This window comes from Prionailurus bengalensis, chromosome B3 (genome assembly GCF_016509475.1).
Source record: "Prionailurus bengalensis isolate Pbe53 chromosome B3, Fcat_Pben_1.1_paternal_pri, whole genome shotgun sequence".
NCBI classification, from domain to species: domain Eukaryota; kingdom Metazoa; phylum Chordata; class Mammalia; order Carnivora; family Felidae; genus Prionailurus; species Prionailurus bengalensis.
This window is the reverse complement of record NC_057355.1, coordinates 138771014-138898426: the sequence shown is the minus strand read 5'-3', so window position 1 is coordinate 138898426 and position 127413 is coordinate 138771014. Positions and strand designations below refer to the sequence as shown.

General features: G+C 55.6%; 1 protein-coding gene across 5 annotated transcripts; it reads left to right on the top strand.

Moving 5' to 3' along the window:
• The first annotated feature begins 10806 nt into the window (after positions 1-10806).
• SYNE3 (spectrin repeat containing nuclear envelope family member 3) lies at positions 10807-110342 on the top strand. Of its 5 annotated transcripts, none has more exons than XR_006293488.1 (19): positions 10807-10910; positions 44536-44693; positions 53798-53970; positions 55121-55430; positions 62644-62805; positions 64503-64850; positions 68757-68893; positions 70041-70215; positions 77636-77818; positions 78770-78913; positions 79795-79929; positions 82981-83142; positions 83303-83475; positions 83905-84034; positions 85288-85446; positions 88643-88792; positions 89790-89828; positions 99866-102450; positions 109559-110060. XR_006293488.1 is itself a non-coding variant. In XM_043556957.1 (19 exons), exons 2-18 carry the CDS (start codon positions 44550-44552, stop codon positions 100064-100066), a joined length of 2925 nt encoding a protein of 974 aa, XP_043412892.1. In that variant the 5' UTR covers positions 10807-10910; positions 44536-44549; the 3' UTR covers positions 100067-100083; positions 110182-110342. The 5 variants fall into 5 exon arrangements, 1 of the variants encoding a protein (XP_043412892.1); XM_043556957.1 differs by lacking the exon at positions 109559-110060 and adding an exon at positions 110182-110342 and having other exon boundaries at positions 99866-100083; XR_006293491.1 differs by lacking the exon at positions 10807-10910 and adding an exon at positions 42322-42893.
• The last annotated feature ends 17071 nt before the right edge of the window (positions 110343-127413 follow it).

The window sequence follows — 127413 nt, the reverse complement described above, 5'->3', positions numbered from 1 at the left end:
TTTTTTTTTGCTTTTATGGCCGGAAAGATCCCTTTTGTTAATTCTAAACTTTATACCTTCCGAAAGTGTAGCCTACCGAGATATAATTAATTGACATCAAATTTCTGTGCGTGGGAGCTTCAGAGTTGCAGGAAAAGACTGTATGAGAAACCAGTTATACTCTGTAAGAGAGAAAAAGGAGAAGTGCTTTGCAAAAATTGAGTGACCAAGAGTTGTGTATGAAAAGCCTTGGGCAGAAGGTGACATATTTCAGGCCCGCCACCCTCTGCAGCTACACACGCAGCTGACCTGGCATTCTCACTTCTGCGGGGGGTGGGGGGGGGGCTGTATCTGTGCAGCCCTGTCTGTGTGAGCCGGGTGGGGGTTGGGGGCGAGAGACCCCCACTGGTCCATCTCATTTCCTCCCATGCAGCTGCAGCCCGGTGACAGTTCACACATCCCGCTGGCTGGCTGGCTGGGGACGGGGCCAATATGATCACCTTTTACTTGAAGGGCTTTTTGCTCGTGTTCAAAAGTAACACACGTCTTTCAAAATCATTCTTTCTGTCTTTTGAGAAACTTGGAGCTCTTCCCTAGTGCCTGCCTTTCCCGGCAAGGCAGGTAGGGGGCACTAGTCCTTCTAGGAAGGCAGGGCAGTAAGAGCCAATACCTGCTGTCCCTGTCCCTGCACAGAGTGGGAAGTCTTCTGCTGGCCAGATTTTTGGAAGAGCCCCTCCGTCCTCCCAAGGCCTACTCTTGTTTTAGGGAAGGCCTAGCTTGCTTACTTTTCTCCCATTACAGCCACAACGCATGAGAAGCAGTAAACTTGCATGGCTAACGCTAAATGCAGGAGGAAGCAAGGACTACAAGGCCAACAGGAGATTGCAAAAATTAAGCCAAAGCCGACCGTCTTTGGGATTTGTTTTAAAGCAGCATTCAGGGAGCATTTGATGTGAGTGGGGCCAACAGCCCTCACATGGCACTATGCCTTGAGCGTTAGAGCCTGGTATAAAAATTTCAAGTCACCAAGAAAAGACTTACGATCCATGTGCTTTGGTGAAGAAGTCAAGGAAACATAGCGTATATTAGGTTGCCAGCACAAATTATACACACTGGCTTTATTAAAGGGGCGATGGTAAAAAACAAACCAGAAGAATACTTCCTTCCTTCATTATGCCAGATAAACAGAATATTATCCTCCTCCTGTTATGTACCTCCTTTTAGTCCATGGTAAGCCCCTTAGAAATACTCCGTTGAATTAGATGGTGAGGGATTGAATGCTATGGGCGTACAGTTGGGTCTTTCTAAACCGCGAACCAACTGTTGGGCTTAAGAGAGCTCAGCTAACAGCAGGCCTGCAGACGGGCGTCCGTACAACGGTTTAAAGCGCGCAATCCAGGAGGCAAACTTGGAGGCGTCAAAGAACATAACCACTGCGTGTCCTATGGCCCAGCCCCGTTTTCTCGCTGTTGGGGGCCAAACCCTTCAGGGGTTTTGTACGGATTATGGTGGTGGTGGTTGCTGTTTTCCTGCTCCCCTCCCCCGCCAGCCGACCATCAGCTTCTGGTGTGACAAAATTCATTATTTTGCCTCCCAGTCCTTAGCACTCAGTACACGCTCCATGCATAATTCTCAAGCGAAGAACCCGTACCACGGTGAGCGATACAGGACAGTATCTCAGAAATCCCAAATCGCATGAAACTCACACTGCCGACCACCGATGCCATAGGATGTGAAGACACATCCCCCCAGGGATGCTAAGCAGGGTTCAGTGGTCAGCAAGACACTCCCGCTCCCCAGGGCCTCACAGCCAGATGGCGGGGACAGATGCAAGAATGTCCCGGTGCTGGTGCCGGTGGACCCCCCCTCCCCCCGCCAGGGCAGTGAGTCAGCGCCTCTGGGACCAGAGAAAGCTTGGTAGAGGGGCCGGCACTTGAGCTGAGTGTTGAAAGAAGGGTGAAGAGCCACTGTTTGAAAAAGGAAGGATGGTCCAGGAGAGGAAGCATCCCCGGCAAAGGCACGGAGGTCCGAGCTCGCTCTGGGGAGAGGAGGACCCGTGGACCTAGCTGAGGGGCTCGGATCTCCTCCCCAGAGTGAGAGAAGGTCACGGAAAGAGTGTAAGCTGCGGAGCTCTGGAGAGTTCCCCCTGGCGGGCACGTTGAACGTGAAAAGAAGGTGGCAGGGTGGCAGAGGGGGGCCAGGAAGGCACCGGGGTGAGCAGAGGTCACCAGTGTGAGGGTTTCCCTGAGGATTTGGTGACTGGCTGGGAAGAAAAGCCAGGGCCTTGGGCTTATCCCCAGGTTTCTGGCACGTGCAGCTGCTGTCTCCTTACTGAGGCTTGGGATACAGGGGAGAAGGGAGGGATCGGAGGGCGAGTTGTGAATTGCTTTCGGACATTCAGAGAGGACTCAAAATCATTAAGTTGTACCTAAAATATGGGGGCACAGAGGGCGCCTGGACGGCCCGGCCGGTTAAACGTCCGACTCTTGGTTTCGGCTCAGGTCACCATCTCCTGTCTCGTGAGACCGAGCCCCGCATCGGGTTCTGCGTTGACAGTGCTGAGCCTCCTTGGGGGTTCTCTCTCTTCTCCCTTTCTCTCTGTCCGTCCCGTGCTCACTTGCTCTCTGTCTCAAATAAGTAAAAACTTAAAAATTAAGTTAAAATGAAAAATACAACGTGGGAGCACAACACTCAGACTGTTGCCTCTACAGGTCTGGGCCTGATGACTGGAGATTTGGGCGGGGAGAACAAGAAAGGGAGCTGCAGAAGAAATTGGGGAAGGTGTGCAGTCAGGAAAGAGCAGGCCATGGGACTGAAAAGGAGGCAGGTGGCAGAGAGGCCACAAAGGACCCAAGTGTCGCCTGGATCTGGTGACCGAGGTGAGCATGGTTGGGGGCTGGAGCGGCCGGGGTGTTCCCTGGACCTCTCAGGGTCTCTGGAACACGGAGCCAGGCCGGGGGGTGTGGAAAGTGACTTCTGGCTGTCATCCCCGCGCGGACGTGCGAACTCAGAGTCTGTAAACCGAGCAGACAGGCCCCGGCGCTTTTGCCCAGAGTGGGCAGTGACACGAGCAAACATTTCAGTGTGGATGGTGAACGACCTTGACTCCCGAGGCGCCGTGCCAGCAAGGGCCTTTCTGGAACACCCGAGGACACCAAAAACGCCGTGCGCGCGGGGCTGCCTCTGTCTGCCGAGAGGGCAGCCGGGAGGGCGCACGGAGTGGCACTCGCCGTTCCTCTCTGCATGCCAGCTCCACAACATCAAAGAAGAAACTGAGGAGGAGAGTTGTTTCAGATCTTTAGGCCAGGTGCACCTCCTGCAGCAGCGGGAACTTGCGAGCAGACCGTCTAGAAAGCGCTCCTTCTGCGAGTCTGCGGTCAGCCGGTCAGCCGTTTGCTGCAGGATCCGTTTTTGTTTCTGTTTTTGTTTCCTTTGCGGCAAGAGCCTAATGCTTTGTGCATGAGGCCCTGCTGGGGAACATCTTGGGCCATCGAGAACTGTCCCCAAGAGCAGCAGGGTTTCGCACAGAGCCCGGACCTGCCGCTCAGGCACAGGGCCCCCCAGGGCGGGCCGCTCCCCTCCTGATGGAGGGGGCGACGCGGAAGCCCCGCCCGGGAGCCTGGGTTCCGCTGCCCCGACACCAGGGCCAAGGCCACGCCCCCGCGTGCCTGCCAGGCGGGGCCCACAGGCCTCCCGGCTTCCTGGGCTTGCTGCCTATCGCACAGGACCTCTATGTTATCGCCTGCCCAGCACAGCCGAGCCCGCTGAAAAGCAAGCTGAGAACACTTCGGCAGGTCACAAAAACGTGTCTCCAGGGGGCAAAAGAATGACAGATTTCTCTTGCCCCCGTAGCGGAGAAGTCTTCCTGACTCACAGCCTCTTCCTGAGCTGGCTTCTGTCCTCAAGTTTTGTTTGCAAGCATCGTAATTGCAGGATCTAATTTCCCACAATAGCACACATTTGCACAGAAAACGAGTCTGTGGCACCTTCTCGTCATCCTGACGCTCGTGGACAGCTCCTGCAGGGAAGACAGGGCGAAACTGGCCCCGCTTTCTAGATGTGGAGACAGTGTGGGGGCGGGGGGGGGGTGTACATGGCCCAGCAGGGTTAGCCAGCGGGGGGGGGGGGGACGCAGAGCCCAGAGGGACCCCACGTCGTCGGGAGATTCTCACCCAGCGAGCCCTTCATGCTGCCCGCCCACCCCAGGGCTGGCAGCAAGGGTGCCCTCAAGGCTGCATTTCGTTTTCAAAACGAAAGCAGACAAATAAGCCAGGTTGCCCGCATCCTGTCGCTTAAACCAAAATGATGAAGTCGTAAGGGCGAGTGGTCGTGGACGCTGTGACGGAAGACAAATCACACCCCTCGTACGTTTAGCAGCCACGGAGAGAGCCAAGTGTGGACATGGCTTTTGTGGTATACAGAGATTCAGAAAACACGAAAGCACGTTATCTGAAATGCACTCAGCCAGCCTGGGTGTTTTATGGTATAAAGCTGGGAGTTTGATGCATTTCTTGCCACTCACACAGGTAATCAACATAACCAGAGCATTCAGTCCTGCTGTTTATGTGCGCACACACGGAGCAGACTTCTAGGCTGGTCCTTGCCTCTCACAGCAGACACACACACACACACACACACACACACACACACACAGAACAGACTTCCAGGCTGGTGCTTGCCTGTCACCGCACACACATGACCTGCAGGGTTCTCACCTGTTACTAAAGCTGGTGCCGTTCTTTCCAAAGCACTATAAGTTTTCATCTATAACCTTGACCCCTAAGGAATTCATCACACCAGGGAAGCCAGAGTTTAACATTTCAGGTTCAACGTAACTCTGTGTAAAAATATAACCTAACAAATGGGTGGGAATTGAATCACGACCAGGAAATGGTCCTCCGCCGTTCCTACCAGACAGACAGAATCCACAGCGATTAAGTGTGGCCCGAGGCCAGAACGCCTGGCTCTGTACCCTAGATGGGTCATACGATAGCTGTGTGATGACGGGCAAGTTATTACCCTCTCTATTCCGTCATTTGTAAAATTGGTTAATAGTAGCCACCCTAGAGGGTCGTGATTGGGGCGCCTGGGTGGCTCAGTCGGTTGAGCATCTGACTTTGGCTCAAGTCATGATCTCACGGTTCATGAGTTCGAGCCTTGGGCTCTATGCTGACAGCTCTAGGGTCGTGATGAGGAGCAAGTGAGTTAATATGAGTAAAGGCTTAGTACCGTGCTTGGCACGTAGTAAGCCCTTAATCAGTGTTAGGTATCATCATTACCCAGAACGCCTTCCCCCAGACACTTGGGCCTTCACTCCTCCCATTTCTGGATTCCTCTAAGGCTCAATTCTGTACCGCGCAGCCTAGCATTTGATAACGTGCGGTGCGGTCTTGTTATATCAGTGTCATTTCAATGTCTGAGTCTCACTGTTGCTCCCTCGATAGATGGCAAGTTCCCGATGGCAGGAACCGCGTAGTTTGCTTCTGCCGGATTTCCACAACTCCCAGCCCAGTCCTGGGCAACCGCCGCACACATAAACATCCCGGGAGCGTGCGCATCACTGTAAGCAAGTGGGAACCCACCTGGTGGTGCGGCATTACGGACGGGTACTACAACCAACAGCTGAAACACCCAGTGGGAAGACTTCTATTGACCCCCCAAACCCGTACTGAATGTTGACAGCTGCTCTACTCACAATAGCCCCAAACCGGAGACGACCCAGTTGCCCTTCAGCAAGTGAGTGGCTAGACAAACAGTGGTCCGTCCGTGCCATGCAATGGAGGGGTACGAACTCTTGGCACAGAAACACTCCGGAAGAATCGCCAGTGAATTCTGCTGAGTGAAAGTAGCCAATCGCCAAAGGTGACACACCGTATGATTCCATTAACGTGCTATTCTTGAAATGGCAAAATTATAGAAATGCGAATGGATTAATGGTTGCCAGGGGTGAGGGAGGGCATAAGAGTGGGGGAAACACCTGCATTCTGATGGTGTCAGCCTCAACATCCTGGTTGTGATTCTGTGCTACGTAGGTAATGTCTTTTTTGCAAGACATTACCATTGGGGGAAACTGGGGAAAAGGTACAGGGATCGTTCAGCCTAGTTTATTACAACTGCGTAATCTACAATTATCTCCAAATCAAAGGTTTAATTAAAAAAAAACACTTATGGGGTGCCTGGGTGGCTCAGTCGGTTGAGCGCCCGACTTCAGCTCAGGTCATGATCTCGCGGTTCGTGAGTTCAAGCCCCGCGTCAGGCTCTGTGCTGACAGCTCAGAGCCCGGAGCCTCCTTCGGATTCTGTGTCTCCCTCTCTCTGCCCCTTTCCCACTCATGCTCTGTCTCTCTCTCTCTCAGAAAATGAATAAACGTTAAAAAAAATTTTTTTTTGAAAAACCGCTTACGGTGTTCCCAGAAGAAGCAGAAAGACTAGATAGGGTTGCCCACGGATGGGAGAAATATATAGCAAGCCTCTTCTAGAAAGATTTTATTTTTTAGGAGTGAAGTTTGTCGATTGTACTTGACATTTTGTCTCTGTTAGTACTTAATCCTTGGAATATATTAACAGTTGTAATACGATTAAAATTCACACAGTTTTTTATTATTTTTTTAAATTTATTTCGAGAGAGAGAGAGAGAATGTGTGAGCACGAGAGGGGCAGAGAGAGAGGGAGAGAGAGAGAATCCTAAGCAGGCTCTGCACCATCAGTAAGGAGCCTGACTCTGGGCTCCAACTCACGAACCACGAGATTATGACCTGAGCTGACCGATGCTTAAGCGACTGAGCCACCCAGGTGGCTCAGCTTTTAAACTGAGAGGAGTAACCGAGAGGTGATCCTGCTCCAACTCCCTCGTTTCCAGATTCAGAAACTCAGAAGTGGCCCAACGTTACACAACTAACTAGCAGCATTAACCAGGACTGGGACCCAGTCATCCCAGGATCCAGTCCTGTGTTTCCAACACACTCTGTGTCTTTATTTTATAAAAGCAGCACAGTTCGTGTGTGTAGACGGGTGTCCTGAATTACTCCAGTTCCCATGCTTGGTGCCTGATAGGACTCGTGACCCTCCAGCAGGGGTGTGCCTGCCCGGTTACAGGGTGGCTGCTGCTGGTGGGGTCAGCAACGTACTCTGAGAACGATCCAGGCTGGTGCCCACCCCTGCCCCCCCCCCCACAAGCACATGATAGGACCAGAGTGGGAAAGACAGAAGAGCACTCAGCTGGCTAGAAAGAAAACAGAGGACGAAGCCACTGAGAGCAGAGCCAGGATGAGAACAGCTCTCCTGCCCAGCTCAGGACTTCTCTGAGGAGGCTCCCCAGAAACGGCCACCCCCGTGCGAGCTTTTCATCGCCCTGCGGCCAATGGGACCGACTTAAGTCATCATGAGGGGAAAGCCAGGCTAGAGACAGAGAAGTGGCAACAGAGGTTTCCAGAGCACCAATTACCACGTGGGACCCTGGGCAGGGCCCCTCCTTCCTGCCCCCTTGCCTCAGTTTACTCACTCATACAACAAGAGGTTTGGATGAGCCCGGAGAGCCCCTCCAGCTTTTGTTCTAAGCTTCCCATGGAGACCGAACACACAGACGACTACAAATCATGCCTGCAAAACAAGGCTTGCACGGATCGCGGTGGAGGCAAGCTAAGGAACCGCCAAGGCGTAACAGACCTGGATCAGTTCCCCCGGCTCAGTGAGTCGGCCCCTGCTTCCCCACGGGTGGTGGTGGCGATGTCGGCTGCAGGGAAGAGAGGTGGGGGGAAGGAGCAGCAATTTCACTTTTGGGGAGACATTTTGTACGTTACACAAACAGCCCCCGCCGCCAAGTGAGTCAGAATTTCCGAATGGCATAATGTTAGGGCCTTCTTCTGAAAGGGAGGCAGGCCTCAGGGCGGGGTTTCCTGTGCTCAATTCCAGAGATGACAGAGGGGCTCTCCCCCACCGTCCTTTGCCAGAAGTTTCTTTCCAGATCAGTTTTCGTTTCCACGAATTTCTCTAGCAGCGGGTGATGCTGAACACGAGGTGAAGGCTTCATAGCCCTCCGAGTTGCAAACTCCCCCTTTCTCCTGCACCGATTCCTCCAGGCTTTCCCCTTCGGCATGGACTACTTTGGAGTGGCCGAGGACTGCCGCAGAATTCGCGAAAAACAAGGCCCTGTTTTTTACGGCAGGCTTAAGAAAAGCAACGGGAGAGCGCCCGGTAAAGCTGAAGATAATAACTGATGACAATACAAGTACTAATACGTGCCCAGCATTTTGCAGCTTCTGTATATTTTTTTTATCACATCTATTTTCACCTATGGAATATTATTGCTATCTCCACTCAAGAGATGAGAAAACTAAGGCTCTACGAGGTTGCATGGTTTGCTAGGGTTCATTCGGGAAAGTAGCAGAGCCGGGTCCCGAATGCGGGTCCGGAAGGTTTGAAGCCGGTGCTCTGCGCTCTCTCAGCACCTCACGGCCCCGTTCAGGAGACAGCCCCCTGGACACGGAATCCTTGCACAGTGACTTCCTCCTCCCGGGGGGGTCCTACTCCGTGCCTCCCTCCCCATATCCCCAGGGACTAGCACATAGTAGGCGCTCAGGAAATTTTTTTTTTTAATTTTTTTTTTCAACGTTTATTTATTTTTGGGACAGAGAGAGACAGAGCATGAACGGGGGAGGGGCAGAGAGAGAGGTTGACACAGAATCAGAAACAGGCTCCAGGCTCCGAGCCATCAGCCCAGAGCCTGACGCGGGGCTCGAACTCACGGACCGCGAGATCGTGACCTGGCTGAAGTCGGACGCTTCACCGACTGCGCCACCCAGGCGCCCCAGGAAATGTTTGATGAAAGACTGAATCGCTGTTTACCAGAACCTGTGGCGATCACACCATACCCGGAACAGCTCACGTGAGCCGGGTGCTCACGCCGTCAGGCGCAGAAACATTCAAGATAGATTCCCGTTATTAGGCCCATTTAACAGAAAAGGAAACCAAGAATGAGTAACGAGCAGAAAGCTGCCAACTCGGGCAGTTTGGTGCCAGGGCTTGAACCCCCTACCCCAACTGTGCCCCGCCATGGCTCACCGCAGGAAGCCGACCGCTGGCGGCCAGCCGCTCTGTCTTTCCAACAGCGCCGGTGGGGCCATCTTCGCGCTCGGGCAAAGCCCCTGACCTCTGTGCGTCTCAGTCTCCACCCTCAGACAGAACCAATTAAGCTTTTCCTAATTACCCAGAAGACCTGTGCAGGGGTGTAATGGGGAGACACACGTGAAAGCTGGGGGGGAAAAGCAAAGAGCGCTATCCAAGCACAGGCATCACAATCGTAATTGCCCTCTGGGCCTTTCACGTGGCTGTCGTGACCCCAAGGCCGGTGTCAGCGTTTCCGATGGAGTCAAGATGATAATGAGGAACATAATAAGATACCTAGAACAGGTCAAGGGGAAGCAGGGGAGAGGCCCTTTGCTGGCAAGTCCTATGACCCTGTGAATAATCACAGCTTAATGAAGGGAGTCCTGAGCCCTGCCTTAGAAGGTGTGGCTGACACTGGCATTCTAACTTCAGCTTGGTCTACCCCAGTGTTAATTCTGGCCTTTGGCATTCTTCTCCTTTGCCCTCAGTTTGGAAAAGACACACGCGCGCGCGCGCGCGTGCACACACACACACACACACACACACACACACACACACCATGACTATCTGGTCCTGTTTTACAATGATTTTATACTGATTTATTCAACAAATACGGATAGAGGAAAACACCCTCCGGGAAGCACTAGATTTGGGGCAGCTCCCTAACTCCTTAAGCCCAGCCTCCATTTCCTCGTCTGCAAAATGGGCATAGCCACACTTAAGTTGCAAAGCCTGGAGTCCCCGTGGTACATAGTTCCACCAGTTGTGTCCTTAGCGGCTCTCATCCCCACCCAAAGGAGACAGAACCAATCAGGCAGAGATGTAATTAGGCTGACAAGGATCAGGGCTGGGGTGGAGAACAGTTCAAAGAGCCCTAATGCGCTGGGAGCCAAAGGCACAGAGGCAGATAAGATTCAGACAGTCTGCCGTGAGGTTTAAGAGTTGGTGGAGTTGCGGATCAAACGTGGGACGGTAAGCCTGTTGCGCGGCGGTGGGGACAGAAGGGAGACACTTACCAGGGCCTTGCGGTTTGTGAGATATCCAGATTATGCTTTTAATTCACATTCCTTGGGGCTCACCCCCCTCCCCCCTCCCCCGCAGTCGCTTCCTCTGGACATCCTCGGGGCTCCCATCTGAGCCCGGGACCCAGAGAGATTCCCCCCCGCGGTGGCTCCGGGCACTGTGGGGTAGGAGTGGCCGGATGGGGCGCCCCCACTGTCAGGCCAGCTGATAGGTGTCACTTCCTCCTTGGATTTCGCGCCTCCGGGAGGAGTGCCCCTGCCTTTGGCCGCACCTCGGCTCTGAGGGGGGCCAGACCTGCCCGCCCCCCTCGCCTTCTCCCCAAATCTGGACGCCAGAGGATCTCCCTCCCCAGATCCAACTTTCCCCCGGGGGACAGGCAGCTCCGTGCCCTCCCGAGGATGAGACCCAGGCGGAGGCAGGCGGGGGTCCGGGGATCCGGACGGCTCCTGGGCCGGAGGGGGCAGCCTGGGGCGCGGAGCCCGGGGGTGAGGATGGAGAGCCCCCGCGGCGGCGCTCCTTCCCTCGGAGGGGGGCGGTCTGCGATTGGGCGCCGCGGGGCTGGGGCGGTGCGCCGGGGGCCTCCGCCTGGAGCCCGGGGCCAGGCGCGTCCTGCTCGGCCCGGCCGGGTGGCACGGCCCCGGGGCGGCTCCCGCGGCGGGTCCCCGAGGGGACTGGGCGGGGCCGGGGGCCAGTGTCCGGCCCCGCCCCGGCCCCGCCCCGCTCCGGAGCCGCCCGGGACGCAGGGAGGAGGGCGGCTGGGCCGGAGCTGCCCGCGGCGCCGCGCTCCTGCACGCTCCGGACCCGGTAAGTGGCGCGGGGCGCGGAGGCCGAGCCGGGGCCGGGAGGGTCGGGGCCGCGGCCCCCGGCCCAGCCCCGACGGGCCTCCCAGGGATCGGGGTCGCCGAAAGTCGAGGGGACCTGGGGAGGCGCTCCCGGCGCGGGGGCGGGGGCCCTGGCGTGACAGCTGCGGGCGGGCGGATATTTTTAGTTTAAACCTAACCGATCCCTGCCGCCTGCGAAGTCCCCGAGCGTTTCCGCTCCCCAAGCCTGGAGGCGCGGCCCCCAAGAAAAAGCCCCTGAGCCCTGGGTAGCGTGTCCCCGGCGGGCCGGGCGCCGCCTCCAGTCTTCACTCAGCCGCCGCTTGGGGCCAGCGGACCTGTCACCGCGGGCCCGCGCCGCCGGCTGTCCCGGGCCTGGGCAGCAATCGCGGGCATCAATACCCCCTCCTGGCGACCACGCGCTCGCTTCCTAGTGCCTGGGACAGCCCGGAGCGGGCGCGCTGGAGGAGGTGGGGGGGCGGGTAGCCCCGGACAGCTTCGGGTTCATTCAGACACCTCCCGGCTGTGCCGCTTTGGGCAAGCCGCTCGGCCTCTCTGAGCCTCATCCCACATCTCTCAAGGAGGGCGTAGTGAGGCCAAAGATCTCTTGCGGGGCTGAGCGAGCCCCCAGTGGATGCTGACCACCTTTAGGGTCTTCAGATCTTGACTCTAGACAGTGGGCCCGGTGGATGTAACCAGGCAGGCAGCCGGTGGGGGGGGAGCCTGACATGCAAGGGAAGCATGCCCCATCCCAGGCGAGTGAGGGCAGGAGGAGACAGTGAGGGACAAGAGACTGCCCTCCCAGAAAAGGGAGTATGTCACAAAATCTGCCATTCTGAGCTTGGCGGGACGGCCTCCTTCCTCCACCAAGAAGAGGAAACGGGCCCAGGGATGGGCAGCGATTTCCCCGGGGCTGCACGACCGAGAACAGAATCGGGCGCCCTGGAAGGGTCAGGCCCTGCCTCCTGCACAGCCAGCAGCCCCCAGGGGTCAGGGGCTGGGAGGCGGGAGGCACGAGCCGGTGCCACCGGGCTGTTTTGCTCTGTTTCCCGGAACCGGTCCCCAGCGGGGCTCTCTGACACGTGTGGGTCTGCACATTCCTCAAGCAGGACTTCTCTCTGCTGCCGGACAGCCGCAGCTGTGTCCTGCCTGCTGGCCCCAGGGCGCCGTTTTCAGCCAGAGAGGCCCCTCTGAGGGCAGCTGGAGGGGGGAGTGGGCTGGGAACTCCTCCTGTCTTGCTGGGGGTCCTGAGGGGAGGGGTGAGGATTCGGGCTCTGGTTTCTGCCTCAGGGTGCAGGCTGGCCCCCTGCAGACACCCTTCAGGGTGAGTTTGTCTCCATGGGAACAGCCCTGTAGCATAGCTGCTTTGCATGTTCTGTTGCGGCCGCAGACCTGTCTGTGCCTGGGTGCCCCCCCCCCCCATCTCCTGATGCAAAAACCTAGGGCAGGGACAGCTGTGACTGCCGTTCTAGGGAGGTAAGACCGGACAGGTCCAGCACAACCCCCTAAAAGCCTTGGGGCCCCTGAGAGCCAAGAGGACTGAGGGCCTTCCCGTGTTGCCTAGCTGTTGAGAATGGGGGTGGCCACGTTAGATTACCTGGGTCCAGTCCTGCCTTGGCCTTGGCCATGAAAACCTCCCTTCCCCTCTCAGAGTTTCGGTTTTCTTCCCCACGAGAGGGGGATAACCGTAGCACCCACATCGTGGGTGCCGTGAGCATTCGATGAGACGGTCCACGAATAGTGTTTTGTAGGGTGCCAGGCACCGCACAGCGTTGTCACCGTGTAGGGTGACGGGACCTGGTTGGGACACCTGAGTCCCTCCCCCCTGCCCACCTCAGCTCTGCCCTTGCCTCTCTGCCTTGATTTCCCGTGTCTGCCAAATGGTGGGTGGCCCTGGATGATCTCCCTCAGAGCCTTTCCATCAGGAAAGCTGGTCTTTGAGCCAGGCAGAGACATTTGAGAGGGGTCTGCCAGGGGATCCCCTGTGTCTGTGGGCTCCTAGGAAGCATGTTCTGTCTCTCACCTCCTATGACCCCGACGAAGGCCAAGGCTGGTGCCATTGCTGGCCCATTTACGGATGAGGAGACAGGTTTCAGAGGGCAGGGGTGGCTGAGTCAGGATTCGAACTCGGGGCCGTTGACTCGCTGCTCTTCATTATACCACACAGTGCGTCTCAGGCAATAGAAAGAAATGACGCTAATCACCAGGCCAACAGTATGGGCGAGGCAGGATCCCGCTCATCATTAAGACATTGGCATTTGCCGGGAAGAATGGATTCTGAACTTTCTTCCCCCGTTAACGTCTGAAAGTAGCCCAGTAGGGCCACCACGAGAGGAACCTGGGAGGGGGAGATGGAAGTTCTGGAATTGTCTACTGACCCTCTCCACCCCCAGGGAATCACGACTTCAGGATTTGGGGATGATGTTCCTGGGGCTGAGCTGCCAGGAAGCACATGGGGGACAGTCCCCGCAGCCAAAGCCTCAATTTTGTCTTCTCTAAAGTAGAGATAAGAGGCCCCCTGTGGGGTTGCTGTGGGGATAAATGAGACAATTGGGGACAAGCCTCAGCAGAATGCCCCGGGGGGCGGGGACACATCATAGGAGGAGTTATCGTGGTTTTATTATTCCTAATCCACCTAATGCGATCGTGACAATGTACTGTGGCCTGCACCTCTTGCCTGGATTTCTAGGCTGCAGACTCTGTGCAGGGAATCCCAGCATCTCCGAAATGCTTTGAAAGGCAGGGCACAGAGCTGCTAATTAGGAAAGCTCAAAACACAAACACGAACGAGGGTCGTTTCGCGATGTATACACGAGAAGTCAAGCAATCGTGGGGCAGAGATGATCATGGGGTGGGGGGGGGGGTGTGTGTGGGAAGAGGGGATTGGTAGGGTCATGGGGTCCGTGATAGAAGAATTTACCTTGGAACTGCTGGGGACGCTATGTATGTTTTATGTGTGCCTCTCTATATGGAGTCTTTTTTTAAATTTAAGCAGATTTTATGAAAAGCAGGGGAATGGTAACCCCCAAATCAGGGTGGGGAAGAGGGCACAGGGTCAAAGAGGAGCCAGGTCCAGTCTCGGTGGGATCCATTATGTTTTTCTGTCAAGTGGTGCAGTCGTGGGTGCTATTAAAGTATTTTTATGCTTCATCATTTACGAATATACATTTGTTTATACACATACATGCCTATATATTCCATTGCGTATATCAAATCTTACATGCAGATACAATTAAAAGGTAATGTGAGGGGCGCCTGGGTGACTCAGATGGTTAAGCATCTGACTTCAGCTCAGGTCACGATCTCACCGTTCGTGAGTTCGTGCCCCACATCAGGCTCTGTGCTGACAGCTCAGGGCCTGGAGCCTGCTTTGGATTCTGGGTCTCTCTCTGCCCCTCCCTCTCTCTCTCAAAAATAAATAAACATTAACAAAAAATTTTTTAAAGGTAATATGAAACATTTCACAAAGCTCTCATGGGAAATCAGACTCTTCCCACAGATTCCAGTGGTAGTCTGGCTGGATTTGATAAAACACGACAAACACAAACCCTACCCTGTGACAGACCCATGGCATCTTAGGCGGACAAATCATCTCCCTCTTTGAAGACATACGACTGGGAGATGGTGTAAACGCTCTGCAATCTCAGATTATCTATGAGAGTTTTTAAGGTCTTGGCGTGATGATTTATGCTTGTGAATCAGAAAACCCTGAAATATTTGAGCTGGGAGGAACCTCGGGTCCCCTGGACACAACCTGTTGCTTTTGTGGCTGGTGGAAATGCCCCGGCCCAGGTCAACATCAGGCCCAAAGGTAGGGAAGACAGCTTGCTCTGCGCCGCCACACCTGAATGCCTCTCGCCGCGACACCACTGTGGCAAGGGCCCCCTGGAGACAGGGCAACGGGCGGCCCTGAGATTAAACTCAGGTTTCCGTTTATTTATTTTTTGACTCGTTTATTTATTATGTTATTTAAGTTTACATTCATCCGAGATTAAAGTGATCATTTTAATTGTTGAACGCGAGCAGAGAGCTGCCGCGCGCAACGACCACACAACTTCCGGAACTTACACAAACACAAACGTCACCAAAGGACCTGCGTAAGCAGTGCCCACGCTCTCCTTTCCCATGAAACCGGCCTTGGGGAGCCACCCCTATTTTTCCTGTTCTTTGTGGGGCAAGCTGGATATATTTAGGAGTTATCAGGACAACTTAACCGCCACGGGTATGGTTATCGCCATTTTGCATCTGGGGAAACAGGGTCAGAGAGGTTGATGGCCTTGCCCCAAATCCCCATGGCAGCTGAGTAAGTGACGGGGTGGGAGCCTCACCCAGAGGATGCGCTGAAAGCTTTTTTCGCGGGTGCTGTGCTGTGAACGCGGCCTTCGCTCCTCCGGAGCTGCAGTCCCTGTCGTCCCGGCCCAGCTGGCAGGTGGGGGGGGACATGCCCTTGTCCAGGGTCGTTGGGTGGTTTCTGCCCAGCTGTCAGATCACAGGAGGCTCTGGGGCCGGACGGCTCTGACCGCCACACCTTCTTCCTTATGATGGAGTGGGGCAGCGGTGCGCCGAGATTTGGGGAACCCATCCCACTTGGGGCCCTGGTGCTTTGAATGCTCGCTTCGATTCCTGGCCACCTGCCCTCTGCCCACATCCAAGGTGTTCTTTGGGTCTTCCCTCTGCAGAGATAGCTGTCCCGGCCAAAGGGTCTCAGAGCGCCGGATGCCCCAGGACTGATGCATTCGGTGGTGGTTCTGATGCGCGTCGGGCACGGAGACAGCGGTTGTGTCCAGCTTGTGTGCCCCCCTGGGGAGTGGAGACCTGGGGCCGGGTCCCCCTGCTCTGTGTCCTGTGACCCCATTTTTTCCCTAAACGGTATTTTTTTTTAATGCTTATTTTTTGAGAGAGGGAGAGAGAGAGCGAGGGCGGAGGAGGGGCAGAAAGAGAGGAGACACAGAATCCGAAGCAGGCTCCAGGCTCCGAGCTGTCAGCACAGAGCCCGACGCGGGGCTCGAACTCACGAACCGCGAGATTGTGACCTGAGCCGAAGTCGGACGCTAACCGACAGCCACCCAGGCGCCCCTTTGTGACCCCATTTTTCACGTGCCTGATGGGGCTGGTGCTACCTCCCCGTAGGGCAGGGCTTAGGACCCGCGGAGACGGAACTGCACAAGTCGGGCATCTTTCAGACGCTGGGAAACAAGCCCTCAGTGTATGTGCCTGCGGGGAATGTGTGTGCAGTGTTCTCGAACTGACAGCTGCAGCGGAGAATAAGAGAATGCCAGAGCCAGCCGGAGCCTTGGATTCCTCTCATCTGAGCCTCTATTTTTACCCCTGGGGAAACTGAGTCTCCGCAATTAGAAGTGACCGGCCCAGGGGCACCTGGGTGGCTCAGTCGGTGAAGCGTCCGACTTTGGCTCAGGTCACGATCTCACGGTCCTTGAGTTCGAGCCCCGCGTCAGGCTCTGTGTTGATATCTCAGAGCCCGGAGCCTGCTTCGGATTCTGTGTCTCCCTCTCTCTCTGCCCCTCCCCTGCTCATGCTCTGTCTCTCTGTCTCAAAAATCAGCAAAAACATTTAACAAAAAATTTTAAAAAGAGAGAAAGGAAGAAAGAAATGACTGGCCCAGGTCTCTCTGTGGTGCCTCGGGGCCAATCTCGATCTGAGATGGTGTCTTCTGGTCCTTGGCCAGCATTCTTCCCTCGCAGCCACCTTCCCTAAAAGTCTGTTTGGTCTGTATTCATGCCTGACACAATGCAGGCCGGTCACGTGATGAAAATGGGGAGGCTTGTCTTTGGGGTCGGGGCCCTCCCACTCATCACCAACGCCTAGATAGAGTAGGTGGGTCCCTGTGGCCACTGGCGGGGCTCTAATTAAGCCAAGGGTTTTATTTGAGGTCTGAAAAGGGCTGAGCCCCTCCCGAGTGACATTCGCTGAAATAATACAGCAGGCTGACTCACTGGGGTAGCCTCTTTCCTTGTTGTTTCAAAGAGCTGGCTCTTCTGTGATGATGGGAGGTGCTGGTAGCTCCCCAGGCGCCTCGACCTTCAACCTGGGCCAGTCTCAGGCTTCCTGCCCTTCCGAAGGGGAGGCCGGCATGAGGAGAGCTCTAAGGTGCCTTGAAGTCTGGGTGTTCTCTCAGCCAAGAACCACGGCCTCAAAGTAGGTGTTTGGGGCCTCAGTCTCTCCCGATGGCCATGTGCCACCCTTGGGAGAGGCCAGCTCACTTAAGGGGGTGAGTCCCTGCCTGTCCCCTCCGGTGGGTCCCGCCTGCCCTGAGGAGGAAGTCCCAGGCCCCCAGCCTCCCCTGCTAGCATTTCATGCTTTCAACCACCCGGTCCCACGAGGCCGCAAACTCATCCTGGTCTTTCCCACCTCCAGACCTGCGCTCCCGCTGTCACCTCTGCCAGAAGGTGCACCTGCCCCCCGGCTCCTCCCCGCCAACCCCTGCTACATATCTCCAACCAGAAGCCTTCCTCCGGCAACCCAGTGGGGTCGCTGGTTTGTTTTCCAGTATACTTTCCACTCATTTCTGTTTTCGTGTCTGATTCCCCACTAGGTTGGGACCTCCCGGAAGGCAGGGATACAGGATTTTTCCTTCTGTCATGATTACTGTCTCACGAACAGGCTTTACACTTTAAACATCGGATCTCGCGAACGGCAGGGGGGCTGTGTCGCCCCAGCGAGCACCCCTGAATGAAGTGGACGGGACAGATCCTGGTGATCACAGGACACGGAGGGGAAAAGTGGGCTCCGGAGTCATGAACCAAGGCTGGGGAGAGAAGGGGGGGGATGCTTGTCACCTCCCTTTGGGGTCCTCTTTGGAGATTGCCCTTCTGGAGAGCTGTCCCTTTTCCGGGGCTCCCCGGGGCCGGTGCTGGAAGTTGAGGACCTCCCTTCGCCTGTCTGGGACTCAGGTCTGACGTCCATTTCTTCTCCGAGGACGCTGGGCGCCTCCCCCCTCAGGCCTGCCTTCTTGCCTTTCCTCTGCCTACAGACTGCACCCCCGCCCCCCTCAGGGCTTTCTGACGCTGCAAATGCTCGTCACTGAGATCCCGAGTCCCCGTCACAGGCCACTGGAGCACCTGTCCTTGCGCCCTGCCCTATCGCCCTGTTTCACTGTCTGTCTGACACTTGCCACCAACTGAAATGATCTTACGTGTCTGCTGTCTGCTCTTGGGTTTATCATCCGTCCCCTCCGCTAGCATGGACACTCCCTGAGTGCGGGGATTTTTTCCGTCTCCAGAGCCTGGCCGTAGTAGCTGCCGAGTCCATATCTATGGAATGAAAGAAGGGATGAATGAAAGTGTAAACTGATGAGGAGGACTGGCTGCCACCTGGGGCGCCTCGCGTGCTTTAGCCTGATGGCTGGCGCCCCTCGGTACTCGGTACTCGGTACTCGGTACTCGGTACTCAGTACTCGGTACTCGGTAGGGAACGCTAGTGTTGCTTGAATGCCCTCTGCATTTTCCCCCTCAATCCTCAAGACAGCTCAGGAGGCAGGCTCTGCTAGTCCTATTTTACAGAAAGGTTCCACAACCCGCCCTCAGCAGGGGATTGGAATTTAGCTCCGATGATCTGATCCCACAGTTCATGCAGGGAAACCACCAGTGCCCCCTGGCCTCTCCATGTTCCGTGCTGGGAGCGCACTGGGCAGGACGTGGTGAGTCAGACCCAGACCTCGGGCCTCCTCCCCCAGCATCTAGTTCTTTCTCCACAACCCCCAGTGGCTCTCGCACGGACAGGCCGTTCCTCACAGGAAATCCTTTCTGTGTGGCCAATATCACACGGGGCACAGCTTTCCCAGAGCGGGGGGGCCCACCCCGGAGCGCCCTACCCTCACCGCCCTGACCACACCCTTTTCTTGAGTGGTTCCAGGGAAGTCTGCGGGCTCTGTCACTCGCTGCGGAGAGCGTGGTGACCACAAGCCGCGGTTGTAGGCTGGATGAGAGCCAGTCGGGGCGGCCAGGTTGAATTCCTTCATTCAGGACTGGGCAGCAGTGGAGCCTGGCTTATGTAATTTGCCTGTTTATCTGTTTGCTGATTTCAAATTCAACTTTGCTCAGGGATAATCTTAGAACATGAGTTTTTACAAAAATTCCATCTCGTGGTGTTGTCTTGTCCCCACTTCCTTCTGGGTAGAAGCACCTGGATGCCTGGGGGTGGGGGCATATGCTCCCAGCAGTCTTTACTTATGGATATGCTCCTTTGGGGAGGGGGGTGGTGGCCCCATAAGTCCCTGCCCTTGTCCCCTGTAGGTAGCAGCGGGGGTTTGTCCCACAGCTCCTAGCTGGAGCCACTTTAGTTTGGGAGCCAGAGAGGCACGCGTTTGTGGCTGGGAGGTAGCCCTTCCGCTCTGGAAGCCGCCTGGCTTGGGCAACCACATTCCTTTAACATGCTGACATTGACCGAGCTGGACAGGGGAGGAGGGCTCCAGGGCCACGTCCGTGCCCTGTGGATAGGAGGAGTGTGGTGGGTGAGGTGGGTGCTTGAAACAGGATGTCCCATCCTGGGGCGGGGGGGGGGGGGGGTCAATGGCTCAGAGAGAGGGGAGCCCAGGGGCACCAGGAAGGACCCTTTTATTTTGTTGGAGGGCACGGTCTTTGGGGACCTCAACTCCCTTCTCTGTGAGGTTGGGAAACATGTGCTATGCTCTTGACCATGCTGGCTGTGTCTGAGCATGTGTTGCAAACCAAAATCCCCCACCTGGAGCTAAGAGGCCATTAACATGGCCAGTTTAGCCCACGGACCAAGGCGTCACTGTCTTCCTGTGCAGAGAAGACAGAGCTTTGGCAGAGTTCCTCCCCGCTCCTGGGCCTGAGGGGTGGGGCTGGCAGCCTTGACTGGTGGAATCAGACAGACCTGGGCTGGGACCCAGGTTCTGCCACCTGCAGTGTAATCTCGGCAAGTCACATCACCTGCATGGCCAGCTCACCTGTTCGGTGGGGCTGGTCACACCTTCCCCGCAGAGTTGCCGCGAGGGACCGATACGATCACAGGCGGACGAGGAATTCTTAGCTCCGAGTGGGTGCTGGGTCCCAGCATCTCCGGCTTTTCTATTTCCAGCTTCTCTGAGCACTCCCTATTTCCCCGAGGCGCTCCCTGGCTGGGGAGGTGACTTTGGTGGCAGTGCGGGTCACATCGAAGGGAGCGGGGGCACTTCCGCCTGCCTCTGCCCCGGCCCACACAGTAGTTGGATCCGCACAGCCGCTGGTGAGTCAGCCCCCTGGCACAGGTGTTCTTGGCTGAGGCTGTGCTCTGGCCGGGCCCGGGGTGCGATGGGCTGAAGTCAACTCAGCCAAGCCTGTCCCACTTTGGAAGACCCTTATGGAGGTGGACAGCGGGCAGACCAAATGCCTCGATCACCCGTTTCCCTCCCGGCCACCCCCGATGGCCAGTGGGACCTTTTACTTTTATAGAATTGACTATGGGAAAAAGTCAGCGTCACCCCACTAGGCTCTCCGGTCTTATCCCAGCCCTGAGCCTCGGGGTCCTCAATACAGTGCAGGGGTGCAGACTAGGTCTGAGTTTGGACTGGGGGCTGCTGGTCACCAGCAGCTGCTGGTCCCCTGTCATCATGGACAGGATGAATGTGGTGGCATGTGCTTGGAGCACGGAATGCCAGTAATTCCCTACTCCATCCTCCATGCCGTCGTCCCTTTGACTTTTTCCTTTTATCCTTCTGACTATGCAATGTTTTCCTAATCATCGGGGCTCCACTTTAGGCCAATGTAGGAGTTTCTGGACCAAGGGCTGCTTATCTGAGTTTTTTTTTTTTTAATTTTTTTTTTTTAACGTTTATTCATTTTTGAGACAGAGAGAGACAGAGCACGAACAGGGGAGGGTCAGAGAGAGAGGGAGACACAGAATCTGAAACGGGCTCCAGGCTCTGAGCTGTCAGCACAGAGCCCGACGCGGGGCTCGAACTCACGGACCGTGAGATCATGACCTGAGCCGAAGTCGGACGTTTAACCGACTGAGCCACCCAGGCGCCCCTATCTGAGCTTCTTAAAAGCTCCCTGGGTGATCCTGCTGCACGGGGCTCGTTGGGAACCACTGGATTTTGTCAGGAGAACGTCTCCGTGTGGGGCCGGTCTGGCTGTAATGCTTGCACATCCCTAACCGGGAGCGGGCCTCAGGCACAAGCTAGCTTCGGCCTCAGATGATAGAAGCACCGTATTGATCCCTTATGTTGTCCTATACATGGCAGTCGACTCTCATCCTGGTGGTCTATTTGAAGTGAAGATAAAAAATTCTCCTTCTGAAAGAAATTTAAGTTTAAATGGGTGGAATTAAAAAAAACAAAAAACAAACTAAGGAGGAAAAGTAAGCCAGGCATCCCCAAATGTGCCCAGAATCACGGATGTGATGCGCCGACGGTCGGCCCATTCTGGATATCAGGGATTGCAGACTTGTAGCTGAAAGGAATAGAATGGAATCTTCTAGATTTCCAGACCTCTCAGGAATGCTGTGCTGATAGGCTGGGGGTGGGGGGGCGGGGTGAGGTATTTGTCTTGAGCTGATAAATGGAAGTGGCCAACCTTGTCTGTAAAGGGACAGATAGTAAATATCTTTGTCTCATGGGCCGCACAGGCTCTCATAATTCCTCAGTTCTTCTGTTGTATCTAAAGCAGCCACGGACTCCCGTAACGAGTGGGTGTGGCTGTGCCCCAATAAAACTGCATACGGGACACTGGAATTTGAATTTCGTGTCACTTTTACCTATCACAGAATATTACTCTCTCAATTTGTTTTTCAACCCACTTGAAAATGTAAATATCGTTCTTAGCAGGAGAGCGGTGCTGAAACAGGTCATAGTTTACAGGGCCCTGTTCTAGAAGCCTTTTAGAAGCCTCTAGAAGCCGGGGAGGGAGGGGGGCGGCTTGCAGATTTGAGGAAGTCTCTCTAACCATTTCAGTTCTGAAAACTCTAGTTCTGAAACAGGTCCCGATCTTTTACACCGGCTGCTTAAAATAAAATGGTTCATAACTTACGACCTGCGTTCAGCAAACCTCAAGGCTAGTGGCAAAGAGGGGAGGAACCCGGAGGGAGAAAATTTGTCCCGTGCTGGCTGTGGAGCCCTGGGCTGGTGGCTGACCCTCTCCGAGCCTCACTTCTTCCATCTCCATCCATACAGGGAGGCAGTAATAGTGGGACCTACCACATCAGCGAAGTGATCAATGCGAGGGTTAACGCATACCTAGCGCATAGCACCCTCTCCACCGAGGTCAGCTATATTCTCTCACCTCCGCGAGGGTTCTGGGGTACAGGTGGATGCGAGTGCTTTTCCCTTCAGCCAGCAGACCCCGCACAGTAGACCTTACTTAGCGCTTTATGGAGAAGGAGGCCCGGAGACCTTACGGAGCTTGTCCAAGGTCACGGCTGGCAATAAATAGCAGAGCTAGAAGACTGTGTAACTCGTAGGACCTAGCTCTTGCCATGCAATGCCCTTGCAGGGGACCAGAGGAGGCATTGAATCTAATTCAGCTCCATACTTGTGGAGGGGTTAATGCAATCAGCATCTTTCCCTTTGCAGCCAGGCTCTTAAAGCTCCTCTGTGCTGTGCCTCAAATTCTCTGGGGGATGAGCATCATTTGAGGGACCCCACAGACTTCCAGCAGCCCGTGGGGGACTCCAGGCTGAGGGTTTTCTGTCAGTATCCTAGGGGGAACTTTGTTGCTCTGCAGGGAGCTCTGGTTTAGAAATCCCAGCCTGGAAACGGGCATCTGGGGAAGTCTTTAAGTTTTTCTGACTCCCCGTGGGTGAGAGCGTCTGTGGGGTCTGAGTCTCTGCAGGGCTAGTGGGGAAGGCTCTAGAAAGTTCTAGAAGACTGGATCCAGGGTAGCCGCATTTGAAGAAAGGAATCGTCAGGGTCTTAGGAAATAACTACTGGCTGTGAGTTCCTAAAAAGTGTTATGCCCTGGTTTTCACTTCTGTAAAATGGACGTGGACATGTCATAATTAGTTGCCTGTTGCTTGAGCACGTGCTTGTTGGACGCCCGCCACGGGCCTTGCTCTGAATGCACAAAGGACGCCTGGGGGGGTGGGGGAAGCCTGACCTTGGATCCTGGAGGCCTCTGGAGATAAAGCTCAGACAAGGGGAACAGTGAAGGGATCGGAGATTCTGTGTTTCTGGCAGAGCTGCGGCCAGGCTCCGAGCTGGGGAAGGTGTGCTGAGCCAGGGTTTTCTGTGCCCCTTGCACTTGTCTGAAGACTTAATCAGAGAAGGGAGGACACATGGACGTTGGAAACTAGCCGGCCGGCTGCCCCATCTGTAACCTGGAGCACCTTCCGGTCCCTCTCAGTTACCTGAGGACAGGCTGCCTCAGTGCAGGCTGCTGGAAACCCAGCCCCCACCTGTGAGCGGCTGAGAGGTGGGGGTGGGGACAGGGGTGTCAGGCGTTGGGGGGAGGGGTCTTGGGCGAGAAAGGAAGATGGGGGCAGGTGTGACCAGCTGTCCCCGGTTTGCCCTGGATTGAGGGGTTTCCTGGGACACAGGACTTTCAGGGCGAAGACGGGGAAAGTCCTGGGCAAACCAGGACGATCGGTCACCCTTGGTCAGCGAGTCATGGCACCTTGACTGTGGCATTGGGCAGTCTGGGTTATGGCTGGGCAGTGTAAGAGGGGTCCGCTCTCCCCCGAGCCTCAGTGTCTGCTCAGAGCCCCTGTGCGTGAAGAACCACACTGACTGCTGTCCCTCAGGTCTGTGGGCGCATGATGGTAGAAACCAACCCACCCCCGAGGGGACCGGCCCACCCCCGAGGGGACCCACCCCTGCGGGTCCCAGAGCACAGAGCACTTAGTAAATGCTGTAGGGCGAATGGATGGGGGCTGAAGGTCTCCATCACGCTGGGCAAAGGACTCAGATGCTAATTCATGCTTTGCCACTTTGCACATGCTGTTCCCTGTCCCTTGTCCACCTCCTCTGTGTCCCATCCCTTGATCCTTCACCATAAACAGTGTCTCCCACCTCCTCTGTGTCTCTCTGAGCTGCACCTTTCTCAACTCCCTAACTGGGCGTCTTTCTATATGCATCTTTCATCCACACACTGTGGCTCCTTGGGGAAGGTCCCTAGTGTAGTATTTCCTCTGTCGCCTTTGGGGCCTGGAGGTTTCTTGAAGGAACGACTGGCGCTCAACCCATGGAGCAGAGCGTCATTCGTGCCTTGCTGAGGGCCTACCGTGAACCGGGCACTGTCCCAGGAAGTGGGATGGGAGCCGTGGACATGACTGGCAGAGTCTTTGCTCTGATGGGACTTAGATTCTAGAAGAATCTGGAATCATCCAGATCCAACAAGCAAGCAGTAACTAGGCAGCCCGTATCAGAAGGTTGCATATGCTCTGAAGAAAAGGAAAAGAAGGAGGCAAGTCTCTGAGCCCCCGCCAACTGTCAACAGGCGGGCGGTGGAGGCTGCAGCTTGGTGGCGGGGGTGGGGGGACGTGGGGGATGGTTCCGGCCTAGCGCATCGTGGCACCTTCCTATGGAGGCAGAAAGAACGTACCGTCTCCTGGGTGGTCGCAGCCTTACTGATCACTGTGGTCAACTCAGGGTTGGTGGCGTGTGGGCCATCGGTCCCTTCAAGAAAATCTGTCAAAGCCAGCATTGTGTGAGTGAGGGAGAAAACACATTTTGGAAAGTCAGATGATGTTTTGTGCCTGGTGTGGGGGCTGAGTGTGCGTCTGCCCGTCTCCTCAGCGTGGGAGTGCAAAGTTCCAGGCTCACATGCCGGGTGGTGACCTTGCCGGGACAGCAACAAGAGGGGACATGAGCTCTGCCAAGGGACCGGTGGCAAGAACCCGGGAGCCCAGGCTTTTCCAGTGGGAAGGGGATCAAACTCGCTCCAGCCCAAAGCAGGGAGCGGGTCAAGGGGGTTAAGCTTGATCCCTTTCCATGAGTTGCACTTGACAATGGAGTACTATCCCCTGGGACTGATGGGGAGCTCAACCCCAGACACCGGCCTTTCCAGGAGGGAGGAAGCCGCCTCCTCTGCAGGGCCAAAGCACCCCGAGATTGGGGAACACGCTGCTCCCCAGGGCCCCAGGGGATGGCTTTTGTCTGCAGCCCCTAGTGCCAAGGTCTGGGAAGTTCAGGTGGCCCCTGAGTCTACAAGGATGTCACGCGTGTTGGTAACATCCTCATGCTGAGACCCTGGAGGACAGAGCAACGGAAGTCAGTCTACAAGCCAGGTGCCCTTGGCTTCCCACAGACCCATCCTAAACGTGGCGTCTTGAAGCCCTGGCAGGAACAGGCATGTGCTAATTATAATCTGTGCGGACTGTTAACACTTGACCTTGGCACCGGGGAGGTGAAGGTTCCTGGGGGGAATGTCCCCAGGGTGCTCCGAGGCTCACAGATACAAGGCAGGGGTTGGCAATCCAGGGCGTGGAGTCTTCTGGATGGCCCAGTGGATATCACCTTGCAGCTCCAGAGGAATGGGGACAGTTTTAAGCGTCTTGGGCTCCGCTAAGAGGAGAGGAGAAGGCAGCAGGTTACTTGCTGTGCGACCTTGGGCAGGTTATATAGCCGCTCTGACTCTTGATTTCTTTAGAAAAAGGCAAGCACTCCTACTTAACAGTGGGTGGGAGACCCCAATGAGCTGATGTGTATAAACACCTAACGGTGCTTGGCACCTGGTAGGTATTTAGCCGTGTCCCAGACCTCTGCTCGCTGAGAAATCCCGGAGTGCTTCCTGGAGGCAGTGATGGGTCAACGTAGCCAGGGAAAGAAGACCATGAAGGGGAGAAGCCCCAGGAGAAGGAGAGGCTCCAGCTGCAGGGAGAGGAGGTGGGAAGGGTAGGAGGCGAGGCTGCGGAGATGAACAGAAAGGGACTTCAGCTGTCCTGTTAAGCATCTCGGATTTTCTCGGTTGGGGGCCGTGGAGCACTGGATGGTTTAAGTCAGAAAGGCCTTGACCCTGAGCCCTTAAATACCCTTTTCTGTCAGGAAGAGAGGACTCTGGTCCCTCTGCCTCCTGCAGGCTTCTGGGGAAAGGGGCGAAGTACCCTGATGCCTGAGGCTCGGGAACAGGGCAGGGATTTGGCTCCGCAGGGCCATGGCTCTTGCCAGGGTTCAGTGAGCACAGCCCCCAGGGTGTCCCGCCTCCAAGAACCACCCCCCCCCAATCTGGAACGAACCCTGTTTTCCTTGGGCTGTTGGTCCCACAGCTGGAATGCCTTTTCTTAATTGAAAAGCGATGTTCAAGTTGTTCTGTGTCGTTTTCTAAGCCAAACCTGAAAACCATGGGAGGGCGTTTTTCTTGCCCGGAAAGTAAAGTATGCTGGGCTTCCTAGGCTGCCTTGTTCTTGGTGACGACCGGGGCCCCTGTGGGTCCCTGTGGGTCTGAGAGGCGAGCCCTACTGGGCCCCAGGCTCAGCGCCAAGCCTTTGTATGCCCCTCGGTGCCATTGTTAGTCTGGCTTTACAGACAAGGAAAGCTAGGAACAGAGAGGGTAACAAACTTGCCCAAGGTCACACAGCTAGTACATGGAGCAGCCAGATTCAGTCCCAGACTGACCGTGCTTCAAAGTCTCTACCTTTTCTGTGCAGCGTAATGTGACTGCTGGGCTTAATACTTATTTGAACTTATTTTGAAAGTCGAACAGACCAGAGAAACCTCTTAATTTGTTATTAGACTGTATGTCACTTTAAAGCCCTTTAGTTAAAAAAGCAGTTTGTGGGGCCCCTGAGTGGCTCAGTCGGTTGAGCGTCCGACTTCAGCTCAGGTCATGATCTTGCAGGTCGTGAGTTCGAGCCCCACGTCGGGCTCTGTGCTGACAGCTCGGAGCCTGGAGCCTGCTTCGGAGTCTGTGTCTCCCTCTCTCTGCCCCTTCCCCACTCACCTTCTGTCTGTCTCTCTCAAAAATGAATAAATGTTAAAAAAAAATAAATGAAAAAAAATTGTAACTCTCCCCTTAAGGAAATTGCAGTTTTAAGTGTCCCTCTGATCCCACCGCTCTAAGAGAGCTCCTTGTCTTTTTCCATATTCCTTTCAATCTTTGTCTGTTTTTGACACAGCTTTTGCTGACGTTGCCAGCAGGGCTTGGCACATTGCAGCCTACTGGCCGCATGCCACTTGTTTTTATAAACAAAGCTGTTGGAATACAGCCACGCTCATGGCTCGCTTACTATTACCCACGACTGTTTGCACACCACAGCCGTGGATCTGAGTGGCAGCGACAGAGACCACATGGCTTGTGCAACCCGAAATCCTCCCCGATCCTTTCCAGAGAAACGTTGCCGGCCCCTGGTCCAGAATGCACGGGGTGTCATGGCATGCTCGTTTTTCTGGTCAGCTGCAGCATTATGCCACGGTGTGACCTGTCCCAGTGTCCCTTGTAAATGGCCCAGAGTCCGTGAGATGGGTATCACAGAATTTTCCCGACCCTTTCCTTTTTGCCGGCCTGTCATATGGCACATCTTTTGTTTGATTTCGTCTTGTTTTCCCTCGTGTCCGCATTTGCTAATTTATCACTTCTTTGAAACACGGGTAGAACACCCACTGCTTACCGGTACCGTCCTGAGCTCTTTACCAGCCCAACTCACTTTATTCTCAGATCGGCGATAGGAGGTCTTCTTCTTACCCCCACTTTACAGATGAGAAAGTGAAGGCAGGGGAGTTAAATGCACGTGGCTTCGATCTGAATCTGCTAAGGAGGCTAGCTCCGGAGGCTTACCAGCTGTTAGGAAGCTTCCAGAAGGAGCAGGCCTTTGTGACTGTGATGAGGTACGGCGGCGGGGGGGGGAGGAGGGGGTCCAGTGACTCACCAGGATGAACCCTGCCTTGCCCAGCCCAGCCGCCCCACCTCACCCAGCTTGGACTCTTCTCTGATCATCCTTGTCACAAGCCCGGCAACCAGGGCCACGTGAGCACAAATGCCGTTTCTTTGTGGAAAATGGCTCAGAAAAGAGGGCTGGCCGCCGATGCTGAGGATGCAGTGAGGGCCCAAGAAAACGATGTCTCCTGGTCAGAAAAATACCGCGTGGGTGTAACAGATCAAGGGCTCTGCTTTGCGGCCACAGGGATCCAGGGTCTTTGCTCAATTGTTAAACAAGCGAGCAATGTGCAAATTCTCTAATCAAACTGCGGAGAACAACAACAAAAATGCAACGTTCCGGTCCGGCAGAATGGCAACGGTTCAGGATGATCTGTGACGTCCACCCCGTGGAATAGTCTGGGTCGCTTACAGTGAGAAATGTTCGTGGTTAACACCATGAGTGGCGTGGGGAGGGCTGGGCTTTAGCCTTCCCCGAGCCAGGGGGGGGTCCCGAGAGATCCGCGGACCTCATCGGGACAACAAGCGGGCCCCAAACGAGACCTAAGGTTCCGGGTCCGTGGGGCCCTCGTGGCCCCTCCAGAGCTCCTCGACCATTGTCCCGGGGGGGTGGATTAAAATCCTTGGTTCACGGAGACATGCTGAAAAGGTGCTTCCCGTAGGACACGTGAGCTGGTGGCTGGCAGAAGGGCTCAGGCAGAGAAACGCCTTGGCCTAGAGATCCGGGTGGGAGAACCTGGACACCGTGCCCATCTCCCAGAAGAGTAAAGGGACGCGGGGCTGCCAGGCCACCCAAGGGTGCAGGACCTGGTGGTTCTCTTCCTCTCTGATCCTCACGCCGACCGACGACCGCAGCGTCTGGCACAGAGCAGGCGTTGAGACGAGCTTTGCCAGTAAAGGCACCGAGCCTCTCCCGCCCGGGCTGCGGGGCGGAGGAAGTCAGGCCTGCTGTGGTTCTCGCTTAGGAGACAGCTGGGCCCGACCCGAGTCTCTGCCTGCTCACTCGGGGTCCTTGGAGGGCGTGCCCTGAGCCAGACACCCAAGAGACCCGCTGGGGAGGCGTCACCAGGCCCATCAGCGCCAACTTCAAGCCACGCGTGCCTCTCGGGCTTGCCCCCCGTCCCTGCCGCGCTCACCGTGGAGGGCTGGCCCCGCCTGGGCGCCTTGTCAGCCTGAGCCTCTGGGGTTCACCCCCGAGCTTGTCTGCCTCTGCGGCCGGTCGGGTGTGTGATGGGAAATCCTGTTCTGACTCAGAGAGGAACCCTCCCCCTCCCCCTCCCCCTTCTTTTGCCTACCTGACTCACTTCCTCATTTTGCAGACCATTTTGTACCATGGCATGGGTGATGGAGCCAGACAGGCCCGGGCTAGTTCCCAGCTCTGTGCCTCAGCAGCTGTCCGACCTGGGCGGCGCAGGTGGCCCCTCTGGGCCTCAGTTTCCCCATCTGTAAAGGGGCGCAGTCACCCCTGCCTTGGTGTTGGTGGGTGATGGATGGAGAGCATCTGGCCAGTGCCTGGGAGACAGCAGGCGGCCTCCCACGTGGGCGCTTTCGCTGACATGTGCCCCAACCCAGAGCAACCTCCTTTGGCACCGAAAGGTCAAGATCCGTGGTGAACCTGATACCCGTGCCCCACACCCCGCTCCCGGGGCCACTGTAGGTCACAGCTGAGCTTGGGGTGGGGACAGGGTAGAGCAGGCAGGACACCTGTTACCCACCACGGTGCGTGGCTGCGTGCTTTGCTGGCCGAGGGCCCACGAGGGCAGGCTTCAAGCACAAACACTGGGAGGCGGGAAGCTGTTCTCCGCAGCTCATCAGATGTCTGCATGTTCAACCGGTTGTCGAGGGAAGATCTTTCGACTTGAACTCTTGCCCTTGTGTTTGAAGAGCAGGCTTCGGAGGAGAAGGATGCCTTGGGTTAAGTGACACTTTACGAGGCGCTTTCCCCGCATGTGGATTGACGTGCCGGGTGGCAAGAAGCCCGCTCAGTCCAACATTGTTTTCAGGTGGTCGGTCAGATGCTGCCTGGCTGCTTGCGGGTCCGTCCCTGACCAGAGGGTGCCACTCCCTCGCTCGCAGACCCTTGCTGGCTCCCTATTGCCTGCAGACGAAAGTCAGTGCACCCCTTGAATCCCCGTGCCGTTCGGGCCCCATGCAGCCTGCTCTCTGACAGCTGCATCTTTCTGCCTCTCTCTAAAAGTTCCCAAGCCCGCGCTGCAGCCTGAACTTGATCTTGCACTTCCCCACCTCCCGGCTTCCGCGCACACCGGGCGCATCTATTTGTCATGCTCTCTGCCACTTTGCGTCTTATCCAGACCCTGCTCATCCTCCACATCTCAGCCAGGGTGTCTCCTTCTCTGTGAACCCCTTCCTGGATCTTCTGATCGACGTCATTGCCCTGTTCTCTAGGCTCCACGAGCTTCTGGGGTGCCTCTCCACCTGGGCACCCATAACAGCCTCATTTAGAGTTCATGGTCATGCAGACTGTGAACTTAATAACCTGCAGGGTATGTGGGGCTCCGTGCATGTCAGAGGGTCTTAGATTTCACTCCTTGTCTCCCAACTGTTAGCTCTGGGACCCTGGGCAGGCCACGTGGCTTCTCCATCTCGGTGTCCCGATCTAGAAGATGGAACTGAAGATTGAGACCGACTCTTAAGTGTAAAAAATATTTTTATGGTTAACTCAGCAGAAGCCGTCGAATCGAGTAGCTTCTCACAGGGAGGGTTTGTCCCTCTCGGGAATTCCCGATACCAGATGGCGTGTCCTTGACTTGCAGACCCTGTCGGGATGCTTCCGAGGGCCTCACTTCTCTTAGTTTCCTCTGAGATCGCTCAGCTTTGTAGCCCCAGGATAGGTTACCTGGAATAGGTAGTGAGCCACCCATCATCAGCGGTATACAAGAGTCTTGGAGGCCTCTGGATGGGTATATTTTTCAGGAAATTCGGGCAAAGATGGATGCTTAAGCTAGGTCTTTTTGAATAACCCTCTTAGTTTTCGGATTCTTACTGTTTCTTAAAAAACAAAAAACAGCTCTGTTGAGATATAATTCACCACATACAGCTCACCCATTTCAAGTATACAATTTGGGGAGCCTCGGTGGCTCAGTTGGTTGAGCCTCTGACTTCAGCCCAGGTCATGATCTCGCAGTTCACGAGCCTGAGCCCGTGTCGAGCTCTGTGCTTGACAGCTCGGAGCCCGGAGCCTGCTTCGGATTCTGTGTCTCCCTCTCTCTCTGCCCCTCCCCAGCTTGTGCTCTGTCTCTGTCTCTCAAAAATAAACTTAAAAAAATTTTTAAAAATTTAAAGTATACAATTTGATCCCTTTTAGTACATTCACAGCGTTGTGCAGACATTACCGTGATCATTTATAGAACATTTTTATTACCCCAAGAAGAAACCCTGCCCAGCCCTCGTCCTCCCCCGGCCCCAGCCCTCGGCAACACCAGTCTGCTTCCGTGTCTATAGCGTTGCCTGTTCTGCACATTTTAAGTACGTGGAATCATGCCATATGTGATCCTTTGTGATTGGCTTTTTTCATTGAGCATCATGTTTTTGGGGTCATTTATGTTATAGGATCATCAGGGCTCCCTCCCTTTTTCTTGCTGCAGAATATTCCATGGTATGGATATAACACATTTTATTTATCCACTCATAGGTTGATGGACATGTTGTTTCCACGGTTTCCGCATCTCTTTCCATACTTTGTTATTGTCTGTCTTTGATTCTAAGCATCCTAATGAGCGTGTGGTGATAATCTTGTGGCTTTAACTCGCATTTCCCTGGTGGCTAATGATGTTGTGTGTCTCTTGATGTGCTTTTTGGCTATCTGTACGTACATCTTCTTTGAAGAAATGTCATTCAGTTCCTTTGCCCCTTTTATGATTGGGCTTTTGTCTTTCTAGATAGAAGTCCCTTGTCAGATAAATCATTTGCAGATTTTTCTTTCATTCTGTGGGTTTTCTCTTCACTGTCTTGATGGCGTCCTTCAAAACAGAAAAGTTTATCATTTTGATAAAGCCCAGTTTATCTAATTTTCCTTGGTTGTTTGTGCTTTTGTTGTCACATCTAAGAAGTCAGTGCCTCATCCAAGGCCAGGAAGATTTATGATTTATGCTTATGTTTTCCTCTAAGAATGTTATGGTCTAGGGGCGCCTGGGTGGCTCGGTCGGTTGACCGTCTGACTTCAGCTCAGGTCATGATCTTTGGTCTGTGAGTTCGAGCCCCATGTAGGGCTCTGTGCTGACAGCTCAGAGCCTGGAGCTGCTTTGGATTCTGTGTCTTCCCCTCTTTCTCTGCGTCTCCCCTGCTTGGGTGTGCTCTCTCTCTCTCTCAGAAATAATAAAATCAATAAACTTTAAAAAAATACAAAAAAAAAAGATTTTTGTAGTCTGGCTTTTACATTTTGGTCTTTGATCTATTTTGAGTTACTTTGTGTATATGGTGTGAGGTAGGGGTCCAAGTTCTATCTTTTGCCTGTGGTTATCAAGTTGTCCCAACACCATTTGTTGAAAAGACTTCTCATTGAATTGCCTTGGCACCCTTGTTGAAAATTAACTGTCTGTAAATATGGTAGCTAATTGTTTCTTTATCTGTGGGTCATTTGAAGACATGCACATTACCTCGGATGTATTTATACCAAGATAAATCCTGGCCATAGCTCTGCCACTGAGCAAGATCTTGGGTGGGTCTCTTTCTTTCTCTAAGCCTCAGTCTCCCCATCTATAACATGGCACAGCTAGATAAGATTCCTAAGAGGTGGTCCGATTATTACGTGCTGAGACTCAGGGAGGACTCTGCAGAATCTTTCATTGGCTCCTTGGGGCATCCCATCATCCTGTGAGCCCAGCCCTGCAGCCTGAGGTCGTTGAGTTATGCAGGCATCCAGGTCCCTTCTGAACCCAGCCTGTCTGGGAGCTGCAGGAGCACGGCATAGGGACCCCAGGGAACCCCCGTTTCAGAGCTCAGAGAGCCCTTCGCACAGTGCGTGCTTCTGACTGTTGGTTAGAGGTGCTGGCTTTTGTCCTCAGGGAACCTCCTGTTCAAGGAGTCGGATGGCAGGGCCCGTGGAATTGGATCGGGTTCCTCTTGGCTGCGTGTCCCCCTGTCACTCAGCTCCTCACTCTTCTGGCCGTCAGCCCACAGCCTGGGAGCTGAGCCACCCACAGCCTTAAAGGAGGAGGGGCTTGGGAAGTGCTCCTCGGAGCCTGGGAGCTTCGGACGGGAGTTCTAAGTACAGATGAAAGTCAATCAGGTGGTTGGCCTTTGGGGACTGCAGATTACAACCACTATGAGCTATCACGGCCCGCCTAAAAGAAGAGTTAAGTTTGGAAAACTGGCGGTGAGAGGGTGTGCAGGAGCCAGAAACACCCTCACACATCGCCGGTGGGAATGGACAGAGGTGCGGCCGCTTTGCACAACAGTCTGGCGGTTTCTGAAAAAAATGTCAACGCACACCTGCCATCGGAGCGAGCCACTCCGCTCCTAGGTATCTCTGCGAGAGACATGAAAGCCGAGGTCTACACACAAAGCGTTCAGAGCAGCGTTATTCATAATCGTCGAACACCACATCAGTGGGTGGACCGAGGGAACCACCTGTGGTCCGCACAGACCGTGGGATATTACTCAGCACAGAAAGGGACGAGCCATCCATATGGGCCACAGCATGGATGCATCTCAGAGTAGTTGTACCGGAAAAAAAAAAAAAATGTTGCGCCCAGTGAAAGAAGCCAGGCCAGAAATAAAGAAAGAAAGCATTTAGGGTGTCATGCAATGTATGTGAAATCCTCCAGAAAACAAAAAGCAGTCTCCAGGGACGGTGCGCACATCAGCGGTTGCCGGGGACGGGGTGTGGACAGAAGGGAGGGATCAGAAGTGGGATCAGGAAACTTCAGGGGGTGATGGATGCGTTCTTTATCTTGACCAGGGTGATGCTTTTATGGGTGTATATGGCAAAACCTACAAATTGTACTGTTTAACCACGTGTTTATGTATCAATCATACTCCTAGTAAAGCTGTTAAAGATAAAGGCGGACCCATCTTCCAGTTGATTCATCAATAAGATGAACCTGACCCTGCCCTCCTTCAGAGAACTCCTCCTGTCTGTGCCAACAAATATGAACAATAAAATACGAACAGCACTGCTGAGCTGCGGGGTCCCATCCTGGGTCCATGGCTTACTAGCCACGCCATGCCTTCCAAAGCCCCCATTTTCTTTCTGTGCAATGGAACCGATAATTGCAACGACCTCCAAGGTCGGGAGGAGAACACGGGGAGATCCACACAAAGTGCTTAGTAAACAGGCAGCAAATGGCAGCGTGCACACGTCCCGTGGGCGCCCAAGAAGGGAGCGTCCTTGTGTGGAGAAAGAGGAAGCTGGGAAGGTCTCCACCTCTCAGTGGCTGTAAGTGGATCTTGGAAAGGGGAACAGGGAAGAGTCTGAGGGAGGAAGGTATGGAGGGGTGGGGTAGGGAAGGACTTAACCAGGCAGAGCTACGCTGGGGGTGGGGCAGCATCCCGACTCTAAGCTTCTGGAAACATCTGTGCGGTAAGATAAGACTGGGGTTAGGTGGGAGCTTCATCCTGGAGGGTCCCAAGGAGCACTGGCTTCATCCTCCAATCACGGGGTTTCTCAAATTGGGGTCTGAGGAAGATCTTTCTGGAGAATGATGAGGTTTGGGGGTGTTGGTGGGGGGGGTTCAGAGCCAACAGCCAAGAAAGAATTCTTGAAGATGTCTTTTGTGCAAAAAGGTGATTTTAGGAAAGCAAGGGGGGCAGGACCCGTGGGCAGAGAGAACGGCACTGGGGTTGTGCCGAGTAACTGGTTATATGCGGTGGAGTTGGGATGGATAAAGTCAAGAGAAAGTTTCTTTCTTTCTTTTTTTTTTTTTTTAAATTTTTTTTTTTAATTTATTTTTGAGACAGACAGAGACAGAGGGACAGAGAGAGAGGGAGACACAGAAGCAGAAGCAGGCTCCAGGCTCTGAGCTATCAGTACAGAGCCCGACGCGGGGCTCGGACGCGGGGCTCGAACTCACGAACCGTGAGATCATGACCTGAGCCGAAGTCGGTCGCTCAACAGGACTGAGCCACCCAGGCGCTCCAAGAGAAAGTTTCTTAAAGGGATTTCCACACACTAAAGAAGATTTACGGATTACTGGAGGCCTAGCTAATGTCAAGCTAAGGTTGTTTTTCCCTCTAGCCAAGCGTTATCATTAAGACAGTAGGGGGTTCCCAGAGATTAGGGTATTGATGAGATATTTGTGCACTGACGGAGACTCTGATCAATTTAACCAGTTGTTTTCCGTCCTTTCCTTTGTTCTTGGGCGGCTGGGAGTCCCCGAGGAATATCATCACACATGACCCACCCGGGGTGGGGGGGTCGTTTGCGCGGGGCGGGGGGGGGGGGTGACCTTGCCTTACGCTCCCTCATCAGAGACCGCAAGCTCTCTGAGACGTTCTACAATTTTTGTCTAATAAAACCAAAGGCAAAGTTAAAAAAAAAGAAACAAAAACCTGCCTATGTTGGTGCGATGCTTTCGAATTGAAAGACATTTTCATCTAAGTGGAAAGCTCTCATTTCTAAAGTCAGCGTTGCTAAGGGTGGGTTCTGAGAGTACGTTCCGGCGCAGCCGTGGTTTTCTTTAAAGACGTTTGCTCACGCGTATTCCATTAGGGACCGTGTTCCATTAGGGTCACTGTGACCCAACCTGCTCCCGTGGGCTGGGGTGTCGATGGACCGGAAAGTCCAGGGAGGGCGCCCTGGTTCCGTGGGAGGTGAGGAAGGTGGGGCCAGAAGGCCAGGCCGGTCTGGTGAGTTCAGGAGGGACTTGGGAGTCACCCCTCTCTGGGGATGATTCCTGCCCCAGAGCAAATGTGAGCTGCTGGGGGCCTGGCATGAGGCTCTGCTTCGCAGGGCCGGTGAGAGGCCTGGAGGGGGAGGGACGCGTGTCGCTGCTGTCCGTGTTGTCTCGGGCGCTGCCGTGGATCGCTTGGGAAGGGCGGTCTGGGCAGGTGCAGGGACAGAGGGCTGACATCCCATCCTGGCTTCCACCCCATTGGGTCATTGTCTCAGGGAGGCGTGGTGGGGGCTGGGGCGGCACCTGGGGCTGGCCTTGTCCGGGGCCAGATGGAGCGCTGTCCTCCTGGCCCAGGGCCTTGGGAATGTCATCTACGAGACACGTGGGAGTGTGGGTGGTGCTTTTATTGCCCGGGCAGTGAGGTTGAGTCACGACCCGCAGTGTGAAAAACCAACACCGACCTAAGGCCCTCTTTTGAATCAGAGACCAGTAGGACTGAGTTGACTGGCCTGCACACCCTTAGGCCTGTGGTCTGAGGTCCTGTGTCCCAGCCAGTTTCGACCAGTGCTGATGCCCTGCCCCCAGCGCTCTCTGACCTGCATCTGACGGCCAGTCCCTGCCTCCCTGACCTCTGACCACCCTGCCCACACCGCCAAGCACACCTGTGCCCTTGGAACTATGTCCCCACACCTTGAAGCCACCTGCCCTGCCCCAGGGATGCCTTCTGCCCGCAACCCCTCCCCCGTTCTCTTAGGTGCCCTGTGCATTCTCTCCCCTCGTGGAGATTTATATTTGACTTTGACCCTGCTTGCCAAGGCGAGCGTTCCCTGGGTAGAAATCCTGGCGTTCTCCACGCCGTGCCTTTTTGATGGAGAGCTGGGCTTCGGTCAATTTGGAGTGATTGGAAATGCCGTTTTATAGTCAGAGTGTCTGGGGCAGGAGCAGGGCCAGAGATCAGCTGGTTTTCCCTGCCAGATGCCATTTATCCGTGATGGAGAGAGAGCTGTTTGAAAATCCCTCTCCGAGCCCTTGTTGTGAAGCCAGGGCTGGCCCGTCCCCTTGGTGGCTGGAACTGTGAAGCGGACCCTACAGCCCCGTTACTACGCGGGGTTTCCTGTGTAAGCGTTTACAAGGCAGTGGGCAGAGGGTGGGCTGGGGCGCCCTGCCGGCTGTGTGGCTTTGGTGCGGTCCCTTAGCCTCTCTGAGTCTGTGCTTACCTCTGTGACCGGATAAAGCCCAGTGATCGATCCCAACTCTGGACTCAGCCACCTTCGAGGGTCGTTAAAAGATCAGCCAAGATGGCGTGAGGGTTCTTTCCCTGCTCTTTGCACGTTGCTGTCAGCATCATGTTCTGCAAACACCACGCAGGACAGAATCCCCCAGGAGCCTCGGGACGCGCCGGGCGATGCTGTGAACAATGGCCTGGCCACATCGTTGCCTGCTGTACGTCAACAAAAGAGCGTGTTCCCAGAATCCACTTGGAATAAGCTTTGGGATTAAAACCAGCTGCCCGCTGGTTCCTGAAATTCCATCTGCGTGTGTGAGAGCGAGGGTGGAAAGGGCGGCAGGGCAGGAATGAGTCACGGGGAAGCTGAGGGAGTCACCGGAGGGGAACGCGCCCCGTTCCCTGGGCGCTGGGTCGGCGTGTGGTGGGGGCCCCTGGCCAGGCTGGCGGAGCAGGTGCACCGGGCTGTCCCTGCGTATAGGGCCCGCCAGGGGGGCGGGAGTTTACCTGGGTCCGCGTCCTGAAGCCTCTGGGTTCCAGAACAAATGCCGGTGGCCAGGCACTGTACGACTGAGGCTGTGGGGGGGCCTCAGGTTATTGTCTCTGACTCCAGATTCCTGAGCAGAGGCCCAGATCTACCCCTGCAGTGGCCTTCCTGGAACCTGGATGTTCCTCAAAGATGATCCAAAGAGGGCAGGCTGCCTCAGGCTCCCCGCACGGCACGGGCCGCTCCCAGTGAGGTTTGGGGGCGCACGGGCAGGGGTGTGGGAGCCGGGTAGGGCTGTGGTGTTTAAGAGCAAAGGCACCTGAGCGGCTCGGTTGGTTAAGCATCCCACTCTTGCTATCGGCTCAGGTCATGACCTCGCGGTCGTGAGATCGAGCCCTGCATCGGGCTCTGTGCTGAGCATGGATCATGCTTGGGAGGTTCTGTCTCTCCCTCTCCCTCTCTTTGCAAAATAAATAAATGAACATTAAAAAAAAAACACAAAAAAACAAAGAGCACAGACTTTGGACTTGGGCCATCCTGAGTTCGAGTCCTGCCCCTGCTACTTAGAATCCCTCTGACTTTGGGCTGTGTTCTTAGTATCATTGATTGGCAGTTTTCTCCGCAATAATGTAGGGGCAATAACAAGTCTCTGGGTGGGTCTTTGGAGAAGAAATGAGTTAACAGCTATAAGCCCTTTATCCTAGAGTCGGGTACACACACGATGCCAGCTATATGCTGGCTGTTACGATTTATATCGTTAATCCTGCACCAGCCGCTTTTGGCAGGCTGTTTTCCTTTCTGAATCTATTTCCGTCTTTTTTTTTTTTTAAGCTTATTTATGTATTTTGAGAGAGAGAGAAGGAGAGAGCAAGAGCGTGCACACGTGCAGGGAAGGGACAGAGAGAGAGAGAGAGGGAGAGAGAGAATCCCAAGCAGGCTCCAGGCTATCAGCGCAGAGTCCGACGGCGGGGCTCGAACTCACAAACCAGGAGATCGTGACCTGAGCCGAAACCAAGAGTCGGATGCTTAACCACCTGAGCCACCCAGGCGCCCCGTTTCCACCTTTGTAAATTGATACTAGCCACATGACAGCCGCTCTGTGAACCTGACTTTGCCCCCTCTCTGCTCGGGAGGGGGCCGGTGTCATGTTCTGGGGTGTTCCCTAATGGGATGTGCTCGGGTCCTAAGCAGGATTCTTACAGCATCTGCATCACCACACGGCAAGCTGGATTATTGTGTTTGCACATTCCCAGAGTCTGCGTTGGAGGGACCGAGGCAGGGGACTGTCCCAGCCTGGTCCTTACGGTGTCTGGCCCTTACCGGGGGCACCGCAAAGCCAAAGAGGGGTCTCCACCGTGCAGCCTCAGCTTTGTAGGTCCCAGGAAAGGGAAGGGAAGGGGGGAGTGGGGTCTGTGCCGACGGACCCCCTTCAGGAGATGGGGCTCGGAGCCCCAGTAGGCAGTCACTGGCAGGCAATTTTGTCACTGCCAGGACTCAGCACCTGCTGCTCGGGGCTCCCAGCCCGGGTCTGATGACGTCACCTTCGTCCCTCCAGTTGAGTGGGGGGGGGGGGGCGGCCTCTGGCTTCCCTTTTGTCTCCTGGGAGCTTCTTGGCCCCTCCCCCCACCCCCCCCGCCGGCAGGTCCCTGGGGTTTGTGGCTGGACCGAGTGGATTCAGCTCGCCTGCTTGGATCCTGTCCAACACAGACAGGGTCACTGGCTGCCCCGGGGTGTTGTGTCGGATGCCCCATCGCGCAGGGGACGGGACCCGGTTTTGGAGGCCGTGTGGTCGCTGAGACAAGCACGGGCTATGGAATCTGACAGAACGAGGTTCACACATCAGTGCTGAAGCCACGGGCCCATGTCCCGGGCTGCTTGCTCCATGGCAGTGCTCTCCTCTGTGAGTGGACGGGGTGGTGGCAGCCCGCCCTCCGAGCACCTGTCTGCCTGGGTAAGCGCCCGAGGGGTCTCCGCAGCATTCGAAGAAGAAGGGGCTGGTGGAGAGGAGGAGGCTGGGCTGAGATCCCCCCCCACCCCCAATCAGCCGCAGCGCACGGCACAAGCGGAAGCCCCCCGCTCTATCTGCCGCCTTCCGTGTTCCCTACCCCTCAGGTCCAGGTGCCACAGGGACCGGAGCCCAAGTGCCCAGCATGGAGTGGGCCATTTATCATGGCAGCCGGGTTAGTGCCCTTGCCTCTCCTGGATGGTCTTTTTTTTTTTTTTTTAGGCTATATCACATCTCCAGCACCCTTTGCCCACTGCACGTTTATTTCTTTTTAACTTTTGTTTTGAACGTTTATTCATTTTTGAGAGACAGACAGAGCACGAGCAGGGGACGGACAAAGAGAGAGAGGGAGACCCAGAATCGCAAGCACGTTCAAGGCCCTGAGCTGTCAGCACAGAGCCTGACGCGGGGCTTGAACCCACGAACCGCGAGATCATGACCTGAGCCGAAGTCAGATGCTTAACCCACTGAGCCACCCAGGTGCCCCTTTAAACTTTTTTTTTTGAGTTTATTTATTTTGAGAGAGAGAGCGAGTGGGGGAGGGTCAGAGAGAGAGAGAGAGAGAGAGCGCGCGTGCGAGAGGGAGAGGGAATCCCAAGCAGGCTGTCAGCACAAAGCCCGACGTGGGGCTCGATCCCACAAACCCTGACATCATGACTTGAGCTGAAGTCGGAGACTTAGCCGGCTGAGCCACCCACCGCCCCTCGCTGTGCCCTGATTGAGGACTTTTCCGCCCCCTCCCTTTGTCCTCAGCCTCCCAGCGACGCTCTGGTTAAGCTCTCCGCTTTTGATCTTGGTCAAGCCTGCGAATCTTGCCGGGCTCCTGTCACCGTGTTCTTCTCACCGACCTGTGGCTGTGGACCCAGCTCCCTCTCAGCACCCGATCTGTCTTGATCCGGGCTCTTCCTCTGCCCTGGCCCTGCTTGTCTGTTGTCAAGGCAAAAATGTCACCTCTCTTCCGGCTGTCATTTGTGATAACCACACAGGATGCTGGAAACCAAGGCAGTTTATTTACTTTCTCTCTCTCTCTCTCTCTCTCTCTCTCTGCCGGCAGACCAGCACCAGCCCGAACCGCAAAGGGCTGTGTCCTTTTGCCTGGCTCTCTCGCTGATTCCTTAGGGACAGCCCAGAGACGCACGGGGAGGCCCAGTCTCTGGCCACCTGTAGCCACACCGCAGGGCTGCTTCTTGGACTTGGAAATGGGAACAGCATTTTTTTTTTTTTTTAACCCTGAGCACATTTTCTTCCTTTCCTTCTCCCTCCCTCCCTCCTCTCTCCCTCCCTTCCTTCTCCCTTCCTTCCATCCTTCCCTCCTTCCTTCCTTCATCTCTTTTTCTCTTTCTTTTCTTTCTTTCTTCCTTCCTTCTTTCCTCTCCCTTTTTCTCTTTATTTCCTTCCTTCCTTCTTTCCCTCCTTCCTCTCTCTCTTTCTTTCTCCAAAATGTTTGGAAAATACGTAGTCCCATTTTTTTTAATTTTTAAGTTTATTTATTTTTTCGAGAGAAAGAGAGCAGGAGAGAGGCAGAGAGAGACGGGGAGAGAAAATCCCAAGCAGCCTCCACACTGTCAGCACAGAGCCTGACACAGGGCTCGAACTCACGAACTGTGAGACCATGACCTGAGCCGAAATCAAGAGTCAGACATATAACTGACGGAGCCACCCAGGCGCCCCTATGTAGTCCCATTTTTTTTTTTTTCAACGTTTATTTTATTTTTGGGACAGAGAGAGACAGAGCATGAACGGGGCAGGGGCAGAGAGAGAGGGAGACACAGAATCGGAAACAGGCCCCAGGCTCTGAGCCATCAGCCCAGAGCCTGACGCGGGGCTCGAACTCACGGACCGCGAGATCGTGACCTGAGCTGAAGTCGGACGCTTAACCGACTGCGCCACCCAGGCGCCCCCCATTTTTTAATACTATGTCCGTTCAACCCGTCCAAGGACAGACAAACAAACCTGCCAAGGCTGAGAACTCTCCTCCGGAGAGGCATGCCTGCGTGCTCCCTCCCTTGTCCTTCCCTCATGGTCCTTGGCCCCCCGCAGCTGTCCCTGTCTGCACTGACCCCCAGCCTCCACCCCCTGCCCCCCACTGTATTTCCCCTCCCTACCCTCCCTGGCCAGGGTCACCTGTCTGAAGCCTAGAATAGTTGTGTCACCACCACCCGAACATTTGCTGGCTCCCTGTTGTCCCCAGGGCCCTGGACCTGGCTCCGAAGGCTGTGATCTGGCCCTTGCACGCCGCCCCGCCCCCACCAGCCTCCTCCAGTTCCCACGTTCCAGCCTCACCATCCCCCAGGAGCCTCCCACAGCCCGCAGCAACAAACACCTCCACTCGGCCCTGCTGGCTCCAGGCCGGGTGACAAGCCCTCTTTTGTGGCCCTGTGGTCGGCGTCTCTCAAAGCTCACGTGGGTCTGTCCCCGTTCCCCCCACCGCACCCCCCCCCCCCAGAGCCACACCTCTGCCCCTGGCTTCCACAAGACAGGTTCCCAGGAAGCTTTCAGTGAGGGATGCCCTCCTGGTCCTTACATCAGTTGTGGGTGGGCTTTTCTTGAGCTGCCCATTTGATTCTTGAAACTCAACCTCGTGTAACAAAACAGGCTCCCCTTCCTATGTGCGAAGGCATAGAGCAGGCTTCCTCCCCAAGGTCCGGCTCTGAGAGGCCATTTAGGGGCCAAGAACTCGGATGGGAAACCGTAGTCTCATCGCCTCGCACCCTCTCCCTGACGCCGGTTCCCTCCGTTAGGTACGAGGCAAAGCCGAGGCAAAGCCAAGGCGAAGCCCTGTCTCGCCTTAGCGGTGCTGGTAACCCCGTCACACCTATTTTCACGCTGCAGTGAGGTTGTACGTCTCTTGAGATGTCGTGTCTGCCCGTCGCTACTTCGAAATTCTGGTGGTCATTAGACCCAGCGTTAGCGCTGGTGATTTAACGTGTTAATAAAGAAGCCTGTGCCTGTGCGTGCACGTGTGTGTACTTCATTGATTCAGTTCAGTCTGTTTGAAAAAAAAAATTTTAAACGTTTTATTTGTGTTAGAGAGAGGGAGAGAGAGAGGGAGCACGAGTGCGGGAGGGGCAGAGAGCGAGGGCGGGGAGAGAGACTCCCAAACAGGCTCCACGCTGTGAGTGCAAAGCCCGACTGGAGGCTCGAACTCACCAACCCTGAGATCGTGACCGGAGCGGAGAAGGGCTCTCCATGCCTTTCGGTGATTAGGGCAGCGTTTCCCCGCCACCGTTGTGCCACGTGAGACTCTGGGGAAACTCGTCCCTGCCCCTCCCGTTCCTCGCTCGGTCAAGTTACGTAAAAGCCGAGCTCTTGGAAGCCAATCAAGTCCCACACTAGACAAGTGATTAAAGTCACAATGAACCAATTTAAACGCCCGCACAGTCTCCTGTGCTTTACAAACGCAGCATTCAAAGGCTGGGAGTGGCTTCAGGGAACACATTAAACGGTTAGCAAAACTCCAAACAGCTCTGAAAGGAGAACAGGCTGGGAGACTGAGCTCTGAGCCGCAGGCCCAGGTCTCCCTAGCCGCCGACAGCGTCCCCCGGCGGTGACAGCTGTCCCCTGCGATCTGGTGGCAAAGCCCACCCAGGGCGGTGGGGGCGGCGTTCAAATGCTCTGTCCGCGCTTGTTGGACCACCGACTGCCGATCCAGAAGAGAGGGCCAACACGGTTCCGCCGAGGTCAAGAGACTGTGTACGTTGAAAGTGATGCTCGCTCTTTCTAGAAAGTTCACAAGACGCCTAAGGAAAAACAAGGACACAAAAACTCCCAACTGCGTGTTCCCACCGTCCGCACGCAAATCATCCGTAATCAAGTGGCCTCCGAGAGCACTGTGCCCGGAAAAGAGAGCCCTGAGGTCATGTGGGATGTGACTCGGGCCACTTCAGCCCACACCCCTTGTCACGTGGACACATCGTGGCAAGACCGCCCAACCTTCCCCTGTGAGGGTAGTCTTTTGTGGTTTTGTTTGCTTTTACTGGTTGTGGAGAGTCGTGTCTGCTAAAGATACAATTTTGCCTAATTTGGGGGTGTCATTATATCGTAAGGATGCTCCTTTATTAAATTCATTTTAGGCATACTTTTCAGTGGCTGCGTGATATCCTGAAACGCGCATCGTGCTTCCCTTAACCAACCCCCCTTTGTTGGGCATTTGGGCTGTTTCTAGCTTTGTCCTGTTTGCCATTTTTAACTAATGCTGTGTTCATCAGCGTTACACTTTATACCGATGCTGGGCCATTTCACCATCGTGCGAGGCGTTGCGGGAGCTGGAAGATAAGCCACGTACAATCCCTTCCCGTAAGATGCAGATATAAATAACTTTAATCCAAAGTAGGTGATAGTTGCCGTAAGCAGACAACTGGAACCAGAATGTAGGAAAGGTCTTGCCTGGGCTGCACGGGATTCTAGGAGAGTTACCCGCGAAAATCTGAGCCTCCGCGTCCGCAGCTACGAGGTCAGGAGGAGGGAGCTGTGGGCAGCGTGGCCGAGGGCGGGTTCAGCTGCAGGATCCAGGCCAGCAGGCAGGCGTCGCCTAAGGGGGCAAAGCGGGTGGGGATCGTCTCACAGGCAAAGGCAGTGGATCGTCAGTGACGTCTGCCGTGGACCCAAGTTGGTGGCGAAGTAGCGAGCAGGCACCTGGCTGTCCTGGGCACCCCCAGCCCTGAGATCGTGATATTCAGGCGTGGTTTCGGGGCTGGCATCAGCCTGGCCCAAAACTGTGTTTCTTCAGTTGAGGCTTCTTTTTTTTTTTTTTTAAACATTTATTTTTGAGACAGAGAGAGACAGAGCATGAACGGGGGAGGGGTCAGAGAGAGAGGGAGACACAGAATCGGAAACAGGCTCCAGGCTCTGAGCGGTCAGCACAGAGCCCGATGCGGGGCTCGAACTCACGGACCTGAGCCAAAGTCGGACGCTTAACCGACTGAGCCACCCAGGCGCCCCCGGTTGAGGCTTCTTGATCCATGCACCTCAAGATTCGCTATCCGTAGTGCCCATCTCAGACCGTATATGTGTTTTGGGATCCCTTGCGGAGGGGCTTCAACCCACAGAGACAGGAGAATTGCCCCTGAGTCTCCAGCAGGGGAGCTGAGAGGCCAGCCCAGCGCCCTGCACCTGCTCTCCCTGATCCCACAGGAGAGACCTGTCCTTCCTCCCGGGTCCTTTGGCCCTTTGACGATCACAGTCGCCCCCAGCTGTGGGGCTAGGCGGACGTGCCTGCTGGGAGGGGCACTGGTGCTGTGTGGGCCTGTCCCCAGCGTTGGCTCCCCCCCACCCCCATCCGGCGTCACCCTGCTTTCTCGTCTGCTGGCCTGATCTCACGTGTTCCTGCCTTCAGCCTCTGCAGGTGCCATGACTCAACCGCCCCAGGAGGGCTTCGACAGGAGCGTGGAGGAAGCCCGGCAGTGGATGAAGGCTGTGCAGGAGCGGCTGCAGGTCAACGACAACACCCAGGGGCCCCGGGCGGCCCTGGAGGCCAGGCTGCGGGAGACCGAGGTACAGAGACCGTGGCTTCCATAGCCCTGGGGCCTCGGCCGTGTCCCTCCCTCGGGCCTCGTGTCTCCTGACTCTTAAATGGCAGGGGCGGTCCAGGCTAGTGTCTCTCTCAAACTCTGACGTGTTTGAATCTCCTGGGGATTTGGGTTTGAGGGCCGATTCTGACCCAGGGGGTCAGGGTGGACCCCAACTCTGGCATGTCTAACACGATCCCTGGTCCTGGGACCACACTTTCATAGGGAGGGGCTAGAGGGGCTTTCTGGTTGTCCCGTCCTGGCAGAGGGACCTTGCGGCCGGAGGGGGTGGGGAGGGTGATGGGGTTGGGGGGTCCCCAGCCCAGTCCTTCCTGCTGCTTCCCGGCTTCCCTGGGCCGGGTCTGGGTGGGCCCAGATTGGCCTTCAGGAGGGTGGAGAAGGGTTCTGCCCCGTGAGAAGTGACCCGTCAGCTTCTCCAGGGCCAGGGTCTGGCCTTGCTCCCCACCTGGCACGAGGCAGGGCTCAGGGCGTGTGGTGCTATGCCTACCGGAAGTGCTGGTGTCCCGTGCCTGGCCCGGCATTATGGTGCCCCCATCCGAGGGCATCTGTTTCAGGCCAGGGGGCCAGGGGGCAGAACCTGGGTTATAGGCTCCATGCTGCTGTGAAAGTGCTGTGTGACCTCGGCCAAGTCCCTATCCCTCTCTGGGCCTCCGTTGCCCACGTGTAGGCAAAGCCATGACTTATGCATCTCTGGGGTCACACCCATTGGGATAGACAGCTAACAATGGTCACTTTTAAGGGGGGGGGGAGACCACCTTCTCGTATACAAACTGATCTCCTGACCAGGCTAGAAGGGGTGCTGGCCCCACACCCAGTGTCCTGCGTGCTTTCTTGGGTGTGCTGTCTCACTGATTTTGTGCATCTTATTGAAAACACCTAATCCTCTTTTCGGAAACAGTCAAAATGAAGAAAATTTGTATCATCTTTTCAGGGCCGATGGTTTAAGGCTCACGACCACGTTACGAAGGGAGAGCCATGGTCTGCATTTTATGCATGGGGAAACTGAGTCTCAGAGAGGTGACTTGTCCACGTTGGAAAGGTCTCCGGGTGGGACATTCCAGCCTGGAATTTGAGTCTTCTGATTCCTTGTCAGATGGGCTTTCTGCTTCCCTGCCAGGACACGTGCCTCTCAGATGATCGGAGATGGACTTTCACAGTAAAACCGTGCCCGGCAGGGCAGAGAGTGGGGGACCACTTTTAAGTCATATGGCCAGAGGCTTCCCAATTGGACAGTGGAGTGAGCAGAGAACTTGGGACTCTCTGAGGCAGCCTGGGGCATCACGCCTCTGGGGACAAGTGACTTTATTGCTGAAGCTGAAAGACAGACGAGGTAGCCAGGCTGGGGGCCGCAGGGGTGAGGGTGGAGAGGAGGGGGCTCTAGGCGGAGGGAGCAGCAGAGGAGAGAGACCCAGCAGGTGGGCATGGCCCGAGGCAGGTGCTCAGAGCCCCAGCAAGGCTGGGTTGGGGTAGCACCAGCCATCAGGCAGGAGCCGGGGACAGGGCCAGACGGGTAGTCAGGGGTCAGAGGGTGACGGCCTGGAACACTGAGCCGGGGAGCTTGGATGTCGTTGCTGCGACAGGGGGATGGTAGGTTGGAAACTTGGAAGGAAGGTCGGGGATTCAAGGAGAGGAGTTGGCGGCCCGGAGCCCCTTCTGTTGTCGGACTTGGCCTCAGTCATCATCCGCATTGTTACTGTCACCAGGAGGCATTTATCAAATGATTGGTCCCCAGAGGTCAGACGGAGGGGACCCGACATTCTTTCGGCACCTGTTTGTCACGTGCCCAGGGCCGCACCGTCAGCTTTCATGTTGAATTTCACAAAAGCCCTGTGAATGTGGTTTTATGGTCCCTAGTTTTCAATAATAAAATGTGATTCCTAGACGCAGTGATGGGCCCAAACTCTAGGAACCGATCTTGTCAGGACCTGAGCCCAGGGCCGAGTCCAGAACATCACTGGCCATCCCCGTGGGGGGTCCTGGGGCAGTGGAGACGGCGAGGTTCACTTTACTCTGGGGCTCACAGCATAAAGGGGTATGGGGGATTATACACATAATCCAGGCCGCACAGGATCTCGTGATGTTATTGATGTTTATTCTCCTCCTCTAGAACCTTCCGTGGCTCCCCATTGCCCACAAAACTAAAACCAAGCTTCACCTGGCACCAAAGTCTGCCACTGTCTACACCACCCCATCTTCCTCAGCTGTCCCGGCCATCCCATCTACCAAGCACAGATCCTGTCCTGGTGGCAGACAGCCTAGATTTCCTGTCTGTAGGCCTCTGTCCTGTGCTGTTGCCTCTCCTTGGGATGCCCTCCCGTTTGCTTGTGTGTCTGTGCTTGTGAAATGCAACCCTCCCCCTGCCCCCAAGCTCTGGCCCCAGCTCCTGATAGTCTGTGTCCCGGAACACCACGGCCCTGCGTGTGTACTTGCTGTTTCAAGGCCAAGGGTTGCTAATCCCTTTGCACCTTGTACCCTTCTACCGGCAGGCCATTCCCCTCCGGTGGTGGGTCGGGCTGCAGCCGAGGCAAGAGTGGTCCTTGGGAACAGCCCTCGGCCAGGCCAGGGTGGAAACCGGAGGGGAGCACGCCCACCAGGGACTTGACTCAGAGCCTAGGCGGAGGGGGTCACGTCCAGGGGCTCCGCCTCTGGCTCTCCCATGGGGCTCAGGCATGCTATTTTCTGGGCCTTGACATTTCAAAACCAATTTTGCAATAAGAAAGAAAACATTTCGCTCCTGCCATCTGGTGAAGGGAGCGTCTGGTGACTTTTCCACCTCTGCAGTTCGCGGGGCCTCACTCTGGGGTCGGGGTCTCGTGCCGCCCCCCCCCCCCCCCCGCCCCAGCTCAGTGATGTGCGTCCCGGGTGACCCTTCTCCAGAGTGGCCGGGATGTGAGTCCCCATCCAGCTCTGACGCCGCATAGCTGCGTGGCCAGAAGCGAGTCCCGTGCCCTCCTGCGACCTCACTTCCTAGCTACAGAGTGTGAGCAGAGCCCTCTCCCCCTTGCGTACAGAGGGGCTGTTGGCGGCTCCGGGACCCTCGTGGTGGGGGTGAAAGCCTTCTGTGAAGGGAGACCGGGAAGAGGGTTGCTCCCGGGGTTCGAGTCCCCACCGTGGCTGTTGCGCCTTGGGAGCGTTTCTGGAGCACCTTGGGTTTCAGCTCACTGGGGGTGGGGTGGGGTGGGGGTGGGGGCGATGGTTGCCGCCTTGCAGGAGGGACGGAACATGGGGGCGAATGACTTACTGGTGCGCTTGGCAGAGTGCGGGCGCCCTGGCAGAGCCGGCCCGATGGATGGGGTTATTTCTTGCGGTTTCGATGCGGGGACACGCACACGCCGACCCTCCCTGCCCGCGCCCGGGCCTCCCGGAGCCGGCCCCCAGGTCCCAGCCCTGCACTCGGGGCCCGGCCTCAGCCAGGCTGCTTCCTGACTGGGCTCCAGGCCCCTCTGTGGCCAGAGACGGGCTGCCTTTCCTAGGACGTGGCCTCCGGACACAGCCGTCGCTCAAGCCCCATCTCGAAGGCTTGCGCGTCACTAAGGCTCGGTGCCGACGCCACCTACTGCCCACCAAGCCTTGGATTTCCCCACGTCCCTCACTGGAGCTCCAGTAGCTACTCCGTGGTGTCGGTGGCTCTGTTAGTCATTTGTGCTCTTCTCTGCAGACCCCAGCACGGCCTGCAAGCACTAGGTTCCTCCTGGACCCCAGTGCCCGACACAGTACCCAGCATAGTACCCAGAATAGTATCTAGCATAGTACCCGGCTCAGCTCAGTACCCCATCCAGTACCAAGCATAGTACCCAGCACAGTGCCCAACCCGGTACCCAGCACAGTACTGCACATAGTACCCAGGGCAGTGCTCACCTCAGTACCCACCCAGTACCAAGCATAGTACCCAGAAGTGCCCAACCCAGTACCCAGCACAGTACTGCACATAGTACCCAGGGCAGTGCTCAGCTCAGTACCCCACCCACTACCAAGCATAGTACCCAGCACAGTGTCCAACTCAGTACCCAGCACTGTACTGCACATAGTACCCAGCATAGTACCCAGAATAGTATCTAGCATAGTACCCAGCTCAGCTCAGTACCCCATCCAGTACCAAGCATAGTACCCAGCACAGTGCCCAACCTGGTACCCAGCACAGTACTGCACATAGTACCCAGTGCAGTGCTCAGCTCAGTACCCCACCCAGTACCAAGCATAGTACCCAGCACAGTGTCCAACTCAGTACCCAGCACTGTACTGCACATAGTACCCAGCATAGTACCCAGAATAGTATCTAGCATAGTACCCAGCTCAGCTCAGTACCCCATCCAGTACCAAGCATAGTACCCAGCACAGTGCCCAACCCGGTACCCAGCACAGTACTGCACATAGTACCCAGCATAGTACCCAGAATAGTATCTAGCATAGTATCCAGCTCAGCTCAGTACCCCACCCACTACCAAGCATAGTACCCAGCAGTGCCCAACTCAGTACCCAGCACAGCACTGCAATAGTACCCAGCACAGTGCCCAACTCAGTACCCAGCACAGCACTGCAATAGTACCCAGCACAGTGCCCAACTCAGTACCCAGGACAGTACTGCACACAGTACCCAGTGCAGTGCTCACCCCAGTACCCCACCCACTACCAAGCATAGTACCTATCACAGTGCCCAACTCAGTACCCAGCACAGCACTGCACACAGTACCCAGTGCAGTGCTCAGCTCAGTACCCCACCCACTACCAAGCATAGTACCCATCACAGTGCCCAACCCGGTACCCAGCACAGCACTGCACACAGTACCCAGTGCAGTGCTCACCCCAGTACCCCACCCACTACCAAGCATAGTACCCATCACAGTGCCCAACCCGGTACCCAGCACAGTACTGCACACAGTACCCAGTGCAGTGCTCAGCTCAGTACCCCACCCACTACCAAGCATAGTACCCAGCACAGTGCCCAACTCAGTACCCAGCATAGCACTGCACACAGTACCCAGTGCAGTGCTCAGCTCAGTACCCCGCCCACTACCAAGCATAGTACCCAGCACAGTGTCCAACTCAGTACCCAGCACTGTACTGCACATAGTACCCAGCATAGTACCCAGAATAGTATCTAGCATAGTACCCAGCTCAGCTCAGTACCCCATCCAGTACCAAGCATAGTACCCAGCACAGTGCCCAACCCGGTACCCAGCACAGTACTGCACATAGTACCCAGCATAGTACCCAGAATAGTATCTAGCATAGTATCCAGCTCAGCTCAGTACCCCACCCACTACCAAGCATAGTACCCAGCAGTGCCCAACTCAGTACCCAGCACAGCACTGCAATAGTACCCAGCACAGTGCCCAACTCAGTACCCAGCACAGCACTGCAATAGTACCCAGCACAGTGCCCAACTCAGTACCCAGGACAGTACTGCACACAGTACCCAGTGCAGTGCTCACCCCAGTACCCCACCCACTACCAAGCATAGTACCCATCACAGTGCCCAACTCAGTACCCAGCACAGCACTGCACACAGTACCCAGTGCAGTGCTCAGCTCAGTACCCCACCTAGTACCAAGCACAGTACCCAGCGCAGTGCCTACCTGGTCTTGGCTGCACTGATGGAAAGCCCTGACTAACCCCCTCCCTCCGGCTTTCCTGATCTATCTTTTCTTCTCTCCCCAAAGTTTTCCCTCCATCCACCCCCCACCTGACTGTTGCCCTCATTGGCTTCTTCCAATCAGAATAGTTCTGTACCCCGTCCCAGCTGGCTCGTCCCTCCTGCCGAGCACTCCTGGATCCTGCTGGTGATCAGCTCTAAAGGAACCTCACACCAGCCGAAGAACGTAGTCATGACTGCGGCAAAGAAAGGTGGAAACTACTTCTGGAAAGCTGGATTTGCCAGCGTAGCCATGGCCTCTGGCCTCCTGGCCTCCCTGGCCGCCAGCAAACATCCCATTGGTTGATATTTCGGTTTGGGGGCAGATGTTTCTGCTTTGGGCCAGGTAGGGCTTGGTTTTCTGCCTGCCTTTGGGGCTGGCCGGCTTTTCTGTCTCTGGCAGGAAGCAGCAGACTCACTCCCCTGCGAAGGGCAGGGAGTTGGGCGTCTGCCGTGTCTCCCCCGTCCGGCCTGCCCGTCTCCGAGCAGGAGTCAGGAGAGCAAGAGTCCAGAGGCCTAGAGGAGGTCACACAATCAGGAAACGAGGCTTTGGGAAAGGGGCCGTTGTCCTCATGGGGACTTTCCAGGCCCAGCTGGCTCCCTCTGGGTGTGGCGGAGAGAACGAATTCAGCTTCTTCCCCAAAGCCGTTGGCTCCCTAGATTCTGGATTCTGACTGAGCCTCCTCTGGACAGCAGGCGGAAAGGAGGCCTCTCTGGCTGCTGCAGAGAACAGCCCTGCAAAGCTCAAGGTTTCTGTGGGTTCCCAGCACCCTTGTCCGTTAACTGCGATTTCCGTGGCGTGCGTCTTCCTAGCTTGGAGGGTGGGTCTGCAGTCTGTTCCTCAGCGCTGGGTGTCCGAAATATCAGGTCCTTAAACTGAATGTCGCGGGATGGCAAGAAATTCCTCCCCAGCCGCCCTGTGGGGCTCCCGCTCCTGAGTGGTGTGAAATGTTCCATGCGGCGGGTGGGGAATCTCGCTCAGCCCACAACATCCCGCGGTGGCCCTCGGACCTTTGGTCCACACTAATTGCCATAGTACCTTTGTCTTCTGCATCGCTGCCTGTGCTGAGCGGCACTTGGGGTCTCGGTCGGATTCTCGTCGCAGCCGTGACCCTGCGGGGTCCTGCTACATCCCTCCGCTCGGCCGGGCTCAAACAACAAACAAAACGGCTTTCCCCTTCTTGGGGTATCTCCCCGCTCTCCACTCTCATCTGCCCCCCACCCCCAAACACACACTCATAGACCGCAGAGAGCCTGTGTGGAAGGAGCTTGTTTAATGTCACTCTGATGACACAGGTAGGAGGGGACGTCCCTCTCTACCATCATCGTCGCCGTCATGGCTAACCAGTCTCACGTGAAGCAACAGAAAGGATTGACACCCTTTGCTCACTCGCACATCTCGGAAAAGGATCTACACCTTTTACACCCCACCGTTTACGGAGTATGCTGACACATCGATGTTTTAACGTGCTGTATTTTCAAAACTGAATGTTTGAACCCTATGGGGTAGACAAAGCAGGCATTGTTATCACAATCTCACGGTAAGAGAGGGAGGCCCAGAGTGGTCAAGCAACCTGCCTGGGGTCACACAGCTATCAATGAAGCAGCATTTCGCTCCCCCCTCCCCCACCCCTGCGCCATCCACAGAGAGGGGTCAGAGACGGCCGGCCCACTGGGACTTCATTCAGGGAAGGCTGGCTGCCAGCCTCCCAGGGAGACAGGCTGGGGAATAGAGCTTGAACTTCAGGCAAATGTGCTGTCAGTAAAGAGGGCTCAAAGGTATGAAAAGACGGTACTGAGAGCGAACACTATTAGTGTTGGGCCAGGCGGTGTGCCCAGGGCTCTCTCGGCTTCGCGGAACGTTCCTGGAACCCTGGGTGGTGTAACTGCCCTCTTCCCCCATTTCATAGGCCTCGCGAATCGAAGTGCTGTGACAAAGGTCAGGCAGGTAGGAGGGAATGGCTCTGGAATTGGAATCCAATTGTACTTTTCTTACAGAGACCACGCTTGAGTTGCCAAAGAACTAAATAACGGCAGGTAATAAGGACAAGAGCTGATGTTAATCAGAAATATGCCACTTGCTAGACGTTGTAAATTCGTGTTGGTCCTCCCAGAGCCCGAGGCCAAGATGAGACTAAACGCACGAGATGTTTGATAGGGAAACTTCCACGAGAGACCAGGTTGGGCGCCCAGGAAGGCTGGGAGGGGTGAGGTCAGCCCGACGCGGGTCTGACCCCCAATCCAGGAGATCAGGGAGTGTCTGGGACCGCGGTGTGGCTCTGTGGGAGTCTGGCAAGGCCGTGGGGCCTCCTGGACCAGTCACCCATCAGAGGAGCCCGATGCCACGGGGGAACAGGCCTGCCTTCCTCTTCCTGCTTGGTCACTGGTGGGAGCAGCTGAGGGAGCAAGGCCTCGGTTCGAACTGCAAATTCAGAGAGAATTCCGGAGCCTCGGCTGGGGCCCTGGGTCAAGCCCACTCCCTGCAGTAGACGTGAGAGGCAGATTCTCACAGCCCCACACACCGCGACGTGCACCTTGCGTTTTCTCATTTATTTATTTATTTTTTTAATTTTTTTTTCTTTTTCAACGTTTTATTTATTTTTGAGACAGAGAGAGACAGAGCACGAACGGGGGAGGGGCAGAGAGAGAGGGAGACACAGAATCGGAAACAGGCTCCAGGCTCCGAGCCATCAGCCCAGAGCCCGACGCGGGGCTCGAACTCCCGGACCGCGAGATCGTGACCTGGCTGAAGTCGGACGCTTCACCGACTGCGCCACCCAGGCGCCCCCTTCTCATTTATTTTTTAAAGAATGTTTACATTTATTTATTTATTATTGAGAGAGAAAGAGAGAGCACAAGCAGGGGAGGGGCAGAGAGAGAGAGAGAGAGAGAGAGAGAGAGGGAGAGACAGAATCTGAAGCAGACTCCAGGCTCTGAGCTGTCAGCACAGAGCCCGACACGGGGCTTGAACTCACAAACCCAGCGAGATCACGACCTGAGCCAAAGTCGGCCGCTTCACCGACTGAGCCACCCAGGCGCCCCTACGTTGCATTTTCTCACTTAATACTGAAAAAAACTTGGGAGCTCGGTACTATGAATAACCCCATTTTACAAACGAGAAAACCGAGGCCAGGGAGATGGCGAGACGTGTGTGAGTTCACACAGCCGGAAGCGGCCCAGTGGGAAAGGGAAGGGACTTTCGCCAGCAGACGGCTCCACGGTTCTGGGCTCCCCTCGTCAGTGCCTTGCTTCCGACCTCAGGGCCTTCAGCTGGCCACCCACGGTCACAGGAGAAAGCTGCAAGGGCCACCGTTCGAACCCCAGCCCCTCTGGCCTCAAAGTCCCGGCTCTTTCCATCATGCCACCGTTAACGCCAAGGCTCTGCCTGCTCGTGGCTTTGTCTAACCCCCGGAAACCGGCCTTTGTGTCCACGGCAGAAAATATGCCAGCTGGAGCCGGAGGGGCGCGTGAAGGTGGACGTCGTGCTGCGGGCGGCGGAGGGCCTCCTGGCGTGTTGCCGGGACGGCCAGAAGCCCGAGATCCTGGCCCAGCTGAAGGACATCAAAGCCCAGTGGGAGGAGACGGTCACCTACATGACCCACTGTCACAGGTAAGGCGGCTGGGGACCCCCGCCGGGCCTTCGCAGCCTCTGTTGACCCTCCTCGTCCAGCACCGCGCTGTCCTGGGGCCTCTACCCCGGGGACATTTCTCCGGTCCTGGAATTGCTGGGAATAGGATGTTCTCTTGGGATGTGCGCCAGCCCTGCCTGCCTCTTTCTAATTATAATCGTGCTTAATGATGATAATGGCAGTGGGAGTCCATCAGGTTTTGCTAACACTAAATTCTTAGTAGACTCGCCATGTGTTCGTCCCCCAGCAGAATGGCGGAGTGGCTCTGTTGCCTGGCTGGCGATGTAGCCTAGATCCTGTGCTGCCCCTGAGAGCCAGGGAGGGATGGGGGGTTAGGCAGACCTCAGATTGCTGCCTGCCCGCTGTGCGGCCTTGGGAAAGTTACTTGAGCTCTCTGAGCCCCAGGCTCCTCATCTGGACAACGGGTATAATCAAGCGTTCGATGAAGGCTGTCAGGAAGACAGAAGAGGAGAAGCAAATGTCAAGAGCGAGGCACAGTAGGGCCCTCAGGGACCAGCAGCTGCCAGGACCCCCTCCATCGCTCTGAAGCCAGAAGGTTGAGTGGCTGGGGGAGGGGGGAGCGAAATGCTGCTTCATTGATAGCTGTGTGACCCCAGGCAGGTTGCTTGACCACTCTGGGCCTCCCTCTCTTACCGTGAGATTGTGATAACAATGCCTGCTTTGCACTGTGCTTTCCGCTTTTCAAACCCTCTCACTTGGAAATGCAAAGTCGTTTGATGTGGGCTGGAGAGATGGGGCCGTCTCCCTGTTACGGACGGGGAAACCGAGGCAGGCGAGGAGGCAGGGTTATGCAGCAAGCTCATGGCGCCTCTGGAACCCACACGTAGGCCCCCCAGCCTTCTGCCCCACCGAACAGCCACAAGCCCCCCAGACACTATGGCACTGTGTCGATTATTAGACACACTCCCACCACACTGAGGTAGGGCCCCGGACCTGGAGGGTCGTCAAGCTGCCCAGGTGACCCTGAGGCCCAGAGAGAGTGTCATTTCGTTGCGCTCCTGCCCACGGCTCCCCCCCCCCACCCCCCCAGGAGTACTGGGGAGGGGGCGGCTGCCCGGCCCTGGGGCCAGGTGGGCGGGTCGTTCACGGCCCCCTGCTCTCCGTCCACAGCCGCATCGAGTGGGTGTGGCTGCACTGGAGCGAGTACCTGCTGGCTCGAGATGAGTTCTACCGCTGGTTCCAGAAGATGATGGTGGTCCTGGAGCTGCCCGTGGAGCTGCAGCTGGGCCTGAAGGAGAAGCAGTGGCAGCTGAGCCACGCCCGGGTCCTGCTGCACAACGTGGGCAACCAGGCCGTGCTCCTCGACCGGCTGCTGGAGGAGGCGGCCTCCCTGTTCAACAGGATCGGGGACCCCAGTGTGGACGAAGATGCCCAGAAGAGGATGAAGGCCCAGTACGCCGCGGTGAAGGCCAAAGCCCAGGTGCGTGAGGCGTGGGGGGCTCTGTCTTCACCTGTGCGTCCATTAGCCGCCTCTGTCTCCCCGTGCATCCATTATCCGCCCCTGTCTACCCATGTAGCACGCGAGAGGCCCCTGGCTCCACATTCTGAAAGGCGATTAGTCTTTCCTTTGTTTTGTTTTGGGTTTTGCCCCAGAGCCCGCGCTGAAACCCGAACTTCTTTCCTGGATTGTGCGTAGGGGGAGATTTTTTAAGCGGTCCTCTGAATTATCAAGTTCAATTATTAGTATCTTGCAAAGGAATTCTAATCGGGTTTTTATGACACTCACCGTTCTGTTTCGCATCGTGTAAAATTTGCCCACCTTCCGGGTATGGGTTATATCTGTAATCATTCCGAGTGTACGTATTTTGCAGTCTCCGTCAGATTGTTCGAGTAGCTGAAGTTTTGGAGCCTGACGCTGCAATTTATCGGGTCTCCTGTCGTGGTGGAGCCTTAGGGCCTTTGCGGTTCTGGGCTGTGAGCTCGTGCTAAGCAGGACTTTATCTGCAGACCCCCGTGGCTGGGGCCTGATGCTCCGAGTGGCTGGCGTTTCCCTCAGCCAGGCTCCCCCGGGAATTCACCTTCATGGTTCCTGTGCTTACATCAGTGTGTTCTTGACTTGGGGATTCCTGCGTCTGAACTTGAACCCCAAGCCAAAATTATGCGAGAGGCCCCACACTCTGAAAGGTGATTAGTCTTTGTTTTGTTTTGGGTTTTGCCCCAGAGCCCGCGCTGAAGCCCGAACTTCTTTCCTGGATTGTGCGTAGAGGGAGATTTTTCTAGTTCATCCTTTGACGGTGGGGGACGCGGCCCTTTGAGGGTTCTGCCTTTTTGCTTCTGGGCCCAAAGCCTTACTTCCTCCTCCAACCGGAGCCTTAAACCCAGGAAAGCCTCAAGCACACAAGTGAGTTTAGCAACCTGTAACATCTTTTCGTGTCGTCCACGTGACGTCACTTACCTCGGTGTGTGCATGTAAACAACGCTTGTTAAATTTTATGCAGCCGTTTTGGCCGTCTATCGTGGAAGGGTGCCCAGGCTTTCTAGTCTGCCATGTTGCTGGCTCCTTCGTGATTACAGTTTAAGGGCAACAGACCTGTAATGGACAGAGATCTGAGAATGCACTAGCAAGAACAGGTCTCTGGTCCTTGCATGCTTGGGAAGGGGCCTGGGTTCAAGCCAGGCTCTGCCAGCTTTCCAGCTGTGTGGCCTCAGGGCAGCTCGCCCTACCTGCTGGTTCACAAGGGAGTTCTTTGAAAACTGGCACCTGGTTTCCCCACATAAAGGACACCTCGGCCCCCAATAGCAGTGAGAACCAATAGCAACAACAATGGAGCTTTGAGCAGGTGCTCAAAGCTGTTTATTGAATGAATGAGAGCCCCGCCCTTCAGCTTGGAGGCTCACGAGTCCCAAGCCCCGTCCCCCCCCCCCCCCACCCAGGGAAGCATCGGAAGGTTCTGGGGGCAGCTGTGCAGGGGCCAGAATGGACAGGCAAGGCGGGTGTGGACTTTGGCTCTCACATACGCAGCCAGCTGGCCCTCACCAAGTCCCGAGTGGCAAGGGCAGGCTTAACAGCGATTCTTTCTCCAGGTCGGCCCCTGGGGCCGGGCAGAGAAGGTGTCTGCCCCCGTGGCCTCATTGTGACTTCACAGGAAACAGGTGCACCTGTCAATCAGCAGAGAGCCTTCCGCGAAATGTGCGGAGGCTGGGAAATGGAAAGTAGTTTGGCCTGTGTGTGTGTGTGTGTGTGTGTGTGTGTGTATACATGTGTACACGTGTGTGTGGAGGGGGCGTGCCAGGGGCACCGGGTGAGCACCAGTCCTGGCCCACGTGTGCAAACGATCACCTCAGAGATTCTCACAGTCGCTGCTAGGGGACCCTCCCCTCGCTGCGTCCAAAAAATCATAGACCTCACAATTCTTGTTGACGACTGCTGTCTTTTCCAAGTCTCTTCGTGTCTTTGACCTCGTTTGGTCCCCCCAGCCTTCTCGTGTGGTGGAGAGCGAAGGTTTCGAACTGGGCCCGTTTTGCGGACCTAAAAAAAAACCCATGTAAGTGGCAGATGCCATTGTCCCGCGAGAGAGACCCAGAAGTTCTAGGCGACTCACAAGGTGGGGTCTTCCCTCAGTGGTGCCTCAGGTCCTGTCCCCTGTGCCCGTCAGGGAGGAGCCCGGACCGCCCGAGCTGCTGTGGGTCCGGCTGAGAAAGTGGAAGGCAGCAGTGAGTGGGCAGTGTGGAGACCCTGGAGGCGGGAGCACATTGCTTCCAGAGGTTTCTAGGAGGCGGCGACCAGCTCGCAGGGCAGGAGAGCGGGGGATCCAGAGTGTAAGGACGGCGTGAGTGCATTTTGCTGGGGAGAAGAGCCACAGCTTCCTTCAGATTCTAGAAGGGACCTTGACCTTCAGAAGACTGAGGAGCTACTGAGAAAATCTAACTTTGGCGTTGCCCTTAACGAGATGTAACTGCCAACCCCACGGTCCTCATTAGTAAAATGGGGTAGAGCCCCAGACCCCAAGCCCCGGGTCACAGCCCCTCCTGCCAGCCCTAGACAACAAGAGAATGCTCGAACTCCATCCTAAGCAGGGTAGGGAACTCTGCATGTCCGCTGGGGCCCCCGAAGAATCTCCGTGGCCCAGATGCCTCCTAGTCACCTGCCTCGGACATTTGATGAAGGCCTCACCTTGTGCGAAAGGCTCTCTCAAGGCAGATAAGATGGCCATCCCGAAGCAGGCAGCTGAAATCCCCCAGCCCAGGGACAGGACTGGGGCCATGTAAGAATCCCAGGCATCCAGGCCTGTCTCAGGGTGGCTCTCTGTGGTGTTGCCTTAGTCCGCTCAGGCTGCCGTAACCAAACACCATAGACTGGGGGGCTTAAACAACAGAAATTTATTTCTCACAGTTTTGTAGGCTGGGAAGTCTACAAGGTATTGGCAGAGTCGATTCCTGGTGAGGGGCCTTTTCTTGCTTTGTAGATGGCTGCCTTCTTCTTCTTCTTCTTTGATGTTTATTTTTAAGAGAGAGAGAGAGCACAAATGAGGGAGGGGCAGAGAGAGGGAGACGCAGAATCCGAAGCAGGCTCCGGGCTCCGAGCTGTCAGCACAGAGCCCGATGCGGGGCTCGAACTCACGAACTGTGAGACCACGACCTGAGCTGAAGTCGGACCCCTAACCGACTGAGCCCCCCGGGCACCCCTAGATGGCTGCCTTCTTGCTCTCATGGCGGAAAGATGGGGACAGGGGACAGTAGGCTCTCTTCTGTCTCTTCCTATAAGGGCACTGACCCCATCATGGGGACCCCACCCTCATGACCTCTCGTGATCCCGGTCACCTCTCAAAGGCCCCACCTCCAAATACCATCACATTAGGGGTTAGGACTTGACCCTATGGATTTAGGGGACACAGCTCAGTCCGTTGCAGACCTTGTGTGTATTAATACCTTGACTTCCACCAACGAGAGAGCCCGTTTCAACATTTCTCAAGCTAGTCAACGGGCCATTGTGTTCACCTCTGAGAATCCACTTTTGACTTCCGATATGTTAACTAGCAAAGCCTCTGGTGTGGAGGGGCACGGGAGCCCAGGAGCGCCGTGGGGGCCACCTCCGGACCCGTGGCCTCTGTGACCACCCGCGGCAGGGAGATCCGAGGACTAGATCAGCGGGCCAAGCCCGGGAGTGGGGGGGACAATAGGGCTGTGTCAACCCCAGACACTGAGAGTCAAGAATAGAGCAGGCTGGCCGCCAGTGGGGTCCTGTTGGTGTACTATGAGTGTTTTTAATCCACCAGGTACGTTTTCTGAAGGGCCAGGCACACAGCAGCCGCCTCCTCCCCCTCCCTGCCTCCCCTGGGCGCCTCTCAAAGGAGGCGGGTGCGTCTGGCATCTGGGCCATGAATCAAACCGGCCGGCGCAGGCTTGCGGAGACATCAGTCCTCGCCGCCCTTGTTAATTGGTGGGGTTTGGACGTTCCCGACGACCCTGCCCGCCGCAGATGGTTTCGTTGTTTGGTCTGATGAGGGCAGGTGGAGGACCCCCCTCCCCGCCCCCAGCCATCCGTCACCCCTGTCATTCTGCGACGTGGCCGGCCGGCAGCGGCTGAATTGTGCGCTGTGATCGCTACGCCTGGCACGGGGCTCGTCTGGACGCCTGCCCTGCCGGGCCACGCTGCTCTCCGAGGGCCTGCTCACGATCACGGAGGCTTTTATTTACTCTGGGCTTCCCGAGTGCTGGCACCTCATCGCTCACACACGGGGCCGCCGGCCAGCGCGTTCCGGGGGAGCCTTTGCTGCGCGACGACATCTATCACCGGCAGCGTCGACCAGGGGCCCGGCGCCTATTCTCTGCTTGTTATTCCTGACCCACTTCGTTTCATAAATGAGCCTTTCCCGGGGACGGCGGAGGCTCTGGGAGGGTTTGGACGGACGCAGACAGCCCCGCGGGAAGGGGGGGCCGGCGCGGGAGTCGCGAAGGAGGTGGCGGTGGCCTCTGTCTCTTGGTCCGTGCTTGGAATTCAGACCCCGCGGGGCACTGCTGTCGCTGCTCTCCGGGCCACGCTCCCCTGAGTGGGAGGTTCCCAGCTCTGCGCTGAAGGACTCGGTCCCGTGCCTCGGTTTCCCCATCTCCAAAGCGGGGATGTCTTCTCCTCCCTGCCATGGCTGTTGCAAATTTAAATGAATTAATCCGTGTTTTCAGGTTTGGTGAGGACTTTCTCAAAGGGCAGGGGAGGCATGTACGAAGAGCGGGGAAGTTTTCTGAACCCGCGTGTCTGTCCGCGCTTCCCTTTGGAGCACTTTTGACCAGGTTTTGTAGTAGAGGCCAGCGAACTCCTGGACGCAGCCTCCTCCCCGGTTGAGAGCGGAGGCCAGCTACTGATGGCCCGGGGGCCAAATCGAGCCCATCTCCTGATTTTGCGTGGCCTGGGAGCCAGAAATGGTTTCTGCCCGCTTAAATGGCAGGAAATAAAACGCAGAATCTTCCAGGACATGGAAAAATGCTTTGAAATTCACATTTCAGTGCCCATATTTCAGTTTCACTGGAACGCAGGCCTGTTCTACGTGGTCGCGTGTGGCAGCCTGTGGCACAACGGAAGGAACGCATCACCGGCTGCAACAGAAGCCACATGGTGGCTAAAGTCGAAAACGTCTCCTCTCCACCGCCAGCCAACCCCCGGACTAGAGCAGTGGTTTCGGAGTTGGGCACCTGCCATTTAACTCTTGTCCAGAAGGCCCTTCAAGAGCTACGTGACCTCCCAGCCTCGGCTTGGACATCCGTGTAGCGGGAGGGCTTGGCATCGTGGTGACGATTAAGTGTGAGATAGCTTGTCACGCTCCGGGCACGTTGGCAGGTGCTTGGTAAATGGAGGTCCTCCCTTTCCCTCTTCTTGACCCTCCTTGAAAACTTCCCTCCAGCGGCCACACTCAGTGTTGAATCTTCCTGCCCTTTGGGAAGCACTCATTCACAGAGCCTGGGGGGGAAGTCAGCAAGGGGCCGCCTGGTGTGTAGGGAGCTCTTGACTCTCCCAGCGGATGGGGAGGCATGGACAATGCCAGAAGGGAACCACAGGACAAAGGGAAGGCTGCTAAGTCAGCCTGGGGCAGCGGGCCAAGTCAGAGAGGCTGTGGGGCCCGAGGTCAGCGTGGCCGGGCAGAACTGCTCCCTTGCCCACTCGAGCTGCCCAGTGCGGTTCCGGGGTCACGTGAGTTCTGACTCATTTGACTCCACTGCGCCATAGTGAGGTGGGGTTGTTATTAACCACACGTACAGAGAGACGCGGGCACGTAGCAGGCCAGGGTTCAAGTCACGGGCAAACCCTCCAAACCCAGGGTGTTGACTGCAAGCCCACAGCCACATGGCGGGGTCCTGCCCTTGACCTGAATGCTGCAGCACTTGGATCCGGGCCTGCGGGCAGCGGGGAGCCATGGAGGGCTTGAGAGAAATGGTGTTGCGATCAGGGGTGTGTTTGAGAAACGGTTCCTGGGCACACAGGTCTGATAGAAGGGGCATTTATTTCTCAGATGACAGCCCCGCTCGGGACGCCATCTTGCCCCTGTGTGGCGAGGACTAGAGTAGGGTTGTCTGAAAACCGAGGTGACTCCAGCCCATGCCGCCAGCAACGCCGCACCCGTGATGAAGGGGGGACGGCCTCCTGTGTATTTGCATGCGCTGCACACACCGCCGGCATGGGGCACGGATGCCATTGGCCCGGTCTGGCCTTCTGGGTTTGAATTTGGTCCTTCCCTACCCAGGTGAGCTTGGGCAAGTGCTTTCTGAGGCGCCGCTCTGTGCCTCCGTTTCCCCATGTGTCAAACGGGGATACTAATGGTGCCACCTGATTGGGTGGTCAGGAGAGCGCAGTGAGATGACAATGTACGGAAAGTTCCTTGGGTGCTCCCGGCACCTTGGTGAGTGCTCCAATGATAGCATTGTGTAGCAGGAGTTGTTAAATGTTCCTGTCATGTTTATTTATCGTTGAGAGGGATGGAATGTGAGCGGGGGAGGGGCAGAGAGAGAGACAGACAGACAGACAGACAGAATCTGAAGCAGGCTCTAGGCTCTGAGCTGTCAGCACGGAGCCCAACGCGGGGCTCGAACTCACGAACCATGATATATGACCTGAGCCAAAGTTGGATGCTTAACCGACCGAGCCCCCAGGTGCCCCTGTTCCTGTCATTTTTTTAATGTTTATTTATTTATTTTGAGAGAGAGAGAGAGAGAGTATGCAAGCAAGGGGTGGGGCAGAGAGAGAGAGAGAGAGAGAGAGAGAGAGAGAGACAGAATCCTATGCTGTCAGTGCAGAGCCCGATGCGGGGCTCGATCTCACAAACCGTGAGGTCATGACATGAACCGATATCAAGAGTTGGACGCTTAATCAACTGAGCCACCCAGGTGCCCCTAAATACCCCTGTCTTGAGTCCCATTCCCCGGACACGGCAGGAAAGAAAGCCAGCTGTAGAGTTGGCGGGCCCAGTGTGGACATGCTCTGACCAAGAGTCTCTTGGGTTACCGCTAATAAGGTGGAGAAGAGCCACTGGGATGTCTTTATCTTCGGCAAAAGGGCAGACGGTCGGCTGTATCTCACACCCCCTAAAGACACACATACACACACACGCGCGCGCACACACACGTAGGCCTTGAAGGCCAAGGGCAGCCTGGGCTGGGGACCTGCATAGGTGGTGACCGTCCTCCCCCCCCCCCCCCCGCCCCAGGACAGAGTGGGCCTGCTGGAGCAGGTGACCCGGGAGCACGAGCATTTCCAGGCAGGCGTGGACGAGTTCCAGCTGTGGCTGAAGGCGGTGGTGGAGAAGGTGAGCAGCTGCCTGGGGCGAAACTGCAAACTGACCACCGAGGGCCGTCTCTGCGCGCTGCAGGTAAACTTGACCGCATCTCTACCAGAGGGGAAATGCTCAGCTACTGGGCTTCTGTGTTGTTTATTTACTGGGATGTGCTGGGGGCCCCAGGGGATACAAGAGCCACGGCACGCAGAGCGCACACGAGGAGACGTGTGGAATCTAGCGCAGTAGGTGTGGGGCCTCGGCTGCTTTACAGAAATCGCCGAGCCAGCGGGGCATTTGGAAACCCAAGGTCACAGCAGCGTGGTCTAGACCAGTGGGTCTCAAATGGGGGACGCTTGGCAACGTCTGGAGACATTTTTTGGTCGTTACCACGGAGGGCGGAAATGCTATTGGCATGTAGCGGGTAGAGGCCAGATCGGATGCTATTATGCACCTTGTGACGGGCAGGACAGCCCCCCCAACAGACCTGTCCGACCGCAGGTGTCCTTACCGCGGGTAAGGAGCCCTGGTGTAGGCATCAGGCCTGCAGTGGAGACAGGCTTGGTCCACTCCGGCCTTCCTGAATGGCTGTGACCTTGAATGAGCTTCTGACTTCCTCCATAAAGGGCCTGTTAGAGTATGTGCAGTAATTCGGGGACTACTTTATAAATTTTGCCACAGATCTACAGCACCTGTACCATTTATTTAATATTTGTATGTAAGTTGACTCTTGTTTAAAAACCAGTGACTAACGACATCCCACCCCCCAAAATCTTATGTGAGTAGTGTGAGAATGTTCGTCGGAACTTTATTTGTAATAGTCCCAAACTGAAAACACCTCGGATCTTAATCAGCAGAGTGTTGGGTTCACATATTGTGGCACGGGAGAGAGAGATCGACGATATAGATATAGATATAGATTAGCTATACATCACATGTCCATGTCTGTATCTATATACAAAGGAACACTACTCACAACAAAGAAGAATGAAGTGCTAAGACCTACGACAGCATGGAAGAATCCAAAAAACATGACGTGGAAAGAAGCCAGTTTCAAAAGATAATATATCCAATGCTTTCAGATACATGGAGTTCTAGAATCTTTTGGGATGTTAGAAATGCTCTATATTTTGGTAACAATGTGCACTACGTGGGTGTGCATATTTCTCAAAACTCTTTGACTAGTAGTGCTTAAGGTCTACGTATCTTACTCCATGCAACTGCACTGCGACAAAAAAGGAAAATATTTGGAAGGCACTTGCAAATAAAATAGACTTGCAGGTGCCTACGTAAATTTTTTAAATGGAAGACTAATGGATATTTGTATGAAAGGAAAAGTTCTGTCATTGTCGTGAATGGAAAACCGCTGTCACTCGGCATTCGTAGATAACCCTACAAATAAATATAACGAAACCCAACGGGGTCGTTAGGTTCTATTTGGCTCCATACTTCCTCCAGCTGAAGGCTCCCAGCCCGAGGCTGCCTCTGTCTTTGTTAAAAGGGAAGATCAACAAACGTCATAGAGGGTTAAAGGCAGAAACACCCAACCCAGATTTTCTCCTCGACTTAATCAAGTGGCCGTAAAAGTCGCGGGAAGGGAATTACATCCTCTTGTGGCAAGTCAGTGTGATTAAGGTGGACAGTCCACCCCTTGGAAAGGCGCGTCTGGCTCTCATCTAGGAGTTTGTGTTTAGCATGACATTCCAGGGGCTCTGGAAAATGCAGCACGTGATGTCTTTTTCCCCTTGTACGTTTCCCCATCCGTCCATCCCCCCCCCCCCCACCCCCTTCAGGACATCGCCGGCGATTTTCCCCGGGGTAAGGAGTCATTGAGGAGGCTGGAGGAGCAGGCTGTGGGCGTTATCCAGAACACCTCTCCTCTGGGCGCGGAGAAGATCACCGAGGAGCTGGAGGAGATGCAGAAAGTTCTGGACAAGCTGCGAGCCCTCTGGGAGGAGGAGGAGGAGCGGCTGCAGGGCCTGCTCAAGTCCATGGGAGCCTGTGAGCAGCAGAGGCGGCAGCTAGAGGCCGAGCTGGGAGAGTTCAGGAAGGACCTTCAGAGGCTGGCCGAGGAGGGTCTGGAGCCCGTGGCGAAGGCGGGGACCGAGGACGAGCTGGTGGCCCGCTGGAGACTCTACTCGGTAAGTGGGGTTTGGCTAAGACAGGGACCGTCCAGGTGACATGTGTACCTCGGAGCTCCTCTTCACGGGGAGAGAGTCATGCTAAGCTTTAACCACGTTTACTCTGGGCCTCCTAGATCTTTGGTGATCTAAGTTCCCTGGGTGTAGTACACAAGTTGGGTGTTTGTACCCATCTTCCAGATGAGGAAACCGAGGCCTGGAGAGGTTTCCCTTACCCTCAACATCCCCAGGATCACGTGAGGAGTCTGTGGGTAAATAAGACCAGAGGTGGCTTGCCTTTCGGTCTGCCATTCCCTTGCCCCGCGGTGGGATGCGGGGTGGACTGCTTGAGCCCAGAGCAGGGAGAGTTAGGTCAGAGGGAAGGTTCTTCGTGTAGAGACGATGGGGTTCTAGGGAGACCAAGCCAACGGTGCCCATCCTGGGAGGGCGGGGCGGGTTCCAACCCAGACACAACGTCCGACCAGAGCACGGTCGCCTTCCTCCCACGCACGTGCACACCCGGGAGGTCTGACTTACGGACAGAGAGGTTTTTTTTTCCAACAAGGGTCAACATCCTCCCTCACGCCTATCTTCACTTACTAGCTCAGCGGGTTAGCCCCACGTCAGTGCCATCAGGGAAAATGTTTTCAAAGAAAAGCTACCCGGATCCCACCTCCGCTCTGCATTGTTGTTCTGTTTTTCTCTCTTCCTTCCGATGCTTGCCCAAATGCAAACATGTTTTTTGTGTGGGTAGAAAGAAAACAGTTACCCTTTAGGGCTCATTGAGCCTCGTAGTAGACGAGGTTCCACTGCGGTGATCAATTTAGCGCAAAGAGAACTACTTCCTGTTTCGGACTGTCCGCCTCGGCTCAGGAGGAGCTGGCGTGTGCAGCGGCCAAGGGCAGGGGGACGTTGGGGTCAGACTGCCTGGGTCCAGATCCTGCTCTCTCTTCTTGCTAACTGGGCGGCCTTGGGAGAAGTACTTTAACCTCAGTTATACACGGACGGGGACGAACCGCTGAAGACTCAAAAAGTGCTTAGCACAGCACCTGCCAAAGTCGATGCTCGGAAAGTACCGGCTTTTACCACAAGATAAGGGATAAGGGTCACAAGGTGCAAACTCGGGAGCCAAGGCCCGGAAGGCCCTGCCACCGTTCCACCGCGACGGCTACTTGTCTGTGCCCAGCTGGGTTTCAGGAAGCCTTTCCTGAGGCGGAGCCGACCCCATCCCTGCGGAGGCTCTCTGCCCGCCCCGATGCCAGTGGCCCCTCAATTATGATCAAGCCATGACTCACCGAAATCGGCGAAAGAGAAGCTTGGGATTTATCACTGAAGCCTTTGGTTCTTAAATGAGCATTCGCACAGTGGCTGATTGCACTTATGATGTGGTTTATAGCAAGGAGCAGACACCACGCCTGCTCCAGCCCAGCCCTCGGAGTGGCTGGATGCCCTGGGATGAGGCCAGGTCCGTGGCCGCCGGGCAGCCCGACCTGCTTTGGCTGGGAGCCCCCGTGGCCCAGCAGAGCAGGGGAAAGGTAGAGCACAGCCTTTCTCTCTTGCACCAAAAAGGAAATTTGGACTCTTCCCTCTTTTGAGAAACAGGCAAAGTTCGAAGAAGCGGGTGGTGTCAGGACCGCGGTTGAAAGTGCGACTTGTAAAGAAAGCATCTGTGAGATGGGGCGCCTGGGTGGCGCAGTCGGTTGGGTGTCCGACTTCAGCTCAGGTCACGATCTCGCGGTCTGTGGGTTCGAGCCCCGCGTCAGGCTCTGGGCTGATGGCTCAGAGCCTGGAGCCTGTTTCCAGTTCTGTGTCTCCCTCTCTCTCTGCCCCTCCCCCGTTCATGCTCTGTCTCTCTCTGTCCCAAAAATAAATAAACGTTAAAAAAAAAAAATTAAAAAAAAAAGAAAGCATCTGTGAGAGATGCGTTCGTCTTTAAAACCGACATAGCGGGGTTGTACTTACCCAGACTGCGATGTGCCGAGTGCTGTATAACCCTATGCGGGGGGAGGGGGGGCGGGCACTGCCACGATCCCCTTTAATATATGGGGAAACTGAGGCACTAAGGAGTTTAAGACTTGCCTGTGGTGATGCACCCTACAGGTGGAGGCGGGGGTCTGAACTTAGCCCCAGACAGTCTGACTCAACATGACATGCCTCTAACTGCCAGCTCAGACTCCCGGTTTTAGGAAATTAGCATAAAGAGAGTCAAGGACCAGGAGTGAGGACATCGGGGCTCAGTCTGGCCGTGACCACCTCCTGATCTCTCTGCCGACAGTCCCAAGACCCTTCCACACGGAGAACTGGGGGCCGGGGGTGATTTGTGACATCCTTACGCGGACCAGGCCGGGACCGTTCGTGCACTTCAGGGAGACTTTCGGCAGCCGAGGTTGAACTCAGAGCGGTTCTGTGGCTAAAGCAGAGTCCATCAGAGTGGCCTCACAGAGCGCCCCCCTCGGGCATCCCAGCGATCCAGAAACTAAAGACGCCTCCATCAGAGGTGCAGAAATGGCACGGCTGGACTGGAAGGGGCCCCTCTGATTCCATAAGGAGGCAGCTGTGTCCAGAGAGGGGCAGTCCTTAGCCAGGCCAGCACAGTGGGCCAGCAGCCTTCCCGCTGCGGTCCCCAGATGGTCCCTCCCTGGTCCCTGGATATTCCGGTGACCCGCACAGCCCCACATTGACGCGTGACCTCTCTGTGGTCCGCACGGGCCTTTCTCTTGAGGCAGCCCGTGATCCTGGTCCTCACCGCAGACCCCTGCCCTGCCTGGGCCGAGGGCCTGCCTGTCTGTAGGCTGGCCAGCCTTCCCGGGCGCTCTGGTGTGGAGTTTCTTTGCGAATGGTTTGGAAGGAGCCGGTTCACACGCACCGATCGTGTCCTCATCTTCTATGAAACCCTGTACAGACTTCATCACAGTTCCCTAATAATTGAATGTGGACAAGGATAGTTTTGAGACTGAATAAGACCGTCCGGGCAGATTCCATCTTCTGTTGCCTCTAGAGTGTGCCAGCCTGCCACTGACCGCTGCTTACGATCCCTCTGTCGGAACTCGCTCTCCAGCTCCAAACTGGTGGCAGTTCACCTGTGGTCCCTCCATCACCGAGCGTGGCTGGAGCTGCCTCTAGTCCCTGTGAATGGGGGTCTGGACCAAGGCACGAGGTTGCACGTGGGGCAGCTGGGGAGGGGCTCGGCGAGGGGTGGGGTGGCCCCATCTTACCAATGAGGGAACAGCCCGAGGTCGCATGGCTCAGAAGGGGTCGAGGGGGGTTTCCGGCTCAGCCCGTCGTGCCAAAGCCAGGGCACTTTCTGCTGCCCCATCTCGCCTCCTAGTGAGCGTGGCACCTGGCAAGAGCCCAGGCCAGGGTCAAACTCTGCCCTTCCCAGGGCAGCAGGAAGGGGCCGTGTCTGGTGTCAGCCCCGTGGTTTGGGAGTGCTCAGCACAAAGCATCTTTAGATCACCGTTCCCTCTGGCGCTGAAGAGTCACGTGAAGAGCCAGAGCTCCCTGTCGGGTCCGCCATTTACTTGCTCTGTAACCATCGGAAACTCTCAGGTGGCATTTCCTTGTGTAGCAAATGGGGACGTGGCGGATGCCTTCCTAGGCTCTTGGCCCTGCTTCGATGAACGGGACGGCCAGAGCACTCAGCACGGAGTTGATGTTCCCGAGACACGAGTTACTTGTATTATTAGGTGGAGGCACTCACGGCACCACTGGGAGGCCAGCGATCGTAGAGAAGAGCCGGCTCAGCGAGAGCAAATGCTGAGTTCGAGGCAGGAAGCCGGAAGCAGGAGAGCGGGCGCCGAGCTCCCAGGGACCCCAGTCCCTGCCCTTGGTGACAGTTTTCTCCCAGGCTAGCCCACTCCCACCGGCCATGCCCACGCCCCGTCACCCAACCTCCCGCGCCCCTCTGGTTTCCTCCCTGTGCTGCAGGCGACGCGGGCGGCCCTGGCCGCGGAGGAGCCCCGGGCGACGCGGCTGCAGGCCCAGCTGAAGGAGCTCGTCGTCCACCCCCATGACCTGCAGCCGCTCTCTGACAGCGTGGTCGCTGCTCTCCAGGAGTACCAGAGGTACCCGGGCAGGCTGGGGGCGGCGGGACTCGGGCATGCCTCAACCCTGACGCTCACGGGGCCTTCCAGCCTCATCTAAAGCCATTTCTGGGAGGTGCGCTTGCTTCCTCTTGCGACCTGCTAACTCTTGCGCCCCTCCACGACTGGCATTTGGTTCCCAGAAGGAGGGCTGGACTTGGCTGGGTTCCCTGCTGAGTGGCTCATTCACTGGTTTCCGTTAAGTCTCTGGGCAGCTTAGCCCTGGGGAGGGGGTCCACAAGTAACGGCCCAAAGGGAGGACTTTGCAGCGGTCACCCCCACCCCCCCCCACCCCCGCCCGGCCTGCACGTGGTGCTGTGACAGCATCTTCAGACCGGCCTCTACCTCCCCCTTGGGCTCTGGGCTCAGGCAGAGCAGGGGGCTCCAGTTTCCTGGCCGAGCCCAGAACAGTGGGTCAGGTCTCCACCCCACGTGTAGGGTTGCGGTCTGTAGCTACCGTGGCTGCGTGGTTGTCCCACTGCCGGGGGGCCCGCTGTCCCCGCCTCCGGAGCACCTCTTGTCCCTCTGCCTGACCCAGGGGTTCCTTCAGACCGAACTCAGGGGCCTCCTCCCTTGCGATGTGTCTGTACATCAGAGCAGGGGCCCAGATCCCCCTGGGGGGCACTCAGGTGGTGGCAGGGACCCAAATATCCCGTGCACAGGATGGCCAAGGGTGTTCCCTTCCCTCCAGCTCCTCTTGGTGAGGTTTTCCGTGCTGGCCATCTATGACCGGGTGCTGGACATCGTATCTGAAAGATTATTTCTAACAAATGATTTGGATCTAGGATGATGGGTCTCTTACTCAGGAAGGGAGTTTGCTTTAGCTTCTGCACAGGTGCCTGGGGGTAGGCGGTTCCGGGCTAGGGGCTCCATGATTCCTCTTCAAGGCCTGAGGTTCTCCGGCCACGAAGCTGGGCCGCAAGTCCGTCTGGGCACTGGCTGGCGCCCGGTGGGCTTTGATCCAGAGGGAGAGACCTCCGAGGCCCCAGAGCCACTCCCGGCAGCCCGTGGGTGGGGGAGAGCCCACCGTGGGGACGGTGGGTGCTGGGCTCCCTGGGGGTCTCGGGAGAGGCCTCAGTTCTGGGCTGACCCCGCTCTCTCCTCTCTCGGCCTCTCCGTGGCTCCTCAGCATGAAGGGGAAGAGCGCCAGGCTGCGCAATGCCACGGGGGCGGAGCTGTGGCAGCGTTTCCAGAGGCCTCTACAGGACCTGCAGCTGTGGACGGCCCTGGCCCAGAGCCTCCTGGACATCACCGCCAGCCTGCCGGACCTGCCCTCCATTCACACCTTCCTGCCCCAGGTCGAGGTAACTGTGAGCCTGCCAGGAGGGCTGACCGGTGCAGGGGGGCGGGGAGGAGGCCAGCAGCCAGGCGTGACGCCGGAGCCGTTCTTCCAGGGAAAGGCGTGTCCCTGGATCCTCCAGGTATCTGGGTAAAGGTCACTGCACCCTGCCTGGCAAGTCTTAAGTTTGCACAGGAAATGTTACCATCGTCCTCAGTTCCTGGGTAGAAGGCAAAGGCTGGTCCCTGGTGTCCCCCTAGGACTTGCTACTGACCCTCCCACAGTCCGTCCTTCAGGACCCTCCTGCCGACGGTCCCCGGGTGGAAGCAAGAGCCGTTCTGAGAGAGAGCGTGTTAGGTCATTCCCTTTGCTGCGTGCGTATCAATTGGGACGCATGTGGCAGAAATTCTGACCAACGGTAGCTTCAAACCCAGAGACTCCCAGGTGGTCCCAGAGCTGGCTTGATGGCTCAACAAGTGTCTTCCAGGACCCAGGCTAGGCTCTTTCTAGCTCTCAGCCACATGTCCCCTCATGGCCCCAAGATGGCTGTCACCACAGCAAGCCTGCATCTTCACACGGACAGCATCTTGTCGAACGGCAAGGGGGCAAAAAGGCTTTCTCCGTTCACCATTTCCAACAGGGAGGCAAACCCTCTCCCAGAAGCCCCAGCAGACTCTCCTTACGTCTCATTGGCCAGGCCAGGTCACATGACCACCCCCTGACCCAATCACTGGCTGAAGGTGATGGGGTTGCCGGGATTGGTTTATACCAATCGTAGAGGTAACCCTGTGTTAAAGTGATCAAAGAAGACAATTTAGATGATACAAACAAACTTTATTTAACACTTCATGAAGTGGACAGCCTCCTTTTGGAGAGCTGCAAAATGGGGCAGAAGGCGGGAAGGTTTAATAGGATAAAGAATAAAGAAGGAAAAGACAAATAGAAAATATCTGACTGGCTGAAGGTCAGCCTTGTTTGGGGTGAGAAGGCCCAGGGTTGGCTTGGTGTTTGGGCATCGTGGACTGGATATCCTGCGTTTCTGGCCAAGTGGAGCATTTACAGGGACTGGAAACTTAATCTAAGTTTCGCTTTGTTGCCTTGGCATCTAGGGGAGGAGCAGCCCCATCCCGGGCCTAGAAATTTATTTCAGCACCTGTAACTGGGCGCTTTGTCACCCAAACAGAAGTGCGGGCCGTTCGGTGATCAAGAAGGAGGAATGCGTGCTGGGTGAGCGGAGGGCCGTGTCCGTGGCAAACGCCAGTCAATATGGCAGCTCTGACTGGCCCGTGGACGCTGCCTTGGGGTTTCCTGGAGCTCTGAAGTCCATCAACTTTGGGGTCTAGGGATTCTAAGACACACAGAGTGGGAGGAGACACAAAAGCGTATCAGATGTAAGCCTTACTTTACATTAACTTTCATTCTGGTTATAAAAGCCATGCCTCCGTGGAGAACGTAAAGGTTTGTGAAGAAGGCAACAAAAAGTGCCCACGGTCCCCCACGCCGTAGGAGCCCTGTTAACACGCTGAGGCACACGACATCACGCTTTCTATCTGACCTGGTATTTCCGGGGAGGCCCTTGAACCAGGACTGGCCTCTCCTCACCCTTGAACACGCTGCTCAGCCACACACAAGGGTGCCTGAAGTTTGGAGTGTCTGCTCTTGGGATTTTCCACGTGGGGCTCACGCTGGAACAAGGGTTTGTTTTCTCTGTCCGTATTTCTTCATTTGCAGGGCTTAGCCTTTCCTTCTGGGGTTCCTATGGGCCTCCTTCTCCCATGCTCTGAAAGATGACTGTCCATCTTTTTTTTTTTTTTTTAATTTTTTTTTTCAACGTTTATTTATTTTGGGGACAGAGAGAGACAGAGCATGAACGGGGGAGGGGCAGAGAGAGAGGGAGACACAGAATCGGAAACAGGCTCCAGGCTCCGAGCCATCAGCCCAGAGCCCGACGCGGGGCTCGAACTCACGGACCGCGAGACCGCGACCTGGCTGAAGTCGGACGCTTAACCGACTGCGCCACCCAGGCGCCCCTGACTGTCCATCTTTTTGAGGGACTTCTCAGGGCTCCCCAAAGGTGAATCTTACATGTGTCGCAGAAATCTACTTTAGGTCCGACAATCCCAAATATACCCTTCATACCTGATGAAAACCCATCTAGCCATTTCCATGCAATCTTGTCACCAGTAGACGAAAGCTTTCACTAATTCTTTGCCATTGTTTGCGTATTTGGAATCATGTTATAGAGCTGTGTATTCTGATATTTTCAGTTGGCACTTACCAGCTTCATTTAAAATGGTCCCCGGGGCAGGGGGGTTGCCTGGGTGGCGCAGTTGGTTAAGCGTCGGACTCTTGATCTCCGCTCAGGTCCTGATCTCACAGTTTGTGAGCTCGAGCCCCGCATCGGGTTCTGCGCTGACAACATGGAGCCTGCTTGGGATTCTTCCTCTCCTTCTCTCTGCCCCTCCCCTGCCTGTGCGCGCGCTCTCTCTCTCTCTCTCTCTCAAAATAAATAAATAAACTTAATAAAAATAAAATAAAATGGTTCAGGAGGACAGTCCAAGATGGCAGCATAGAAAGTTCCTGAACTTAATGTCCTCCCATGGATACACTGAATCTGTCGCTACGTATGGAATAATGCCCTCTGAAAAAGACCTGAACTGTAGCAGGATAGCTGCTTCCATCCAACGGTAAAAGGTAAAAGGGCTTCACTGAGATGCGTCGGAGAGGCAGAGATGCTGTCTGGCCAAAAAATCTCACCCCCGACGCAGCGACCCGCCGTGAGGAAGGAGCTCACAAATTTGGAGCTTCTCCTCGAGGAGTGAGGGGTTTGTGCCCCACATCAGGCACCTGACCCCTGGGACTTAAAAATAAAACCTCAAGGGGGAAAAAAAAAAAAAACAAAAACCCTAATGAAATGGAAATAAGTAATTTACCCGATAAAGAGTTGAAAGTAATGGTCCTAACGATGCTCACTGATCTTGGGAGAAGAAGGGATGAACACAGTAAGAACTTCCCAAAAAACCCCACGTAAACAATAGGAAAGGACCAAACAGGAGTCACAGAACTGAAGAATGCAGTGACTGCACTGAAAAATACACTGGCGGGTTCAGCAGCAGACTCGAATCCAAAGAAGGGGTCGGTGATCTGGAAGACAGGGCAGTGGAACTCACTCGAGCAGCAAGAAGAAAAAAAGAATTTGAAAAAATGCAAATAGCTTAAGGGACCTATGAGGCCACATCAAACCGAATAACATTTGCATTGTAGATGTCCCAGAAGGAGAAGAGAGGGGAAAGGGGGCAGAAGACTTATCTGAAGAAATAAAGGCTGAAAGCTTTCCTAAACTGGGGCAAGAGACAGACATCCAGGTCCAGAAAGCACAGAGATGCGTGTTCAAACAAGACGAACAAAAAGTGACCCATACCAAGATGCATTATAATTGAAATGTCAAAAGTTAAAAACAAAGATAGAATCTTAAAAGTAGTGTGAGAAAAACAATGTGTTCCATGCAGGGGGACGCTCATAAGACTACAGGCAGGTTTTTCAGCAGAAACTCGGGACCGACAGTTTTCCAAAGAAAACATACAGGTGGCCAACAGGCACATGAAAAGACGTTAACGTCACTCATCCGCAGGGAGGTGCAAACCAACACCACGATGAGCTATCCCCCCACACCTGTTAGAACGGCTAAAAGCAAATGGCAAGAAACAACGAGCATTGGTGAGGACGTGGAGAAAAGGGAACCCTGGTGTACTGCTGGTGGGGATGTAAACTGGGGCAGCCACTGTGGAAAAACAGTATGGAGGTTCCTCGAAAAATTAAAGAGAGAACTGCCATGTGATTCAGCGATTCTACTTCTGGGTAAACAGAAGTCCAAAGAAAACAAAAACACCAATTTGAAAAGCTATATGTAAAGAGAGCCCCATGTTCATTGCATCGTTAGTTACAAAGCCAAGGTATGGAAACAACCTAAATGTCCACTGATGGGTGAACGGATGAAAGAATGTGTGATTATGTCTATGTCTATATCTATATCTGTATCTGTATCTGTATCTATATTTATATCTGTATCTATATAGATATATATAAAGAAATGCCACTCAGCCATAAAAGAGAACGAAATCTTGCCATTTACAATAACATGGTTGGGCCTTGAGGGCATCGCGGTAAGTGAAACTAGTTGAACAGAGAAAGACAAATACCACATGATCCCACCTCTATGTGGAATCTAAAAACCGAAAACCAAACCCGTAGATATAGAGAACAGAATGGAGGCCTCCCATGGGGAGGGGTGTCGGGGGTAGAGAAAAATGGGTTAAAGGGGCTCAAAAGATACAAACTTGCAGTTATAGAATAAATAAGTCACGGGGATGTCATGTACAGCATGGCGACTTAACAGTCGATATGGTAGCCCCCCGTAAAAGTTGCCAGGCGAGTGAATCTTAAAAGTTCTCATTGTCAGAAGGAAAAAAGAAATTATAACTTTGTGTGGTGACGGTCGGCCCTAGATGTATCATGGTGATCATTTCGCAGTGTGTACAAATATCGAATCGTGTCGCGCATCTGAAACTGATATAACGTTACGTGTCTGTTATGCTTCAGCTAAAAAAGTTTTAAGAAAAAAGATAAAATGTTGCCGAAAAGTCATCGCTTTAAATGGCTGCACAGTATTTCGCAATATTTTTTGTTCCGTTCGTATGATATTTAGGTTGTTTCCAGTATTCCTGGTCATAACTTGTCCATGGTGGATATCTATGTACACAGATTTTGGTCTGCATTTCTACTATTTTCCTCCTCATTTTGCTGACGAGGGACCAGAACCAGAGAGAAGTTAGGGTGTTTGTTCAAGGTCGGGCCACTCCAGAGGTGGGGCTGAGGCCAGAAGGGCAGGCTCTAGAGTCTCATCTTATGTTTCTTATTCCTGCCGTCACCCTGGGTCCTGGGAACAGGGTTGGCATTTACAATGTGGCAGTTTTATTATCATTTGACTGTTGAGGAAACCATGTCCCAGAGAGGGAAAGGCACTGGTTCAAGGTCACACAGCGACCAAGTGGCAGAGCTGGCTTTGACCCAGGTCTGGTTGACTCCACGGCGAGTGCTTTCCCCGCTAGATCAGATTGCATTTCCATCCCGTCCTTCCCACGGGGGGCAGAAAGCTAACCAGGACCTGTGCCAGGCGGGAGGGAGAGGTTCCGTCTTTCTAGAGTGTGACTCAGGACTCCCCGGGGCAGGAGTTTCGCGGATCGGTGGGTTGGAACAGGTGGGCAGGACTATGGCTTGTCCATGCTCTGTGCTGGCTGGGATCACGTCTTGCGTTGCGCTCACGAGCCCTTCCCAGGCCGGATGGACTTCACGGGCCAGGCTCGAGCCGCCAGCCCTGTTTTTCTTGGCTCAGCTCCTGCGCCTAGCTAGCCTCCGCGTAGCCTATCAGACCTGCAGAGTTCCTCTAGGACTAAGGCATCAGGCCCCAGAGCTGGGCATGGCTGAGATGCTCATTTCCAAGGACGACTGTGACAAAGTTCCAAAACCAGATGGCTTAGCGCGATGGCGACTCACTCTCACACAGTTCTGGAGATGACAAGCACCGAGTGAGGAGGGCCGCACCGTCCCTCATCCCAACTTGACCTCATCCCAACTTGACCGTCTCCGTAAGGACCCTGTCTCCACATGCAGTCACATTCTGGGGCAGTCGGGGCGGGGATGCTGTGACTTCACATCTTTTGGGGGGACGCAATTCAGCCCGCAGCGGCTGGTTAGACGGTACCAGAGAGACAAGCCGTCTGTTACTCTGTGTTCCCTGCGGGCTGTGCGCCAGGCTACAGGCTGCATGGGCACCGCCCCCTTTCAGCCCTCACGCCGACCCCGGGAGTTGGGCGTGGCTCTGCCTGTTCTGCAGATGAGGAAACTGAGGCTCAGAACTACCCAAGGCCTCCGGATCGCAACTTCTCAGCCTGAACTCTTAACTGCTGCACTATTGTGTCCAGACTTTCTGGAAAGGGAGTGAAGGGCACCCTCCCTAGCAAGGGGCTTGTTCTCTCACACCACCTGCCCCCATCGCGGGGGATGCCAGTTCGGCCGTGCCTGCCGTGTCTAGGCTGCCCTTCCTCCAGGGGCCCCCTCTGCTCTTCCCGGGCTCTGGCAACACGGCCTGCTCTGGGGAGGCTTCTCGGATTTCCCCAACTAGGGGCGTTCAGCTCCACCTCCAACACCCAGAGGGCTCTGTCGTGGACACTTGAAGGGAGATGATCACTTTCGGCCTTGGATCGCAGGTACCGACCTGGGTTGGGGTCTTTGTCCCTTCCCAGCCCTGTGCCCAGCTCGGTGTCTCAGTAACGTCACCAGGGATAAAGCGGAAGGACTCTGGACAGCCGAACACAATTCCCTTGGCCTCCGGGACCCTGGGCCCTCAGATCAGCAAGGCGTGCTGACCCCAAACAGCTCGTTAGTCAGCAGAAGCCGGAGACTGGCACAGGGCTTTGGGGCAGGAAGAGTGAGTGTAGGCTGGGGGTGTGGTCGGGGCCTGCTTCCTGGAGGAGGCGGGCCGGGGCCATGCAAAGGCCCAGGGGGCCAGCTGCTCATCACGTGAGTCTCCCTTAGGTCCCTCCTTCACCTGGCACCTCCATCACCTGCACATCACGATTCCACTCAGATGTCACCTCCTCTAGGGAGCTTTCCTGAATTCCCACGTGCTCCCATAGACCCCTATGTCCCAAACAGCACCCAAGGGGTAGCCCTACTGCTGTCGGTGATGGGGGATTATCGAGTAAAGGATCCAACTGGTTTGGTTCAGGAGCAGCCGCAGTGTGGGCGTCGATTCTGGGGGGACGGCTGGGGGGGGGGCAGGGGCGGCCGCAGTGTGGGCGGTCGATTCTGGGGGGACGGCTGGGGGGGGAGAGGGCGGCCGCAGTGTGGGCGGTCGATTCTGGGGGGACGGCTGTGGGGGGGCAGGGGCGGCCGCAGTGTGGGCGGTCGATTCTGGGGGGACGGCTGTGGGGGGGCAGGGGCGGCCGCAGTGTGGGCGGTCGATTCTGGGGGGACGGCTGGGGGGGGCAGGTGCGGCTGCAGTCTGGGAGGTGGACTCTGGGGGGACAGCTGGGGGGGGCAGGCAGTCAAGGGCTGCTGTGGTCCAGGTGAGCGAGGCTGGGTCCGCCGTGGACACCGGCAGGGGGGATGGCTGGACAGGAGGTACAATCTTGCCTGGGCTTTGGTGATAGGATAGAAGTGGGGGGTGAGAGAGGAATCAAGTTGACCCTGAAAGTCAGGGCCTCCCTGACGCGTCCCCGCCAGCCCGTTCCTCCTGGCGTCCGCCACTTTCTCAGTCCAGGCACGCAGGCGCGGCGTCCCGGGGAAGTTGAGGCAGGACCGATGTGCTCTTGGTACCGCTTCCCAGCCCGGTCCCGCCCTGCCCTGCCGCGCCCTGGGGGTCACGGAGGCCTTGTCCCCTGTAGGCGGCCCTGGCAGAAAGCTCGCGCTTGAAGGAGCAGCTGATGATGCTACAGCTGAAGAAAGACCTGCTGAGGAGCGTCTTCGGCCAGGACAAAGCCACGGCCCTCCTGGAGCAGGTGGCGAGCTCCGTGCGGGACAGAGACTTGCTGCACAACGGCCTCCTGCAGAGGAAAAGCAAGCTGCAGGTGGGTGTCGCGGCTGCCGTCCTGGGGGACAGCCTTCTGGGGAGGGAGGCAGGAGGCCCAGACTCCTCCCTCGGCCCCACCACTTGTCACCGGGTGGCCTTCCCTCGCCCTTTGTCCCTGGGGTCTCAGCTCCTCGTCCGTGAGCTGGTGCGGTTAACGTGCGATCCTTCTAACTGGCGTCCTGGGCGCCTGCTGTGCCCACCCCTGCCCCTCAATCTCCCTCGACACTGCTCCCTCGACACTGGAACTGTCTTCCTGAGGAAGCCAGGGTTGGGGGGCAGGGGGGGGGGACCGTCTAATGAGAAAATGCAGAGAAAATTGCCTGTGAACTTTCGACCACCTAGAGCCGGAAGCTAATGTTATTAGGAGCACATTTCTGAATGACTGCACTAAATCGAAGGGGTAACGTGGCAGGTCGAGGACGGTGTGTTCTTTTACGTAACAAATGTTTGCCGAGCATCTGATGATGACGACGACATAACTCTCGGGCACTGGGAGGGACCGGGCCCTCGCCGAGAGCTCCATTCACATCCGGGATCTCATCTCCCCCAAGTAGCGAACGTTTAGCAAATCCCCTAGGGTTTGTGTGGCAGACAGTCTCGGCTGCGGCTCCTCGGGGCTACCGAGGCTTGAGAGCGGCTAGAAGTGAATGGGCGTGGCCGTATCCCAATGAAACTTTATTGACAAAAACAGGCCTCTGGCGGGATCTGGTGTGTACGTATTAGGAGATGCAGTTCTGTGCTAGGGAGCAGAGCAACTGTCACGGTGAGGACGCCACGGTGATTCCAAGGAGGGGCGTCCAACCCCAGCAAGGGCTCCGGGAAGGCTTCCTGGAGGGGGTGATGCCGGAGTGGATATGAGCCGGCCGGGAGAAGGCCGGAGTTTGGTGGTGAGTGGCCGGTCGTACAGGGTGCCTGTAATCTGTGTGCTGTCCGTTGTGTGTCTCTGCAGAGCCTGCTGGCTCAGCACCAAGATTTTGGGGCTGCTTTCGAGCCCCTACAGAAGAAGCTGTCGGACCTCCAAGGCAGGGTCCGAGCTGAGAACGGGCTTCAGCAGGACCTTCCTAGGAAACAGACCCAGCTCTCCAGGTTGCAGGTAAGGGCTTTGTGGGGCCCGGGTGGCCCCGTTCAGGTGCTCAGCTGCGTCTCTAGGCAGCTCCCCTCTTGCAGCAGTAACTGGCAAAACAGCGGCCGCCGAGCCCCTCGCCTGAGGTCTGACCTTTTGTCCAGATCTCTGCTAGATTGATCTGGTGGCTTCTGGCCTCTGCGGGACCTTTAGTACCTGCAGACGGCGAATTCTTGAGCCTCAGGAAAAGGTCAGCTACACTTCTGTTTACTCTGTCGCTGCCAAATGTCATGTTGGTATTCGGTTTTAAAATTGCTCTGCTCTAAAAGTGTTCCTGATGAGTACAGAGGCCTTCAGTTAAATGATCTGATTTTGGAAGCGAGAATAAATGTGTTAAAACGCAGGCAGACTGTCCGTAGGCAGATTGGTCAATAATGATTGGCTGGATAAGGAGGTTGCAGGATTTTAAATGCGTGTGATACAATTACCCTGTTAAAAGTCAAGCACTTTTGACTTCATACGTACATTGAGAGGGTTCTTGGGAAGACGTTAAAAATGGTGTGTCCGGGGGCTTTAAAACTGAAGTTGGGGCGTGATTCTTCACGAGGAGAGGGGGTCATCAGGTAAGAATCCAGGCGGGAGTTTGACCCCCGCCCCCCTCCCCAGAGATGCCTTCCAGGCCGTAACCGTTTGTTTCCAGGGTGTCCCAGACTATTTCTGTCTCCTTTTAAAAAGTCTCACCAGCTCTGAGAGTAGGCCCATCAGATGGCCCTATGGTGCCGCCACTGGGGTGGGGGAGCCCCATCTTGCCGGGACCTTCCCAAGCTCCCCTACTCGGAGCCCCCCTCCCCCCATCAGCTCCCACGACAGGAGATAAACGGGACGGCCACACTTGCTCCTTTTTGCTGCAGGGGCTGCGGGAAGAGGGGCTGGACCTTGGGGCACAGATGGAGGCCGTGAGGCCTCTCGTCCAGGGGAACCCCACCCACCAGCACAAAATGGAGCAGCTTTCTGCCGACTACCAGGCCCTGCAGAGGTCTCTGGAGGTAAAACCAGGCGCCTGGGATCCTACGCTCTCTGCCTTTTCTTCCTGCATTCCTTCAAACCTTTCTGTTTTCTTTTTCCCTTCCTTTCTTCCCTCACTCACCCATTCAGCAGATGAGTAGTGAGCATGTCCCCTATGGCGGGGGTGGGGGGTGGGGGGGTTCTGGGCCCCGAGGATGAAGGCTGGCACCAGGCCGACAGCCAAAGCCCCGCTCCCCAGGGTTATATTCCAGTGGGGAGATGGACCGTGAGTCCGCAAAACAACAAACTCATATACAATTCCAGGTGTGCCCGGAGGCCAAGGGACAGAACAGGCTAACAGCCCCGGGTGCAGTGGGCGTGGGGGTAGGTAAGCCACGTTAAGAGCGGGTTGAAAGTTGCACCCCGGCGGCTGGGAGCCTCCTCTGCGGCGCCCTCTAGTGGCCACCCGGGCCCTTTGAGCCCTGGGAATGGAATGGGGGGGGGGGGGGGTGGTGCTGGCGCAGGCTTCTTCAAAACTGGCCTGAGGACAAATTTAAGTGATTCAGATGGGGTCCCGGGAGTCTGCATTTGTAACAAGTGCCCTGGGGATTGTGGAGCCGCCTCTCGGGCAGCCACACCTCAAGAAAACCTAGGCTGGGGGCACCTGGGTGGTTCCGTTGGTTGAACGTCCGGACCCTTGGTTTCCGCTCAGGGCATGATCTCACGGTTCGTGAGTTCGAGCCCCGAACTGGGCTACACATTGATAGCACGGAGTCTGCTCGGCATTCTCTGTCTCCCTCTCTCTGCCCCTCCCCTGCTCGCGCGCTCTCTCTCTCCCCCTCTCTCAAAATGAATACACTTTAAAAAATAAAAAAGAAATTAAAAGCCTTGAGCGACACAGTAATAAAAGGGGGACAATGCTTCCTTGAAGAAGTGTTTAGGCAATAATTAAAGAGCGCGATTGAACTGGAATGTTAGCGTTCTGCAACCACTAATCACACTCAGTTAATGCTTATTAACTTATTAACTATTATCACGATCAATCTGGCTCATCATTGGATAGAGGCATTAAAGCTGGTGTTTGCTGTTTCTCTGGGCTCTGTGGGCCCCCAAAGGGCAGGGATGGTGACTTCCTAGTTCTCTACTCCCCCACCTCCACCTTGAGACCACTAGCTGCTAATTTATTAGGTGGAGTTAAATCAGTTCATCTAGACCTCACGCATCGCTTAGACCAACGGGCCTCCCTCGGTGGAGCCACGTTTCCTGGAAGCTCATAGGGGGTTTTGGTTGCTGTGACCATGATAGAGCAGGGGTGACCCCTGCAGATACAGGGAGAGGGACAGGTGACCTCATCCGGCTCCCACAACGCAGAACTGCCCCACCGCCCACAAGATTTCCTGAGCCACTCAGGTGCCCCACTCAGGGCTTTTTAAACCTAGTAAGTTCTAATAAGTCCTTTCCCCACAGCCCAGGCCATTTTCCCGTCTTCCCCCGGGGGAGACAGACCCCACTAAGCAATCGGAGGCCATTGAAAGCATTGGGGTTGACATTGGTGCATGGGGACAGGGGCTATGGTAGCGACAGTGCGGAGAAGTGGACTTTTAGGTAACTGTTCAGGCCCTCATCACTGGTTTGTGGCAGAGAGTTGGGACACACCCTCTCTGTCTCCCCAGTTCTAGGGGGCCTGGTGTCCAGGGGCGGGCGTTAGCCGGTGTCTGGAATGAAGGAGGGCAGGGCCTGTGGTGGCCCAAGCCAGGGGTCACAGCCAGACCCTGGGGTCTGACTGGCCTGCAGCGGGTGGGGAGAGAGGGGCTCAGAGGGCCCCAGGTTGGGTGACCAGGAGCACAGGCCCCTTCCTTACCTGACGACGGAGAAGAACAAGGCCCCAGCCTGAGAGCTGGGAAGGGCTGACCCAGAGGAGAGGGGAAAAAAGCAGGACCATTTTCAAAAACTCTCTATCGAAGCATCATCGTATGTAGAAAAGAGAACATCTCCCCTGTGCGGTTCGATGCATTTTTAAAAACTGGACACATCCACGTTCTCAGCACCCAGATCATGACACAGAAGGACACTGGCTCCCCCAACCCCCAAGCCCCTCGGGGCCCCCCCACGGCCACTCCTGGTGCCTGAAGGCAACCCTGATGTTTGACTTGGAACACCCTGGGTTGGGTTTGCCTGACTTTACACGTTATTTTAATTGAATCGCACAGAACGGTTTTCTGTGTGTGTCTGGCTCCTAGCTGTCCACACGCCGGCTGTAAATTCACCCGCAATGCTGTATTATAATGACTGTTGCATAGACCGCTTGTTCCTGCTGTAAAATATCCCAGCGTGTGAATATACCTCAACATATTCATCCATACTTCTGCTGACGGGCACTCGGGTGCTTTCCTGTCTCTTCCTGTTACAAGCGACACCGCGTGCGGGCCTTTTGGTGACGATACGTTTGTATCTGTTAGGTGTCTGCCCAGGGGCGACAGGGTTGGGTCGTAGGGATGCCTGTGTGCAGTCTTAGTAGATACTGACCTCTGGTTTCCCCAAGTGGTATATGATTTACACCCACGCCAGTGGTGGACGGGAGCTCGTCCACACCCTCGTCCAGACATGGTAACATCCACATAAAAGTTAAGAAGGCTTAGCGGCACTTTAGGGGCACCTGGGTGGCTCAGTCGGTGAAGCGTCCAGCTTCAGCTCAGGTCACGATCTTGTGGTTCGTGAGTTCAAGCCCCGCGTCGGGCTCTGTGCTGACAGCTCAGAGCCTGGAGCCTGCTTCGGATTCTGTGTCTCCCTCTCTCTCTCTGCCCCGCCCCCGTTCATGCTCTGTCTCTCTCTGCCTCAAAAATAAATAAACATTAAAAAAAATTTTTTTTAAATAAGAGGCTTAGAGACACTTTAAACCAGAGTTGGTCTTGCCAGAGTAAATCCCTGTCCTGTGTACAAGGGAGGACCAGCGTCTCACGTTCCCGCTGGCTGGGAAGCCCTGGGGGCCGTCTTGCCCCAGGGAAGGTCTGGGGGCCCTGCAGGATGGGGTGGCTCGAGATCCCACCTTGCCTGCACTCAGAGCGCCCTGGGCCCCCTGGGCTGTGCTGCAGGACCTCATGGACAGGTGTCAGCAGAGCGTGCGGGAACATTGCACCTTCAGCCACCAGCTGCTGGAGCTGAGACAGTGGATCGCCGTGGTCACCCAGAAGCTGGAGTCACACCAGGAGGAGGCGGGCCCGTGGGACGCCCAGTCCCGGGAGGTCGAAGTCGAGGTGGGATGGCTTTCCCCACGGGGATGCCCGTGCCTTCACTTACATCCCCAAAAGCAGGCTTGGGAGGCCAAAGAGCCCACACTGGGGAATAAGAGACCCCTGTCCCAAGAGCTCACTGAGTGTGTGTGCGTGTGTGTGTGTGTGCGTGTGTGTCCTTCAGAGGCTGCTGGCTGAATTCCCGGAGAAGGAGGCCCAGCTGCCCCTGGTCGAAGCCTATGGCCGGCTGGTGATGAAGAAGTCTTCTCTGGAAGGGGCTGCTCTGGTCCAGGAGGAGCTGGAGGAATTGGTGCAGTCGTGGCAGGCTCTGAAGCTGCTGGAGGAAAGCCTGCTGAGGTGAGGGTCCCCCGCTCCGAGCTGGTCTCAGGCGACACCCCCGTTTTGCCAGGGGGAGAGCTCAGCGGGCCCGTAGAAGCATGGTGTCAGGTGCCCCCGTGTATCTCCAGTCTGGCCCAGGGGCGATTCTAGCGGGAGCAGTGGGAGCAGGGAGGTGTCCCGGCTTGGGGGGGGCGGGGTCAGCCTGCAGCCCCTCCTGGCTTGGGCCTCCCCCGCGCCGATGGGCGTGTGCACTTTAACGGCAGGGTGACGCGGGTCTCAAGTAGGGAACCGGAGCCTTGGGAACGTTCTGACGAACCCGAAGGATGGTCACTGCCTTGCGAGGCCCAGAACTCGGCTCCTACCCCGTGGTGCCCCCAGTCTGTTGCTTCTGTGACCCGGGGAGTCCCCATCACAGCGCCACGCTGACTGGGCTGGGTGTCTTCTCAGCCTCATCAGAAACCAGCAGCTGCAGAGGACGGAAGTGGACTCGGGGAAGAAAACGATTTTCACCAACAACATCCCGAAGACTGGGTTTCTCATCGATCCCGCGGAGCCTCTTTCCGGGCGTCACCGCCGGGTGAGTCTGCCCAGGGGGGGCCTTCCAGGGAGACGGCAGACCCGGAGGGAGGGACGGTGGGTGGCCTTCCCCCAAGCCCCCTCCCTGCCTGCGGCCGCGTGCTCAACTCGGGACTTGGCCGTGTCCTCTCCTGGGTGTGCCGCTGGACAGAGGGACTCAGAGGCCCCAGACCCGGGCCAGGGGGAAGGTCAGAAGTGTCGCTTGGGCAGACAGGTCCCCACCCCTCGGAAACCTCGCCCCTCGCAGGGCTGACGGCTTCCTGCTGGCCCCACACTGCAAACTGAAATCGCGCGAGAGGGGTACCTTTTTTGTGTGTCATAAGCCGCATTCTGTTCAAAAGAACTAACCCGACCATCTCGTATCGCTCACCCCTTCTCCTGACGGCTTTTAAAAAAAGGAACCGCGTTGAAAAGGCCCATCCTTCCCTGTCCTTCGAAAACGACACCTCCACTCCCATTCTCCCACGTATCCTTGTGTCGCCCCTTCCCAAATCACTGAGCGTTACTGTGCCCTGGGGCCCGCACTTGGAGCCGGGGTGCAGCCGGGAGTGAAACAGAATCGCTTCCAACCCGCGGGAACTTCCGACCCAGCGCAGAGCTTTGCACGCGGTCACGTGCACCCCGATCGTGGGAGAACGCACCTTCCGATCAGCAGGTCTGGGGCAGGGCCCAGGATTCTGCATTTCTGGAAGCTCCCGGGTGGCGCCCATGCCGCTGGGCTTCGGGGCACATTTTGAGGAGCGAGGAAGTGGGAACCGCAGGCAATTAAGTCAGGGTTTACAGGAGGCGCAGTAGGCACTGGCAAGGGCCTCGCTGAATGGACTTGCATTTCAGACCGGCCGCTCTGGCCACAGAGCCCGGAGGGGGACAGGTGTGGAGGAAGGGGAACCACTGTGATAGCCTTCCTGGTGAGGAACGGTGGTGGCTGCCGCTAGGAGACCAGCAGGTGACCACGGTGATCCGTTGTCGCGGCTCGGGGGGGTGGTCCAGGAGGGCGCTGAGCACTGGCCGAGGCAGCGCAGGACCCTGGACCTGAATTAGAATTAAATTTCTAACGTGGCCTCGTTGGCTAGAGAGACATTCCTCCCTCTCCAGGCTCCAGGCCCCTCTCGTCACCTTTGGGCATCCTCAGCCCTACCTTCTGCCTCAGAGGGAAGCCACAGGATGCGTGGCCAGTAGGCTGACTTCCCCTCTGAAGTGGCCGGTAGGCTGATTTCCCCTCTGATGGGTCGGTCGTGCTGTGTATTCCTGCAGGCAAATCTGCTCCGGGAAGAAGGCAGCCGGGAAGGTTACTCCCAGCTCCTGAGGGACTTTGAGCAGTGGTTAGAGGTGGAAAACGCCAAGCTGGTTAGCATCATCGCGATGAGAATGGCCGCAGCCAGGGATCTGAGGGCCAGGGAAGCGAAGCTACAGGTTTGTTGCCACAAAACGCCCCTCCTTTTGCACGCACGGATGTGTTCGCCACCAGGGGGTTCTTCAAAAAGAAGCACACACGCGGCTTGTGAGCCATTTTCACCCGTGTATAAGTAATAGTCTCTAAACTTTTTTGGCTCACGTATTTCCGAAGGACTTTCGGAGAACCATTCATTCCTTCAGCCTCCTTCTGTATTCCCCAGCTTGGACAATATCGCGCCTCATCGCGACTCCTATCCGTCGGCGAGCCGTGGCTGTGTAACAAACCCTTCCATCAGGTTGAGCTTTCAAACGGCAAACGGTGATTTGCCTCATGGTTCTGAAGGTTGGCAATTTAGGCCGAGCTCACCTGGGCAGAGTTTCTGGTCTTGGCTGGGCTCCCTTATTTGCTGTCAGTTATAGGTCAGCTGGGTGGCTCTACTCTGGGGGGGCTGGCAGGCTGTGGGAGATGAGCGTGAGACGGACCGCACAGCCCTCATCCTCTTGTGGGACAGCCCAGGCTTCTTGTGGCAGAGGCGTCGTCTCAGAGGGCAAGTGGGAGCACTCGAGGCTTCTGAGGCCTCGAGTCGGAACTGGCGTTATTACTTGCCCTGGATTCCGTTGGACAAAAAGGGTCACAGGGCCAACCCACGTTCACGGGGAGGGAAAACAGACTCCACCTCTTGGTAGGAAGGACTCAAAGTCATATTGCAAAGGTCATGAATACGGCGGGGAGGCAGGCTGGGGGCGTCCTGGCCACCACAGATCTTTCTCCTTCACACCCAAATCTAAATAGTCACCAAGCCCTCCTGGATTCCACCTCCTGGGAATTTTTTGTTTCTGTCCCCTCTTACTATGTTACTCTAGATACTTTTGACCTTGATTATGGCAATAGCCTCCCAGCTGGCCTTCTTTCTTCCTGATGGGCCGCCATCCAGGTCCTGGCTCATTCCGCGGCTAGAGTGACCTTTAGCATCATGAACGTGACTTTATCCTTCCCCTGATGTAAACCCTTCGGTATAGAGTCCAGCCTCCCAAACGTATCACACAAAGCCTTTCTCATCCGGGCCCCAGCTTAACCTCTCTTTTTCCTTACTTCTCTGCAGTTTTATTAGGATATGTTAGGGTTTGGATGTCTTTTTAGTTTTCTTACTTGGGATTCATCTGGATACTGGAATCTGTAGTCTAGAGTCTTTCCGGAAAATTCTAGAGCATTCTCTGATACTAACGTACTGCCTTTGCCTTATCCCCTTTCTCCTCTCCTGCTGTGATGCTGCTTAGACACATGTTATTCCTTCTCTCTGTGGGCTCTATGTCTCCTACCTTCTCTTGTGTTTTGTTCATCCTCTCTCTTCCTGTTGCATTCTGGAGAGTTTTTCTACACTACCTTCCGGTTTACTAATTCTCTCTTTCACTGTGTCTCATTCACTATTACACATGTCTGTTAAGCCTTTCGCTTTTGATATTGCATTTGCCAGTTCTAGAATTTCTACCTGGTTCTTTTGAAATGCTACTCTGTCACTTTTTGTAGCTTCCAGATCCCTGCTGAGTCTGGTTGCTAATTCTTCAAGCACGGTAGCTGTTTTCTATAGTGCATCTAATAATTCTCAAGTCATTTTAGGAACATTTCTTTTGCATGTTGTTTCTGCTTGTTCTTGTTATCAGTGTCTTGTATATATGAGGCTGCTTTGATTGTGTGCTGGGCATTGCATTCGACGAAATAGATGTAGGGGTAATTTGAGATTCAGGATCACCTCTTCTCCAGAGAGAATTTTGTTTGTGACTGCCAGGCAAGGAGGACTTTATTGTTCTGAAACCAATGAGTCCAAGTTCAAAGTTTGAGGCTCCCTGGACCACTGGTGACCTGGGCTGGACTTTAGTCCACTCAAGGTGTGAATTTACTTCTTTTCTTTTTTCTTTTTTTTTTTTTATTATGTTTCTTTATTTTTGAGAGGCAGGGAGAGAGAGAGAGAGAGAGAGAGAGAGAGAGAGAGAGAGAGACAGAGCTCAAGTGGGGGAGGGACAGAGAGAGAGGGGGACACAGAATCTGAAGCAGGCTCCAGGCTCTGAGCTGCCAGCACAGAGCCCAACGCAGGGCTCGAACTCACGGACCGTGAGATCATGACCTGAGCTGAAGTCAGACGCTCAACCGACTGAGCCACCCGGGTGCCCCAAGTGTGAGTTTACTTCTGATTCACCTTTAGGAATCTCAGCCAAAGGGGAAGCAGATTATCAAAGTCTCTATCCCTGCAGAGCCCAGACCTTGACCTTTGTCTCCATAGCCCCATGGGGTTTCCCAAAGCGTGATCTGTTTCACAACTGTTTCTTCCAGATCGACAAATGTCCTGCAGACAAAAGCCGGTCTGAACACCGGCCTTACTTCTTTGGGTTTCACCCTTTCCCAGGGTTTAGCCTGATGCGTCTTGCTCTCTTGTTAACTCTTTGATGACTCTTAAGTGTTTCTAATACTTTGCCCTTGGTGAGAAGTTTGGTCCAATTACCTACGATGAGGAAGTCCTTGCGTCCCTCTTGTCTCTCATTTGGCTGTGACGCTCATTTCTCGCCACCCCCATCCAACTCCAGCCGTATCAGAGGTTACTTGCGGCTGCCCCCGTTTAGGCCTCCTTGCTCTTAAAGAGTTCACGTTCTAGTCGGTTCTGAGAAGCTGCGCAACCTGCCCATATCACACCGCCAGCAGGATGGGGTGGAGGCAGGATCCTTGGCCAGAATTTAAACCCACACGCTCAGATTTGCAGCCCTGCTCCTACCCCCGCATCGCTACCTCTCAGGAGTCCTGAGGATAACAAGTGCCACCCTGGGGTGACACAGGACTATATTGTGATAGAAAAATCTGCCGGCTCCCAGTAGCACTCTGCCAGGCTTAAGAATGCCAACAGAAAAGCACGTTCAACCGTGGTGGCTCTTATCCTGATGGTGACTCTTGTGTCAAACCCTCCGAGGACTTGGTTCTAGAATGTCAGAGACGGAAGTGACCACGGAGGTCAGCAGTGCACCTGCCCCCCTCAGGCAGGAGTTCCTTCTGTAGCATTCCAGAGAGCGTCTGCCTGGCCTGGGCTTGAATTTGCACGATGGGTTTCTCACTTTACAGGTTCCTTCAGCTGCCTCTCGAGACAAATTCGATTGGCTCCTCCTTACCAGGCAGGTGGGGCCGTCTGGGCCATTTGGAAGGTGCACGTGACACTGCCTATCCCCACAGGAGCTGCAGGCTCGGGTTCCAGAAGGTCAGCGTCTCTTCGAGAACCTCCTTCATGTCGGGCCAGCGAGGGGGTCCTCGGACGAGCTCGAGGACCTGCGTTACCGGTGGATGCTGTACAAGTCCAAGCTCAAGGACTCCAGCCACCTGCTGGTAGGTGCCAAGGGTGTGCAGGTCCCAGGCCCCGGGGGTGGGGCTATGGCTGAGCCCGAGCTCGCCTGGGGAGACGTAGCTGGGCCACATCCTCTCTGCCCCACACGCTAAACTCGGGAGTGAGTGATGGAGGCTCGCGGGTCGTAGGTGCTTCACTTCCAACATGTCACCTGGCCATCCTGCCGCCCCGTGAGGCTGGCGCTTCCGGTAATGACAGCAGCGACCATCACGGTTCACGTTCGAGGAGCGGCTCAGCTGAAGTCTTTATGACCCCATTCAGGTCCTTACACCAGTCTCCAAAGGGAGAGGGGAGACTGAGAGCCGGAACTCCCACGGCCGTGGCGCTAGTAAGCCAGCATTCAAACAGGCCCTGCCGTGGGAGGCACCATGGAGGGGCACGCTGGACTGGGGCCCGGGGCCCTGGGATCCTCCACCCATTTGCTCTGCGATTGTGGACCATCACCTTCCCCCTTTGCGTCCCTGTGCGTCCTCACACAACACGATGATAAAGCTAACTAGTAATAACAGCCTTTATTAAATGCCGTGTCCCCATAGCAACCCTACGGAGGGGGCACCGTTGTCATTCCCCCGAGAAGCGATGGGGAAACTGAGGCACCAGGGTTAGCCCGAGGAGGGGGCCAGTCGAGACGGCCTCTGAGGGGGCCCTCAGGCCCCAGACGCCAAGCTTCAGCGCTCTAGCTTTGCCGTCCCCGCCACGGCCGCCGTGGCCACTAGGTGTCAGCGCAGTCCCAGCCAGGTGGCCGCCGCCTGCCCGGGGTTCCCAGACGGAATCCCACCTGGGCCTGAAGTGCGTTAAAAAGCTCATTAAATCGAATCACCTGCTGGTTCAGCCTGTCCAGATGACCAGAAGTTTTAAAGAAACACTCCCCTGACAAAATGAATATTCCATTACAGGCTCTGCTGGGATTTGAGTATCACTCACTTAACTTCTTCCCCCCCCCCACCCCCCTTTTCCTCTCCTTCCCGAAAATAACAGACACAGAGTTCTCCAGGGGAGCCGACTGGATTCCAAAAGGTACGGTGTTTGCCATCTGCTCCACACGCTAGAGGGCAGGGCGTCTGGAGGTGGGTAGGCCTGTGACGCTGCAGCCAGACTCCTGGGCTTTCTGGAAGGTTCCGCGAGGTCTGAGGAACATTTATGGGGAATGAGCTGCGGGCCGTGTTGTGCTGTGCCGGGCCCCGGGGTCCTCGGGAGGCCTCAGGAGTGTGTGCAGAACGTATTCAGCTGTGACAAACGCATGACAGAGGAGGGACCCTGGAATTTTTCATCACACGCCAGGATGCGGTGGGGAGTGAACAAGGACGCTATTAACAATTATGTTGTGACAACAGGTGTCAACCAGGACTGTCCCAGGAGACCTGGATCACCCCAGGCCAACTGGATCGTGTGGCCGCCTGAGTGGTGGTTGGGCACACGGGGGCCAGTGGGGGAGTAACGGGGGAAGGGGGGTTGTGCCTCGCGTGCTCTAGGAGGAAGGTGTTTCCACTTCCGCCCGCTGAGAAGCGCTCAGAGCCACTCCTGTGGCGTTTGCAGGCCGAAGTGGTAACCGTGGGAGCAGCACTAGTCATGAGTACTAATCATTATTACTTTAGTCGCTCTGTGTCGTCCATCCACCGTGTGCCAGAAAATCCTGCTGAATCATGGTGAGGGCATCTCATTTAACGGTACCATCAACACCCAAGAGGCATCACCGCCTTCACGGAAGCATGGGGAAACTGAGCAATGCAAGGTCGGAATGAGTCCTTCAGCACAGGCACGTGGCTTCCGGGTGGTCTCTGGGCTGTGGCCCCAAGGCCGTCATCTGGACTTTCCACACCGCGCCTTGGAGAAAGCATCCCTGGGGCCTGGCGGGTGTCCCTGCTTCAGGGAAAACCCGATGTGAATGGATGTCTCCTTTTGCAAGGGAGCTCTCGTTTCAAGCCCTGGCCCAGAACAGAGTGAGCCTTCAGCAGGCTCTGCCTGCTCCAAAGAGCCCTGGGTTCCTCGAGGTCCCTAATGCCATGGGATCGGTTTCCGGGCGCTTTGCACGCTGGGATTTCTTCTTGGTCTCCAGCGGGTTTTTGTGTCTCACGTCCGTAGGAGAGCGGGTGTCCTGTGGACTGGGTCGGGCGGTCACGAGACCAACGCTGTGCTTGGGGCCCAGCGTCAACTAGCTTGGTGGCTTCGGGCAAGTGGCTTTGCCTCTTGGGGCTTGACTTTCCCCATCTGTAAAATGGAATTATCAGTGCCGACTTTCGTCGTGAATGAATTCTGAAGATCATGTGAACTGTCATTTGTAGAAGTCCTTCAGGGAGACTGTAGCCCTGGATCCCCCCCCTCATTTAGAATGACAGAGAGCCTCCTCGAGAAATGTGCAAGGCCATCAGGAAGCCCGGTGGCTTCCGGGGGCTTCCATACTTTTAAGCCCTGCACTGGGGAGCCCCCATCTGGAGCTCCCAGGGGGAACCCAGAGGAGTCCTGTCTGGGTCCCCTGATCCCTTGCACACAGTGAGTGCTCACTAAATGTTTCTGAGCCGGGGGACACTTGGCTGGGGGAGGCCAGGCCTCCCGAGCAGGCTGTTTCCTGGCAGCCTGCGATTGGCTTAGCGTGGAATGTCTACAGCCCTATCATTCGGGGCTCAGCCACAGCTCATTTGCTGTCCGTCATTCGCTCCACAAGTATTTACTGAGTGCTGACCGGGCCAAGGACTGATGTGGGCACTCGGGACCCATCAGTGATCACAAGAGCGAAGTCCTGCCCTGGTAGACTGCAAACACGTCCTGGCTGGGAGGAACGGCACGTCTCTGAGGCCGGGGCTCTAAAGGGCAAAGGTGGCCTGGGGTCCTCATAGCTACAGGTCGTGTCTTATCTGCGGCTGGCAGATACTGGGCACGGCTTTGTGGGGTATGCGAAACGGGCAGGCTCTAAATGGCTAAAAGACACGCATATCCGGGCTCTGTGCAAAATAATCAGATGCGTGGGGGCGCCTGGGGGTCTCCGTCGGTTAAGCGTCCAACTCTTGATTTTGGCTCAGGTCATGATCTTGGGGTTCTGCTTGGGATTCTCTCTCTCTCTGCCCTCTCTCTCTGCCCCTACCCCGTTCATGCATCTCTTTCTCAAAATAGGTAAACTTTACAAAGTTAAAAAAAAAATAAATAATAGTAACATAAAAGAATCGGATGTGTAACAATCTGAGTTTGCAGCTGGCCACCTGGCTTTCGTGAAGCCCGCCCGCCAGGAAAGAAGCAACCTGCAAGGCCATCTCGGGCTCATCTATGCGACAGCTTAGGCACAGATTTCTGGGTCCCACCCTGAGTTTTTGGTCCACTAGGGCGGAGACGGCCCAAGAATCTGCATCCCTAGCAAGTTCCCACGTGACGCTGACGCTGCTGGCCTGGGACCCCGCTTCGAGAACCACAGCTGGACGCACCGGATTCGAATCTCGGATCCACCATTAGCGTGCGTGACTGTCGACGAGCCACTTAGCCACGCTCTCCAAGGAGCACAACGAGGGTCCGCCAAGCTGATGGTGGACAGAGTCCTTGTAACCCTGCGCATAGTAGGTTCTCGATGGCCAGGTAAATGAGGACCCTGAAGACTTTGCAGACGCCGCCCCTGCTTATATCCCTCGGAGAACAAAGGGAACAATGACACCCCTGGGGGGGGGGAGACCCCTCCCTTGGGTGTGCTTCTTGTGTTGTTTCTGCGGCCCGTGTGTGTGCACACAGACGCATATACACACACACGCTGACAGGGTGACAGTGCCGTCTTCAGAGGCTGTAATCTGGCCGCCTTAAAAAACATTTCATATGTTATTTTTAGTCCAAGAGAAAAAAAAAAAAACTGCCCCAAAGCTAATTATTTATGAGCAGTTGGTTCTCTGCACTTTTTTTTTTTTCTCTCTGCACAAAGTCACTGGAAGCTCCAACTACGTCAATGGCTTCAGCCTGTTTGTTTGTATAAACACGGTAATTAAGATTTATTAAATTTGCAGCCTGCCTACGCCCTCGCCAGCTCAGTGCCCCCGGATACGTTTGCCTGCAGCATTGAGCACATGAAATGTAACTGCTTTTTTTTTTTTTTCTTTCTTACTTTTTGTAAGTGTTTATTTATTTTTGAGAGAGAGAGAAACAGAGTGTGAGTGCGGGGAAGGGCAGAGAGAGAGAGGGAGACACAGAATCCGAAGCAGGCTCCGGGCTCTGAGCTGTTGGCATAGAGCCCGATGTGGGGCTCGAACTTGGGAACGGCGAGATCATGACCCGAGCCGCAGTCAGATGCCCAACGAACTGAGCCACCCGGGCGCCCTGTAATTGCTTTTTAAGTTGCACGTGGGCCGTGAGGGGACCGTCTTCCCGCATCCGCCCAGGGCAGTGGTGTAGTCTACTTGAGACAAACTTTGTGTCCAAGCACAGATTTGCAAATGTGTCTCTTCGGCCTGGGTGAACCGGGCCACAGCCAGCGTGCCGTTTTGCAGGAGTGGAGAGCAAACACCGCCCTCCCATGCACGCTGTGGCCTCTCGGGATGGGGACCCAGATGGCGAGCATTTTATTTACTGGATCGCATTTCGTAGGTTCTAAGGCTCATCGTGACGTTTCACATTTTCACATTTCTGGAATCCGGGTGACTTATTACGATCGAGTTCTTCCCGTGAGGATTTGGGTTTGCTTCCCTCCACCACCCAGGACACTATCCACCTGAGATTTCTCGAAATCGAAAATCTTTGCTGGCAGGGCGGCATTCTGTTGTGTTTTCCTTCGGCCCACGGCGACCGCGTGGATTCCGACACCCAGCCCCCGGGAGCTCCAGGGACTCACATTCTCGGGGAAGAGTCTTACCCCCCTCCCTCCACCCAGTGCCAAGATAACGCGTCGTATTTCCTCGCTTCCCCTTTCCGTGACGTGGGACTTGCTCTCGATCTCCCTGATGTTGAAGGCGCAGCCCCCCGGCTTCCCAGCTTTGTGGGGGGCTCCAGTCGGACCCTCCGTCACGGTTGTTTCCTTTCTTAGTGGCGTGTGAAATCATGACCCGCCTCACAGTGGGCACCTTCGATCACGCGAAATACTCAGATACCACATCTAAGGAAGCGTTACTGAGTTTTCCAGGTTAGAGGGGAACTCTCTCTCACGATGACTGTGATTTTTTAAAAAAATCTCTCCTGGGTGCCAGGCGCTGCTCTCGAACACTCACGTGTCCGGTCTTTGCCCCTCACGACCACCTTCTCCTTTTTAGTGGGAGAAGCACGGCCTCTGGCCCCCCCTTCTCCATATGTGACAACGGGCCCTGTTGGGACCGGAACAGAGGAGATGTGACTTGACATTGTTCTTCTTGTGATTCACTGTGCAACTTTGGGGGCTAAATTTGGCCCTTCCTTCGTCAAAGGGCTGGGCCTTGCTGGGGCAGTGCGGTCTTTGAGCTTCCACAGGAGAGAGCCCGGGACAGGCCTCGACCCACGTGTTGTGTTGTCCCAGGGCCCTGTGTGTCTGTCCGTCTGCCAAGCCTAGAAGCCACTGGCCATCGCTGATGTGTGAAAGAATCAGCATTAACTCTTCAGACATCAAGTGTTTGAAACTTGTCTTTGACTTCAGAAATCCAGACAACTGTCACCTGTATTTACTCTGTCTTTATCCTTCCGTCACCCAGCCCGCCTGCCTTCTGATTCCCCGCCCCCCACTCCTCTGAAGCTCACCCCCGTGAGGTAGCTGCCTGTTCAGTAAGCCCAGTGGCTGTGTTTCTGCCCTCCACGCAGCTGGCCTCTGGGCAGCCTGGATGGGTGACCACACTCCCCGCCCACAGCCGCTCTGGCCGTCCTCACACTCCATCGTGGGGCCCTCTCTCCTTGTTTTATTATTTCCGTGGTCAGAATCAGTGTGGATAAGACTCAGTGTTGATGACATCCGATTACTTAACACAGAGTCCCTAGTCAAGGGATTTGCAAAGGTGCCTCAATGGCCTTCTAAAAAATTAATGGGCATTTTGGCTTTGGAACAGTTTTAGGTTTACCAGAAGAACTCAGCAGATCCTACAGAGGGTTCCCAGGTAGCCCCTCTCCTCTACCCCTCTTCCGTTTCCCTTACTATTCACATCTTGCATCAGTCTGATAGATTGGTTACAGTCGATGAATCTCCACTGGCTCATCACTGTTAACTAAAGCCCATAGTTTAGGGTTTTCTGGGGTTCACTTTTTGCATCATACATTCTATGGATTTGGACAAATGTGTAATAGCACGTATCCACCGTGGTGTGTCACACGGAACAGCTTCGCCGCCCGCAAAACTCCTCCGGGCTCCACCCACCCGTCCCCTGGCAACCGCCGATCTTTTTACTGTCATTATAGTTTCGTCTTTTCCAGAATGTCATACGGTTGGAATCAGTCCGTAGCCTTCTCAGATTGGCTTCTTTCACTCAATAACACGCATCTGAGATTCCTGCACGGGTTTCTTTGTTGCTCGAGAACTCCTTTCCTTTGGTCACGGAGTAATACGCCATCGTCTTAGTATTCCATTTCGGGTCTTTCTCATAGGCTTCTCTTCCCAGGGAGGGATCCAATCCAGGATCACCCATTGCATTCAGTTGCTGCATGTCTTTTCTTTCCTCTAGGCTAGAGGTATCCCTCAGTTTTTCTTGACCTTGGGCACAGGTCAGAGATGTGATGGAATGTCCCTCAAAGTATGTTTCCCTGATACGTGCTTGTGATTGGAGTCAGGTTGTGCATTTCTGGCAGGAACGTCACGGGTGATGTTGGGCTCTTAGCGCATCTTCCTGGGAGACCCCCGGTGTCGGTAGGGCCCCAGCATCCCTGATGCTAACTCTGAGCACGTGATTAAGGGGGTGGCTGCTGGGCTTGTCCCCTGGACAGCGCCGTCATTTCTTTTGTAATTAACAAGTAATCTGCGGGCGCTGCTTAGAAACACTGAAGTACAGTGCCTCTTTCTTCAGTGGTTTTATGTATCATGGGGTTTTCTGCGGCCTCTTTCTCCCCATGACTCACCTGGATGGTTCCTTCTGCTACCGTGGCTTTGTTCCCTGACTCTGGGCCCCTCAGGTCCATCTCTCCAGGCCAGGTCTCCCTTCTGCCTTCAGCCCCAAAGTCCCAATCACCTGCTGGACGTCTACCCAGGAGTCCTCTAGACCCTCGGACGCAGCATGTCCAAAGCTGACCTCACTGTATTCCCTGCACCCAAACAAACCCCAGTCCCCGTATCAGTGGACAGCATCATGACCACCCACTTTCCCAAGCCGGACGCCTCCGGGTCATCCTAGACCCTCGCCGACCTTGGTTCTGGTCCTAAGCTCAGAGCCTGGTCATGATGGCTCTTAGATGAGAAATCGTGAGGGTAGGAAGGGAGGGAAAGGGAAGAGAAATGAGCCATATGGCCATACATCTGTTCCCAAATGAGGCTCTGTCCTTGCTTGAGTAATAACAAAATCTCCAGTCATTCCATCCAGAGGAACTTCCCACCAATTACCTAAACCACCTCCAAAAGGCCAGCTCCGACGGCCTCATCTCCCATCCCTCTCCAAAACCAACTCAAGGTTCTGGAAAAATACAGTTCTATGGCCTGACTGTCACGTGCAGAGCCACCCCAGGGAGGAGATACAACGAACCCAGCCCCACCCCAGCCACTGCCATCTTGTTCCCATGGGGCAACTATCCAGAGCCTCTGAATTCTCACGGGAGTGAATCTTGGGCTCCAGGACTGAGCCATTAGTGAAGAAATTATCACAGGCATTGTGAGCAGGCCCTGGCCCGGGAAACCCTGGTCTCCCTAAGACTCACTGGTGCAGCCAGGGAAATGCAGTGGGCCCCACGCACAGCCCCCTCCTGAGGGGAACCCAGGGAGGAAGCCAGCCAGCACGGGGCGCTGCAGTCCAAGAGGGTCCCAAGAGGGACCTTCAGGGACTAGACAAATGGCTAGTGAGGGCTTCCTGGAGGCCTAGGGACTGGCCCATCTTGAATTGCCAGAGAAAAGCTGGCCCCTGCCCATCACTCTGGGTGCTGGCCCAGCACACGAGCCCCAGCCAGCTCCCAGGAAAGCCCCTGAAAGCCCCAGAGGTGACACAGCGTGACTTCTACACGCGGGGCCCCAGGTCAGGGTGGGACCAGATCCGACAGGCCCAGGCTGACTGACAACGCGGGCCCAGGGTGACTGTCGTTGTCGGTGTTGTTGCTGAGTTGTTTCTTGTGAGAACCCCATGCAGGATGGTGGGCGGAGCCCGGGCACCGGACGATGCTCGTGAAAGATCCTTGGTGAAATGGACGCAGGGAGCCCACGTCCCGGAGCTGTGCCAGAGCACAGGGAGGCCGTGGGCAGGGAGGAGAACCGACATCTGGGCCTGGGCGTTGTGGTCAGGGCGTTTGGCGGAACAGTCAGACAGCGAGAACAGCCACAGAGAGCGGTCAGCGAGCATCTGTGTGGTTACACCCTGGGCGCCAAGGCGGGGAGCAGACGGTCAGAGGCACAGGCAGGGAAGGATCCTTTCCTTCGCTCAGCTCATACCTGTCGGACACCGCTGGGAATACAGCAATGAGCAAAGTTAATGTGGACCACGCCTCCGAGGAGTCAAGGGGAACATAGACTTTAATCAGTAATCCGGAGGAAGGTACTGGGGCTGTGAAAATGTGTTAACGGGGCTGTTTTGGTCTATGGCAGGGAAGGTCCCCCCGAGGAAGCCACTCACAAGCTGAAATTAGAGTGTTTGGCAGGAGTTAACCAGGCGCACTGGAGAAAGGAGAGAAATTCGTATTTCAGACAGAGGGATGGCCTGTGCAAAGGTCCAGTGGCGGGAGGATGTGAGGGCCTTGGAGGGGCCAAGAGCTGGCATTGAAGGAGGGCAGTGCTTTTCTTTCCGAAGGGCCTGGGGAGATTGCTGGCGTCTGATCCCTGGCATCTGGTGGAGGGGGGGGCTTGTGGGGCTCAATGACGTGCCTGTCTGCCCCTGTATCCATCGGCTAGAGGAGGAAGGGAGTGAGCATTTATTGAGCGTAGCGTGCATTGCCTCATTTATCCTTATGACCTCGGTAGGCAGGTTTCATTCCCTCTTTTCCCCAACAGATGAAGGAACCGAGGCTCAGAGAGGCTGAATGCCCTATCCTCGGTCACACAGCTAGGACACCATAGAACCAAGGTGGAACCAGGACTCCAAACCTTTTCTTTCCCTCAATGGTGGAAGATGCTAGAAAATCAGGTCCCATTTACCGTGATAAACTCATCTTGCCTGAACTCCTCAAAACTCTAGAGCCTCAGATTCGTGTGAGATCCCGAAGGACCCCCCAAGCATTTAGTTACCCAATATTACGTGTCCTGTTTCCGCCCCACTGCATGTGCTGTCTACCCTCTGCCTCCATACCCTTAGGGATTAGGAGCTTATCGCTTCCCGGGGAAGCCCCTTCTCTCTTTGGATAGTTTTAACTGGGTGGAACACACGTAGTCCTTTCTGTGGGCAAACTGAGGCACAGAGCAGCTCCCAGATCTGGGAAGAGCTGAGATTGTCCACTTCTTCGTGGGCTTCTTGAAAGGTAGTTCATGCCTCTCTCTGTGTGTGTGTGTGTGTGTGTGTGTGTGTGTGTGTGTGTGTTTTCTAAGCATTTGAGGGTCATATTAAAACGTGTCTTTTATTTCAAAGAGCATTTTAGAATTCAGGTCCCTCCAAGTGAAGATGTGAGCTCTAAATGAACAGCCCCTGGGCAGGCAGCAGGAGTCTTTTGAAACAGACCACCCCCTCGTCAACACTTGTAAATGCAAACACGCTTTGGACCTTCAGAGATGTTTTCCCCAGAGGATCGTGGCCAAGACACCGCTCCTGGCTTCAGTAAGCCAAGGGTTAGCTCTGAGAATGTAGGCGCAAACACAGGACCCTGTAAACAGATTCCCCGTTTGCGAGACCATTGATTACAGCTTTTCAATGTGGTGCCAAGCCAGGCTAGAGTGAACCTGTAGCTTCTTGTTGTCGCTCTTTCTTTCTCCCGGACGGGTCGGAGATTTGGAATCAGGCGGCGTCAGCGTGAAATGTCAAGGAGTCAAGTTAGAGTCCACACGGGCTGAGGCAGCCCCGCATGAACCGAGCAGGTGGGCAGGAGCATGCACCAGCCAGGTGTGGCCCGGCCCAGTGGCCGTGGGAACTCACGCTCACTCAGCTGTTCAGGTGACTTACTGCCCCCCGCTCCTGAGTCCCTGCTGAAATCCGTGCGCCCAGCAGAGTCCTCGCCACAGATGGGGGCAGGTCTTCTATCCCCATTTATCAGAGAAGGAGACAGGCTCAGAGAGGTTATCGGCCCTCCCCAGGGCACATAGATGCTGTGTGACAGAGTCTCCACTGGGACCTAGTCAGCCTGGCTCCTCCCAGTCAGGCCCCTGCCCTTCACCACGTTGTGTTTTGGCCGGGCGGGGGGGGGGCGGGGGGTCTCCTTTCCCGACTTTCTCCTCTCCTGCACTCCTTGGCGGTGAGGACATCCCATGAAGCCACAACCTCACCGGTCCCTCTGGAATTTCGGAAATGGCCTTTGGCCACTTTCGTGGACTCTAGGCACTTGGACCTGGGAGTCTGGCCCTCGGGTGATACTGGTGGCGTGGATGGTGAAGAGGGTGGAGGAGAAAGAGGAGGAGGAGGGAGCGATGGTGAAGAGCACGGTGGTGATGACCCTGACTTAGGTAGGGATCGTGTGAGTGATCGTACAAATTGTGGCAGCAGCCTTGGGCGCCTGCTGTATCTCCCTTAATCCTCAGAAAGACCCTGTCAGGTAGGTACCATTTCCCCCCTGTTTAGAGATGAGAAGCTTGAGCTTTGGAGGACTTGAGTGACCTTCTCAAGATTTACAGCCGGGGCTCTCACACGCCAGGCAAGGATTTATGTAAGAACAGGCAAAGCCTGGAGCTCTGTGTTTTTCCCTACCCTTCCTGCCTTGAATGGTTTGAGCAAACCAGACACCTTGGTTTCTGGCGAAACCGACCTTAGCCCCACTTGACAGTCGGGAAGACTGAGACCTGTACGGCCGGCTTGCCCTCCCCTCCCGCTCAGAGGCCTGCGTCCCCCGCCCCAAGCGCACTCACACGTCCTGCTTTGGTTCTGCAGGCTCCACGGTGGCGAGGACTCGGGCCCCTCTTCCGGAAGGTGTGCTGTGTGGCTCTCCCCCTGCAGCTGCTGTTCCTGCTGTTCCTGCTGCTGCTGTTCCTGCTTCCGGTCGGGGAAGAGAACCGCAGCTGCACGCTGGCCAACAACTTCGCCCGCTCCTTCAAGTTCATGCTGCGCTACGATGGCCCCCCGCCCACCTAACCCGCCGGGCCACGCAGGTGACTCTCTCCTCCAGCCCTCCATCCGCCCCAGGGCTCCTTCCGAGGGGGCCCAGGAAACTGGAAACAGAGGCAGGCTGCGACCGGCACAGCTGCCTCGGTGTAAATACTGCATTGATGCCCCCCAAACAAAACCACTTTTTATATGGTGTCGTCTTAGCCTATTTATCCTAAAGGTGCCCTATGTGCGACTAGGGAGTGATGCATAGAATGTTTATATCCTCTGTGTGTAGATATGCTCAGTCCGTATAGTTTCACGTATGGCGTCTATTTGTGGGTGGGAAGGTTCCTAGCAGCTTGCAGGTCCTGTGGGATTTTGTGGCATTTTTGCCTGGGTCTGCGGCGCCCCCCCCCCCCACCCCGCCCTGGGGAGCGAGAACAGGAACGTGTCACCTTTCTGGCAACCGCTTAGCGGGAAGCCACATCCCAACCCCAGATGCTGGTGGAGAGGCCCCTGAGCTGTCAACACAGAGGAGCAACACCAGCCCTCACTCAGCTCAGTCGCTCTCGCTCTAGACACAGTGAGAACAAAATGACAGCGGGTTAGATGCTGTGGGTCAGAAGCGTAAGGGTGATGCTTGAAGGCAGGGCCGGTGATGGCAGCCAAAAGTGACGAGTGATAGCGTGCTATCCCTGAAGGAAAAGAAAGATGACAAGCAGGACCCAGAACTATACCAGCTCACAGAATTTTGGGCACCTGTGCAGGGGCGGGGCGGGGCTGGGGGGGGGGCGCTCCCTCCCCCCCCACCCCGCCCCACCACCTCTTGGCCTCTGATGGCCCAGAGCAATGCAGAAGGCCGTGGCTGTGACCCTGATCTGCAGGTCTGGTTAGAGCATGCTCACTGTGTTCTGGGAAAGGAGAAGGGGAGGGAAACTTCCTTGCCAAGGTCTTCATTCAGAATGGGGAGCACGCTGTGCCGGGGTAATGTGTCCTTCCGTCCCTCTTGGGCTGTTTTCCACTGTCTACTACTCGAGCTGAAGGGTCGGTGGGGGGGAGCACGTGGCCCTCCAGGGACCAGGGATCGAGGGTCCAAGACAGAGATTTGAGATGGGCGTTGGAGCTCAGCCTGTCTAGGGGTCTCTGCCTCTTCCTCCCTGGAGAACGGACTTCGGAGGGAGGTGGGTCTTCTGGGCTGAGAGTGTCCCACACGTGTCCTCACAAGGGGACCCAAACGAGGCTGCCTGTGGGCACCCCCAGGAGAGCCCCCCCCCAGACGGGATGAGGGGCCCTGAGGCCAGAAACGTGTCCTTTCCTCCTGAGCACATTATAACTGGATCGCAGTTTCCCTAAATCAACAAAAACACACTAAGTTTCCTTTTGGAAAACGCCTAGTGGCCCCTCTTTACAAACTGATTTTGTCCGCTCACCTACAAGCAGTAGACCGAGAGGGGATCCCGCAGGCCTTTGGAATCATGAAGTGTCCAGCCTCAGAAAGGCCCTGCAAAGAGGGAAAGGGAGGACCCCGGAGGGTCCTGACTGCCGGCGCCAAGCCCCGCCCCCCAGCGCTCCGGCAAACACGGCCCCTCCCTCTGCAGAACCCAGGCCCCCCACCCCCCGACTGGGCCAAGCTGGACATTCCCGGGGCAGGAAAAACGCAGCTGCGGAGAAGTCCGCACTCAGAAAGCACACTTTTCTCCAGATACTAGGAGGCGGAGCCACTAGACGGGTCCCCGCAGGCGACCACTGTCCTGGAAAATCAGGGCTGGAGGACCCAGGCCTTGGGTCACGTGGCCGAGCCCAGGTGCTCCCCGGGCCGTGCGGGTCCGGCGCTCCAAGGTCAGACTGTGGCCGGGCCTTCGAGCGTCTCCGACTCTCCCACTTCGCGGGCGAGGAGGCCGAGGCCCCGAGAGGGGAGGAACTTGCCCAAGACCACACAGCGAGAGGCGGGCGCCCCGAAGCCCCGGCTCACCGTAGGGCGACCTGTCGCGTCGGTAGCCGTGCTGCGTGTAGCCCACGTCCCCGGGCAGAAAAACTGCAATACGCAGGCCGGGGGGGTGGGAACGTCTGTACGTATTTTTTAAATTTTGATAACGAGGCCCTAGAGCCTGCTTGTTTGCATCACTTTTTTAAAAAAGAGAATGGGTATTTTCATTACTTTCATATAAATACAGTTGTGAAATAGCCCACGGACTGGTGCTTTTCACGTGTAATCTCTCCTGCTTACAGTGGATGCAGACGGTTAGGATTTGTAGGACTTTCTAGCTTCCTGCACAACAACTCCAAAGAGCTTTAAAGTGCCGTGTGAGAAAGGTGCCCAGTGGGACCCGCGTGTGTTTGTTTTTCCTCCGGCCCCAGAGTGAGAGTCGTGGGGACACAGGGGAAGATCACGGCCTGGCCCACCAGCTCGTGTGTGTGTGTGTGTGTGTGTGAAAGAGACAGAAGAAGAGAGGGAGAGAAGGAAGGAGGGGGGTATGGGAGGGGAGAGCAGAGGGAGAAGGGAGGAGGGGAGAAAGGAGGAGAGAAGGAAGAGGAGGAGGAAGAGAGAGGGGGAGGAGGGGGAGGGCAGAGGAGAAGAAGGAGGAAGAGGAGGGTGGAGGAGGGGGAGGGTGGAGTAGGAGGGGAGAGAGATGAACACGGTATGATCGCGGTGCTGGTCGCCCTCCTCGGCTGCCTCCCGCCCTCCTCGGCTGCCTCCCGCCCCTGCCCTTCCTCTTAGTCTGACCTCCTTGCAGACCGGCCCATACAGGCCCCGAGGGTGTTTCTAAAGAAGCCAGACGAGGGGTGCGATGTGCAGGTGCCGATGACAGAGGAGGCCCAGAGACTCAGGGAGGAGCAGAGGGGACAAGGGCATCGAAACCAAGGGTGCCTTCCATTTGGTGCTTGTGGGTGCCCGGCCCCTGTGTGGGCACCGGAGAAGCCATACTTGATTTAACCCCCATGACAGCTCTCAGGGTGAGGCATGAACTTTACCTCCATTCTCCAGATGGGCAGACTGAGACCTAAAGGCAGAGACGCTTGCCCGCGCAGAGGTGGGATTCGAACTCAGGTCTGCCCTGTGCCAAGCCCACACTGGCGGGAGAGGAGGGGGGGTGGGGGCGGTTCAGGCTGGCTCTGCCAGGGCGCGGCCTTTGCAGATGGATCTCAAGTGCCCCCTGCTCAGCAGGACGGGCCAGCTCCCACATCGGCCTCGCTGCTGCTCTCGCCCTGGGTTCTGGGAACAGTCGCCCCAGGGGCACAGTCACAAGGGTCCCCTCCGGACACCTTCATAGCGGTTACTGCCCACTGCAGAGGGAAGCAGGGCTTCCTGCCCGTCTGGGGGCTGAGCCCTTCTCTGTCCACCTGCGAGGTCCAGGCATGGCGGCCGCGAGTGTGAACCCAGTGCCCAGCACAGGGTGGGGGCCTCGGCTGTGGTTGTCCAATTGCATGGAAAACCCCAGAGGCGAAAACCCCTCAACCCCCCTCCCAGACACAGAGGAGATGAATCCTGCTGGATGGGACTCACTTGTCTCTCACAACCTCTGATTTCTTTGCTTCAGGCCGCAGCAGGGACCAGGGGTCCGAGGATGTCTATCCCTGCTGGGGGTGGGGGGGAGAGTGGGGAGGATTGGCTCAGGCTGCCCGAGGGTGAGGTTAGGAGGGGATCGAATCTTCTCCCGGAGCCTGAGCCGGGGCCTGAGCCGGGGCCTGAGCCGGGGAGGCTGAGCGGCCCTGCGGAAGCTTTGGGGATGTGCCCGTGAAGCTGCCCTGGTTAGAGAGGGCGGACGGAACAGGTGAAGGAGCAGAAGACAAGTGAGGGGCAAAGGCAGGAGGGGACAGAAGACCTGACGTCACCAAACTTTACACTTAAAAGTGGCAAAGATGGTAAATTTCACGTTCTGTGCCTTCCGCCACAATTACAGAGGGAGTGAGGGAGGGAGGGAGGGAGGGGCATCAGGCTGTACCTTTATAGGTGTCGACTTTTATCCGAGGACAAGGACCCATGGCCAAGTTTTCACTCCCCAAAGACAGAATGAAAATAATGGCACTAATAAGGGCAGATGCCTGGAGGTTTGCGCTTTGTAGGATTTTATTTCATCTAAGTGCCGGCTCTTTATTCTCAGAGTATATCCTTCCTCTTGTTGGGCGTCCCGTGGCCTCTAGGAACGAGGGAGGGGAGAGAACAGCTGTATCTTCCTTTAGGTATGTTTTCTGAGTCTTTAGAAGACAAAAATGGCCAACTCTGTGCTGTTTTCCCCAAATGCAGTGTTCTTTCTGGAAGGACAGGAGAGCCCTGCCAGAAAAGGCTGGGAGAAGGGAGGGGTGCAGCTTGAGAAGTGCCTTGGGCTGGACTCTCAGGGAGGGAGGAAAGAGAAGCAGGATGAGGACAGGGTGGGGGTTGGGTGCAGTTTCTTGCGACAGGGCCGAGGAGGGGCCGGGAGCCTGCCAGCTGTGGCCTCGGAGAGACGGACGGAGGGCCGTTAGCATGGCACTCCCGATGGCCGTTCAGGAGCCCGTGTCTGTCGCTTTCTGTCTGGCCAACTGGGCAGAAATGCCCTGTGCTTCTTCGCTCTTTGACTCAACGCAACAGGTGTTCTCAAGTCCCTCGTCTGTGCCAGGCTCGTGCTGGAGAATTCAGGTGAATAAAGCCCCAGGCCCGCCCTCCAGGAGCTCACAGCCCAGGGGAGGGAGGGGAAGATGCCAAACCCAGCGAAGTCCTTGCTCTTGACCTTGCCCATCTGCCCTCCCGGAGCAGGGGGCAGACCCACCGTCACCGAAGCTGGTAGGGCACGCAGTGGGAGAGCCGAGGACGTGGTCCTTGTGTGCCTTGCCGTCCCTTGGAGGTCACCGTGTCGCTGTGAGCCAACCTGAGCGGAAGGGTGGGTCAGGATCAGGGTGGCAGGATGAGGAGAGGACGGACGTAGGCACGACAGAAGGAGCCGGGAGGAGAAACCGATGGGCTGGGCTCAGGACGGAGGCGTGGTCCCGTGGGCGGTGCTTGATCTTGGAGAGGGCTTCTAGAAGTTTCCGGCGAGGCCCAGGGCTAAGGCCAGGGATGTGCAAGCCCTCAAACACTGCGTGTTGTTACTTCTGTTACTGGCACAGTTACTCGTCTGCAGTCATGGGACACGGTAAAAGTCTGTGGTTGGAGATACCAAACTGAGAAGCCCACTCTTCCCCGCTGGAGGTTTTCCGGCTTGGTAACGTACATTCCAGGCATCAGTTTGGCCAAGAATTAGGATAATCATGCCCTCCCCCACCTCCCACCCACTGAGCAGGGGAACTGAGCTGCCCCCTGAGGGAGGCTGCGCCTGGGGCAGAGGGGGCAGGGGAGGGGTCCTGCACGTCCTGAGGTGCCCACAGCTTCCTTTGAAACCTGTTACTGGAGCGACTCTCGCTGGCAGTGGCACGGTGACCTCCAGTGAGCCTCTCGCATCCCTGGCCCAGCCAGGACGGTGCCCTAATTCTTTCTCTCGTGGGACCTCAGCCGCTCCAGCGGGCCTCCCCCGACTCTGCTCTTGTCACCCAGTCTGATGGTCGCCAGGCCCGGTCAGCACCACAGGAGAGGTGGCGAGGCCGTGAGCCGTGAGCTCAGCACAGGCCCAGCACTACATACGTGGACTTCTCTTCCTGCATCCATGGCAGACATTGAGAGTTGATCACCGAGCCGTTCCCCTCCCCCTGTCTATCCTGCACAGACCTCACAGTCCTTCTGGAAACCACCCAGGCAGCTGCTGCCAATCAATCCTATTTGTCATGTGAAAAATACGTGTTTGACCTCCTTGTCCCTGATACCAGCCCCCCTCAGCAAACTCTCAACTCTGGCCTCCACCCCCCCCCCTTTTTTTAATTTTAAAATTAGGACGTTCTCAGGGTGCCTGGGTGGCTCAGCCCATTAAGCGTCCGACTCTTGGTCTCGGCTCAGGTCATGATCTCACGATTCGGGAGATCGAGCCCCGCATGGGGCTCTGAGCTGTCAGCACAGCTCTCCTCTCTCTCTCTCTCTCTCTCTCTCTCTCTCTCTCTCTCCGTCTCTCAAAAATGAATAAACGTAAGAAAATATTAAAAGCAAAATAAAATTAGGACGTTTCCAATCAAAAATCTCTCTCCTTAGTTTCGTACATGGGGGATACAAGGTAACCCCGGAGAGCAGATCATGGGGAGGAATACCGCATAGAACTTTTAGGGGAAGCAAAATGGAGGAGAAAATGTGAAATTGCCTGGGGTTTTTTTTGTTTTTGTTTTTTTTTTTTTAGGCTGTCAGAGGTGGGAGGGCTTTTATAGACTCTCTTATTCCAACCTGTGCCCACTTTACAGATGAGGAGGCTGAGGTCCCGACAGCTCCTGTTCACCCAGTGATGCAGGGGGTGAGTTAGTTCTACAGGTGGGGAGAGGGCACCCCGCATCAGGTGACAGAGTGCTCAGGGCTGGACAGGGTGCAGAGGGAGTTCTGCTGTTAATAGCCGGGTGACCTTGGGCGACTTCCCTGCCACCGTCCTTGCAACCACAAATGGGGAAGTTGGCCCTGGAACCCCCCGTGCTGCCTGAGATGTCCGATACTCTCAGAAGACGGTGAAGGGCTCCTGTGTGAAGGGAAATCTTGAGATTCAGCCCCACGTAGCAGAATCCCTTCTGCTTTGATGTAAACAACCAGGGACTTTGCTCTTCCCTGAGCCTGAGAAATCTAGAGCCAGGCAGCCTTGGCAGCTGCCAAGGTTTCCGCAGCTCTCTGCCTTCCCTCGAGGTTACCTCATGGCCCTAGGTGCTTGCGCTACCTCCGACGTCGCGTCTGCGTTCCAGGCAGGAAGAGGGCGAACGGGCTCCCGAACCGGCCCTCCTGGCCCTCATTTTCCTCCCCTTTCCCAGAAGCCCCACCCACAGACTGCTGCTGCCCCCTCATTGGCCAGACTGTGTCACGTGGTGCCTCTCCATCCGCGAGGAATCCGGTGACATGCCCCCCCCCCCCCCCCGACAAAACGGGCGTCTCTTAGCAAGAAAGAGGATGGAGTGGATTCAGGTGGCCCTTAGGTGCCTGTGCCTCTGATATGTGGACCCTCTCTGTCTTGGTCTCCAGCTCCATCAGCAGAGCTTGGAGGACATCGGTCAGTAGAGTGAGAGCATGACGTGCCGCCACGCGCCCGCCACCGCCCGCCACCTGCGCCACCAGGTGGCAGGGCTCCCTGGGTCCATGAAGCCCTTCCCCTCCCCAAGGCGTTCCTTCCACACCGAGGGCGCTGCCAGGCCCACCTTTTTGTAAGACCTGGGACAGGCAAATAAGTCAGGTGCCCCTGCCTGGCCACAGCGAGCAGAGACAGCCCCTCCCCTGTCCGGGCCCCGGGGCTAAGCTTTTTAACACCTTTGTGTTTGGAATTAGCCTAGAAAATTCATATTTGCTTTAATTTCTTCCGGAACGTGAGTTTACTCCTGGGTGCAAATCCTGGAAAGAGGGGCCCTCTGGGCTTTTCCTGGGCGGCCCCCCCACTTTCTGGAAGATCAGAAAAGTGCCGGGATGCAGCCACAGGTGGCTCCCATCCTGGGGCTGACAGAGCAAACGGGTGCCTCCAGCAGAGGGAAGATTCAAAGGACTCACACCAGCCGTCCTTGCTCCCTCGGTTTCAATTGCAAGATGAATGCCTTCTGTCTGTCTCCAAAGCGAGAAGGAGGAGGAATTTGTTTTTAAAAGGGAATTAAAAAATCAAACCTCGCCGTCTAAAAACAGATCTTCCAACAGAGCACCCAGAGCTTTAGAGAACAGTCAGCCAATTCAGCATCCCCCCCCACCTCCGTTGGTTGTCATGGTAACATACCAGGGCTCACTGGTTGGTACCCAACCACCTTGTCCAGACGGGACAGTGATCATACAGAGGGATCTGTTTCCCCAAAGGATCCGGGCTTCCTTTCCAGGATGCTTACTTCCAAGGTCAGCAATCAGGCTGTAGGCCGCCAGCCCCTCTTCCTGTTCTGATACAAGGGGAGGGAAGAAACCTCAATTCAGAGCCTGCAAGATGTAGCTGGCTTCTTTTTTATTTAAAAAAAAAATTTTCTTTTTCTAATGTTTATTTATTTTTGAGACAGAGACAGAGCATGAGCAGGGGGAGGGGCAGAGACAGAGGGAGACACAGAATCCAAAGCAGCTCCAGGCTCCGAGCTGTCGGCACAGAGCCCCACGACTCGAACTCGTCAACTGTGAGAACATGACCTGAGCCAAAGTCGGACGCTCAACAGACTGAGCCACACAGATGCCCCAGCCCTGACTCCTTCTAAATGCCTGTGTGAGGGTTATGATCCCGTTGAAAGCGGAGCCCGGGGTGGGGGTGGGGGGGGGCGGTTAGCAGCTTGCCTAAAAGCAACCAGAGAGTGGCCCCTTTGGGACTTGAACTCAGGAGTGAGGGGGTCCAGGCCTCTCCATGGAACTTCAGCCTCAGCTACCTTTCTTCTCTCGGTGGCCCCGGGCTGCCGCTGCCGTGGCGGCCGGTTGACTCGTTGAGGGTGACGCTCCAGAGCAGGGCTGCAGGGCTTTCCCCCATGCCCGCCCCCTCCATGGAATCCTGAACCTCCCACCGGCATCGGGAACTGGGAACAGCAGCATGGGTGCCAGAGGTTGGGGACAAAGAACGGCGAGAGGCCACCTCTCACAGGGCGGGTGGGGGACAGAGTGGGCGGGTGTCATTGCCTGTAAAGATGCTCTGATTTCTTCTCCTGGAGAAAAAAAGAGGCATTTTCTCTCTAGGGGCAGAGGCCATGCATGTTCTAGAAATTTCATTGGCAAGGAAGAAATGGACAGAGGAAGTTGTATGTGTGTGTGTGTGTGAGTGGGGTGTGTGCACACAAGGCCCAGAAGCAGAGGGGGCAGCCTGGCTCTCAGCCCTGGGCTTCTGGAAAATAGACACACCAACAGGGCCTGGCATCCTCAGGATGACCATGCTGGACCCAGGACATTTCCCCTGAGAACAGCATTTTATGCTTCTCACGGAAGTAGCTGTTTGTCCCCCTGTCATTCTCCACGCAAAAGGGAATGTCAGTCGACCCCCGGGATTCTCTGCCATCTGGAAATTTCCATAAGCTGGTCTGGAAATGATGCTCTCTCTTTTTTTCTCGAGACAGCATACAACCAGCTCGTGAAGAAGGACTTAGCTCCACGGGTCCTAGATTCCTTCACATCTCTCTTTGCTCTGCATGTCTGTGTGTGTCTTTGTGTTGTAGAAGCCACTGGTGTTCGTAGAATTTGTTGGGTACCTGAGGTGCCAGAGGCAGGAAGAGGGCAAGTTTCCAGGATCAGCTTTGGAGGAATGAAAACTTCGCAAGCCCATTTCAAGTCCAAGAGACCAATCCTCTTGTGCCAAAGCATGTGAGCCTGATGGGTTTGTTAGTTTGCCTTGTCCTCTCTCCCAAGGGAGGGCTCGGGAACCAGAGGGGTCCAGGCCTCTGCGGAACCCCACCTGGAGGCGTTGGCCACATTCCTGCCCTCTCTCTACCCTCAGCCAAGTCCAAAGACTGACTGGCTGTTTACACCGCTGGTCTGGTCTGGTTGACGCAGGCGACGGTCTGGTGGAATAGGGGTGTGTGTGTGTGTGTGTGTGTGTGTACTTGCCACATAAGTGGGTTTTGGCGTCGAAAGCAAACTTCAGTGTTTAAAATGTTCTGTTATGTAAACAGTATTCACAGGGACCATATCCACTCCCGTCATACTAGTTGGTGATTGTCAAACATGCGTTTGCAATAAATTAAGCTTTCTGGGAAGGCAAGCAGTAACAGAGCCAAATGAGTGTCCTGGAACATGTGTGTTTTATCTCGGTTCATATCAAGTCCACGACCAGCCCAGAGCCTTCCCCGCTCGGGAGGGAGGGAGGGAGGGAGGGAGGGATGCGTGGGTTCTTCTAGCTTCTCAGTGCTATGGTTTCAAAGTCACCTTGAAGTTTACAGCCCCTTTCTGTGGCTGGAGTTGGAAGTAGCCGTGTTCTCAAAGACGGCTGGATGTTTTCGTTGTTGCTTTTTTTGCATTTAAAAATGTATCGCTTTATGTCCGGAAATAAAAAAAATCTCTATTTTGGTCTATGAAGCATCGTGTGGTTCGGAAAATCTTTTTTTTTCTGGAGTCAAGGGGTTTTGTCTGAAGAGGTTACGAGGAGAAAGAGGGTTATGTGGCTAAGGCTGACTGATTTTTAAATTCTGGCCTCCGGGCAGCAGCAAGGCCTGGTTTATGCAGAGGTTGAACTCAGGGCGATAGCGGTTCTCAGCTCCTCGGAAACGTCAGGATCACCTGGGAAGCATCTTCAAAGTCATTGCCGGCATCTCCCCAGACCTCGTGGGCTGCAATCTGGAGGGTAGACCGAGTGGAGTTTGAAAACGGCCCCGAACAGAGGCAGGCACCAGGCAGATAACAAAAGGCCCTTGGATCAAAGCCCCACTTTGATGGTTTGTTTAACAAACCGTTCTTGGGTCTGAGAATCTGCTTTCCAAAGCCACAGGGTCTTGGAAGCTGTACCCAGAGAGGGCAGAGGTACAGGAGAAGGGGGGATGCCACCCCATGTTCGAGGAGAGGTCTAAGAAACCAGCAGCGAACCCCAGACCCACCGCCGGTCAATCAAGTCTCCCGGCAATGGCCCTGGCTTGCCAGGAGAAATGTGTGTCCAGAATCTTCCGCTCCCAAAGTGTGTGTACTTCAGTTTCGAACACTTTCCATGAGGTTTTAGAATAGAAAGGCTTTGACTCTTGCGTTATTTATCCGCCCATTGCCAAATTTTACAAATCTGTTATTTTAACAACGCACGCAATTCTTTTCCTATTCTGTTCTCTGAAGACACCCTCGTCGCTTATTAAGAAGAGAGAGACAAGGACCTCTCAGGTGAGAAAAACGTGTCTTTAATCCCTCACCCTTAAGTGACTGGTAAAAGGGAGAGACCGGATTTTAGACTCTGGGTAAAACTAAGTGGTGTCCAGAATTGTGAGTGTGAAGGACGTGGAACCTTCTGGATGCAGGAACCGGTTCCCTGGCACGTGCCCTTGGAGTCCAGCCCCATTCCCGTTGCTGAGCCTCGGATGGGAGAGTCTGTTCTGTTAGGAGGGGGTCCTCGGCTTCCACAGGTCAGCCTTAACGGCAGGTGAGACCGCCGAGTCCTCGGTGCCCCAGCTGGTCGCGTCTGGGTGTCAAAGGGCAGAGCAACTCTCCGCCATCAGCCCGTTACAAGAGTAGTGCTTGTTCGCTATAAGGAATTCACTTCCAGAAGTGAGTCCGGGGGCGCCTGGGTGGCTCAGGCGGTTGAGCGTCCGACTCCACCTCAGGTCCTGCTCTCACGGTTCGTGAGTGCGAGCCCCACATCGGACTCACCGCTGTCAGCGCACGGCCTGCTTGGGATTCTCTGTCTCCTTCTCTCTCTGCCCCTCCCCTGCTCATGCTGTCCCCCAAATAAATAAATATTACAAGAAAAAGAGGAAAGACGTGAGTCCATCAGGTATCTTGGGACCTAATGGCTAACGTCTTAAGAGAAGTACCCAAAGCCCTCGTGACTCTTGTGACCTGGGGTCAGGGGGCTCCTCGACTCCTGATTAGCCGTCTCCCACAACAAAAGACAGAACCTCGTCTGCTGGGACACTCTACCCTTGAGGTGTATGGAGGTCATGGGGTCGGCCCTACGTAGCCGATTTTAAAAAGCTTTAATCTGCATAACGTGAAGGTAAGGCCAGGCATCACGTAGAGTGACTGTGTGCTGTTTCTAGCGACCCGGGGTCGGGAACTTCGGCGTTAAAACATCGCTTTGGTGGGAAAACTACTGGTTCTAAATCCTTATGGAGCTCCCATACTCCTGACTGGGTGATTAAGCCATTTTTATGACTATGTGATTTTCCACTCCCCCCCCCCCCCCACCAGCCCTAGTCATGGAAGTAATTATCTTACCTCTGTTTTCATCTGAGGCTTCCCAGCCCGGCCGTGACATGTTTAATTGGAGAGATTCATCATCTTTCGTGGAAACCCCTTGGTGAGACGCTATTCAGCTACTTGGCCTTGGCCTTTCCTGTCACCGTCTGGCCGGCTCTGGCTCCCAACCGCTCCTGCGGTGACCTTTCGCCACCCTGCTTCCCTCGATTACGCTTCAAGGGGAGCGCCCCCGGCCCGCTCCGGGTTTCCGCCGTGGGGATCCTGGATGGCCGTCGCGCTTTGGCGTGCGTCCTGCTCGGTCCCTGCTTCCAGCTCCTCCTGGGTCTTCGCCGTGGCCTTCTGCTAATTTCTAACAGGAGGCCTCTGCTACCAACGGACAGCAAGGGAAATTGCTCCAAATTGTCCCGCGACAGTCTCTCTCCATCGCGAGCGTGGGTTTCCCGTCCTTGACCATGTGCAAATAATTGAGGCCCTTTTGCTTTGGAATCAGGTGATGGCATGACAAAGAGAAAAGTTAAAAAAAAAAAAAAAAGAAAAAAGCAAGCTCCTTGCGATCGGGCGTCCGGGATCACATCCTGGAACGGTAAAGGGACATTAGTGGAAAACTCAATGGAACACAAATGAAGTCTGTGGTTTCCTGAATAATGTCACGCCGGTGTTCGTGTCGTGGTTTTGACGAGAGTCCCACGGTTCCGTGAGCGGTTCGCGTCAGAGGAGACCCGGCAACGGGAACTTGGTGCTATCTTAGCACCTTCTCTAAAATTATCCCAAGGAAAAATTTTATTTATTTATTTATTTATTTATTTATTTATTTATTTATTTTAAGTAGAGACTTTTATGGCCCTGGGGAAAAAGGGAGAGTTCTCTCTCGCCTCTAAATTACTCCCTTAAAAACGGGCTTGGATCTGTCCTGGGAACAGGCTTGGAGTCAGCCCCATCCACGTTTGCCTCCCAGTCACCGCATCTCCAAGGTAGCAACCTTGGGAAAGTTCTCCAGTCTTCTTGAATGATACTTACCACAAAGGGATATGGTCGGGAGCGAAAGCAGCCAGCATGCCCAGCACTTGGCACGTAGCGAACACTGAGCCGGTGTTCTGGTCCCATCCCAGCCGCCTCCTCGGCCGCGCTCAGCACGTTCGGAAGACACGTCTTGTTTCAGCCCTCTGAACGTGGGGTTTGTAGGCTACGTAGGTCGACCCCAAAGTACGGCCTTGCAACTGTGCCAGGGGTCTGCGGCGTCCCCTACGCGCTTTGCAAGTGTCCCGGGGATCCTCGTTGAGCAGGGGGCTTCTGGAATCAGCCAGGGGTCAGTTGCAGACAGCGGAACCCACTCTAGCCCGTTTAAGGAGAGAAAGATGAATTACAGGGTGTTGGGTGGCTCACAAAATTGCTGGCAGGGTTGAAGGAGTCGACCTCTAGTCTGAGATTCCAGAAATAAGCCAGCCTGAGGACCACTCTGGCCTCTTCCCTGGCGGAGACAAGAGGCAGCCACCACTTTAAGAAGCTGCCAAGCCAGGAAGCCGCCACGGTTGCCTGAAGACTCTTGTTGTCTCCCCCGGTCACCCACAGCAGCCACCCAGGTGCCCCGCGTCAGGCCGTCTCATGGGCCTCCCTTCCATACCGCGTATCGTGGCACAGGAGAACCTGAGCGGGCAAAGCCTAGGTCACATCCAGGGCCCGGCAGCAAAGGAGTCTAGAAATGTCGTTTTAGCTTTACCCTCTCTGCATCACAGGAGGGCGTCTTGCAAGGGGTTTACTGGGTGATGAACCGAGCACCCCACAGTCCACGCCTTTGGATGCTTAATATTCACGCGCACCCCTGTTTCCCCATCTAAACCTCCAAATGAAAACAGCAGCAGAAACACTCAGCTCCCACGCTGTGCAATGTGCCTCCCGTTCGTACAAACAGGTGCACGCTTAGCGACACGTCTTACTAGTCAGTGTATCCATTTCCGTGCTCCGTGAGTTTCCCTCGGGTTCATTCGCAGTCTTAACTTGATAGCCTGAAGTCTGTGAACGAAAAGCATACGGTTAACGACCCAGTCCTCGCCACCACGCCCACGTTGTCCATGAACAGGCACCGGAGTGGCTGGAAAGAGGCCGTGTGATTGCCCAGCTGACTCTCAGGAGCCTCCTTTGTATAGATGGGCTTTTGGTGAGCAGACAGCCCCACGTAGCCTGGCACCCGAGATCTACTCCAAGAGGACTACCCACAAACCTCTCCTTCAAACTTCCTTGTCATCTGTCCCTAACCTTGAACTTCTCAAGCCCTTGCCCATCCTTAAGTCAAGAATGTTTAAGTAAAGAATATTTCTGAGCTCCTACTGTATGTCAGGCATGAACAAAATGGTGAAGGAGAGCAAACCCAGGCTCCTGCCTTCATAGAGCCTCCTTCCTGGAGCTGGTCGCTGCCCACCAGTCCACGTAGATCTGTACTCCCAGTCACTTCTGTTATCGGGCAAAATGGATTACCAATGGACAGCTCAAAGCTGGGCCTGGGGGGACTTCCCTTCCCCTTGCCTTTCATCCGCAGCCTTCAGGGGGACTTTGATCCCATAGCACTGAACTTCTGGCTGGTTCTGTCATATCATCCAAGGCCAGGTGGAAACTCAGGCTCAGAGTCTTTACCTCTAAGACAAGGGTCATGGAGCCTCAGGGTGAGGCCATGGGGCAGGCAGAGGGGTTGGGGACTGTGTAGCAGGTGTGGGTGACCTGGAGTGTGAATCACCGGGTGACCAAATGAGAGAACTGGCAAAGACTTCAGGCCTGGACACTCAGCCAGAACTGGACACGGCACTGGGATCAGGCTGTGTGGGGTTCCCGCCCATGGAAAGGCTGCACAGGCAGATGGTGAGGTCCTCTTGGCCGCCATGACTCCCGACCACTTGAGCACTGCCCTCGCCATGGACTTCTCTCCATCCACCCCTCCTGGTGCTGCTGGGAGACCCTTCTCTGACAACATCTGGGACTCTGACATGCCCCTGCCCCGCCAAAGCCAATTTGTGACCATTGGTTTGCTCCTTCTCCCCCTCCATCGCTCTTTCTTTGATATCTGCTCCGTTCTCTCATTCCCTGGCCTTGACTCTCTTGAGTCTCTCCAGTTTCTGGTTCCATCACTTGAGAGCTGTTTTGATGTTTCCATCCTCTAGGACTGGGCTGGCCTGTAGGTCAAATCCAGCCGCGACCTGTTTTTGTGTAGCCCAAGGTGACCAACAGGATTTAAAATTTTTTAAAACGGTTCCATGTTTAAGTGGTCACGTATTAGGAGCGCCTGGGTGGCGCAGTCGGTTGAGCGTCCGACTTCGGCTCAGGTCATGATCTCGCGGTCCGTGAGTTCGAGCCCCGCGTCGGGCTCTGTGTTGTGAGCTCAGAGCCTGGAGCCTGCTTCTTTGGATTCTGTGTCTCCCTCCCTCTTGGCCCCTCCCCTGCTCACGCTCTGTCTCTCTCAAAAATAAATACACTTAAAAATTTTTTTTTGAAAAAATGATCACATATTAGGTGGTCATATAAGTACGTACATCACACCTTCAGTTTTGCCTCTTAGCCTATAAAGGCCTAAACCATTTCCTACCGGGCCCTTTCGAGAAGCATTTGTCAGACCCTGCTCAGGGCTGTCGCCTGCACAACTTCCGGCCCAGCCACGCCTTGTATCCAAGCTATTCGCCCCTGGATCCCAGCCAGGTCCTTCTGGAAGACCAGCTCCCTGCAGGCGGGCCCTGACCCCCCTGAAGGGGGCCCAGGCAGAAAGAACATCGGACTGGGTGTCAGGAGAAATTGCTTCCAGTCCCAGCGGTGGCCACCAGCAACCTCTGTGTCTCTAGGTAACTCGAGGGCCCCCTCTGCCTCTGAGCCCCTCGCTGCCAAGCGGGGGATGAGCCGTGAAGCGCGTTGCAGAACTCCCAGAGCCGTGCCAATCCTCCTGAGACTGTCATCCACGTGACCACCAGGGACACACCGAGAGAGGGACACACAGGCGGAGCTGAGGACTCAGGGTGCCTGTGGTTAATCCTTCATGCTGGGGCCTCCCGTGATGAGCCCTGCAGGTGCACGTGCACACGCACACAGAGGTGCACCCCACCCCCCACAGATGCGTGCGCCTGCTTGCAACACACACTGCACACACGTGCACACGCGCGTGCCCACGTCTAACACGCGTCACGTGCACAGACACACCTGCGCCCCATACGCACTCTGTGCAGACACACATCGCAGACGGACGCACACGGCCCTCCGTGCAGCCTTTGTGGCTGAGAGCCCCACCAGAGCTCAGGGGCGCATCCCTGGGGGTTCCCTCCTAGACTCTTGGCCTGACGAAGTCTCCTCAGGAACCAGAAAATTAAATTCGGGGTCATTTCTCTGTGCCGGATATTGGGCATAATTTGAGGATTACCGTGGGCAAGGAAAAGAGAACGGACATTTCTCTCTCCCTCTCTCTCTCTTTCTTTCTTTCTTTTTTTTTTTTTTTTAACTGAGCTTGAAAAGAAAAAGGCTGTTGTGTGGGGTAATGAGCCTTTTGGTGGGTGAGGTCAGGAGGAGGTGGGGCCCGGAGCAAATCAGAGCCAGCATCTGAAGACGCAGCAAGTCTTGCCTTTTGGGGTCAGGGAAGGGGGTCAGTCATTTGGGGGGCTATAAAGAAAGAGATTGCATTTAATTGAAGAAACATCTTCTTACAATCATGTTTTGGCCGAAAGGCATGGCCGACCCTGACCAAAGGCCCAGGGGGCCGAACACAAAACGTGTATAGTCTGGGATGCCAGAACACCTCCCACAAGCAACATGTATCAAAACCCGAGTTTATGCAGGAGTTGGGGGGGTGCCAGGGAGGGAGCCATTTGTTTTATGAGTAATGCATTCGAGGCGTAATACCCTGATAACACAATATTCACAGTTTGCTAGGCATTTCCACCGACACTATTTCCTTTGGTTCTCACCATAGATGTCAAAGGCATTATTGTATCTAACCCCCAAGACTATGTCTTGGGTACGGAAGAAAGAAAGCAGAAGAAAGGCCTCAAGGTGCAGAATACAGCAGGGCTGGAGAATGTTGAACCAAATCACTCAGTCCAGAGGTACCGGATAGGTTCACCTGGATGACTGCCCCAAAGCACTGGGTTGAGGACCCTGAGGCTTGAATAAGCAAAGAGCTCCAAGATCCCTGGGTGACCACCATGGCCGTGGTGGTGGTGGTGGTGGGCGGGGGGGTGCATATTCGGATTCCTTCCTTTACCTTATTTGTCTCATAAAGGGAGAGGATTGCTCTCGAGCTGGGTTTGCGAATTCCCATGCTCACAGAACCCAGGTAGGAAACACAAATGAGAGACTTGGTCACTTGCGAAAACATTGAGGAAAAAGGTTTGGGGACCCTGTCAGTCGTTGCCAGGTGGGTGTGGGCACTCTGGGTCATACGTCTGACAGTTCTTAGATCACACAAGATTTCAGATTTTAATGTTGAGAGAAAGTCTTTTACGTGGCAACTAATTTGAATAATAAAAAATACCTGTGCCGTGTGTGTGTATGTGTGTGTGTGTGTGTGTGTGTGTGTGTGTCTTTAGGCTGGATGTGACCCAAAGGATTGCTTTGCATCCTTTAGTCTAAATAATCCCCCAAGTTCCTTTTGGTTCAAAATTTCTGAATTCTGGGGCACCTGGGTGGCTCAGTGAGTTAAGCATCCAACTCTTGATTTCGGCTCAGGTCGTGATCTCATGGTTTGTGAGATCGAGCCCCATGTCAGGCTCTGTGCTGACAGCGCAGAGCCTGCTTGGGATTCTCTCTCTCTCCCTTTCTCTCTATTCCTCCCCCACTCTCTCTCAATAAATAAACTAAAAAAAAAAAAATCTAAATTCTATGTGGGATGCAGACCCAGACACCATGCTCACGTGATATGTTTCTCAGTAGAGCCATCGTTCAGACCCTGGGCACTCACCCACCTGGCCTGAGGGCAGTTTGAGTACCTACGATGTGCCATCACCAGACTTTTATACACATTGTCTCACTCAAGCTTCACAGGGACTTCCAGCTGGCTCACCTCGTTTTTCATGCCGCTGAAGACACGGGCTCAGAGAGGTTACAGACTTGCCCAAGGTTGCACAGCACAAAACCCAATCAAAATGTACTCCTTGGTGATTTTGCAAGCTTTCGGGTTTTGTGGGTGGAAATTCCACGACATAATCAGCACTAGAGGAAAAAGATTCTCTGAACGCTGGTAACTGCATAAAGCCGATGAGGACTTACACCCGATGTGGCATCTAGATCCCCTGTGGCATGCCCAGTGTTCAAAAGATTGTAACTCGATCCTCTTTGATGGATAACCCAGTAGGCGTTATCAGGGTTGGGCCAGTTCTGAGGCCCCTGGGCAAGCAGTCCCTTGGCTGACTTCCAGCCCATAAATTGTCCTAAAGGGCCGCCAGGTTTTGGCTGTTGGTGGAAGACCGGAGAGATGGAGAGGCCCTGAAAGGCAGTATCTTTCCCATCTGGTCCGCATTACGATGCTGTTAAATATTTCATGCTCTCCATTGTACCAACAAATAAAAGCAGAACTAATCTCTTTGTTTTAAGTTTCCTTGACTGGCATGGCTGGTGAGTAAGCAACATACGTATTTTCTCACAACTGGAGGGGACTGGTTCTGCGGGAGGTTTGGAAAGAGAAAGGCTCTCACTCACGAAGCTGAGTGGGAAGTGTCCTGATGCTGATGGAGAGACAAAAATGACAGCTCCGGGGACGGGGGTGAGGAAGATGTTTTTCAGTTGTCTCAGCCATGGAGATGAGAGCCCGGGAGACAAGATTTTCTGGGGTGCACCCAGCTATCGCCCATCCATCCATCCATCCATCTGTCCTGCTGCCTGTCCGTCCATCTGCCCATCTGTCCACCCATCCATGCATCCACCCACGCATGCGTCCCTCCTCCCGTGTGTCCACATATCCATCTGTCCATCCGTCCCTCCACCCATCCGGCCATCCATTCTTTCAGCCCCATTGTTGGAAGGCACCCAGGAGCCAAGGGGTGCACCTGGCATCTAGAAGCTGGCAAAGGCGTGGAATGGATCCTCTCCTAGAGCCTCCGGAAGAAAGACAGCCCTGCTGACACCTCAATTTTAGCCCCATTTTTAGCCTTCTTATTAAGATCATAGATCTGGGCTCTTCCGAGCCACCCGGTGTGTGGCAGTTTGTTACAGCCCCAACAGGAAGCCAACACACAACCTCACGGGGTCACGGCGGGCAGCGGATGAGCTAATATTTAAAAGCACTTAGCACAGTGCCTGGCACAGAGGAAGTGCTGGGAAACCGTCACGGCTCTTGCTCTGTTATCACCACTGTCCTGATGTGCTGTGGGGGCAGGGAAGTAACCAAGGAGTTTTTTATTAAAAATGCAGGGGCGCCTGGGTGGCTCCGTCGGTTGAGCGTCCGACTTCAGCTCAGGTCACGATCTCGCGGTCCGGGAGTTCGAGCCCCGCGTCGGGCTCTGGGCTGACGGCTCGGAGCCCGGAGCCGGCTTCCGTTTCTGTGTCTCCCTCTCTCTCTCTCTGCCCCTCCCCCGTTCATGCTCTGTCTCTCTCTGTCTCAAAAATAAATAAACGTTAAAAAAAAATTTTTTAAATGCAATGCGTGCTTATCGAAACGAACCTGGTAGACAAAGACGGTGCGATTCCGTTGTTTTCTAAAACAAGACCCGTGAGAGATGGGCTGATGACCTTCATTGCCTCATTCCTCTATCCCCTCCCTTTCTGGGTGGGTTCCTCTGGATGGTTCTGGGCTTAGCCGGGTGACGTCGTTTGGGTTGGCAGCAAATGTGATGGTGAGCAGGGGTCTGGAAGCAAAGTGGTTAGATTTGGGGATGATTCGTCTGTACCCTTATTGCCACAAGAGACAAGCGGTCTAGAATAAAAGCCACAGTCGCTAGCAGCAACATGGACTGGGGACTTATTACATGCTGGATTCAGGACTAAGCCCTTTGTAGACACCAGTGTTTCTTACGGAATCACTCACTCGGGTGAGAATCACCTAGAAGCTTGTCGCAATGGCCCAGCGTCCCAGCTTAGCTTCACGCAATCAGAAAAGCTGGAGGGGCCCGAGAACCTTCATCTTAGCCATCTCTCCCTTGACCCCTGGGCACCATGACCTCTGGGAACCACGGACACTCATCCTCACATGTCGGCTTCGCAGCCCGCCCGTAAGGCAGAGAGCCTCACGTCCATTTTACAGACGAGGAAAGTGAGGCTCAGAGAAATAAGTTCGCTGGTTGGAGGTGGGCCACACTCGCCCCAAGCACGGGTGATAATCAAAGACAAGCTCTCGGTCGGTCACCAAACGCTGCCCGCGGTGGCCGGGGCTGGCCCCGCGAGGCTCCGCCCTCTGCCCGACTCTCCGGGGGCCGCCGCCGGCGATGCCGGGGGCGCGTCATTCTGGGCCCCCCTGAAGCTGGGCCTGCTCCAGGCAGAGGTGAGAAGTGCCAGGGGAATGATGAAGTCGGGCCTCTTCCCTGAAATGGAAATTGTTGTTCCCAGGTGACAAGGGGGGCCAGGTACCTGGCCGCAGCCTCTGGCACCGTTAGTGGCCCCGACGTGAAAAATCTCACCTCTTGGCCGTGAAGGGCCCTCCCAGGACAGCCGCCCCCACTGTGAGGGGTGTGGGGTGACAGCGCCCCGGTTCCCCAGGCCGTTGGCGGCTCCTCACTGCCCCCCAGACGGGACGGTGTTTCAGGGACTACGTGGAACGTTCTCTCCGTCACTCACACCCGTTCGCAGAAGCGAGGGAGCCCATCTCTTCATGGGGCGCGAAGGCTGCGTGTCACCTGCCGCGGGGCCTTTTCCGGCCTGGGCCCCAGCCGCGTCCCCTGCTCTCAGGGGCGCTCTTGCCCGCGAAGGGGTCACTGGCGACGCAGCACGTCTTGGGAGAGCCCGCCAGCATGTAGCACTTCGTCACCTCCTCGGAGATCTGTCTCCCCGGGGCCCTTCTGCTTCAAGACTCATTCTCCACCTGAACTCTCTAAACACCACCGGACCTTGCAACCAATCCCGAGGACGTCTCTTCGCCCGATCTTCCAGCCTTTTGTTATTTTTGACACGTGCCCCCTACCTCTGTCGCGTCTTCCTCCATGTTCCCTTTTGGGGGTGTTAGCCAGGACTGACACGTGTCATTTGCCACCAAAGGCCCACGCCGGTGGGGGGCCAGCTGAGGGGCCGTTCCCGGTCCCAGAGATTGGGTCTTTGCGTCTGCCCCCCCCAGTCCCAAATCCATTCAGCCTCCGGTTCCCACTAAGCCTCAACCAGAGAGCGCTCAGCCCTGCTGCCCTAGAGACAGCGGGGGAGGCCTGCAGACATTTTTAGTTGTCACAACCGGGAAGGGAGTGCGTCCGGAATCCCGTGGGTGAAGGCCGGGACGCTGCTGACACCCTACAGAGCACAGGACCAAGAACAATCACCCCTGAAAGTCAACAGTGGCCAGAGCAAGGACCTCTGCTCTATTTATACAGGTCCTGCCTGACTCTATCTGGCCCCGAATGTGAGGGTCTGACTCCTGAGCGCCCCCGCTTTGATTCGACCCTTGAGAACTTCCGTCTGCCTCCACTTAAAGCCCGCGACCCACCTTTGGGCATCCCGTGGCTCTCTGTTGGTGCTGACTACTCGCCCCAGCGCCCGCCTGCTCCCCGGCACCACCACCACATAGTGGGACATCGTCCCACCGCATACAGAGGGTCCAGCCCACGCACCTGCCCTCCCGCAGCGCCGACCTCGCCCCTCGGGCCCGACGGCACCCAGGTCTTGGCGAAGACCAGCTACCCTCACCGTGTTCTGCCATGATGGACACCCTCCCCCGCCCCGGGACAAGGTTTTCTGGCCCCAGGACAGTGTCCAGCTCAGGCTGGACGCCCCCACCCCGCTCCCGGCTGCACCCATTCATTTCGCAGGCGACCGGAGGCTCAGTTCCCTGGAGCTCCAGTGTGGGGGCGAGCCTGACGGTGGAATGAAAAAACTTGGTGACCCATGCCTAAAAATAAAAATATTATTCAATTGTCGTGTCTGACAGACAGAGTGCCTGACGCAGAAAGCAAAGCCATGGCAACTGGGGAAACACACTGGAAACCCTCTCACGTGGGTGGGTTGAAACAGATCTCAGCTGGGCCTTCTGGACCCAGACGACGGACGGGCGTCTTCGCTGCTCTCTGGTTTCTGGGCTTGGAGGGGGTTGGCCGTGGGCGCGTGGGAAAGAGGAGAAAAGTAGTGGGCCCCCCTCGGCTGGTCCCGCGTGTTCAGGCTTCCGCTGCCTTCTTGGGATGCCCCCTGTTCTTGGGTGGAAAGCGGCTTTGGGCACGATTTCCGCTAGAATAGTGGGAACCTGGAAGATGAGAACGAATACCCCATTTTTGTCCCCAGTTAGAGAGATGCTCTTTCCTTTTGTACCCCCGGGAGAGTGTGGACTCTGGACCAGTACTTTCTTGCCTCCAGGCCTTGCTTCTGCTAAATGCCTCACCCAAAACGCCCTTTCTTGCCACTTCTGCACACCCGAGTCTGACCCCGCCTTCTGGACTCCGCTAAAACGTCACGGCCTCCAGGAAGGATTTCCAGATTTTTTTCGGTCCGCCAGCCCTGTCCCCAACCATCCACAGGCAGCAGTGGTCTCTGTCCGCCGGGCTTCCCACGGCACTTCCTCAACGCTTATGTTATGCCCCTTAACTCAGCAAGGCGGGGCCAAGAGCAAAGTGGATGTGAAGTCAGGTAAACCAGCGCGAATCCCGACTCCGTTCCTAAGCAGCTGTGTGCCTTTGAGCACTTAACCTCTCCACGCCTTGATTTCCTCACCTATAAAATGGACCCAAAGCCTACCTTGTAGAGCTGTTGTGATTTTTTTTTTTTAATTTTTAAAAATGCTTATTTATTTTTGAGACAGAGACAGACAGACTGCTAGGGAGGGAGGGGCAGAGAGAGAGGGAGACACAGAATCCGAAGCAGGCTCCGGGCTCTGAGCCGTCAGCACAGAGCCCGACACGAGGCTGGAACCCGTGAACCGGGAGATCGTGACCTGAGCCGAAGTCGGACGCTTAACCGACTGAGCCACCCAGGCGCCCCTGGGGCTGCTGTCATTTTAAAGTGACAAACTGTGAGCAACTGCCTGCACAAAGCAGTCGCCCAAAAATGCCAGCCGTCAGTATCAGCAACCTTCAGGCAGAAAGCGTGAGCTCTGGATTTGAGGCTGGCTTCACCACCCAATAGGTTTTAGGGATTGAATTGTGTCCCCTCCCAAAAGATACGGTTGAAGTCCTAATCCCCAGTATCTTAGAACGTGACCTTATTTGGAGTGAGGGTCGCTGCAGACGTAACTAGTTAAGATGAGGTCACAATAGGGGCGCCTGGGTGGCTCGGTTGGTTGAGCGTCCGACTTCCGCTCAGGTCATGATCTCACAGTCTGTGAGTTCGAGCCCCGCGTCGGGCTCTGTGCCGACAGCTCGGAGCCCGGAGCTGCTTCGGATTCTGTGTCTCCCTCTCTCTCTCTGCCCCGCCCCTGTTCATGCTCTGTCTCTCTCTGTCTCAAAAATAAATTAGAAAAGCATTAAAAAAAAAAAGATGAGGTCACAACGGAGTAGGTTGGGCCCCAATCCAATACACCCCCAGACCAGGCGGTGAGGAGGTCATCTGCTGTTTTTATCTGCCCTACCTCCCTTCCCATTGCTTCTTAAAATAGGTCCTTCCTTCCTTGAACTGCTCTGCCCTCCGTCCATGTGATTCCAGGACACCTGCCAATCTGGTACCTTGGCCAAGAGGGTGGTCACGTGACCCAGGCCTGGCCCATCAGAGCTCCCGTCTCTCTGGCCACACCAAGGTGGTCGTACAAGCAATGCAGGAGACTATACAGGACCAATGTCACCCGGGGACTTCCAATACGGAGAGTGGGAGACAGAAGGCCTACCTTCAAAGTGGCTGAGCTGGGGTGACAGACACCTGCACTCTCTGTGCCTGTGACACTTTCTCCCCTTACTGCACGGAGAAACTCACCTACAGCAAGAAAAACTAGCTCTACACACAGAAGACAGCAGACGGGCATGGTGTGTGTGTGTGTGTGTGTGTGACAAAGGGAAACTGAGGCCCAACGGTATTAGCAGAGTCGGCAAGCTAGCCCCATTCATGAACTCTCAGTTGCATCAATCAATAAATCCTCATTTTGGGGGCTCCTGGGTGGCTCAGTCAGTGGAGCATCCGACTTCGGCTCAGGTCACGATCTTGAGGTCCGTGAGTTCGAGCCCCGCGTCGGGCTCTGTGCTGACAGCTCGGAGCTTGGAGCTGCTTCGGATTCTGTGTCTCCCTCTCTCTCTGCCCCTCCCCTGCTCATGCTCTGTCTCTCTCTCTCTCTCTCTCTCTCTATCAAAAATAAATAAACATTAAAAAAAAGTTAAATAAATCCTCATTTTTACTTTAACTGTTTTGAGTTGGAATTCTGACGTCCACAGTGAGAAAATCCTGCTCAAGCCAGGAGGGTTGGTTGACATGAAGGGACAGGGAAACCTCTCTGGAGAGAGCAGGCCCGGGCACCAAGAGGTCCCAAGAAAGAGTGACCACGTGCCCCCCCCTCCCCGCGCCCGGTGCCTGCAGGGAGGGCCTTGTCTGGAGGGGTGTTTGGTGTAGGTGTCAGGGTCGGGGGGTTTACAGGAATGCCTGTCTGGTCATCCAGTCGAGGCCTCAAACCCACACTCTGGACTCCTTCCCGGAACCAGCACCTTCCCCTCCCACACCGAGCTTTACCCACACCGCCATCTTAGGTAATGGGGGGATAGAAATGCTGGATGATTTCCTTTCTGGAGACGGACCCAGAGCACAGGGGGAGGGACCAGCCCCAGACCAGAGGCCAGAAGCCTTTTCTTCTAAGACAGATGTGAGGGAGGAACAAGGGAGAGCTATTGGACATAAGCTGTTAGGTGTCCAAAGGCTGGGAGTGACAGCCACTTCTGTGTCAACTGACTGAGCCGTGGGGCACCCAGACATCTGGCCCCATACCCTGGATGTGTCCGGGAGGGTGTTTCTGGATGAGATTAACATTTGAATCAGTAGACAGAGTAAAGCAGATGGTCCTCCGTAATATGGTGGGCCTCCTCTAAGTAGTTGAAGACCTGAATAGAACAAAAAGACTGAGGAAGAAGAAATTCCACGTGCCTGCCTGCCTGAACCGGGACATCGGTCTTCTTCCCTCAGACGGGAAGTGACACAAGGCCCTCCTGGTTCCCAGGCCTTCGGACTCGGCCAAGAACTCCACCAGCAACTCCCCCGGGTCTCCTGCTTACTGACTGCAGATCTCAGGGCTTCTCAACTGCCTCCATAGTTGCGTGAGCACGTTCTTTACAGCAAATCTCCTTCTCGATACGTATCTATGTCCCATTGGTTCTCTTTCTCTGGACAACCTTGACTAACACGCCAGGCACGAGGGACACACCCAGGAGCCCTTTGTTTCTGTCTGTGACTTGGTGGTTACGTCTTCTCCTGGGATGGAGAGGCTGGGAGGGGAGGGGGGTTTCTAGATTGGGGGAAGCCGGGGAGAGCAGGTGGAAAGACAAGGAGTCGGGCATGACCCAGATTCGCCCAGATGATCACGAAGAGGACGGGGCCCAGGTGACGGAGACCATGGGTGTTCAAGTGAAATCAATCACACTTCGACAGCACTCAGAGGCCAGGGGAGGGGCGAGGAAGACAGGGCGGGCTCCAAACTGCGGTCCAGATGCCTTGCAGCCAGCTGACCTTGCTTGGGCTGGTTTCTCCAGTGTTTGGCGTCTCAACGTTTTTTATCTGCACCTCCGTCAGGGGAGGTGAACGGGGAAGGGCCCTCTGGGTGTCGATTCATTAGGACTCGAATGACACAAGGGTGTGAGTGTCGGGGATCCTGGGGGTGGGCGTCAGGGTGGGGTGAGCGTCTGCACCGAGGCCCCGGGACGACCCCTCAGTGGACCTGAGGAAGAGCGGGAAGGCCGCCACCTGGGCCCCGTGCCCCCAGCTCAGCCATGCTCACAGCCTCCCCTCACCCGGGTCTCTGCCCGACTGTGCCCTTGTCCCAGAGGCTTTGCTGGCCGCCCTTCTCACATAGCACCCCCCGACCCCCATCTCACAACAGACCCCCAGCCTTTACCTGGTTTGTAGAGTTTCTCGTGGTTTCTTTGACCTACAGGTTCGCCCGTCGTTACTCTTATCTTCCCCACAGATCGTAAGCCCCGGGAAGACAGGGACATTGGTTGGCTCTCAGAGTGCCCAGAGCCTCGCCCAGGGCCTGGCACATCCCAGGCCTCCAAGATTAGTTCTTGGGGAGGCTGGCGGGAAGTCGCACGGGGCCTTGTAAGCTGCAGGAGCCCAGGGCTAGGGACAGAGGCAGGTGGAGGCAGAAGCAGGTTTTCGGGAGGCACACACGGTCCCACTACGGATGCTAGAACAGCAGGTCTCTGTCTGACTTTTGCCACAGGGATAACCACGCTTAGTACTAAAGAATTCGTAGTACTTAGTACTTGGGGACAAGAATTCTTGGGGCGCTTGGGTGGCACAGTCGGTTGAGCGTCCGACTTCAGCCAGGTCACGATCTCGCCGTCTGTGAGTTCGAGCCCCGCGTCGGGCTCTGGGCTGACGGCTCGGAGCCCGGAGCCTGTTTCCGATTCTGTGTCTCCCTCTCTCTCTGCCCCTCCCCCGTTCATGCTCTGTCTCTCTCTGTCCCAAAAATAAATAAAAACGTTGAAAAAAAAATTTTAAAAAAAAAAAAAGAATTCTTTTCCTGTGCTGCCCTAACCTTCAACTTATTTATTTATCTTTTTTTTTTAAACGTTTATTTATTTTTGAGACAGAGAGAGACAGAGCATGAACAGGGGAGGGGCAGAGAGAGAGGGAGACACAGAATCGGAAACAGGCTCCAGGCTTTGAGCCGTCAGCCCAGAGCCCAACGCGGGGCTCGAACTCACGGACCATGAGATCATGACCTGAACCAAAGTCGGACGCTTAACCGACCAAACCACCCAGGTGCCCCTATTTATTTATCTTTTAAGTTTATTTATTTTAATAGAGAAAGAGAGAGAGAGAGAGGGACAGAGCATGTGTACATGTGAATGAGAGAGGGACAGAGAGAGAGAGGGAGAGAGAGAGAATCCCAAGCAGGCTCTGCGCTCAGCGTGGAGCCCGACGTGGGGCCCGATCTCGCGAACCGTGAGACCATGACCTGAGTCAAAATCCAGAGCCAGAAGCTCAACAGACTGAGCTGCCCAGGCGCCCCTCAATTTATTTTGATCCTATGAAAACTGTTGGGCTGTTCAGATTGCTTAAAGCCAAAGACAAGTGATCGGCTGTAAGAGTTTCACTTGTCCCCAACGCTTTCGTGGACAGCCAAGACTAGAGACGATGGGGTGGTTCCCCATCTGGTGGTCCCCCTGCTCATGCCTTCCCTAGGTGGGGGCCATGCTGCAGATACCCTGACCCAAGACCTGTCTTCACCATATTTGACCTCAGACAACCCCCCCGGAGCCCCCGGGGTTACTGTGAGAGCTAGCAGAAGTCCCACCAGTCCCAGAGAAAGTGACCAGTA

Coding starts and splice junctions, on each gene's coding strand:
- SYNE3 (XM_043556957.1), top strand. CDS start 44,550: ATGACTCAACCGCCCCAGGAGGGCTTCGACAGGAGCGTGGAGGAAGCC. Junction 68,894..70,040: donor GCTCTCCAGGAGTACCAGAG/GTACCCGGGCAG, acceptor GTGGCTCCTCAG/CATGAAGGGGAAGAGCGCCA. Junction 83,476..83,904: donor CTGGAGGAAAGCCTGCTGAG/GTGAGGGTCCCC, acceptor GTGTCTTCTCAG/CCTCATCAGAAACCAGCAGC.